This window comes from Panthera tigris, chromosome C2 (genome assembly GCF_018350195.1).
Source record: "Panthera tigris isolate Pti1 chromosome C2, P.tigris_Pti1_mat1.1, whole genome shotgun sequence".
NCBI lineage: Eukaryota > Metazoa > Chordata > Mammalia > Carnivora > Felidae > Panthera > Panthera tigris.
The window spans coordinates 1,415,624-1,555,909 of NC_056668.1; the positions used below are offsets into that span (position 1 = coordinate 1,415,624).

Genomic DNA, 140,286 nt, shown 5'->3' on the forward strand with positions numbered 1-140,286 from the left:
GGCGTGAGGCGGGCACTTGCGGGGACGGCGACGGGTGACCTGGCCGCAGCAGGCGGGGCTCCTTGGCCCCGGCCACCGGCTCCCGGGGAGAGTGCCACCGCACCCCAGTGCCGTGCCCCCCCCCCCACCTCACTGTCCCGCTCCTCCCGCTGGTGACGTTGTTCCCTCTCAGATACCCTATTCCGTGTGCCGCATCCCAGCCCGGGCCCCGGCGAAGGGCAGAGCGCGTCCTCCGAGAGCGGCTCGGGGACGCACGCGGCAGACTCCGCCTCGGGTCCCCTGGGCGCACGTCCAGCGTCGGGTCGTGCCGGCCGCTTCTCCGCAGGGCCATAGATGCGTTCTTCGCTTTCTTGTTTCGAGACCCTTGCGGACTCGTGTGCTGTCGTGAGAAATGACGGCGCTCCCTCCCGCCCGTGTCCGCGACAGTGACGCCTCGCGTGGCCCGAGTGCAGGTTGACCTGGTCCACGGACCTGCCCCATTGCTACCAGTGCCACCGGCACTGGCGTGCGTGTGCGTGTGTGTGTGCACGTGGGCCTGTGCGTCTGCCTGTGCTTGCACGTGTGCTTGTGGATGTGCACGTGCGCCTGTGCACCTGTGTACACGTGTCTCCACAAGTGCGTGCAAGTGTGTGTGCCTGCACGGTGGAGACGGCGCCTTCCAATGGGCCCCCTCGCGTTACCCCTGTGCCGCACCACCACCTGGCGGCCACCGTCTGTCCCCATAGCCACACTTTTTGTCGTCTCAAGAGTGTGACCTTTGGAGATCGGCTTTCCCCCCTCAGCACACCTCTGACCCATCTGTGTCACAGACGTCATCGCAATTTAAATTAGGAGGGTCGTCACAGAACATTCCAGTTCACCCGGCTTCACGGGGGCCGGTGTCCCTGGATGGTACGCGTGCTACTCACTTCACGTGGAGGCTTCTGCACAGACACCGTGCGCCGCATCGAGCCTGGGACGCCCTCTGGGCTGCGGGGAGGACCCCTCGCTCACCCTCTTCCGTACCTCGCAACAGCTTCCCCTCTGGGTGCCCGGCCCTGCACCCCCTGCCTGGGTCCCGAGCCCCGACGCGGGCCAGGAGCTGACGTTCTGCTGGAGCGGACACACGGGAAAGCGGTTGAAACCGGAATCGGGAGCCCGGGGTCCTCTGTGCTGAAGGGAGGAAAAGGGATGGGCGAGAACTGTCCCTTAATGGACGGTCAGGGAGGGCCGTCCGGGCGAGCAGACCAACTGCCACCTGCAGGGCTGCAGGCAGAGTGAAGTTGGAGGCCCTGGCTCTCATGGCGGTCGGAACTCTAAGAGGTGCGACGGAGGCCAGAATGAGGCACCTGCACCGCGAGGTCCGAATGACAAGGGGACGGCTGAGCCTGAGTGGGCGGGAGAGCGTTGGAAGGGAAGGAGCAGCCAGTGCAAAGGCCCTGAGGTAAGTGCAAGTCTGGCTTGAGAAACAGAAAGCAGGTGCCAGCACCCAGTATGGTGGTGCCACGGCACGGTGTGGGGCAGGAAGGAAGGAGCCCCGTGGTCGCAGAGCCCCTGAGGCCAGCAAGGGGCCTGGGGTAGGAAGCACTGTGATGTGGTTCCCAGCTGCAGGGGGAGGGGCCAGGAAGCAGGAGGGAGCCCACCGGAGCCCCTGCACTTGGCCGGGCCTGGAGTACGGGGAGCCAACTCCGTTCGCTGAAGGCTGCAGGGGAACCAGATGCCTGTCGGCCTCTGGTCAGATGGTGGGCGAGGTCCCGAGCCAGGTAGGTAAGCTGGGGACGTGACCAGAGCTGGAGGGCCACCCGGGATGCCTGGACGGGGCACCCCCTCTGCTATGGGGCCTCGGAGGCTCTAACTACCACCGTGAGGAGAGACCTCCTGTCCCCGCAGCAACTTCTCTGGATACTTCTGACGAACACAGTAACTGTCCGTTCTTACCGTTCCCATTTAATCCTGCGACCAGAGGGGGCATTGAATGCAGAGTCTGGAGCCTGCCAGGGTCCATATCCTCCGTTGCCGGGACAGGAGAGACGCTCTCTCCCCCCAGAAGCGAGGCCTGGCCTCGCTGCCCTCTGCTCTGCTGGGCGAGCGCCACCTCCCTGCCTGCCCACATCTCCAATTCAGTCGGGTCCTTGTTCAGGAGGCGGTGACATAGCCAGGGAGCGCTCCCTGCACCGTACCAGTGAAAATGCCCAGGATGGCCCTGAGGTCCTTCACAGCCCGAAGGGAAGGGAAGTGATGGGAGATTCTTTTTAATGTTTGTCTATTTATGAGAGAGAGAGAGAGAGAACAAGCGGGGGGCGGGGCAGAGAGAGGGAGAGAGAATCCCAAGCAGGCTCCGTGCCGTCAGCACAGAGCCCCGCCCGGAGCTCCATCCCACAAACCGCGAGACCATGACCTGAGTCAGAGTCAAGAGTCAGCCGTTTAGCCACCCGGGCACCCCCAAATGATGGGAAATTCAAGGGTGTGATCTCAAGATTGACTCTCGGAAGTTCTCCCTTTATTGCTCGTGCGCATCTTTCTGGCTGCCGGCCCCCTGCCATCCACACTGCTGATGTTTTCGGTGCCGATTTCAGGAAAGTGAGGCGCCTCCTCTGGGCTGGGGACGCCCATCGAGAGTCTGACCCAGAGGCCCTCCCGGAACAGATGGGTTTGGGTGACAGGGCGGGGGCTGGGCTGCTCCCCGGGGACCGGGCCTCCACTACAGGGGAGTCCCAGGGGGAGGCCGGACAGCCGCTGAGCCGGGGGCTGCGGGTGGCCGTGCGCAGCCGTCTTCAACGACCCGGCTCTGAGGAGTTTGGGAGTAGCCCACCTCAGAGCCGCGCTCAGTCCGGAGAATGGAGCCCCCACCAAGCTGCTCAACGGGCACGACTCCAGCACTCAGGCCGGGAGAGGCCGCCTTCAGGCACAGCTGGATCCAGGGGCCCAGCCCCATGTGTGGGTGGAGCCCTGTCCCAGCCCAGGCAGGAAGGTGGGGCGGGGAGGCCAGCCCCTTTGCCTGAGGAGGGCCCCGCTGGCCCTCAGAACCGCAGTCGTGCCTGGTAATGCGGGGAGCCCTTGTCCCCGCCCCCCCACGTCCCCATTGCCATGCGGGCACTAAACCGGCCAGGGAAACTTCAGGACAGACGTCATGCCTTACACCCCGGTTCCTTCCTCCGAAGATCGCTTTCTTTCTCATTCTCCTTCTTCACCCGTGTCTCCCACAAACGAGCCTGAGAACAGAGAAGCAACCGACCTCGCGATCATCGCCGGAGGAGGGACCCGCTGCCCAGCGGACTCTGTGCTGCCCCAAACCCTCAGGCTGCTGGCCTCTCCCGGGGGCCCCCCTGCGGTTGGCTGCCCCCCACCCTGCACCCTCCCGCCTCCAAGGGCAGGGCCAGCCGCAGGGGTCCCCGCCACGCACTCGGTCTTGCCCTGGGTGTGAGATGCCCTGGCTGCCCTGCACGTCCTCAGAGGAGTTGTTCTGCCCTCCCTCCCCGGGAGCAGGGAGGGCCGTCCCGCTGAGAGCAGGGTGTGTGAAGCCAATCAGAAAATGCAGACACATCTCAACAGGCCAACCGGCGACTGGCAACAGTGACTTCAAGTGGCTCTGTTGGGACCACAGGATGGCACTTCCTGACCTGCCTGTTTCCAAGGAAGCACAGGAGAGGCACAGAGGAGCCCATGTACCTGAGCCCCCACACGACGCAAACCTGAGCCACCCCTCCCCTGGCACACCTGAGTCCCCCCATGAGGCAAACCTGAGCCCCCCTCCCCTGGCACACCTGAGTCCCCCCACGAGGCAAACCTGAGCCCCCCCTCCCCCGGCACACCTGAGCCCCCCCCCACGAGGCAAACCTGAGCCCCCCCTCCCCAGGCACACCTGAGCCCCCCCCCAAGAGGCAAACCTGAGCCCCCCCTCCCCTGGCACACCTGAGCCCCCCCATGAGGCACACTTGAGACCCCCCTCCCCAGGCACACCTGAACCCTCCCTCCCCAGGCACACCTGAGCCCCCATACGAGGCACACCTGAGCCCCCCCTCCCCAGGCACACCTGAGCCCCCCCACGAGGCAAACCTGAGCCCCCCCCCCTCCCCTGGCACACCTGAGCTCCCCCTCCCCTGGCACACCTGAGCCCCCCCACGAGGCACACCTGAGCCCCCCCTCCCCAGGCACACCTGAGCCCTTGCCTGGGGCTGCCAGGCCAATGAGGCAAAGGAGGAAGCCCCCAGACCCTCAGGTGACAGCAGTGTGCAGGGCCCTGCTGGGAGGCGCCTAGGCTGTCCCTGCAGCCAAGTTCGGTCCCTGCCCTCTGAGTCTGCCCAGAGCCCCGGGCACCAGGAGCCTCTCCACTTGCCCAGTGTTCCCTCAAGGCCACCATGGCCACCCCGGTGTAACCAGGCCTTCGGACTCCGCGACAGACGGCCACGGCCGCCAACCAGGTCTTGGAGAACCGGGGAGGATCAGGAGGGGTGGCACCGGCTTCTGCCTCACCCTCCCGCTAAATCGGCAAGTGGCCCCTGGGCCCATCGCGGGAGGGCTGCGCACCTGCGTCGGTGACCGGCCCTGCTGCGTGAGCACCTCCTCCGGCGCCCCCGGCGGGGCCCTGGCGCACTGGAGGGCAGGGGGCCACCTTTCCACGGCCCACGGGACACCCTGGAAGACCCTGCCCGCCTGCACCTTCCTCCTCCTGGACAGCCCAGTGAGCTTGGAAATGCAGGCCCCGAAAGGCCGGGAGCCCCAAGACAGCAGGCGGGGAACGAGGCGGGCCAGGAAAGTGGCCTGAATCCCGCTGTCCACGCCCCCGCCCCCGCCAATATATCTTTGCCAGGCCCCCGTGGGCCCCTCCTCTTGGCCATGGGTCACCACCCCTTCTCTGACCAGCCCCGGAATGCTGCCTCTGCTCCCTGGTTGAGCCACGGCGTCTGCCCAGGGTAGGGACCCACGCAGCAACACCTCACCCCTGCCTCCCGGGGACTCCGTAACCTGCGGCCCCATCGGGGGCTTCTGAGCTCATCGGGGGCCCAGTCCCGTCCCCACCTCCTCCCCGGGCACCCGTGGGGCGACGGGCCCCCTCCACTTCCCAGGACCTCCCGCACACCCCCTCCCACCAGCAGCTCAGGCCTCGGGCAGCCAGAGACGCCCAGCCTCCCTTGCTCTCAGGGACCTGCCCTGCACCCCTGCAGAGACCCGCAGCCCACCTCTCTTCCTCTAGCCTGCCTCCCTCCTCCTCTGCCGGCTGCCTCTGCTCGCACCGCGTTCTCAGAAGCTGCTGCACATCCTGCCCACGTCGAGACAGAAGACGCATCGGCTCTCCCTCCTGGTCTCGACCTTCTCGTGTTTGTGCCGGGTCCTGAGTGCCTGTCGGGGGTTCTGCTTGGTCGTCCACACTGCGTGATGGCCCTGCCGACCTCGCCGAGCGAGTTCCAGGGATGTGGACAGCCGCCGTTGTCCTCTGAGCCACGGCTCGGGCCGGGCCAGCCGACCCACTCTCCTATTTGGGACCCCGTGGCTGTCCACACCCCGATGGCTGGCAGCCAGCTCTGTGGCCCACGATGGAGTGAAAGCCGTCGAGCCGGCCCCGGCCCCGTCCTTCTAGGGCTCACAGTGGACCAGCCTCGGACCTCTGTCTCTGCAGACGCTTGCCCCTCCGGTCCGGCCGTCCCGCCGTCCCGCCGTCCCGCCATCCGGCCATCCTGCCCACTGGTCTGAGTTGCACCCTGTTCCAGCAGCAGGGAGCATGTTTCAGACCACGGAGCAAAGCCCACTCTGCGCCAAGGGTCTTCCCCGGCTCCCGGGCTGCCACCCCCACTGTTCCCACGCCGGCCAGAGAGGGGAGTGGCCGGAACCCTCTGGAACCCTCGCCTCTGGCATCTGCCGGGCCCCCTGGTGACAGCGGTGCTCCCTCCTCCCCCGGTGCTGGCACCCAGAGGCTGTCTCCCCACCGTGTCCTGGGGTGAACACCAGCCCCAATGGACTCTGCAAGAACGGGGGGCCTGAGGCCCACACGGCCACAGGTGCGGAGGCCTGGCCTCTGCGGGCAGTGGGCAGGTCTCAGCGGTCCGCTGTCTTCAGACCCGGCAGCCTCTGGAGCCCCTGACCGCTGACCTCGGGCTGACGGCCCCATCGTGGGCACCTCCGTCCACCAGCTCCTCCCCTCTCTGAAGCAGTCCCAGGCCCTGCGTCCAGGGCCAACAGACACCCTGACCAGGACACCGTGGGATGAGTGGGGCCCCCTCCCTCCGCCGCAGACCGAGCCAGCATCCCCCCTGCGCAGTGTGGCCCCCCGGGACGGCCCGGCTCGGCTTCGGCTCTGACACAGGCCCCTGGGCGCCCGCAGCCGCCACCTCGAGGAACGGTAGCAGGTGCGCATCAGGGCGTGGCCGCCATCCGACGTGGCCTTGTCCCACATCCAACGTGGCTGAGGAACCCAGCCCCAGGTCGGTCAAAAGAAAGTGTCACAGAAGGTGGTCCTTTGCCCCTGCCCTTGGAGGCCCCAAACCATCACCACACCCCAGGCCATCCCCAAGACTCGAACCTTCCCTTGAAATGCTTCAGGTTCTCCAGAAACTTCACCTGGCCCTTCTGGCCTGTGGCCAGGCGCGGGGCCTCCACAGGGGACGTCGAGGGAGGCCGGCCCCTCTGCCCTGCGACCAGGCGCGGGGCCTCCACAGGGGACGTCGAGGGGCGCCGGCCCCTCTGCCCTGCGGCCAGGCGCGGGGCCTCCACAGGGGACGTCGAGGGGCGCCGGCCCCTCTGCCCCTCCCACTCCAGGGGGGGCTAGGAGTAAGTGTTCCAGAACCGCCACCGTCTGCGGCCGGCCTCCTCACTGAGACCCAGGCCCAGGCCCCTCCTGCCTCACTCCGCTGCCTCCACAGCCCCCTCGCCGCGCCGGTGGGCAGGTGAACCTCAAAACATGTCTCCCGATTCGGGGGAAACAGCAGGGTTCTTGTGCCGAGTCCTGCTTCGGCCCCCGGGAGCGGCGTGCACACACCAGATCCGAGTGGCAGAACCACGTCGTGGACGTGCAGAAAGGCCCCTGAGCCCTGGCTGACTGGCTGCACGTTTTGGACACGACTTTACCCCCACAGACCCCCGGCCTCCCTGCCTGTGGCCCAGGAGATGGGAGAAACCCGGGACGGTGGCCGGCGTGAGATGCCAGCTGTCGAAAGGCAGGGCCCAAAGCAGAGTGGGTGTCAGCGGGGCCGCGGGGAGACGTGAACTCAGCTCCGAAGTGCAGAGACAGCCTTGTCCCCGGGGGTCCAAGTGACCAGGGAAACACCCAGCCCCAAGGGGCCCCTGGGGAGGGTGTGGCTCCAGCACAGTGGACCCTGGGGGCCGTCATTCGGAGGTTAAAAACACCCCTGGGCGGGCTGTGTCATGCTGGTGGGAAATGGGGCCACGGTGGTCCCCCAGACCAGAGGGACTTTACAGCACCTACAGACTCAGCTCCCCGGAGAGGAGGGAAATTCGAGTGCGTCCAAGCCCTGTCCCCAGGGACCAAGCCAAGGTCACTTTCCCAGTGTTGAGACTCCAGACCCTGTCCCTGCACCTGCAGCCCTCACTTGGCACTTGAGTGTGACCCCTGCCCTGGGGCCAGGACGCCCCGCCCACAGGGAGCCAAGTGACAGGAAGCAAGCTAGGCCTAAGATAGGTCAAGCCGTGTGCCCAAGGTCACCAGAGGGCGGCAGAGACACTGATGGAGGGACACAGGCACATTCTACCGCCTCCCCAGCGCCCACTCTGGTTCCAACCACGGGTGCCCAGGGAAGGACCCCCCCAACTGCCTCCTCCAGCTCCGGTGGCGGTGGCCCCTCACCCCAGTCTCTGCCTCCGTGGTCACATGGCCTGCCCCTTCGGCAGCCTGTCCCCCACCCCGTCCCTCCTGTAAGGCCCCCAGGGGGCACTCAGGGGACACTGGAGAAGCCACCTCCGTATCCCTACCTTCCATCTGCAGAGAGCCACTTCCTTATAAGGTCACATTTGCATGTTCCGGGATTGGGAGCGGATATTTTGGGGGCAATTTTCACCCTGCCACATACTCCAGTTCAAGACTGAGCGCCAAGGACGCACGGGAGCCGCCTGCCCCAGACGGTGCTCTCTCCGTGTGGGGACGGTCAGGGCAGAGGGGACACCGCAGCACGGGGTTCGGGGTGGGGGGCCGGTCTGTCCTACCTGCCGCAGGAGTGTCACCAGGCTGTGTCCAGGGGGCATTTTACCACAAACCGTCAGGGGACACAGCGGTCCAGCCTGAGAGGCCACCGACCACGGAATCTAACGGGCGAGGGAGACGCCCCTGCAGGAAGCTGGACAGTCGGCACTTCTCAGTGACTGCAGCCAGGGGCTCGAAGGGCGCTGCCTCGACTCGACGGGGCACTTTTGGCACAAGTCAGCAGCAGCACGGAGCCACGTGGGGCTGGCATCCTGCGGGGGGTCCCCCCCCCCGGCTGGAAGCGGGTCCCGCCTGCACCTCCCCAGGGGCCCCAGATCCACCCATGAGCACCCAGGCCGAAGGGCCCAGTTTGCGGGAAAGGCCTCCGGATCTCACGAAAGCCAAGTTTTGAATAGAAAGTCCGAATGTCAGACGGTGGTCCCGACACCTGGGGGCCCAGGAGGGTCCGTCCCCTCGGGGTTGCGGCTCAGGGCGCCCCACGCCCCTCCTGGCCCCACCTCGCCCAGCCGAGCACAAACACTGCGTGTAGGGTGACTGACTTTCTCTTCAGTTTCCTTTCCTCCTGTTAAATTCAGTTAAAATTCAGTTTAGTATTTCCATTCAAGTACAATTGAACAGTGCGTATCATCCAAGGCAGAAGCAAGACGGGGCGTCCACATGCTCTCGGGCGGTGCGGTGGGTTTGTTCCCCCAAACCCATGTCTGTGCCCCTGGGGCACAGTGTGACTTCATGTGTTAAAACTTCCTCACGGATGTGCCTAACCTACAGATCTCAACGTGGGACCGTCCTGGACTCGGGGGCAGGGCACATCTAGTGACGGGTGTCCCAAAGGACCGAGAGGACGGGAGCCACGGGGGAGCGCTGGGCCACAACCAGGCAGAGACCCGGCCACAGCCGAGGACGCCAGAGCCGTGCTGCGGCCCGAGCCGGACGGCGTCCTGCTGCACCTGCTGCCAGCCTCGTGGCCCCCGGGACCGCGCGGCTGCACCCATGGCTTCAGGCCGCTGCTTCGTGGCACCGCGCGGCTGCCCCGGCACAGCCAGCCGGGAGCGGGCGGGCCCGGGCTGCGTCCGCCGTCTGTCTGCAGACCCCAGAGGCAAACCCAGGACCGTTGGAGGGAGCAGAGTGTCCCCCACGATTTCTAACCGCAGGCCACCCTCACGCGGACTTAGAACACCAAGTGCACACGTGTGCACGTGCTCCACGCGGTTTCCTGGGGTCCCCGCCGAGGCAGACGCGGCCACCGGAGGATTGCACCCTCAGTGCCGCCAACATCCCCACGTACACGGACACGCTTTCGCGACCCAGGCTCAGCAGACTCCGCGCGAGCATCAGAGAAACGGCCCACGGACCCCACCAGACACAGCAGGTCCTGGAGCGCCCACGGAGTACGAGGGAACCACGGTGATGGGCTCACAGAGGTAACAGAGAGCACGGAGGGGCTGGAACACGGAATACGGCCTCTAGAAATGGAAACGGAAGGAGTGAAATTGTCGAAAAGCAACAAGAGCAAACTCCGCCCGCGACACGCTGACGAGTGAGCTCGAAAGCGCGAAGTCCCTGGGGACTGGGCGGCCGGACGGTGTGAGAGAGTGAGGGGCAGGCGCACGGAGACGGGGGAGGCGGGCGTCCAGACAGCCCGAGCCCGGAGGGCGGAGAGGCCACGCCAAAGAGCCGACGCGCGAGGGTTTTCCCGACAGCCATCCTCGCGTCCGTGAGGCCCAGTGAATCCCAACAGGTTAAAGCCAAAGAGACGCAAAGCTTTGGTCTCCCGGTAAATTGTCTGCATTGCAGGGTGGGGGCGGGGGGGGGGTTACTTTACAAACTTCTGGATGGCCTGAAACTCCTGACTCTTTTGGAAGCTACTTGGACACGACCCTCATGCAAAAGCAGGAACTGTGCATGTGGTTTGACCCAGCAATCCTGCTGGTGGGGGTCCAGCTTAAACAAACGTTGCCCCCAGAGGCGCCTGGGGGGCTCAGTCGGTTCGGCGTCCGACTTCGGCTCAGGTCACGATCTCGCGGTCCGTGGGTTCGAGCCCCGCGTCGGGCTCTGTGCTGACAGCTCGGAGCCTGGAGCTGCTTCGGATTCTGTGTCTCCCTCTCTCTCCGCCCCTCCCCTGCTTGTGCTCTGTCTCTCTCTCAAAAATAACTAATAAACATTACAAAAACGTTTAAAAAGAAAGAAAATGTCTCACCTGAGACGAAAGCGCCCTGGATGTTCGCTGCAGCATTATCTGTGTGAGAAAAGGCTCCTTCGACCAAGCGTGCGGTGATGGGAGATGTCTTGGGAAATTACTGTGCTTCTACACAGACACGCAAGGCTGACAAACACGGCCGAATTAATTACAAGGCACTTGGGCAGCGTTTGATCTGAGGCAGACGGAGGCGGCCATCAGAGCAGCCGGCGGCGTCCGCGTGGGTCAGAGCGAAGCGAGGCGCGTGCAAAAGCTCAAGTAACGCGTTGGCCTGGGTGGGTTCTGGTGACGAGCTAACCTGGAAGCCTGCCTGTGGCGCTTCTGGTGACCTTGCCGTCGCCGTGCGCGGCCACCGGCTCGGCGGCACGGCGTTCCGGCCTCGGCTCTGAGCGGCCCGGTCGGATTCCGTCCCGTATCACCGAAAAGCCGCCTGCAGCCGGGAGGACACGGTCTCCCCGTGGCCACGACCACGACTCCCCGGGCCCCACGGGGCTCCTGCACCGAGGGCCTGCAGGCGCGGGGGTCTCTGGTGGCCATGGCGGCCGTGGCGGCCCCGCTCCCCGCGCGGCGGGAAAGGACTCAGGACAGCAAACCACGACCTCGGCCCTAAAAGCAGAAGGCAGAAACACTGCCACCCGCCGCACCACACGGCTGACCACGGCGCCAGGGGAAAATAAGCCGTCCTGTCCATCCCACTGTCCCCATTAGGACGCGGCTGCCCATCCAGTCCCTTAAATAACAAGGTCCCGTTGGAAGAAGATTCCCCACCAGTAACTCGCCGAGACTCAAGCTCGGAGCAACCATGAGTGCCCACACTACTCTGCTGGCAGACGTCCCCGGAGCCTCTGTTGTCGGCCAGGCGGGACACCGGGACCCCCGCCCCCACTGGTCGGCCAGGCGGGACACCGGGACCCCCGCCCCCACAACATGCTGCCCTCTAAGTGCCCCTGCCTGGGGGTCAGCAGTGAACCGGGGTGAGGACGTGTTCGCCCCAGTTTCTGTACCTCCATTTGTCCCTCACGCCCCCCTTGTCCCACACCTGAAGGTCCTGCAGGACAGGAACCTCCTGGGGCCAGGCAGGGGCACAGTGTGGCCGTGCTGCCCAAGCTCGCGTCCAGGGGAGGCTGGTTCCACGGTCAAGTATGAGTCAGAGCCACCGCCAGCGGGCATAGTGTATGGGCGCCCACGGCTATTCGGCCACAGGATCCTTCCCTCCCACTGAACACGGACGGACTCTTCCAGCATTAGTGACCACATCACGAGCAGGAGGTTGTCTGCAGGGCTCCAGAGGGCTCGTGTGACTTCCCCACGGGCAGGGAAGGAGGTGGGGGAGGGTGTCTGGAGGACGCGCTCCGTGCGGGCTCGGGGTTCTGCCCTGGAAGGACCGGGGTGTCAGGGTCTGAAAAGCAGGGGAGCGCCGATAACACTCCATGATACGGCCTGGGGACCACTGCCAACCTGCCACCAGCTTCCCACGGTCTCCCCTGCACTAACCCACCAGATCGCGGGCTGGAGGCTGGAGGCCCACAAGCCCACACCCACAGGGTCAGAGCCGTCACCCCTCGTCCCCCACGACTTGCACCCAGAGCATCGAGGGACGTTAGCAGGGCCAGGCCTGGGGTGATGGGCTGAAGATTCCAGAGCTCTGGGGACAAGGGGCTGGAAACACGATCCGTTCACCCTGCCCCTGAAAACATGAGATTTTATGGGGTGCCTGGGCGGCTCAGTCGGTTGAGCGTCCGACTTCAGCTCAGGTCATGATCTCACGGTCCGTGAGTTCGAGCCCCGCATCAGGCTCTGGGCTGATGGCTCAGAGCCTGGAGCCTGTTTCCGATTCTGTGTCTCCCTCTCTCTCTGCCCCTCCCCCGTTCATGCTCTGTCTCTCTGTCTCAAAAATAAATAAACGTTAAAAAAAAATTTTTTTTTTAAAAAACAAAAAACATGAGATTTTACTGTTGCCTAGAAATCTATGACCTGTAGCAGCACCGACCCCTCGGCCCAGTAGGTGTGGTCCGGAAGGCCCGTGTCGGCACACATCTCCAGCCATGTGGCTCGACCAGACACCCGGCCTGGGGAGTCCAGCTCCGCTCCCGCCTCGCCTCAGCCGCCTGGAAGTGTCCAGACGGACCAGCCCCTGCCCCCACCCCCCACCCCTGCCACGGCAGGGCCCGAGCGTGACACCGCCCTGCAGCACGGAGGACGTGGTGGCCAAAGCGGCTGCCGAGAGGCTGGGGTGCAGTGCGAGGCGGCTGACCTCCACGGGCAACCCTGGCTGCCAGAAACGGGGCACGGGAGGGGCCGTGCAGACGCATAAGCCCCGCTGTGGGCCCCCCCCGGGGCCACCATCTCCAGGAAGCCTGTCCCGGGAAGTCCTACGTGCTGAGGGAATGAGCTGGGTCATTGCCGGCTGGGCAAGGCTCCCTGTGTGTGGAGCACATCCCTCCATCCCCACGTCCCCGTCCCTCACTCTCACTCTCACTGCCCTGAATTCGTACTTCCCAGTTAGCGCATCCTGGCTTCAGCCCATTTTTCAGGAAACACTGGCCAAGACAGATCCATAGCAAAGGGCCACAGGAGCCAAGAGCAGCCGTGGGGACTTCTATTTCTCACGTGTGGCAGATCTGATGCTCTTAAGAACCCTTCTGGAGAAGATAATTAGGTGGACAAATTAAAGGAAAACTTACACATCACACATCTTTCAAGAAAACAAAGAAATTGCAAGACACGGAATGGGGGGAAATCAGGAACCCCAGCAGGCAAGCTGGGTCAAGACCAGCCTCTCCCCTGGGGGTTCTGCAGTGACCCACAGGTCTGCAGCACCTCAGAGCACCAGGCAGGCGGGGGCGAGGGCCGAAGGCTCAGGGTCTTCCCAGGGCGGGATATGCGGACGAGAACCCTCTGTGAAGCCAGGACTTCACAGGGTGAATAAAAACCCGCATGCGGAAGGAAACACACCAGAAATGCTCCCACCTCAGCCCTGACACTGAGGAGGGAGAAGTACTTCCCTGAGAAATCGTAAGTCGAGTCAGACCTGTGTGACGTTGATGCTCTAACCTCATGCTGACTCTGCTCCAAATTCCAAGCTGATTGTTCACAAAAATGGTCCCATGTTGGTGGCATTTCCCAGGTGACAGAAGCATAAATCTTTTTTGGGGAAAATTAAGTCAAGCACTCAAAGGATTTCAACCAAATACACTTCCAAATCAGACAAGAAGTTGATGATCAAAAAGCCTAAGAACGAAGGAAACAAATCACCATAAAATTCAATGTCTTAACGTCAGATTAGATGCAGCTGAAGAGAGAAACGGTGAACTGGAAAACAGACCCAACGAAGTTATACCAGACGTCAATCCAGAGAAACAGACACGGAAAACTGTGGAGGATGGAAACAGAGGGTCAGCCCTACATCCAATAGGGTTTTCTGAAGAAATTGATGGAAAAAAGGAGACACGATTTCAAGAGGTAATGGCTGAGAATGTTTCAGATACATTAAAGATACCTGAAAGACCCGGTGAGCCCAATAAATCCAAAGGAGGATAAGTTAAGACAAATGTGTATCTAAATATGTAATAATAAAGCCTCAGAAACCAGGGGAAAAAGAGAAGATATTTTAAAGTAGCCAAACACATAGATTATCTACAAAGGGAGGACAGGTGGATCGCTGACTTCTCGTCAGTGTGAATGGAAGCCAGAAGATGCCATGATAATGTTTTCGGTGAACCTAGAGAAAATAACAACCCAGGATTCTAGAAACTACCTTGCGAAAATGAGGGGAAATTGTTTTCAGACCAAAAAGAAATGCGATTAAAAGTGAAAGTTCACGTTCCGCATTGTGCAATATTGTAGCATGAGCTGCACGTGGCTCTTTACATTTGAATTAAATAAAAGTTTAGAAGTTTAGTCCCGCCCCGAGGTGTGTGGTTTCAGCAGAGCTCCGGGGGCTTTGCCACAGATGAACCGTGTGTCCGCACGTGTGTCCCACCGGGGGCTGCTGTCCTGTCCCCAACTGGGAGCCCTGGGCCGGCCATGGCTCTGCGCCCCCATGCTCACAGTCTCTCCATCCGAGCTCCCCCCGTGGTGTGGGCCGTGCCTGGTGCCCCGTCCCCCAGGGACACCTGTCTCTTCTAGATCCCAGGCTGCTGGTTGCCCCATGACCACTGCCTTCTGGGGGCCCAGGAAGACTCGGAAGTTTGGGCCATTATTTCAGGGGTGCAGTGACATTCTTTCCAGCTGTCTCTGTCCCAGGGCGCGAGTTGTCACCTCGCTGCGTTTCCCCAGCATCTGGGGGTTCGGGGCAGGGTGGTCCCGAGCTTGTCCTTGTCCACTGTCACTGGAAGTGAAACAGTAGAGTTTTGTATTCATGTGACTTGGGTTTGGACGTCACCGGCCCTGCCTCTGCAGCACCACGATCGCCCGGCATTGCTGAGACGCATACTGAGTGAGCCTCCATCCTCTCCCGGCGTCGGGAGGGGTCCGGGCCACAGGGCAGCCCAACGCCCCTGCGCCCCACCAGCCATGCCTGGATCTGTGACTCTGGACAGCCGAGCACGTCTGTCGTCGGCAGCGGTCTGGGGGTCACGGTAGCTCTTTCTGGCTTCTTTGCCCACCACTGTCCCCTGATTCATCTTTCTCTGACACTCTTGGAAACTCCAGAGATCTATGCGGCTAAGTTTCCAAGTCCTTACGTTCCTGAAAATGGGTTTAGGTATTTGTCCACTTTTTCCTTATTCTGTCCCATCATTAAAAACAAAACCCAAAAAACTCTGTCTCCTCCACGTGCTGCTTTATTTTTGGCAGAACCTGTGAAAGGATCTCCTGCAAGGTGCTCCTTTTTGAGTGGGGTCACTCCTGTTTGAGTGGGGTCAGTTCCCCTTCCGGTGTCCCCGAGAACAGTGCGAGCTGCAGGGGCCCCTGTGTGCTGGCACTGGGCTGCTGGCTGGCCTCCTCTGCCTGGGCCTCCCCACCAGCCGGCCCTTCCCCATCTCAGCACTCCCATCCAGGGTGGGGACCCTAAGCCAAGCAAGTGCCCGCAGGGCCCCGTGCTCCCATCTGCTGTGCTCCACAGCCCCACCTGGACGTCTGCATCCCTGTTCCTTCCCTCCCGGCCGGCGGGCCCCTCCCCTGTTTGCCCGAGAGCAGACCTAGGGGCTCCTGGGACCAGAGGTTTGAGCCTGAGTCCTCTGATCTCCACACTAGGTCCCTCCAGGTCACCTGTTTCCCCTGGAGAAATAGAGCTTGTACCGGGTCCCTTCCCACCCCATCGTCCCGTCGCTAGGGCTGAGTCACTTCTCCAGAGGCCTGAGTCCTGGTGATGTCTCCCCCCCACCCACTTCCACCCCAGCTTGTCTGGGCAGAGGCTTGCCCTACAGGATGCAGGGGGTCACCTGGACCTCCAAGGGGTGGGGTGGGGGATGGTGATGAGGCAGGGAGAACGGGGCGGCCCCTGCTGGCTACAGACACATCACCCATCTCCAGACATGTGACTGCTCTGTGACCAAATCACCCTGAGTATTTTGATCTTCTGGATACAAAGAATCCCTCTGTTTTCTGAACCAAGAGAGGCCTGGCCCGGCCGGCAGCGTCTTCAGGAGGCCCCCACCTACATTTCCTAGTTTTATTGTGGGGAGGGGTGTACAGGCAGGGACGGCACATGGGTGACAGTGATGGATTTGGAAAGGCAGCCTCGTTCTTTTGTTGTTGGGAGCTGGGTCACCTCTCTGTCCCCAGGAGTCAGCTTTGCCTGCGTGATGTCTCCGGTTTAAGCAGACAGGTAATCCCATGGAGTGACCGTCCCCTGACGCCCCCCGCCCAGGTGCCGGCCACCGAGAGGAGGCCCCAGATGGCTCCCTGACCCCAGACGGCCAACGGGGGAGGGATGGGCGGGCGGCTCTTTGCCTGGCAGGCGACAACATTCAGCCCGCAGTCAGTGTTTCCGTCTGATGATCGTTACGAATAAAGCCATCTGACAAACTCCAGGAAAGAGACCGTGTCGGCTTTGCCCCTTTAATGACCAAGCACGAGCGGTCCACGAGAGAAGCCCCATAAACTTTAGGCTCTGGTGAGAAATGGTGTTTTTCTTTCATAAAGAGTAAACCCTGAAAGCAGCGGGCCCCTGTGTCACCGGGCACTCAGGCATCCGAGCTAAGCCGATTAGTTCTGGGCAAAAGGAGAAAGTCAAACACCACTTGGAAGGTCACCCTCCTCTGACTTTGCTTCAAAACATTTCAGCTCCAGATAAGCTCTTCTCCTTCCTGCTCTGTTCGTACGCCGTTTGCTTGCTGAGAAGAAACAGGTTCTCTCTCCCCAAAATGAGGCTCGGGACACACAGCAGGACACCCTGCTGACCCCAACCCCAGCCCCAGCCCCCACCCCTGCCCCAGGGCAGCCCAGGGAGGGACCTGTGCCGAAAACACCCGGGGCCTGCACCTGGCTGGGGACAGAGGCCCAAGGAGTGTCAGGTGTCCTGGAATCGACCCTCGACCAACCTCCCCGCACACACAGCCTGGGCAAAGGGCGCCCGGACCAGAAGCTGGACTGGGGGGGGGCGGGCAGAGAATCCCCAAAGCTTTGGATTGGCTCCCAATCTCTGGAAACCTGTACCGCATCAAATACTTTCAGATTACAGCTAAATCTTTTCATCATATACAGGGTTTTGCAAAAATGTGGCTCCTGGACAATTGTAAGTATTAAAGTTTGAAAGTAAACCCTTCAATTCCTCCTTTACACGTAGGCACTTAGGACCCAGCGACCTTGGCTCTAGAGGCAGGGACCCAGGTCACCCACCCACTGCGCTCACCTACCTACATCCGTGCGTCCTTGCTGCGCCCGAACTGCAGAGTCTCAAGAATCCTGCTTCGGCATGTGGTTGTTATCAGGCCATCGGCCACCTGGGTCCTCTGCTCACCTGTGGCCTCTACTGTCTGAAAACCCCAGAAAAAACAAGACCCCCAAAGGTGAAGGCCCCGCCCCAGGACCCACCTTTAATATCATCCACCTACCACACCCACCTTCTTTCGTCCACCTTCTACTTTTCACATAAACCTCCATCATCTACACCCTTCCACCATCCACTCTTACATAATATTTCCCGAATCCAAAGATTGGGAAAAAGAAAACATTGTTTAATCTTGCAATGCTTTATCAACTGTTCTCTCAGGCTTTTGTTGAACTGTTTTGAAACCACCTGGGCTGTGACTGTATTTGTTATCTTGTCATTGCCAAGTTTGGGACATTTACTGAGGAGGCTTTTCATACACGTATCAAGAAACTATCATTTATCCATGATTCTCTGTCGCCCAAGTGGTATCTTTTTTCATCTGATATATTCTGAGGGGGCGGGGGTGGGGACGTTGAAGTGTTAATTTCATTGCTTTTATCCGACGGAACATTTAAAAATAAAAGTCTCTTATCATACCATTATCTGAAACGTATTTTCAGCACCACTTGGAGCTACAGATTTAGTTCATCCTATTTATGGCCAACGTCCTCCATGCAATCTCACATTCTTGTCAAACTGTTGAACCAAATTAGACTTATTTTCTGTCAAGAAAGGTTTGACCCACTTTTGCAACTGAAATAAAAGTATTAACATACTTTTCCGGGGATATTCCGAAAGAAAAACATTGGGAAATAAAATTGCAGCACACACCCGATGAGATAAACTGCTGAAGTCAGCCAACATTTAAAACATGTACATTTAAAATGGTTGACCCACTTACTAACGTGCCGTGAAAGGAAAATGAGTTCCATATGCTGTTTTTCTTATTTGCAAAAAACTTACAAACTTAATGAAATATGTAGGCAAATGTTCAGGTTATTTCCTAAGTGAGGGGAATGATAAAATCTTTGTGTACACGTGTAGATTGAATATTACCCCCAGGAGCTAAAGATTAAATAAGAATTAAGTATGAAAATCATTTTAAAAATTCCTCCATTTTATTAAGTATCACGATCTAACTTTCTGTTTAATGGGGAAAAAAGGCATATATTGATAAAAATTAATTAGTCTGGTAGCTGGCACATTGCAGTGTGTGTTTGCAGTGAAACCCGGGGGGATTTCTTTCTAGTCCTTTCCCAGGAGGAGCTCCTTGCGGGCGGCGGTCTCTGCTGTGCCCAGGGATCTGTCCCCAACACTCGGGACGCCCCGTGATGTCTCTGCCTCATCACCAGCCTCCAGCGAGGGCCTTGAGGCTCCCTCAACATGGCATCCTCGGGGAAATGCTCTTCCGGGGATGAACCTGTGAAGGGCGTGCTGCCCCCGTCTTTTCGTGTTACGTATCTTCATCTTAACATTGCTTTTATTGTGGGAAAAGAACAGACTCAAAATTGATGCAAAAGAGAGCAAGTTTTTCATAACAGTGCTTTTTATTTGTATGGGGATTTTGACTTTTAAAAACATTTTCCTCTTTACTTTTCATGTAATTGTAGAAACATCAGACAAATGGGTAAGCTTAAAAAGGCAGAATTAAATTAAAATCACCCCAAATCCCCACTCACACAGACCAGACTCAGCCCCTTCCAGGCTGTTCCACATGTGCTGTACATAATGCACCCGTATTTCTTCGCAACCGTGAAATGCACGAATACCGCTCTCTGCAGCCAGCTTTCCACTTGGTCTATTACGAGCGTCTTTCAGAAATGTCAGCCCTGAATAACAAAGTCCCGCCTTCTTAGTTGTGCTGCTTTCCTGCACCTGAGACCCCAGTCCACCTGGCCAGTGGCCTGTTGGCCAGCCCAGGTTCTTCCCATGTGTTTTCCTGTCCGTGTCGCCCTCACACAGCCCGACAGGTCACAGGGGCCACGTTGTCGTCCCTTCTCACAGGCGGGGACACGAGCAGGGGCAGCTGCCTCACTGTCCTCTACACACCTTGCATGTGGGGGTGGGCGACGCATGCTCAGGAGGGCCGTGAGGGACCCGCGGGTCCAAGGGCTCGGAGGAACTGTCCCGAGCTGGGTATGAATGCGCCGAGCGCTGGGTCAGCGCACGGCTACAAGACCAGTCAGCGGGCAGCCCTCAGCAGGTGCTTATGCACCCCTGCAAATTATGCTCTTTAGGGCTGCCCTCAGGCCTGTCAGCGGACCACGGAGACAACGAGAGAGAAAACCCAGCCACACCGCAGTGGTATAACACTGTCTTTTATTGAGAACATGTCAAATCCTTTGTGTGTAGGACCGCGTCTCATGCTTGGTTCCGGCTGGTCTCGCTGCGAGAAGGAAGCTCATGCAGGTTGTAACGTGTGGTATATACATCAATATACATACAGAGAACACTGGGGAGTGGATCTTAGCGACAGGGTTCTTGGCTGAACTACATTCATATAAAGTGTCCAAATTCTAAAATAAAATAAAGTAAAATAAAAGCATATGACCCAATATCTGGAGAAGCAAACTGCTTCCGGGCTCACTCCACAAACGTTCCGCAGACTGACTTTAACCATTCGTGGTCGTGTCCAGAAGGACAGGCGTCGGCTCCCGATGTACCATCAGCCCACGGCGTGGCCAAGCTAAGTGTCCTTGGGGCTGGGGGCTCGTCGCTGCAAACAGTGAACAGGTGCACACAGCAGTGCCAGAGGTCAGCTAAATGCCGGGACCGAGTCAGACCCTCCCCTCCCAGCCCCGAGGCACGTGACTGGCCAGGAGGATGGAGAGGGTCACAGGACACTCCAGGGGACAAGGACACACAACACTGGACACACAAGGTCGCAAATACTTTGCCCTTTCCACTTAGGTAGTTGGGGTTGACAAAAAGGAACCTTCTGAGAGATTCTCTGACTTCACACAGATGGGAAAGCCAGCTGCTTTTATTCCTCTTGCTAGATCAAACTTATGGTCGGGGCAGACCGTATTTTTTTGGTGTGAAATATTTTAGAAGTGAAGAGCCATCCGATTTCTGTTTTCTGATAAAAGGGGACGCGGCGTGTGGCCCCGCCCCCAGCATCACTAATCCCCCTCAGCTCTGCCTGCCTTGAGGAGCCAGAGAGCCGCCCCCTCCTCGGCGTCCCTATTTGGGATGACAAGGAACGCTGTCTTTACGAAGAAAGCAGCGAGTCTAGAGTGTGGGTACCAAGGAAATCATCTGAACGAAAATACATTCCAGAGAAATCAATGCCTTGTGAGATGTCAGTCTGCACGTTTTCAGATACAGTAACTGTTTTTGATTAAATAAATCAATAAAACTCTCCAAAACAGAAAAACATGATGAAAAGTGCAATTAAGATTCAGGATCAGAACAGGGCTCTGTGGCGCGCCTGGCCCCCCACCCCCACCCCAGGCGCGAAGGGCCTTCCGCTAGTGGGACAGCTGTCCCCGAGCCTGGGGACCACATGAGGGTCCCTGTCTTCCTGGAGTTAATACTTCAGGTTTAGCAAACAAAACAGAACAGAACCCTCCCAACCCCCACTGGGCGAACCGTCTTCACAACTGATTTTTCTCAATCAGGTTCTTGGTGGTGTCAGATTTCCCAAGTCTCTGAAATCCAGGGTTAGGGCACAGTGTGCAAAATAATACCTCGGAAAACAGTCACGGGGCAGAATGCACGCTGAGCCTCAAATAGGGCAGTTTGTTTAAAGTGCAGTTTCCTGACTGGCCTCCCGCCTCCCTGAGGAGTTAACGTTTCCTTCCTCTGGTTCCCGCTCACGGGGGAGCTAATCCGGCTGCTGTCCCGTCCGGGGCACGGCTCCCTCCCTCCCGACCCCGAGCGCTGTCCTCCACAGCCCACGAGGCCCGGGGGAGAGTCCCGGTGGGTGGCCGCGGAGCTGGGGTCCTTGGGACCAGCACACAGCAGGGCCGTCCTTCTTCACTTGGGGCGGGGAGAGGACCACACTCCCCTCAGCCTTTACCTGACGGGAGGGAAGAAGCCAGACATACTGGGCAGCGTTTGTATGTACATGCAATATATTTCCCCTGGGCTTTTAGTCAAAATCCAGGTATTCTGTAAAAACTAAGTCCGTCTCCCGATCCCCGTTAGAAAAAATACCATTTGTAGAGAGAATAAAAACACAGGGGCTACAGATGTCGTCTGAGTTGGGAGCGCCTGCTCTGGGAGGGGAGCGACACCGGCCGGCAGCTTTCCTGCTGCGGGTGGAAGGCGCAGCCCGGGCCGTGCCCCCCCCCCCCCGCACCCCTGCACCCCGGCTGCAGGAGAGCGGGCTGGTGTGGGCAGGGCTCGCTCCTCTGCCCCTGGTCAGTCCCTGGTCCGGACCCACGGCTGCGACCGGCCACCCGGGGAGCCACAGAGGCGCCGGGAGGCTCTGCACTTCTGGTCCGAATCTCCTGCTCTGAGCACGTGGGGTCGGGACCGAGGGGACAGTAGCTGCTCTGCTCCTGTCCTAGGCCTTCTGAGTCCAGAAAGGCGGGGCGGGGTCTCCCGTCTCTGCTTGCTGCGCCCACAAGGCCCCCCCCCCCCCTTCTGACCCAGCACCTCCTCGGGCTCCTGTCTGATCCTGAGTGGAAGAAACAAGGCAATTGGTGCAAATCTCTGAGCTCAGGTCGAGGCGCCACCCAGGACCCCAGCCCGCGCTCCTGACCATCTGCCGACTCGGCCCGGGGCCACCCCGGGTGCTGCGGGGTGTGGAGCAGCGTCCCCGGGTCACCCCGACGCCAGCAGCACCCCTTCCCTGCCGTGACAATCAATGTGCAGACCCTGGTGGGGACGGCGTCTGTGGCCTCACCAGCTTCTGGCCTGAATACTGACTTCAAACACGCCTTTGATAAAGCTTAATTTAAAAATATGCCTTAAGTGGCATTTTCTAAGAATGAGTATCTCTACTTAATTAATTCTATTTCCATTCTGTGAAGATGTCTGGAGAGTCATCCACACTCATTAGATTCAGAGGAAGGAAGAAAATTGTGCAGTAGCCTCTGTGGATTCCTCCTAGTCCCTAAAAGTTAAATACTGCTGAAAAATCTCCGATGAATGGCCAGGATTACCACCCACGTTGTACCTTTGATCACTTAGAAGTGAACCAACACGTTTTCCACGATGCAACCCTAGGAGGGGCACAGAAGCTTCCAGGGGGGCTAAAGGGTAGAGGGATCCAGGCTGCACCCTCACGGACGCACGCCGACCCCACGCCAGGGGCCGCGTGTGTGCGCTGGGCTGGGCCTGTCGTGCAGGGTCCTCTCCCGGGCAGGCTGGGACAGTCACTGAGGGCAGCCGGGCCACGGCGGGCGGGCAGGAGACCCACCAGTAACACAGCCCTGACGCTCTCTTCAGGCTACCGCCTCCAACCTCTCTCTACGCTCTCCCCTTCTCCACACATAAAGTAATGTGGCGTAAGAGTGACCTGATATAATTACTTATTTTATAAACCACGTTCCTAACTCTGAATAAATTATTTATTCAAAAATTTCACACAAAGTAGTTTCTATTTTCCTAAACTTAAGGAAGCCCTACTCAGTAGAACTCAATTTCTAAACGTAAACGGAGATTGAAAACAGTCACTGGATAATTCAAAGGGGTAATGCCGCTGCACAGGGGTGCCAGGTGGGGACACTGAACCCCGACACCCTCTCCACCCTCCCCGAAGTGCGCGCCCACCCCCAGTCCAGACACGTGTTCCGGAGACGGTGCTGGACGCCCAGCACCCCGCGTCCCCACACCTGCCCCCAATCCAGACGGGACGTTCCGGAGACAGCGCTGGACGCCCAGCACCCCGCGTCCCCACGCTGGACGCCCAGCACCCCGCGTCCCCACACCTGCCCCCGATCCAGACGGGACGTTCCGGAGAAAGTGCTGGATGCCCAGCACCCCGCGTCCCCACACCTGCCCCCAGTCCAGACGGGACATTCTGGAGACAGCGCTGGACGCAGCAGCCCCGGCCCCAGGCCCCAGGTCAGGGTGTGAGAGAGAACTGGTCCTGTTCTGTGGGCTTCTCCACCCAGGCGCCCAGCCCCGCCTTGATGAACGCTTTGAACAGACACGCCTTGGCGGCCTGGTACTCCTTCGCTACCAGTTTGGATTCATGGTACATGTTGGGCTTAGTAATCTTGGACCGTAACAAGTTGGAGGGAACCTGTAAGAAGTTAAAAAAAAAAAGCACGACTATTTAAGCAGAAACAGTAGAAAACAAAACTCAGTAAGACTTTCAAAATCTGGTATTTCATCCTACGCTGGCTCGTGGGGGCAGCCCCGAGGCAGCAGTGCCTTCCTCCAAGGGGCCGTGTCACACAGGGCGCAAGGGCCCACGACCGTCGTGCCCCCCGCCCCCCGCGGAGCCGGCGCCGCGTCAGACAGGCAGTTTCGGACCCCGGGTTCCAAAGAGGGGCTTCTGAGCCCACAGGCACCTGATTCCAATTTCAATTTTAATCTTTTCAGCTACTGAGACACACAGCCCGTCTGATGTCACGTGTGTTTCATTCACACCGAAGGACTGGGAGGCGCTGCCCCCCGGTGGCTGGCTGACTCACGCTGCTGCAGGTCTCAGGGATAAACAGGGTGCGGACCTCCAGCACAGGTGGCCCTGCTGTGGGAACAGGGACGGGAGCGCGAGCCGGCTTCGGTCCAAACCGCCACGCCAAGTTCGGCGCCAGCCTTCTAACAAACACCCGCCACGCACCCGACCGATAAAGGAAGACCAGCAAGACGCGCACGGACCGGAGAAGGTCTCATCTGGGGAAAGGGACCCTGCTGCTACTGCAGGAACAGGCCTAAGGCCTCCTGAGGGCCGCGAGGGGGCCTTCCCTCCTCTGGTGGAATCACCTGGCAGCACGTGCAGGTGAGAGGGTCCCCCCAGGAAGCCGGCGGGAAGGGAAGAGCTGCCTGAGGCTGCTTTAGATGAGAGGAGCCGGGGCCACACTTCGAGGTGAGGGGTCCCAAGGAACAAAGAGGTCTGGGAAAGGCCGTGGGGATGGTGGCGCGGGGCTTTGTGGAACAAGCTGCGGGGAGGCGGGGCCGGTACCTTGCCGTGCACACGCATCCAGCGACAGTACAAGGCGTGCTTACACAGGCGGGATGCACGGCCCAGCTCGTCCTTCCCCGTCGTGGCGTTGATGACCTCGATGGCCGAGTCACCCACCGTCCAGTTGACGCTGAAGTTGGGTGCCTTCCCTGGCTGCCGCGCTTCTGCGTTGCTGATGCCTGGAACGGAGAGACACGGGCGAGGTGACGCGGGGCTGGAGGACGCGGCCCACGGGTGCACGGGCCCGGGTGTGCTCACGCCGTCCAGGGCCACCTTGAGCTGCCCGGAACCGCGCTCGGCTGTGCCCGGGGGGTGGGCATCAGTTCCACAGAAGCCCAAAACCGTGAGGCCTCACTCGGGGTCCAGAGCTAGATGTCCGAGTGTGAGAACCACTGCTGGGGCTAATTCAGGTGAGGTTGTGCCCTGAGGGCGGACCCTTGCACACCACACCCGGGTCTGGCGCTCGCACCCTGCACACCAGGGGCCGGGCCCGGCCAGGCTCTCCCGCCCTGCACGCACTACACCCCAGAGACAAGGAACCCGACTGGATGAGTGCAGGTACGTTTTCTTTCCATGCTGAAATGATCCTAATGAACCGAGTCTCACTTGCTGGGCCCGAGAGATTCTCACAGGACACTCGGAAGGCTGGAGCTGGGTGCGCACCTCCCCCATCAGTGCCCTGAGCTCCAGCCTCCATTCCTCGGGGGGACACGGGCCACCCTGACTCGGGGTGTGTCTTCAGAACACGCCCACAACGGGAGCCCCCCGCCAGGTGCGCCGACCCGGCTCCGTGGGGCTCCCCCCCTCGGGCCACGCTCCGCTTCTGCTCCGGGGACCATGGCCGCCCTTGAACAGAACGCTGCAGCCGAGGCCACAGGCTGGCCCCCAGGCTGGCTCAGAGTGTGGAAGATGCGACTTGAAGCCACATGATGGAAGAGACCCCAGTCCATGGGGCAAAGCGGCCACCGGTCTCGACGCGGGGTGAAAACCCACACACACGTGTCACCCAGGTCTGGGATATTCACTGAAAGGGACTGGAAGGTGTCTCCTGGGAAGTCCATGCCCTTGTGAGCAGGGCAGAGGCCACCCGGGGCCAGAGGCTGGGCACCCGCTGTGCCCACACTCAGGATGGGGGAGCCCCAGCCCTGTCCGCGAAGCTCCTCAGCAGCAGGGCCGGCCGCGGGTGCCAGCTCCTGCTCTCCGTGCTCCCCGAGAGCTCCTCCTGCACGCAGTACCTGCCAACCCCCCGGTGCACGGGGCAGGCGACCTGCCCCTACCCTGCTGGTCCCTGAGAACCCCAGCAGGGGACCTCACTGTGAGGAAGAATTCAGGATTCGCCTTCTCTGTTAACCTGCTGATCACTCTTTGATTCCAAGACGTGCGCGGTGAATCCTACTTCAGGCAAACGTTTTCACTGAGGCGTGAAAAATCACAAGGATGCGGCCTCGTGAGTTTTCACAAAGCAAGCACACCCACAGCCGGCGTCCTGGCACCGGAGCCCTCCCGCCTCCACAGCCGCCCCCTCCCCCGAGCGGGCAGCCACCGCACCGACCCCAGCACGCTGACTGGCGTTGCCCGCTGCGAGCTTTACACTCGTGGGGCCACTTACACAAACAGATTCCCCTGTGCCTGGTGCCTTACACCCGAGGTCCCACCCCTTCCACGTGGCCGTGGCCCGCCCAACCTCACTGCCGCACAGGACCCTGCTGGCAACACATCACCGTGGACTCTCACTTCGCTGTTTTTCCTAGTTCTTGGCTATTCTGACGAGTGTGTGCGTGAACATTTCTGACCACACGCTTTGGTGAAACGTGCACATATTTCTGACAGGTGGACACTAGGCGCGTGATGGCTGGGCACCGCATGAGGTACTGCACGAGAACACTGGAAACATCAGACAAACCAGATCGAGTTGCCTACAACACTTTTCTACATTAATCGATCACATGTAAATGTTACAATGAGCCACAAAACAGACACACCAGTACACATCTGCTAACAAGCAGGGAGTAATTAACCAATTAGCAAACTCACCACATAGTTCAAGAAACCACCTGAAACACAGGAAAACCAAACTAAAGTTCCAAATCAATTCAACAAAACCGCCTTCCTAAAAAGAAGTCCCACTGGCTGGGACTGGTGCAGGAGTCTAGCACCTCGATAAACTCACAGCGGGGAATGTGCTCATGAACCAAGCGGCCCCGCGGGGAACTGGACCATCACACAGCCCGATACATATGGCCCGTGTTTCTTCTCCTGCTTGTCACGAGAAGTTTTTAAAAATGTTTTATTTTCTTGAGACAGAGAGAGAGAGAGAGAGAGAGAGACAGAGTGGGAGCGGGGGAGGGGCAGAGAGAGAGGGAGACCCAGAATCCCAAGCAGGCTCCAGGCTTCAGCTGTCAGCACAGAGCCCGACACGGGGCTCGAACCCACAGACCGCGAGATGACGCCCTGAGCCGAAGTCAGACGCTCAACCGACGGAGCCCCCAGGTGCCCGAGATTAAACACAATTTTAAAGCATCTGGGTGAGATATCACTTAGTTTTGGTTAAACTGTGATAAAACTGTGTGCTGTCAGTAAGCAAACAGCAACAAGGAAGATCCAGTTAAGCCCATCAGAGACGCCACGGCTGACCAGGTTAAGGGGACCCGCAGCTTGTGGGCCACTAGGAGTGACCACCTGGCCATAGCTCCATTTTCCAAAACAAAAAGGACAGGAAGAGAGGGCCATCATATTTTTTTTAAAGGCTTTAAATCTTCATTAATTGCTGACCTTGCTGAGACAATGACCTGTGTGTGAAGGGCTGTCTGGAGGGGGGCTGACGAGCGAGCCTGAGTGGATGTGGTGCACGAGTCCGCAGGCCGATCCTCCCGGGACCAGATGCTCAGGCCACACTCCCTCCGTCACATGGCTGTGAGTCCGCACACACAAGCCCTCCGCCGGCCATCCTGGAGACACCACAGTGATGGTGTGTCACATGCCCCACAGGTGCCACGGCCAGGCCACCCACACACAGCTAAGCACAGCGACCTCCACAGCATAGGCGGGGAACCTAGAGGCTCTCGGGGACGGAGCAGCCCCCTGGGACAGTTTCTCCTGCTGCTAAAGCCACCTTTCCTCTCTTCACCCCCCCCCCACCCAATCTACCCCGCTACTCTGAGTTCACACTTGCCAAGTACGCACCTTAAATTCTCCCCTTGGTCTCTGCTGTCCAGGGAACCCAGACCAAAACATGAACAAGGCAGTCGAGCTTCCAACTCAAGCCAAACACCCAGCTGGCCTGGCTGAGCAGGTGCACCATCAGGTCTAGATTGCAAAAGCATCTCTCTCTGAGGGTGACACAGAGAAGGGACCAGTGTTCAAGAGTGGGCTTTCTGTTTTACTGTGATTTAAAAATAAATTTAGGCTTTCGCTTCTGTGTGGGCTGGAGTACCAGCTGCTGGACTTACCCCCACTCCTAAAATCATAAACCAGACAAAATACATCAAACACCAGCCTCCAAGAGCCCGGACATCAAACAAGGAAGGACAGTGGTTTCTGAGAGGCGGGAGACACATGAGGTGAGCCCATCTGTGCCCCCGGGGTCCGCCCAGGCATCCAGGCCACGGTGAGGGAAGAAGGAACCCAGGCGGAGCCTGCAGACTCCCTGAACTGAGAGCACAGGAAACAAGGCAGCCAGGGTCCGTGCGATGGCACGCAGAGGGTCCCCTGAACATCAATGGCACACACACTGCTCAAGACTGGGTGAGAACTGCCTGGAAGGGTCAGGGAACGTGCCTAACGCTCACACAAAGGCATGAAGTGTTTAGGTATACCCTTCTAGAGTCTAAGGGTGCATCTGGTAGATGAACTACACTGGATGGTACTAACCTCAGGATAGAAAGATCTAGAATAGAAGAAAGACCAGTGAACTTAAAAACACAATAACAGGAACTATGCAAAATGAAACACACAGAATGGGGTGCCTAGGTGGCTCAGTCAGTTGATTGTCTAACTCTTGATTTTAGCTCAGGTCATGAGCTCATGGTTGTGAGTTAGAGCCCTGTGTCAGGCTCCACACTCAGCGTGGAGCCTGCTTAGGATTCTTTCTCTCCTTTTCTGCCCCTCACCCCCCACCCCACCCCCCCAAAAAAGACAAAATGAAACACACACAGAGATTGGAAAAAAAGAAAACCCAGCAAATCATTGAGCTGTCAGACAAATCTATCAGTCCAACACACATATAACTGGTTCATGAAGGATAAGTGAGAAGGTGGTACAGAAAACAGATAAAAATGTGACAAATTTTATAAAATCTATAAACACACAGATCTAAGAATCCTGATGAAGGCCAAGCACAAGAAATGTGCGGAAAACCACACCAAAGCATGGCAGTATGAAGAGAAAATGTACACCACGGCCAGTGGAAAAGGCCTCACACATGGAGGGACAAAGATGAGACAGCAGATTACTTTTTTTTTAAGTTTATTTGTTCATTTTGAGACAGAGAGAGAGCAGGCACGAGCAGGGAAGGGGCAGACGGGGGCAGGGAGAGCGAGAATCCCAAGCAGTCTCTATGATGCCAGCATGCAGCCTGATGCGGGGCTCAATCTCCTGAATTGTGAGATAATCACCTGAGCTGGAACCAAGAGTCAGATACTTAACCGACTGTGCCTCCCAGGCACCCCAAGACAGCAGATTTCTTACTGGAAATAATGCAAACAGCACGACAGGGGAGCAACTCTTCAAGGTGCTCCAAAGAAAAGAAAAGAAAAGAAAAGAAAAGAAAAGAAAAGAAAAGAAAAGAAAAGAAAAGAAAAGAAAAGAAAAGAAAAGAAAAGAAAAGAAAAGAAAAGAAAAGAAAATCCTGCCATTCCAGCAAAAATATACTTTCCCAGAAATATATATTTTAAAAAGGAATGCAAAATAAAGACTCTTCCAGACATACCAAAGCTGAAAGAATTCATCGTCAGACTTGCACCCCAAAGAATGTGAAAGGAAGCCCTCCAGGCAGAAGGAAATGACACCAGATGTAAAGGGGGATCTACTTCAAGGGATAAAGAACACTGGAAGTACCAACTCTCATCTCTTTAAAAGTTAATTGGCTGTTAATATAACAGTGTCTGTTAATGATACTGGAATTAAAATACTTAATTAAAAAAAGCCAATTGACTGTTGAAACAAAACTAAGAGTATAGTATGGGATTTTTAACATATGCAGATGTTAAATGTACGACAACAATATCACAAAGGCCTGGAGAGGAGAAATGGAAGATTCTTATACTGTGCATGAGTGGTATAACATCATGTGAGGGCAGATTATAATAATTTAAGCATGTATACTATAAAACCCTAGAACAGTCACTAAATTAACAAAACAAAAAGTTATAGCTAAAAAGTCAAGAAGGAGTTAAAATGAAATCATAAGTAATGTAAAAAAAAGCAAAAGAGAAAAGGGGGAACAGAGATAATATAGAACAAATAAAAAATATGTACCAAGACAATAGATTTAAACCCCACCATATCAATATCACAATAAACGTAAATGTCCTGAGCACCCTAATGAAAAGGCAGAGATTATCAGTTGGGGTAGGGAAAAAAGTAGATCCAAACATGCTGATGACAAGAAACATACTTTCAATGTAAAATAATATAAAATAGCTTAAAATTAAAGCATGGGAAAAGAGACACTATGCTAGCACGAATTGAAAGAAAGCAGTGGGCAGGGGTCAGAATCTATTAATGCCAGACAAAACAGATTTCAGAATGAAGAATAGTAAACAGGGATAAAGAAGGTCATTTTATAATGATAAAGGAGGCCAATTTACTAAGAGGAACCCACACTCCTAATTAGAGAACTACAAAATACATGAAGTAAAAACTGAAAAAAATTGGAAGGAAAGATAGATAAGAGCACAGTGATAGTCAAGAGGTTTTTAATACCCTCCTCTCAATAACTGATAGACCAAGTAGATAAGTAAAGACACAGAAGACATGCACTAGACAACCAACCAACTCATAGGCCACTCTACCCAACAAGTAGCAGATGTACATGTTGTCCAAGTTGTCATGGAATATTCACAAAGATCACATTCTGGCCTGTAACACAAACATAAATTTAAAGGATTCAAGTCAGAAAATGAAATCAAATTAAAAACCAACAGAAAAATCTATAAAACCCCTTAATATTTTGAAGCTAAATAGCAGGCTTCTAAATAGCCCAAGAGACAAAGTATTTTGAAATTGGTGAAAGTGATAACACAACATATCAAAATTTATGAAATGCTGAGAAAGCAATAAAAGGTCTCAAAACAACGACCTCAGTTAGCACCCTAAAAACTGAAAAAAGAAAAGCAACTTAAGTAAGCAGACATACATACATACATACATACATACATACATACATACATACATAAATAAATAAATAAATAAATACCAGAGCAGAAATTGTTGAAATAAAACAGAAAACAGAAAAATAAAATCCACGAAATCAAAAGTTGGTTCTTTAGAGAAAAATCCATAAACTTGACAGACCTCTAGGCAGACTGATGCAGAGAGAGAAGACACAGATGAGCAGTTTTAGGAATGAGAGGCATCACCAGAGACCCGCAGGTGCTACGAGGATAATGCAGGAACGTCGTGAACACTTTCAGGCCAATAAATTCCACACCTTAAATGAAATAGACAAATGTCCCCGAGAGACATAAATTACCAAAGTTCACTCAAGGAAAAAAAAATAGATAACATGAATATGCCTGCATCTATTCTGTTACAGACAATGCATTTGAAGATACTTTCTCACAGAGAAAACCTGAGGCCCAGATGGCTTCACTGGTGAATTCTACCAGTGTTTAAGAAAAAACTGGTAGCAAGTCTAAACCAACTCTTCCAGAAAACTGAAGAGGAAGAAACGGTTGTCAATTCACTTCATGAGGCAAGTATCACCCTGATGTCGAAACCTGACAAAGACATTCAAACACAACAGTAGACCAATATCACTGCAGGCCAGTATGCCACGGATGCAGAAATAGGAAATAAAATTTTAGCACATCAAATTCAACGATATTTAAAAGGAATAACACATAATGCCTATACAACGTTTATCCCAGGAATGCAAGGTTGGTTTCATATTTAAAGGACTCAATCAATGTCACCATATTCCATATTAAACGAACAGAAACAAACAACAAATGAGCAGCTCTATTGAGAGTAGAAACAAAGAGCTTGACAAAATCCAAATCCAACATTCACTCCTGATTAAAAGCCCCTTAGTAAACTCGGAGCAGAGCTTACAAAGGCGTCCGTGAGACCCCACGGCTAACACCACACCTGGTGGTGAACGACTGGGTGCTCTCCCCTGAGACTGCACACAAGGCGAGGGTGTCTGTGCTCACCCCTTGTACCCCACATCATACCAGAGCCCATCGGGGTGCAATCGGGAAGGAAGAAATCCAAGGTTTCTGGACTACCAGCAACAAATAGAGCATGAACAACATGATCATCTATAAAGAAAATTCAATGAAATTTCCAAAACAGCTACCAGAACTAATACCTCTCTGTATTCGCAACAAACACCTAGAAACGGAGACAGAAATATAACGTTTAAAGCAGCATCAAAAATACAAAACAGGGGCGCCTGGGTGGCGCAGTCGGTCAAGCGTCCGACTTCAGCCAGGTCACGATCTCGCGGTCCGTGAGTTCGAGCCCCGCGTCGGGCTCTGGGCTGATGGCTCAGAGCCTGGAGCCTGTTTCCGATTCTGTGTCTCCCTCTCTCTCTGCCCCTCCCCTGTTCATGCTCTGTCTCTCTCTGTCCCAAAAATAAATAAAAGACGTTGGAAAAAAAAAATTTTTAAATACAAAACAAAGATAAACCCGACAAAAGACGTGAAAGATATGTATGCTGTGCGGTGCCAAGTGCTGCCGAGAGAACGAGGGCCTGCAGGAGTGGGGAGGCATCGGCACTCGTCAACCAGAAGACCCAAAACTGTTCAGATGTCAGTTCTCCCCAAACCGGCCCACGTATTCAATGCGGCCTCCATCAAAATCCAAACGGGGTCTACGGAGAAGCTGAGAAGCTGATTATAAAACTGCTATGAAACGCAAAAAGGACCAAGTAGCCAAAACAACTTTGAGAAACAAGTACAAAGTTGGAGAACTCGTTCTCCGCGATCTCAAACTCACAATACAACTAGTAATCCTAACAGTGTGATACCGGCATCGTGGCAAAGGGATCAACGCAAGACACTAGTGCCCCCCAACAGCCCTCCGTGTGTACGCGGGCTGATGTGTAACAAAGCTGCAAAGGCAATTCAGTGGAGAAAGGATGAACTTTTCAACGGAGGGTGCTGGGTCAGCTAGACACGTTCTATGTGAGAAAAAACGGACTTCAATCCACACCTCACGTCCTATACAAACATGAACTCAAAATGGAATACAGTCCTAAATGTAAACACTGAAAGTGTCAATTTTCTAAGAATACGACATCGGGGAAAATCTTTATGGCACTGACTTAGGCAAACATCTCTTATACAGGACATCAAAGACGTGACTCAACAAAGAAAATAGAAAAATACGACTTCATCAAAATAAATATTATTTGGTCTCTGAAAGACACTGTTAAGAGATGGGAGAGAAAAAAATTTTCAAATCACATATCTGATAAAGGACTTAGAATATATAAGTAACTCTCCAACTCGGTCGTAAGAAATTAAACAGCTCATTAAGAGATGAGAAGAGGTTTGAACGGTTTATTGAAGAAGACGTACAGACAGCAAAACAGCACATGAAAAGACTGGGGAAACGCAAGTTAAGACCACAGCGAGACACCCTTCACAGCTGCCAGAAAGGCGGACCGGCTCCCCCCTCGGGGTTGGCAAGGGTGTGGAGGCATCGGGGCTCCTTCACAGTGGTGGGCACAACCACTTTGGGAAAGTAGGACAGTGTTCTGCCTCGTGACCCGGCCTTTCAACTCCAGGAGGAATGGCAGGGAATGTCCACGCAAAGGGCTGTACATGAACGTTCTTAGCAGCTTTCTCTGTAGCACAGAAAGACTGGAAACAACCCAAATGCCGTCAATGGCTGGACGGACACAAGGTTGTGGTTTATCCACACAACCCGATGCTACGTAGTGATGAAAAGGAGTGAGCTACTGATAAACTCAACAAACATGGATGAATCTCAAAATATTTATGCTGAGTAAAATAAGCTAGACAAAAAAGTATGTACCTTATGATTTTTTTAATCCTAGAAAATGCAAACCAATCTATATTGGCAGAAAGCACATCAAGGTTGCCTGGGGGTGGGACGGGGGGGAAAGGCAGGGATTAGCGAGGGCACCAGGAAGCTTGGAGGGGGACGGGTGGGTCACCCGTGGGGAGGGCTGCGCACACGCAAACATAGTTTAAAACTTTTCAAATTGTATCTTTTAAAATATTGTTCTCGGGGCGCCTGGGTGGCTCAGTCGGTTGAGTGTCCGACTTCGGCTCAGGTCACGATCTTGCGGTCCGTGAGTTCGAGCCCCGCGTCGGGCTCTGGGCTGATGGCTCAGAGCCTGGAGCCTGCTTCTGATTCTGTGTCTCCCTCTCTCTCTGCCCCTCCCCCGTTCATGCTCTGTCTCTCTCTGTCTCAAAAATAAATAAAACGTTAAAATATTGTTCTCATTAAACAGTGACACCGGGGGCACCTGTGTGGCTCAGTCGATTAAGCGTCTGACTCTTGATTTGGGCTCAGGTCATGACCGCATGGTTCTCATGGCAGTGCAGAGCCTGCTTGGGATTCTCTGTCTCTCTGTCTCTGTCTCTGTCTCTCTCTGTCTCTCCCCCCACCCCCTCCCACTTGTGCTGTCTCTCAAAATAAACAAATACAAAAAAAAAAAATTAAAAAAAATTGTAACACTTGCTCATTGTGGACACTACTGGCACACACCTCAGAGAAATGAAAAGCTACAAGGCCAGAGGCAGCCACTGTAATAATTTTAGTGGTTCTTAAGCAGATAGTAGAGGTGAAGCTTTAAACAAGAAGCACACTGTGTGCTGTCTCTGAGATCCTGACGGGGCGGGTTCTGTGGGTGGCCCGGCTGGCGTCTCTAGCAGTGAGAACAAAGCCCTCCACAAGTAATGTTTGAAGACTGTAGACATTCTTAAATCTCCCCGAAGAATTCATCCTTCCCAGACGAGAATTGCCATTTTCATCCGGATCCTTCTAGCAGATGCACGCGTACGCCCGAGAGCACACACGCACACACGCTCTGCACACTGACTCCTGTGAGGTTCTGGGGCTTACAGATCCTCTCTCGTAACCTAGTCACGGATGGGCTCCATTGACAGCTGTAGAACTAAACTCTTCTTAGATTTCTGGCTACAGCGCTAAATTTAATTTTCTAGTATTTGGTTTAGAAGTTTTGCATCTCTAGTCATAGGTGATGCTGTCTGTGGTTTTCTTTTTACTTGTGCCTCTTTGTCCAGTTTTGGAATTAGGATTAGGTCAGCTGCTCTTTTCTATGACCCGGAAGGTTTATATAGAAGTGGGATGGTATGTTATTTGACAGACTGATTAAACTCTGCGATCTTGCTGGAAGGTAATTTGTTGATGATATTTTCAGTGTCTTTACTGGAAATTTCCTTTGCCAGATTTTTCTATTTCTTTGGGGGTTAATTTTGGCAATTTACTTCTTGCTTGTCCTATGTTGTTATGATTGTTGTTGGTTCAAATTTTGACATCCGCCTCCGTATCTGCAGATACACCCCAATTCCTACTGTTAATTTTGTCTTATCTGCCATTACACTGTTAAGTAAAATACTAATCATGGCATAGGGATCTTTTGTTCTTTCAAATCAACACCTTTTAGTTTTTTAAATTTTTTTAAATGTTTTTTTATTTTCGAGAGAGACAGAGACAGAGCACGACCAGGGGAGGGCGGAGAGAGAGGAAGACACAGAAACGGAAGCAGGCTCCAGACATCGAGTGTGTCTGTACAGAGCCCAACGTGGGGCTTGAACCCACAAACCATGGGATCATGACCTGAGCCGAAGTTGGACGCTCAGCCGACTGGGCCCCCCAGGCTCCCCTCAACACCTTTTAGTTTCACTGATGGATCATAATCTTGTTCCTTGCTCCCTCCTTCCCTCTCACTTTCTCTCTCTGATTTTCTTCCCTCCCCCTGTACTTAGCTTCTTATTTAGCTCGGCTGTGGCTTTCCCTCTCAATTCTGGACCAAATGCTGAGGACGCTGGTTTCCATTCACGCACTCGAGGCCAAATGTGATTCTGTCAAGTGAAACTGTGGCCCCGTTTCATCATGTTTGACATGTGAATTCTGAGAATCCAGTTCAAGGTCTGGTTTCTTCACCGATCTAAGATTCACTGTAGAGTCTAACCTTCAAGAGGCCAAGGCTTTTGGGTTTTAACTCTTTCTAGCTAACTTTAAGGTTTGGGGCCCATGGTGAGAGGAAGTCGCCTGTACAGTCAAGGAGTCTGGATTTAATCACCCACGACAGCGATCCTGTGATACACTGCGGGGCTGAGTACTGTGACAGACCTGAGGGGACTGTCCTTAAGTCCGAACTACATAAGGGAGACGATTTCGAGCATCGACTTCAAGTGGATTCTCTGTCTCAAACTGATTCCTCAAAATCATACCAGTATTTGGCCAAAAGCCAGCAGTGCTGTTCAGTCTGAGTCCAGAGGCCTGAGAATGAGAGGTTGTAACTCTGAGTCCAATAGTAGGAGAAGGTGGAGATAGGAGGTCCCGGCTCAGGCAGTGAGGCAGGAAAAGGGGGCAAATTCCTTGTTTGTCCACTCTTTGTTCTAAATAGACCCTCAGTAGGTTAAAAGATGCCCATCCACACGGGGAGGGCAGTTTGCTTTCCTGAGTCTCTGCTGATTCAAACGCTAATCTCATTCTGCAAAGAGCCTCACAGACAGAAAGGTCTAATCTCATGCCTATAGCCACTCAAATTGACATAAAAGCAGCCATCATAGTACCTCAGTTTACCAATCCTTTCCTAAATGACTTCTGGGGTTTCCTGGACTTTCCTTTTTCTCTTTTCTTTTCTTTGTTATTGCTCCCAAAGAAACATTTACTTTCACATTATCATAAAGACCATTCAGTTTCTCACGTTATTTGTTAAAATACATTCACTTTCTTCTGAAAAACATTCTTTTTAGAGCTCTCTAATAGGATTCTCTGTTCTAACTTGCAATGGTTACTTTTTAGGCTCGTTGATAAGTTATCTTTTTCATTGTTTTCTTGGATTTACAAAGTATTATTTCTTGGATCCCATATTTTCCTCTTTCCTAGATATCTTTTTCATTTCACTAAAATATTCTCACTTTTTTTCCCCTCAAAAAATATACATTAGAAAGAAATCCTCTGAATCCTGGAATATCTGAAAATGATCATTTTGTCCTAATGCTTAACATATGGTTAAATAAGAAATCCTACAAAAAATATTTTCCCAGGGCACCCGGGGTAGCTCAGTCGGTTAAGTATCTGACTTCGGCTCAGGTCATGATCTCATGGTTCATGAATTCAAGCCCCGTGTTGGGCTCTGTGCTGACAGCTCGGAGCCTGGAGCCTGCTTCCGATTCTGTGTCTCCCTCTCTCTCTGCTGCTCCCCCACTCGCACTCTGTCTCTCTCTCTCTCAAAATTAAACAGACATTAAAATTTTTTTTTCTCCTCAGCACTGGCTTCCAGTGTTCCTGATAAGTGTTACGTAAGTCTGATACTTATTGTAGTTAATTTAGAAGATTTTAGCATCTTGTCTTTACTGCTGGTGTTCTAAAATTCATAAGGATGTGCTAGGGATGGGTTTTTAAAAATTAATTCTGCTCGGTACTCAGTGCGTTCCTTCCATTGCAATACTCACGGCTTTCTTCAGTGCCCCAAATTTTCCTCTCTCTCCCTCTCTGTTTTCTATTTCTGAAATGGTGCCAGATAGACATTGGATTAACTTTCTACATCCCCAGGTCTTCCCATTTTAGACTTTTCTGCTCTGAGTTATCAGACATGTCTTTGACACACCTGCCCCCCTTCCCAAGGATCATGCTCTACGGGGAGACGTTTCTTGTGCCCCACCACGCATCCCAACGTCCAGAACAGCCTACCATACACAGCTGAGTGGTGCTTGTTGAATGTTTTCTAGACATTCAAACTGACGTTTGCTTTCCACACTCACAAAACACATATATTAATAAGGCCTGTTATTTATATTCTTTTCTGTTTCCTGAATTATGTTTACTTTCCCTTAGTTCTGTTTTTTCACATAGATCATTCTCTTTTGATCTGTTTATTTTCTTCAAATGATAATGGTTGTTCACTCACACTTGTGAATAAAAACCTTGGTTGATTAATTCGGGTAGCTGGTTTCTTATGTTTCCTGGCTGTGTATCTGATTCCAGGGAGGGCCTCGAGGGAAAGCCACATCCAGCCAGGACCCACATTCCCTTCTAGACCAAGAGGCCAGAGGTCCAGCCCCATCCTTGCTTGGCTGTTGGGATGGCCAGAGGACCCTAACCACTTATAGAGTAGCCGCACGGGGGAGACTCCCACAGAGGAAACAGCTGGCCTCTCCCTAGATGTTGAAGGCCATGGGACACCAAGGTACCATCAGGAGTTACAGAGTTCTGATGTCACAATTTTCTCATCTTGCTGATTCTCTGCTGCCCGGACTTTTATCAGGGTCTTTGGGTCTCTGGTGGTGTTACCAGCACATCTGTTCTGTCTCTGCCACCTGTCTGGCATGCAGGTTCCTTCAGTCATGGACCTGTCGCCAAGCTCATTCAAGGCCATGGCGTTCCAAGTAGACAGGTGAGGGAGGGTTTTGTGGAGGTTGGGTTGGGGGGGAAGTGGTGGAGGTGGGGACCTGTTTAGGATCAATTGGTGGGGAAATCTCTGACCATAAAGGAATTGAATCTTTCGTGAATGAATGGCTAATGCTTCTGTTATTTTCCTTTGTAATTCGATCACTTTCCTACAATAGTCAAAATAAAGGATTACTTTTGAATGATACTTAAACCTTACAATTACAACATTTTGCATTAAAACTAGAAATGGTTGGTTAACTGAGAAAATGAGACCCTAAAGTACAAACAGTTTTTGTATTTTAAGCCAAATAAGTGCCATCTTTAGCAAGAATGGAGGAAATTAGGTAAAAAAGAAATAGCCTCAAGTTTTGGTGCTAGCCGCATGCTTCTTTGGGGGCAGAAAGCCCCCAGATGGTCACAGAAGCAGTAAGTCTAGGAGTCCCTGGGACCAACCCTACCCTGGGGATGGACGCCAATGGGGAGCTTATCTTTCTGGGGCTACAAAGTGAGAACTAGGGTAATGAGTCAGTCATAGGCCGCGGCGCAGAAACCAGTAAAAGCAGGCACAGTTGGCTGGTAATGAGAGTCCCTCAGCTGCCGTAAACTAAGTGTGCTGAATCAGAACTTTTAGAGCAAAAACGCAAAGAAACTCGGTTGGCCCAGTAACTGATACAAGCAAAAAACTTATGACACTTGGCTGGTGCTGGTGGTTTTTCTTCCTTCCTTCTTAAAAGTATTTTCTGTGGTTTCTCACATATTAATGGGTAATCAAAAATTAACTATAAATGTTTATCTATTTTTAATTTGAGGGGGACAGAGAGAGGGAGGGAGGGAGGGGAGGGGGAGGGGGAAGGAGGGGGATGGAGATGGAGGGAGAGGGAGGGAGGGAGCGGGGGGGGGGGAGAGGGAGAGGGAAAGGGAGGGGGGAAGGGAGAGGGAGGGGGAGGAGGGAGGAGGAGGGGGGAGGGGGAAAGGGAGAGAGAGGGAGAGAGAGGGAGGGAGAGGGAGGGAGAGGGAGGGAGAGAGAAGGAGAGAGACGGAGAGAGATATTCAGCAGGGGAGGGGCAGAGGGAGAGAGAGACAAAATCCCAAGCAGGCTCCAGGCTTATCGTGGAGCCTGACGCGGGGCTCGATCCCATGACCGTGAGACCGTGATCCGAACGAAATCAAGAGTCGGACGCTCAACCCACTGAGCCAACCATGTACCCCAAAACGAATTATGTACATAATGATTAATAACAGGTATCCAGGGTCGCCACGGGCTCCCATGACGGAAACTGTTAGCCATTCGATACCTGCCCAGGAAAACGTGTGCAGTTTACAACCTTGATGCAAGCGGCCTCTGTTCTGCAAACAGCCCGGGACCTGGGTAGGAGTAGGCGCCCGCAGTGAGGACGCCCGGGCCTCAGCCTCTCTGTCCGCAGACCCCTGGGGTCGAGAGAGCTGAGAAACAACTTGCCAAACAACAACGAGAGAGCCAGGAGCAGAGAGAGCGCCCTTGAGACTTTGGTCCTGGTCTTCAGTGAAGACGCCTCCTGAGCTAAAAGGGAAGCGAATGAAGCCATCAGGGCGGCTCGGGCTCCTCCCGGCCTGGTCACTAATCCCTGATGGGCCGCCTCACCCAGGGCCTCTGGCCAAACAAGACTTCCTTCTTGGAACCCGACCTTGGGGTTTCGTGACACCGACTCTGGGGAAGGGCCTGAGTGCTCCGGTCCGGACAGGGACGTGCGTGCTGGCAGTGGCCTGGCCCCGAGGCACGCCTGTCACCCGGGCGCAGGGCTACAGGTGGGATCCTCGCCCAGACTCCGCGTTCCTGAGGCAGCACGGGCCGAGCGCACAGAGTCCTAACGTTCCCACCCCGCCAACGGGCCAAGGGCGACAGGAGAAGGGCCCCTGAGTTGGATGGAGGAGGGAAGAGGCCGGGTGGGGTGGGGACCAAGCCCAGGCCAGCAGTCCCAGGAGGGTGCGCAGCCCTGTGTCTCTGTTCTGCGTGGGCTGGGAGCAGGGCGGTGATCTTCTGGAGCCCTGCAGGGACCGCAGCCCGTTCCACCCGTGAGGGGTGACGGGAAGTACGGACACATGCAGGACAGGGTTCGAAAACACCACCAGATCAAGTATAACAACTGTTGCTTTTGAAAAATCTTCCAATATGTCAATTAAATAAGTAACTGCTTTACCGTTAAAGACACCCACAGAGAGAATTTTTAAAAAACAAGCAAACCACATCCATGGGAACTTATGAGTTTAGAGGACGCTTTTGGGTCGCCTGGGTGGCCTCCCAGCGGAACCTGCCATCACCGTCACTGTGTCCACAGCCGTCACTGGCCGGCACTCCCACGCGAGCGCTTCCTGACATCAGGGGCACGGAGCTCCCACCAGGAAACTCTTTTCTAGGCCTTTCCAGCCCCTGGTGCCGGCTCTTGCCTGGAAAACACAGCCTCCCCTGCTGTCCCTCACACTTGCTCTCTCTCCTGCGCTTAGGGCGAGACGTGGACGTGAGCCCCTCTGCCCACGGTAAGCGTGTATGTGGCTTTCCGTCGGGCACGCCAACGGCACCCCTGCTTTCTCTCTGCCACGTGCTCAGCCCCTGACTTCCTCCTGCCTTTCCAGAGGTCCCCACGCAGGCTGGACCCACAAGAATGCACTTGTTCTCTCAGCACCACCCTGGCCCTGGCTGTCGTCATGTTCTGTGTCAACGCTGGTGACACGGCCGGCCATGAGTGACCCCAGGGCCTTGGGGCCGTCCAGACCGCTGGCCTTTCTTCCCCAGTTCTCCAGGCACCTGGACAGCAGCCCCAGACGGGCCGGGCGGCTCCCTCAGGGGCCGACAGATGCGAATCAGAAGCTTGCAGGTGCCGGATGTGCAACTGATCTGGAAAGAAGATACGAGAGTTCAAGAGGCTCCCGCGTCCAAAACGCCAGGGAAGGGAATCACGTGAGTGCTCGCGGCCCCGCGGTCACAGCTCGCCACCGAGAAGTTCTACGCTGACGAAGAAATGACATTCTTCCCGTCTGTCCTTGGTGGCATTAAGGAAATCGGCCCACCACCACATCGGTGGAAGAGCCCCTGGATCCGCTGTGGTTGCCGGCAACAGTCTCGTTTAATGGGCCGCTCCCCGCGCCGCGCCGATGGCCGTCCTTGTTCCTCTCCGAGGACACCGCGGCCTAGGTCCTGCTACACCGTCATTCTCCTTCAACACGGGACGACGTGTGATACAACGTGAGGTGAAAAGGGCAGGACAGACGTCCGTGAACTGTAATAAATACACGCACACGCGCGCACACGCACACACGTACGCACAGGGCCGGAAGGAAACCCACAGTGTCCTGGCTGTTCCACTGTCCAGGCCACTCGTTAAATGTAGGACTTTCCTAGAAGGGCTTTGCTGTGGGGCCCATTTTAAAGGAGTGCGGCCCTACCCCACCTCAGACCTCAGTGCTCACTGCCCGAGACCCCCCTGCCTGAGTCCTTGCGTCGTGACAATATCGTCTGCTCAGATTTCCACCCAGGAGGCCGATGTGCGCTGGTCCGCTGACGGGAGTGGCGTCTGCACCTCCTCCCTGCTCGCCCCTCTGGCTTCCCCCCTGCAGAGCTCACGGGAGTGCCACAGACTGAAAGCATCTTCCCCAAAGCTACTCACTGCACAGACTTCAACTCTATTCAAGGAAAACCAACCAAACATCACTGTTTCTAAAATAAAGCATTTATCCAAAGTAAAATATCTCAAATAGTTTGCATTTTTTAAAAAATATAATTTATTGTCAAGTTAGTTAAATACGGCGCATACAGGGTGCTCTTGGTTTTGGGGGTGGATTCCCATGATTCATCGCTTACATACGACACCCAGTGCTCATCCCAACAAGTGGCCTCCTCGGTGCCCGTCACCCGTTCCCCTCCCCCAGCCCCCCTATCAACGCTCAGCTTGTTCTCTGTATTTAAGAGTCTCTTATGGTTTGCCTCCCTCTCTGTTTGAAACTATCAAATAGTTTGCATTTTGAAGCAGACTTCGATGCCAAAGTGATGCTGTCCAGTGGCCCAGCATTTGAGAAATATTCTGCTTCCTGAGACCTCAGCGCTGCCCCTGGATTTCTCAGAACTCCCACATGCTTGTCCAGAAGGATCACGCAGGGCCCCAGCCCATCCCCGTCCTGGGGAGGGAAGACCAGGAAACCGGGCCATGCAAGCTGCCAGTGTGACAGAGCGACAGCAAGGTGGCCCGGCTCCGCGGGAGGCCCTCTGTGCCCGCAGGCGCTCTGCCACAACCTGGCGGCTGCGTGCTTTAGGGTCTGGGAGTGGAGGGGATGCGGGGGAGGGGAGAAAGGAGAGCAGGTCCGTCTTCGTCGCAAATACACACAGGACGACCTCAGGGTCTCTATCTTGCAAACACGATTTTCATATCTTATCACAGGTACGTACATACTTCATACACACGTGACTCAGTTTCAGTCAACAGGGCGCAGGTTCCCAACTACCGCTGAGCGACAACTCTGTGCCACGCGTCTCCCAGTGTGGTCAGTGTCCGTGAATCCAGAGGTCAGGTGACCGCTGAACTTACAGACCACGGAGGCTACACGGGGAGAGCAGTCTCCCGAGTCCGGGAACCCGTGTGCTGACCCACAAGGAAATACTCACGCTCACCTCCTGTGTCCCAGCAGACGCTCTGTGCACGTGGACGCCACGGCTGCAATTTCCCACCAAGCGTTAGCAGAGTCAGTATTTTGTCTTTAAAGGTCGTGCTTAAAGTCAGGGAGGCTGCAGAATTTGATCAGACACAACCACCGGTTTCCTCCATTGTGCATAATTCACACGCTCTAAGAGATGTGCCTTCAAACAAAATGCCACACCGCTTTTCCCCAGGGAAAGGTGAGCTAGCGGCCAGCACCACAAACAAGGCAGCACACGCGCACACACCGGGAGAAACACGTTTTAGTTTGGGGTTATGGTTTTAGTTCAGAGCTTTAAAAAAGTAAGCGAAACGATATTTTCAAAAGGAAAAAAATACCTTAACTGCATCCTTTAAACGGGCTGAACTGAGAGATTAGGACCCTTGCATTCAAGAGCTGCTGTTCCCTCACCGGTCACCACTGAGATGCTACAGGGGACACAGCAGACAAACCGGTGACAAAGGGCACTCGGGCATGTCATCACTGACACATCCCGGACCCGTCCCGGGTACGCCCAGCTCCGTCGCCAGCCTCCCGAGCGCGAGCCGGGCTCGTCACGGAGACGACCGATCCCGGGAGGCCCAGCCCAGCTTCGTCTCGGACGCTGACGCCTGCGTCATTTCCGTGGCTTCTGCGAGCCTCTCCCGCGACACAGAAAAACACGCAGGCGCCACGTGTGGGCTCTGCAAAACGCCAAGGCTTCCAATCGACGAGAAGATGAAGCGTACGAGGCCCCGCTTACGATGGCCCAGAGGCCCCGACACACCGCCTTCCACCCTCACAGAGCGGCCCGGCCTTTCTGACGGCCGGAGCAGCGTCCCCACGGCATCCGCACTGGCGAGACGCGGTTATCTGAACAAGGAAACGACCCCGCTGGAGAGGTACTTGCCGCTGAGCAGAGGCTTGTTGAGGGCGTACAGCGGGGGCAGGTCTTCTATGTTTGCGATCCGCTGGTACATGGCCCTGGAGAGGTGGTCCCCGTGGTAGAGGCTGCCCAGGATGATGCTCGAGAAGTAAATCGGCTCCACGAAGATGCTGAGCAGTGAGCCCTGGACGCCCACCACGTTCCACCTGGGGGCAGAGGGAACACACGCTTGAGTGCAAGAGGGGGGGTCCGTGTCGCACGCGCAGCGAGCCAGCGCCACGCACGGCTGCCTGGTCGCACTCACGTGCCTCGATGTGTACAAACAGGAGAAGACAGCACTTAAAAATTTTAACTGACGTAGAGAAAATCCTACTTAACAATTATTCGGAGCTGTGGAAACATCCCTTGCCTTTGTGCCTCCCGTGACACACCACCCTCTGAGGCTCAGTTCTAAAAGAAGGTTCAGTGAGCCACGTTTCTTGGGAGAAAAGTCAAAAGAGAAAGTAAATCTTTATGTTATTACTTCCAATAAAAGTAACTGCAAAGGAGACGTTGAAAACATCAAACCGGTTGCCTGTTCCTCGGTAACAACCCCGGGCGGAGCCTGGTCTGACACACGCAGGGAGGCTCGGCCGGGGGTGGGGGGTGAGGTCCCTGCGGCGGCCGGCCCTCCCCTGCCCGCAGCGGGGACTGACCCGAGCAGGACGGCGCAGGATGGGCGACCGTGTGCTCGGCTGACGCTGGTCAAGATGCGTTCCCGTCACTGACAACCTAGGCTCCTGCTTGAGCCTCTGCCCTCGCACCGGCACGGCCCTGCCCCCTTCCCACGTCCTACAGACAGCAGCAGGTGCTGGGCACCAAGTCCGTGGGGCCGGGAAGGCGCGGCCCACGTGTTCTGGGGCCAGGGGGCCGTCTGGACTGGGAGCGAGTGGAGTCAAGGCAAACACACGATCAAGAACATAAGTGGAGGGAAATCAATCCAAGGGAAGGCAAGGTCCCCAGAAAAGGAAAACTTCGGGGAAGGTCCTGAGGGCAACCTTGGGTTGCAACCTGGGTTCTGGGGGCCCAGCCAGACCTGGGAGGGGGTGCAGTGGCTGCCCTGGGAAGGTCGGGGGAAGGCAGGGCCAGAAGCTACCCGGGCAGCCTGAGGCCGGTGGGGAGCCACTGAAGGACGGCACAAGGCAGCCACTCCATCTAACTTAGTGGAAGTGTTTTTAGGAGACGACTCACCTCCACGTTCCTCTGTGTGTCAGGAAGGAGCCCCAGGCAGAGGCCGTGGGAAGGCCGTCTGCAGGTCACAAGGGGGTGAGGACAGGGAAGTGAGGCCCGTCTTAGAAACATCCTGGGCTTGGGTCTGGGAGGCTGCAGGGTCTGGACAGGATGTGGGGGCGGGGCTGGGGTGTCGTGCAGTGAGGCCCAGGCCACTCCGTCTAGAGCCCTCCCTCCCCCGCTCACACTGCTCTCACCTCACGGCCACTGGACTTCAGGCCGAAGTCCAGTGGCCCCCCACCCCCGCCCTCATGGAAGGGGACAGAGGGCAGTGCCCAGTGGGTCAATGCTGGCATCCAGTGGTGGCACAGGGTTCTCTGCCCGAACTCCTGACCCACCCAGCTCCACACTCTGTTTTCGGGCTCTCCTGCTGGCTCCTGTCACCGGCTGGCAGCCAGCAGTGCTGGGGACCTCCTTTCAGAACAGACCCCGGAGCCGACTCGTTGCGTTGCTCCTGCAGGTCAAGTCACAGGTCCCCACCTGCTGCATTGCTGTCGCCTACCCCCCCCCCTCCCCGCGTGGCCCATCCCTGGAGAGCGGCCATGTGACCCTGTGACAACAGGCCGGGCCTGGTCACTCCCGTGCACAAAACCCTCCAAGGCGCCTATCTTCTCCCTAGAAAACACCATCGTTCCAAAGGTCTGTGCAACCAGTTGTTGCCCCCCCACCCCCCTCCCATGCTCGGGCCACCAGGGGCGAGGGGGCTCCCGGCCACTCCTCCCAGGTCCTCCAGCCTCCTGGGTACGGGGCCCCCGCCTGTTAGTCTCTGCAGCAAGTTCCTCTCAGGGGGCCCTCCCGTGTGCCCTCCTGGGCTACCTACATAATCCACGGTCTACCGGTCATAGCTGTCCCCGCCCCCCACCCCCAACCAGCGTGCAAGCTCCACGGAGGAGAGGCTTCGGCTGTATTCGCTGAGCTCTCCCGGCGCTCAAACTACACACCTGCCACGTACAGATCAATAATGCACGCTGAAGGGGGAGCCCCCAGCCCTGCGTGTGCCTCCCACCCCCTAAAAAGGAAGGTCAAACGCAGGTCTTCCTATCCTGCAAGAAAAAGCATGAAGTGCTTACAAAAATCTCAGGGCAGCCCTCCTTATGTACATTCAAGCCTGCCTAGGGGTTTAGACCATTTTAGGGGGAACTCGGCCTCCCAGGACAACCTTTAAAACAGTGATTTTGCAGAACCCTGTACTTGGCAACGAGTCATTAATTCTGAGCACGTGCTTCGCAGCAGGACTCTAGGAGCCGTGACGGCCCCGTGGAGGCCCTGGCGGGAACGCGGGGCGTGCCCCCCGCTTTGGCAGATGGGCTCCTGCCGATGCACCTTACAGAGCCCTGGGAGGGCGAGGAGAGCAGACGCCGCGGGGCTCCAGGCAAACAACGCCCCCCAGCCGCCCTCTGCAAAGACTGCAAACTGGCTCAGCCCCGCGTGAGGGTGCAGGGGTCCACGGGTCCACGGCGTTGTGCCGGGCGATGCTAGAAAGAACCAGGCAGGTGCCCACCCGCTCCGCCCTCTCTTGCTCTCCTCCCCCCGTGATTTCTTGGAGGCCAGGGCTCAGAGCACTGTCGCCCGGCCAGGTCCCTGATGAAGCTTCTCCACAGCCGCCCACGGCCTCCACGGGAGCGCGGGGGCCCTTCTCCCCACCGCACGGTCTCCCCACTGGGCTGTCTCGGAGTGTGCCCACACAGGAAGCCCCGGCTTCCTCCCTCAGCTCCACGCAGCCGGGCGCACAGAGGCTGTGGTCATCAGAACCAAGGTCACCCCACCTGCTTCTCCACGGGACTCGCCGCGAGACTGCCCCCACGCAGCCTTCTCGGCCAAACCGCCCACCAGACGGACGCACGGTACCTGGTGACCCTTGGCGTCAGTGCCGTGCCTCCCTCCCCGCCCCCAGCCCACGGTGGCCTCGCCCCTAAGCCTGCCCCCTGCCCCTGTCCCGCGCTCTTCCGACGGAGTGACCCTGCCTCTCTGGGAGGGACACAGGTCAGCCCTGCCTTCCAGAAGGGACTCCCGAGATGCTCTCGTTCCCTTGGGGCGGAGACTGCAGCCAGCTGGTAGCCTGCAGGCCACCAGAGCATTTCCGGGGACTTTTCTAACCCTCCAGCCCCCTGGCCAGGTGTTCGAGCCATGCGGAATAGCGATCCCCTTTCAAGCCCCTTTCAAGCACTCTGGAGCTTATGCTAATGAGGTGACCCGGGAGGGTGGGGGCGGGTCCATAGGGACATAGGGACAAGTGGGCTGGAAATGCTCCACCCGGAGGGCGGAGGGCGCAGGGAGCTATGGCAGTGGGGGGCGGGGAGGCGAACAAGCAAGGAGCTGGAAGGGAGGTGCCATGTGCCCGGAGACGCGGATGCTCCATGCACCCCCGAACCTTCTCCTCTTCCACCTGGCTGTTCCCGAGTTGTATTCTTCGTAACCAACCGGTAGGTGTTAAGTAAACTGTTTTCTCCGACTTCCGTGAGCTATATTAGCAAATTGTTCAAGCCGAGGACTGAGTCCAATAGCCGAGTGAGACAGGGCGCGGGGGCCCCAGTGCCCTGTTCTAGCAGACGCGACTGTCATCTGCAGGGGGGGCAGTCCCGTGAGGCCCAGCCCTTAATCTGCGGGGTCTGCATGAGCTCCAGGAGGCATCCCAGGGACCCGGAGAACCGTGCGTGTGGGCGCCCACACACCACACCCGTGGGAGGCGAGAGAGGCCGCGGGGGTGGTAGCTGTCTCCGTGTTGTCCCTTCTAGAAGCATCCTGCCCCCTTTCCTCCAGGCCTGTGTGTCTGCCTTGTCTGCTGTTTGCACGGATGACGCATAACCAGTTTACAGGCACAGGTCGTGAGGGTTCCCGTCCGTGAGTTTTGACTTTTATGCTCACGAGTGTCACCCCATCTCAACAAGACCTGGAACGTGTTTCCTTCTCGCCTGCAGGGACCCTTCTTCAGGCAGCGCCTCTGAATTACCGAGCTGCAGGAATTGGCTTTATCGGCTGGGTTCTCACCTCTTGCTGGTTATAGAAGTCAGAGTCTCTTTCCCCAGTGTGTGGCTTTTCTCTTCACTGTATCTAAAGGGGTTTTGGTAAATAAGTTTTAAATTTCCAAGTTAGTCAAATTTATTCATGTTTTTCTTTCTAATTTGGGCTTTCTGCGCCTTGATTGAGAAATCTGCTTAAGTGGAAGCCACAAGGATTGCCAGGACCCACTCTTCGCGTTCAGCTCCGTAATTTGCCTGGAACGTGCTTCTGTGTGCCGTGTGAAGGGGCCTGCTTTTCTCGGAGCATAAACACGCTCTGGGACTGTTTGCCGACCGCGGATCCCACACGCAGCAGCGCCTGCACCTGCGGTCCCGTTCCCTCCCCCTCTAAGCAGCACAGCCGCCATCCATCCCGGCTCGGGGGGCGACGTGCGAGCCCGCTGTCCCCGGCTGCCTGCACGCGTCTGGGCCGGGTTCCAGGTGATGGGACACAGCTGCCACGTGACTGTGCCTGTGGCGGCCGGGCCGCCCCTCCTCCCTGCCGTCGGACCAGGCGCCGGAGGATTTGGGAGGGGAGGGGGAGGGGGCGCTGTGGCGCCCCGAGGACAGAAGAGGTGTCCTGGATGCAGCAGGAAGACGGAACCCGGACGACCCACCTACTTCTGGACCTGACTTTCTGTGAGACAGAAATAAACTTCCATCTGGTTTACGTGTCCCCTCAAATGCGGGCAAAGCTGCCACCAGTCGTTACCAGTCTCACACTGCTGCGTTTCCATTTGAGTGCTGGGATCAGATTCCCGAGGGCTGGGAAAAAATTAGGGCATTTGATTAAAATTGCATTGAAGTTGTAGAAACTTCACTAGTTGATCCAACTATTGACGAACTGTTGGCCCTGGTGTGGGTGGGCGGGTTTGTATGACTGAGGATGGCTTGCCACTTTCTCCTTTACCGTCCTTACTGCCGTGGTAACAGGGGTGATAATAATCCCAAAAAGTGAGCTGGGGATCCTTCCCTCGTCTTCTAATCTCTAGAAAAGAGGACCTCAAATAGGGATCCTCAGCTCTGCAGGAACGTAGGGAGTTCACGCCAAAGCCGTCCAGGCGAGCGGGTCTGCCTTCTCTACAGCCCTCTCCTCTCTTTGGTTTTCTTCAGTTTGTTTCCTTCCTGGGATGGGGTGTGACGTGTGTATTTTGAATGGTTACGTATTCCCCTCTCCACTTATGCCTGAGTCAGTTTCAGGAATGCACATTTTTCTGGAAGGCTGCTTTCATTTCCTTTCACTGTCAACACCCATTGCTGTTGAAGTCACCTACAACCCTGCACGTAACCACCTACGGCTTGTTCTTTGTGACTGATTAGCTGTGCGACTCTGTGACTTCCGATCATTTTCTAATCTCCACTGTGATTCCCTCTTCTGGGTATTACTGAGGTACAGCTGACACTCACTACAGGGCACATATTGAGGCCCGCACGGTAGTGAGAGGCGACTTCTGCCTGTGCCCTCGAGACCCATCATCCCCGGAGTCCTCCTTGTCCTATGTGCCCCCTGCTGCCCCTCCCTGGGCGGCCACTGACCTGCTTTCTGCCACTGGAGGTTAGCTTGCATTCTCTAGGATTTAAATTCATGGAACCACCCGCCAAGCACTCCTGTTTGTCCGGTTTCTCTTCCTCTGCACGGTTATTTTGAGGTTTACCCGCAGTGCACCGGGTGGCATTGTTCATCCCCCCCCCCCAAGTACCCGCCGCATGGACACCCACCGTGTGTCTATCCACTTACGTACAGGTGGCGGCTGGCCTGCCTCTGCTTGCTGACTACCACAAAGGAGCTCTGAGCACTCACGTGTGACTCTGCGGACGTGCACTTCCACTCCCACCTCGCACCCAGGAGCACGATGGCTGGGGCGTGCGACGGGCACATCCTTAGTCTTTTAAGAAATCGCCAACCCGTCTTCAAAAGAACATGCCGCCCACAGAAGACAAGGGCACCAGTCTCCCTGTATCCCTGTCAACCCTTTACGTGGCCGGTTGTTTTAATCTCAGCTCACAGTGTGACTTTCACCTCGCTTGCATTTTCTAGTGATGGTGAACGGTGCCGAGCATTCTATCGTGTGCGGATCTGACATCTTTTTTGGTAAAGTGTCCATTCAGATTATTTTGCCCCTTTTAAAAACTGCTTTTCTCCCGGTTGAGTTTTGAGGGTCTAAACTTATATACTGTATACAGGCCCTTTATCAGATACACGATTTGCGAATATTTCCTCCCAGTCGGTGATTTTATTTCTCATTCTCTAATGGTGTCTTTAAAGAGAAGCAATTTTAATTTGATGAAGTCCAATTTATCAGTTTTTCCTTTTATGGAGAGTGCTTTTAGTGTTATATCTAAGAAAACATCTACCACAACTGCCAAGATTTTCCCGTTTTCTTCTACAACTTTTACACATTACTATCTATGATCCTTTTTAAAAAATTTTTATCTTAATTTAGAGAGAGCACACGAGCAGGGCAGAGGGACAGAGGGAGAGTGACTCTTAAGCAGGCTCCACACTTATCATGGAGCCCGATGCAGGGCTCGATCCCATGACCCTGGGATCATGACCTAAGCCGAAATCAAGAGTCAGTCACTCAACCAACTAAGCTACCCAGGCGCCCCCATCTGTGGCCCATTTTAATCTCTGTATGTGGTGAAAATATGAAGTTCCCTTGTCTGTTTTCACATAGAGAGGTCCACTTGTCCAGTCATCATTTGTTAAAAAGACTTTTCCTCCATGAATCACCACTGCACCTTGGTCAAAGGTCAGTGTGACCAACAAGGAACAAGTGGAATTTGAAACTAAAAAAATAATACCATTTACATTATTAATACCTTCAAAACTTAAATATTTAGGTATAAATCTAACAGGATATGTATGAGATCTCTATGAGGAAAACTACCAAACTCCGAGAAAAGAATCAAAGAAGAACTACATAAATGCAGAGATATTCCATGCTCATGGACAGGAACACTGGGTATTGTTAAGATGTCGGCTCTTCTCGGCTTGGTCAGTCCCAGTCATGATCTCAGCAAGGTGTGTTGCAGGTGTTGACAAAATGATTCTCAAGTTCACCAGAGGCTAAAGACCCAGCACCACCAACGCAGCACAGGAGGAGAACACAGTCGGAGGACTGGCACTGGGGGGCTTTTAGACTTACGACAAAACTGCAGTAACTGTGATACTGTGATTTGTAAGAAATGTATCTTGGTCTTATACATATTTGGTCTTTGTTCATGTTCATGGTTCCTGGCTCAGGCTCCTATAAAACCTTAGGAATTTCCTAGGTGAGAAGAGCCTTACAGATGTCTTTTGCTATGTTAATGAGGTGGCTTTTAGAAAGCACCTAAGGAGGAGGGCTGGTTTAGAGGGTTGGGAATTTCAGTCCCATCCCCCTGACCCCCAGGGAGGGGAGAGGGGCTAGAGGTTGAGTTAATCACCAATAGCCAATGATTTGGAGCACCTGGCTGGCTCAGTTGGTAGAGCGTGCGACTCTTGATCTTTGGGTCATGAGTTTGAACTCCATGTTGGATATAGAGATTACTTAAAAAAAAAAAAAAAAAAAAAAAACAATGGCCAATGATTTAATCAAATGTGCCTATGTAATGAAGCATCCATAAAAACTGCAAAGGACAGGATTTGAAGCTTCCGGGTTGGTGGGTGTGTGGATGTGAGGAGAGCAGCACGGCTGGAGACGGCGTGGGTGCTCCCTGACCCTCCTCTCCCCATGCCTCGCCCTCTGCATCTCTTCATCTGGCTGTTCCTGAGTTATATCCTTTTATAATAAGCTAGTGATCTAGTGGGGGAGATGTTTCTCTGAGATCCGTGAGTCACCCTAGCAAGTTAACCGAATCCAAGGAGGAGGTCCTTGAGACCTCCAATTTACAGCTGGTTGGTTAGAAGCACAGGCCAACTGGAGGCCGCCCGGCTCATGTCCTCGTTAGAATGTGAGGAACCAATCCCTCCCCGACACGTATGACAGAACTGGATTCAAAATCTAAACGGCAATCAAGACACTGTAGTACTGGCAAAACAAGACACGAATAGATCAAGGGGACAGAACAGAAAGCCCAGAAACAGACTCACATAGACACAGTTAACCGATCCTAGACAAAAAACAAAGGCAACACAGGGAGCAAAGAGAGTCTCTTCAACAAGTGGTGCTCAAACAACCGAGGACCCATGTGCAAAAAAATGAATCTGGACACAGACCCTACACCCTTCACGATAATTAACTCACAAGGATCACAGACCTAAATGCAGAATGCAAAACCATAACCCCCTAGAAACAACACAGGAGAAAACCTAGGTGACCTCGATATGGTGATGAGTGTACATACAGCACCGAGGGTGCAATCCACGAGAGACAACATTGATGAGTTGGACTGCATTAAAATTTAGAACTTCGGCTTGGGTAAGACCAACGTCCACAGGATGAACAGACAAGTCACAGGCTGGGAGAAAAACCTGGTAAGTGACTGTTATCTAAAACATGTGAAGAACTCTTAAAACTCAACAAGAAAACAAACTACCACGTTTTTAAAAATGGGCCAAAGATCTTAACAGACAGACAGGTCATCACGTTTGGGCTCCTGTGAAGAACGCTGCAGTGAACGCGGGTGAGCGAGAATCTGTTGGAGACCCTGCTTTCAGTTGTTGGGGCGAATGCCCAGAAGTGGGATGGCTGGGTCACATGGCAGTTCTAGCTAGCGCTCTGATGAGCCGCCACACTGTTCCCGTAGCGGATGCCCCATCTACATTCCCACCAGCCGCGCTCAGGGTTCCAAGCTCTCCACGTCCTCGCCAACACTTGTCATCTTCTGTCTTGTCCCGTTTTGTTGGCGGGGACATCCCCATGGGTGTGAGGGGGTGTCTCGCTGTGGTTTTCGTCCACGTGTCCCGGCCGATCGGGGACATCTTCCTGCACTTGTTGGCCGTCGGTGCATCTTCCCGGAGATGTGGCTTTTCAAGTCCTTTGTCCGTTTTTGAATCAGGTTTTCTGTTGTCGATTTTTAGTAGTTCTCTACATGTTTTCAGAGTTTCTTACAAAACTGAACATATTCTTACCACGTGACCCAGCGATCACACTCGTTGGTATTTACTCAAAGGAGCTCAAAACGTAGGTCCGCACCAAACCTGCACACAGATGGTTTACAGAACTGCCAGCGCTGGGAACCAGTAAGGTGTCCTTTGGGAGGTGACGGGCAAACACACGGGTGCGTCCAGGCAACGGGATGGTATTCGGCGCTAAGAAGGAGCAGGCCGTCACGCCATGAAGACAGCATGAAGACGCCATGAAGACGGAGGGTCCGCAAGTGCATTTCACTAAGTGACAGCAGCCAATCTGAAAAGGCTACATCCTGTATGATTCTATCTGTGTGACGTTCTGAAAAAGGCGGGACCATGGAGACAACAGAAAGCTCAGGGGTTGTCAGGGGCTGGGGAGAGGAAGGGGTGACAGGGTGGAGCACAGAGGATTTTCAAGGCAGTGAAAATACTCTTTATGACACCCTAATGACAAATACACGTGATTAAGTAACTGCCCAAACCCAGAGAACGTGCCACATGCAGAGTAAAGCCTCATGTAAACTACGGACTCTGGGTGACTATGATGTATCCGGGCAGGTTCATCATTGGAACAGATGCACATTCTGGGGGGTGTGCGTGTGCGGGGACACAGAGTATATGGGAAATCTCTGTACACTCCTCTTAATTTTGTTGTGAACCCAAAACTGCTTTTTAAAGATATAAACTCTTGGGGCGCCTGGATGGCTCGGTCGGTTAAGTGTCTGACTTCAGCTCAGGTCATGATCTCACAGTCTGTGAGTTCGGGCCCCGCACTGAACTTTGCGCTGACAGTGCAGAGCCTGCTTCAGATTCTGTCTCCCTTTCTGCCCCTCCCCTGCTCATGCTCTGTCTCTCTCAAAAATAAATAAACATTTTAAAAAATTTAAAAAAATTAAATTAAAAAGTATATATATAAACTCTTAAAAAATGGTTAATGTGATAGATTTTACATCACATGTTTTTGCCACAATAAAAATAAATCGTGTTTGTCTACATCAGCAACAATTATCCAGAATACACAATAGATAATAAGATAATTCTCACATGAATATAGGAAGTATGAAGTTCTAGGAATTAATCCATCAAAACTGCCTGGCATATAACTGACCCAGATGACAATTCATGTATGGAAAAATATACAATACTCATGGAGGGACTGATTTAACTTTATGTTCATTCTTTCCCTTTCAATCCATAATTCCACAATTCCATATAAAATCTAAGCAAGACACGTGGTGCACCTGAGAAGCCGATTCTATAATATGTACAGAAGAACAGAGGCTCGTAAAAAGCTACAAGTGTGATGAGAGAAGGATGAAGAACAGTCTTATCCAACCAGACCTTTAAACACACTAAAATGTCAGAAGTGTAAAAACTGTGGAACCTGTACAAGTACACTGGACTATAGAGACTCGAGAGGCCAGGAGCCTAGGAGCAGCCCCATCTTTGTAAGGGTGTTCAGTATATTACAGGGACGCCTTCACAGATCAAAGAAGAGGGTCTCGATTATTTAGTAGACGTTCCCAGGAAAACTGACTCACCATACTAAAGTAGTAAAGCCACATTATTATTTACAACACAAATGTATTAAAAGGCCTCAATTTGCTAGTAAAATGATAAAAATTTTGGAAAAAAGTACGGGAGAATATTTTCATGCCCTTAATTTGAGGAGGAATTTCTTAAATAAGATTCTAAAAGTACAAATCACAGGGTGAAAGATTAACGGGTAAGGTTCTAACAAAACGAAGCGTTTCTCCTCAGAGCGTGGCACGGACCAAGTGAAGACGGGGGTCTGGACTGGAGAAGACATGGAACCTTCTCCGACCATCAAAGACTGCAAAGCAACTACAACAAGAACGTCTGCCGGTCAAGATGACAAAAAGCATGAGATGCAGAAGACGAGTGGGTAGGACGGTGTGAACGGGTCACTCCAATGAGAAAGATGAACGACTGCACAGCTGCTCCACACCCCACAGAGCAGTTTTGAAACGAGGCGGAAACCAGCCTCACGCACCGTCGGTGGAAGCGTACACAGGCGTGACCCTTCTGGGCGCGGCAGAGACTGTGAAGTCCTACACGTGTGCAGCGGAGACCCTGGACGGCAAAGGTCTATGACGAGCCACGCTCACGAAAACTCCAGGCTGTGCTGTGGTGGAGAGCAGACCCAAGTCTCTATGGCGAGGGCACGGACGCAGCACGGCCATGACTATGGCAGGGTCTCTGCAGAAACCAGCCGTTTGTCACCGCATCGGGGACAGTGTCCAAACACTGGGTTGAATGAAACTACGAGACACAGAATAGCACCCAAAGCACAATTCCGTTTCTATGAATTAACAACATACACATAAATACCCTAAAATGACACCATGTATTTTTCCAAGGCCACACACACACACACACAAGTGAATGGATGGTGGACAGGAAGGACACATAAAAAGCAAATTCATCAAGGTGGGCACAGTGTGCACCTGTACCTAAGGGCAATGGACCACAGCATATGCTGATTCAAGTTCTGTGCACCTGAGGCTCTCTGACAAGGTCCTTGCAAGAAAATCAATACAAAGACCTTACAGACAACCGAACAGGTACATGCGTGCACATACATGCACGTCAACCGTGACGGTTTTGGAAGAGCAGTCAAGAACCCGATCACGACGAGCCGCACAGCAGAGCTCTGAAAAAGGAGGCGATCTTTGTCTTAATATGCTTTTGTGCCACCCAACTTCTCGCACCTACCTACGTTACTTGCCTTTTTTTTTTCAAGTGAATGTTTGTTAAAAAATAAACAAAAAGCTACTGGAACTAACACCAGCGTCTGTCGAAATGAGGCCTTCTAAAATCTGGCCCGGACACATCTTTGTCTGAAAGAGCCTTTGTCAAGCAAAGGCAAAGTGTCAAGCAAACACTGCGTCTCAGCCGCCCCCGCCTCACTGGAAGCCACCACCCCCAACACGGGATGCTAGGGACACTCTGCACTCACAGAAACCCCAAATGGTAACTGTGGGGAACAGGACCACTAAGCTGGCATCTAGCAAGAATGAGAACACCCTTAGTTTTAGTTTTCTCTGGGAGCAAACCGTTTTACAACTTTTTTTTTCAGAGAGAGAGAGAGAGAAAGGGAGAGAGAGAGAGAAGGAGGGAGAGGGAGGGAGGGAGGGACAGGGAGCATGAACAGGGGAGAGAGGGTAGAGGGAGAGAGAAAGAGAATCCCAAGCAGGTGCAATGCTCAGTGCAGAGTCCGGTGCGGGGCTCGATCCCATGACCCTGGGATCGTGACCTGAGCCAAAATCAAGAGTCACGCTGAACTGACTGAGCCCCCCAGGCGCCCCTGGGAGCAAACTATCTGCAGCACACAGATGCCCCAATGCCCCGGAAGTGCACGCGCAAACGCAAGGGCGAGGCAGAGACGCAGCCCGAAGGACGGCAGCCCGAGGCCCAGCTCGATCCCCTCGAGGCGGCCCCCGACACACTGGGTGGGGCCCCGGTCCCACAGAGGGCGCAGGAGCACGGGGCAGGACACGCAGACGACACCAGGCCCAGAGCGGTGGACGGCGCCTGCGGGAGCCCGCGGGCGGGAAGCCTTACCGGGCCATCTTGTCGCTGCAGGACATGGTGAGCAGCCTCTCGCCCTGCAGCACCCCGTCCCACGTCTGCAGGCTGGCGTTGGACCGCACCGGAATCGTGCCTTCGCCAGACTCTATTTTCGTCCGCAGCTGTCCTCTGGCTTTGCGGTTTGGATGCCTGTCCGCTGGTTCTAGGAGAGGAAGGCCAGGTGAAAGTCCTCTCCTCTCCTCACGGGAAACAAGTGCAGCAGCCCCTACACATTTAAAGTCGAGTTTATGCCCGGGTGCACGTGCTCACTACACAGTAAGTGACAACCGCACGGGGCCCTGGGCAGGATAGGCACAATGCAAACCAAAGTCATGGAAGTAGGTCCTAAAGAGCGCTTCCATTTTAACCAAAATGTTTACTTTCTATCATTAAAAATGAGCTGAAGCAAACAGGACAAAATGCTGACATTCGCTAATTCTAGCGGATGGATATTTGAGTGTTTGTTACATTTTTTCCCTGCATTTTTAAATTTTCAAAAATATATTATGGGGATGCATAAATAATGCAGAGGGAAGCACATGCACAAACATCTAAAGTGATTGTCTCTGGGTGACAGGAATACGGGGGATTGGCAATTTTTCTTAATATTTTAAAAATACGTAGCCACCATCCAGAGTGAGAATGTGTTACTTTTATAACCAGAGAAAATCATGCACTCAAATGTTGTCTTTGCAATAAATAATGCTTAAGCTGGGGAAAAGACATGAGGACACAAGTTACTATCAAATACAAGCACCAACCTCATATGCAAACACGGGTGGAGGCAAATGTGATGCGACAGGGCCCCCTTTGCACTGGTCTGTGCTGCTTCTGAAATTTCAGCCAAATACCCCAGGTACACACGCATCGAGTCACAGTTCCTCACAAACACAGATGATGCGCACCTCTGATGTACAGACACAGACTGTCCAAATTTAAATACTAAAAGCAATGTTGGTTTGATAGCCTCACTCTATTCTAATTGCTCAGTATATCAGAATCAACGTATTTCATTAAGATTTTCTAATCAAATTACTAGCGGAAAAGAAAAATCTCCTGCTCTTATATATTCCTATCAGATCACTTTCAAGGTGACACTCTTCAAAAAAAGGGAGAAAAGGACGTTCACGCAAGTTTCCTCTTGCATCTGTTACTACGTAATCACCAATCTCCTCGAGACGTTGCTACTTGCTGAGCACTGGGTCTCGTACCTTCCAGAATCGGCTCGTGCGGCGAGAAAATTCTGGCGTCCCCACAGGGAGACGTGCTGATATACAGATGGAACTGAACGCTCTCCTTCAGCCTGAAGCCGCCGCGCTCTGACTTCTGAAAGATGGACCTTTTTTGATCGTCTTTGCTACTGGAAGGAAAAAAGTTGCGAAAAGGAACTTTAAAGCTGTAGACAAAGTCTAGTCTACCACGGTTGACGATGACTTTCAGAGGCCAGTGTTTTCACCAGGGTACAGATAAGCTGCAACGACAATATCTGCGTGTGATGACAATGAACGCAGTTCCTGTCCCCCCAATAATGAAGTTATCGGAATGCGGGTGACCTCCCCTCCTCCGCGTTTAGGACTTCAACACAGACGACACACAGAGACGGGCGCATAAAGGAAAGTAGCTTGGACAGTTGGCCTGCTGTCTTTGCGTACGGGGACCACGATGGGTGGCCACGGTCCCAGGTGGCTTAGTTCTGCTCACACGCATGCTGCGCAAGACACAAGCACACGGTCTCGAACAGACTTCAGATCTACGACTGCGCCAGCGGTCAGCGCACGTGCGTGTGTGTGGCACCTGGCCAGCTCTCGTCTGTACCTTGAGCCTCATGGGAAAATGGGACCCAACCGCACTGCTGCCAATAAAGTTACTGTTTTAATTAAAGAGTTTTTCAGAGATTATAGAAACAACGAAAGGTTTTGCAGTACATTCTGATGGGAGGGGAATATTTTTTGAAAACTGCTCCCTTTAGTTATTTACTTAGTGCACTTACTTTAAGTAAAGCTCAAGCTGTGTATAAAGAAATCTGAGCAGGGACCTCCGAGCTACTATCTCCGCGTGGCAGTCATTTAACGCAAGGCCACGATCACTCATGTACTCGCCATTAATGCACTTTGTTCCCGTAGAGACACTTATCACCTTGGCATCTTTCACATCTGTGCCTGAAAAACAAACGAGACGTTATTCCTCTGAAGGCACAGGCACGCGTGCCTACCTGCGCTCCCGGGGTCTGCGTGCCTTCTCAGTGACTTCCCTTCCGGGCTGTGAGCCGACCACTCAGCCCGTCTTCACGCGCACGCCCGCCCCTACTTCTTACCAGGGCAGACCCGGGCTCCGCAAAGCACTTCCCGCTGAGGACTCGCTGTGCAACGTTTCTGGGAAGCCAACCTCCCTGCCTCTCTAGTGCACAGACTCTGAACCTAAGGGACTCATTTCCTCTGGACGCAGCCCCGCTGGGTACAGGTAGGGAGCACCGGGGAAGGGTCGACTAACCGGTCTGGCAGTTAGTTTTGAAATTAATAGCAAAGCACTAAGGAGGGTACGAGGAATGGCTCACAGAGGGATGAGGAGGAAAAGAGAAGTAACTCACAGTGTCCTGCCTAGGAATGCCTGTCACCATCTAACTGTACTGGGAGTGAAGCCTGCTGGGGACTTCGGGCACGGGAAACGTGTCCACCCGTCATGACAGGCGCGGGGCAAGGCCTGGAAAGCCTGACGGTAAACCGCACTTGCTATCAGCTGAGTGCAGGGCGTGTGCCCCAAGCGGTAGTTAGGTGAGTGTTTCACTTCAGTCCTGTGGGGTCCTCTGAGGGGCACGCGACCACTGTCTCCGTCTCAAAGATGAGGGCCCTGAGGCCCAGAGGGGTCAGAGCCTGCCCAGGGTCATTCAACCACGGGGAGCCCGAGCTGAAGCAGGCCAGGTGACGTCAGGGCCACGGGCCAAGGGCTGTGTGGTGCTGCCTGCAGGTGTAACCTGTGGTGCTGAGCAAAGGCCCCGAGTGAGATGCACACACCACGATGCAAAACGCCCCGGGAGCCGGTCCGCGCCCCCTGAGCCCAGGAGGAGAGCCGCACGGAAGGGCCGCCCGCTGCTCACGCCTGCCGCTGGCGGAGGCCCAGAGCCTCGCCCCGGGAACGCTGCATGTCAGTAGCTGAAGCATTCACCCCTCGGTCATGTCGAGAGCAGCAGCAGAGAGAGAGGGAGAACCGGAGACAACACAGGCTTCAAACCCCAAATTAAACTGAGACCCCAGGTCACGTCCAGAGCCCTTCATGCTACCGCAGACACACTCTCAGCTGTGCCACGGTAAACACATCGTGCACGAAAAAGCCATCATCATTAAAGCAGCAGTCACGTGTCCTAGGGCATCGAGGGCTGGATCAATGCCGAGGGTCATGGAATCACATCCTGTCCACAATCAGATAGAGGAGAGCGACCTCGGGAGAAAAGGATGGAGCAGGGACCCCACAGAGGACTGAGGTGTTCCCCCTGGCCGGCAGGTGTAGACAGATAAACCACTGGCTTGCTCTCTGGCCCGAGGGCCGGATGTCTGCACACGGCCCGCGGGGCTGAATGGACGACCCAGTGTAGAGGGCCCCACAAGGAGCCTCAGACTCAGCCCCAGCCTGGCCAGCTGCAGGGACCCAGCAGGGGGCACGGCTGTGGCCTCCTGCTCTTGGGGTGGTCCAGGAGCAGGAGCTGCTGAGCGTTCTCACCTCCGGGTGAGGGAAAGAACTCAGAGAGGGCGCCTTATCCTGCTGGGACTTCCGGATTCATTTAATAGGGTTTCATGTGTCATCCCAAAGCGTGCTTTTTACCCAAGCAATTTCTGCTCTTGCTAGAGCTGCTCATCTATCTGCCCAGTAAAAGTCACACACAAACTATCTGGAGGCATCACCATTAGTCGGGAAGTCAGATACGTCCCACTTTCAAATGACAGAAGTGCATTTTGCTGCCCTTTTCCAGAGTAGATCAAAACCACTCATTTATGGGGGCGCCTGGGTGGCGCAGTCGGTTAAGCGTCCGACTTCAGCCAGGTCACGATCTCGCGGTCTGTGAGTTCGAGCCCCGCGTCAGGCTCTGGGCTGATGGCTCAGAGCCTGGAGCCTGTTTCCGATTCTGTGTCTCCCTCTCTCTCTGCCCCTCCCCCGTTCATGCTCTGTCTCTCTCTGTCCCAAAAATAAATAAAAAACGTTGAAAAAAATTTAAAAAAAAAAAAAAAAAAAAAACCACTCATTTATGGTTACAGGAACCAGACATTAATGCAGTGTGCCGTCTCCAAATAAAAAACTGAGGTTAAGAAACTGAACATTTGTAGGTGCAATTCCTACGTTTGCATATGACAGGGACTCTGAAGAATTAGGAAGATAGTTCCCGCTAGGGTCCCAGAGATGGTCACAGTCTGACCATCTTCCCCTCTCTTTTAGGCGTGAAGAAAGGCACCCCAATGTTTTACCTGTTGTCATGACGATGCCGGCAAGAACTTTCCTACGTGCGTGAGGAGAGGAGAAGTTGTCCGTCAGGTCACCGAACTTATCCAGCACCAGGCGAGCCACGGCATCTGCTAACACCTGAGGACCACAGCAGGGAGTCAGGGGCACGGCCCGCACCCGCCCTGTGCACACCAACACTGCGGTCCCTTCAGAGTGGCCTCATAGACGGCTTCTCTTTTGGAAAACCACACAGGGAAATCTGGCAAACAAGCGCGTGTGAGTGAGTGTGTGTGTGTGTGTCTGTGTGCTTTCCCTTCAGAACGCTCCCCGGAAACAGAGGTCCAAGGAATTCGAGGCTCTGGATGGACTCCTTCAACAGAGTCTCACAGACAAGGACGGTCCAGAACTGGTGCCACCCGTCTGGTCCACCGGGATCCCCTCGGACGAGGGAAGCGGGGCCACCCCGGGCCACCTGCCCCGCACGCCCTCTGCTCTGCACCAGGCTCTCCCAGCCTCCGGGGCCACACTCCCGGGAGCATCAGGGCTTGTGAAGGAAACGAAAGTGCTTCTTTCCCTCAACACGGAAGGGCTGCCATCGGCTGGAGGGCCGGCAGGGCCAGGGAACATCAGGGCAAGGACAGGGGCGGTGTGTGGAACCCCGAGCCCCACGGCAGTTCCCGCAAGGCGCCTGGGCCAGGCCGGGGAGCAGGGTGCGAGTGCCCACAGGGACCCCTGTCTTCCTCCCTGCCGTGGGGCAGCCAGCCAGCCTCTCGTGCCTCGGTTTCTCCAACGTGCAAACCAGCCGCCCTGCCCTGCCCAGAAACCAGCACTCACGAGCGTCCAGCAGGGTGTTTCTCACTCGGCCCAACCGGCCGCGGGCAGCACCAGCGGCTGCGCTCTCCGAGGGAAGGGGTGAAGGGCTCCTGACACGTTTCCATGCCCACAGCCTGCACCGGAGGACACTGCTCAGGAGCAGACACACCTGGCAGAGCGTGGCCGCAGTCCCACTTTCACGGCTCACAACTCATCTCGGGCATCAGGGTTTGGGGAAATGCCGCCTGACGGGGGCGTGTGTGAAGAGCCGTGTCCCCACCGAACCCACACCTGTCTCGGCAACCAAACGGCCAGATCCAGTGTCCCAGCTTGGCCCCTAGGAAAACACTCCCCAGATGAATAGACATGTCCCGCATCCCGAATGACGACTTATTCTGAAGAACAAAAGTTGCCATGAAAGCTCTCCTGCTGCTGCACCGGAAAATACCAGGGAGCCCAGGAAGACTGCGCTGGAGCCAGAGGCGTGGGCGTGGACACAAGACACAGGGCGGGGCAGCAGGCCTCCCCCTCCCCCCCCCCCCAGCCTCCTGTCCCACGAGGAGGGTCCACGCCACACACGTGGCTGCAGGCCACACGGTGCTGAGGCTATCAGAGTAAGGATCACGTGTTCCAACTTATATAAAAGAACAAATCCTAAGAGAGGCTAAGGATAAGCCAGAGAAAAGAAAAGCGTCTGATGGAAGGTTTGGCAAAGTTCTAAACCACGGAGCTCAGAGATGTGCAGGTCGGGCCCTTACGGTGACACGGACTCGTGAGAGGCAGGCACTTGGGGCACCCGGACAGTTTTTCTTCCCCTTAAAGAGACTGTGATCTCATTCCTACTAGTAAGGAAGAGACTCTCCCTCTGCACGTTGGGTGCCACACGAATCACACCCGTGTCCCCACGGCCCCAGGCAGCGCCCAGGAGCTGCGAGGCCCCGGTCCAAGGCTGGCTGTGGCACTGGCCGCTTGGTCGTGCCGCGTTAACAAAATCCACTACCGGCAGGGGCTGCGGCCGCATCTCTGGGTTTAAACCCTGGGCCACCACCAGGAACACGATGAAGGTGAAAAGTCCTACGAGCAGGGAGGGCCGGCCCAACGCCCTCAAGGGTTACTCCAGGAAAGCAGTGAGGATGCTCACCATTCCAGGATGTACGTCTGGAAACCTCCAGGCCAAAGGCAACACAGTCCAGAAATAAAGCTGTAAGGGCTGATTCTGCGAAGGCCACCCCAGGCCCTCCCAGGAAAGCATGAGCATGTCCTGGGCTCCCGAGTGGGCTCCAGAGACACCACGGTGGGGGCGCTGTGAGCAGAGACAGGACACCTAGCTCCACGCCTGCAGGCCCCCTGGGCCCCGACCAGAGGTTCAGAGACGACCACTGGGCTCCTGCAAGAACTCGAGGCAAGTGGCATCAGGCAGGGCTGAGAGCACCCCACCCTGTCCCTCACACGGGATTCCCACAGACGCCCCTCCCCAGTGAGGCCCCCCGGGGCCCCCGGTGGAGCAGAAGCATGGGGCCAGGCCGGGGAGCAGGGTGCGAGTGCCCACAGGGACCCCTGTCTTCCTCCCTGCCGTGGGGCAGCCAGCCAGCCTGCAGCCAACCCAGGCATCTGGGGCTCACGGGGTTTGCCTCAAACACGACAGCAGGCGCCACAGGAGTCAGGTGGCCTCAGACGCTAATCTGCACCCAGGCTGGAGCGCGCTGAGCCACGGAAGCCCGAAATACATCCTCTCTAGGGGGCCGGCTTGTGGAATCTTCTGAAAAATGTCAGCAAGGGGTCAAGAGGGGAAGTGATTCTTTGGTTCATAAAAGACCAGTAGAATATTCTGAATGGGTTACTTTATACTGATGTCGCATTTGGTTGCTTTAGGCAAAATAAAGTTTCTTTTTCCAAAACCTTGCACTACTGGCCATTTCGGGAGGTTACCCTGACTGTGTCCAAAGACAACTGGGAAGCTGTTGCATCCTGGATTCTTCTGAGACAGATGCAAGTTGTCCCATGTGGCAATTGGAGCCCTTCATTTTTTTCCCCATCAAACCAGTTCAGATTTTATCTTCAGCAGTAATACTTTGACAAAAAGGAATAGAGAAAGTCATCAGGTTTTCTCTCTAAAAGAGTAATTTTTACACTAGGCCAGAAAAAAAAACCCGGGTTTCCAAGAAGAGAAGCAAGACGTAATCAGAGTCGTAGGATTTAGAGATGCCAGCTACAGCTGTTTCCCCCTCCTCTCTTCCCTTTTCGAGTCAGCCAGGAGCCCGCCCTGAAATCCTGTCTCCACCCTGGTCTTACTCGGGAGGGCTGTCCTAGGCCAAGCAAGTGTGGCCACCTACCTCCAGCCCAGCAGGAGGGAAGCCCGCACGGATCCCAGGTACAGACTCCCGGGCCCCTGGAGTGCCACCAACGGGTCCCCTTCCTTCTCCCACCTCTGAGAGGCTCACAGACCTGCTATGGTGCGCCCTCTGCCTGGCTGGCCCTTGGCCTTGGGGACCGTCAGAGCTGCGGGACACCCGCCCTGACCCAGACGCGGGCAGCCTCACTTCTGTGCTCGGGACTCTCTGGTGAGACTTTGCAGGGAGCACCGCTGAGCTGGGATGTGGTCCCCGTGCTCTGGTCACAGGCTGCTGTGGGACACGGGTCCCCACAGAGGCGGACGGTGTGGGAAGGGAGCCACGGGCTGCCGTGCGGAGTGGGGCAGGGCTCAGCCTGGAGAGCGCGAACGGCACTGCTCTGGGGGACAGGGTTTTGTGGGTCCCGCCCACATGTGATGGCCCTGGACGGGCTGCCCGGCACAACCGGTGTGGGCAGGGCAGGGCAGGGACACCTGGAGCCAGACTTACCGGTGACGCGCAGACGGGGCGCCAACAGTGACAAGGAGGAGCGAAGCCCTGTCTGAAAGCACTGCCAAGACACGGCCACCGTTTCTGGCAGCACCACAGTTCCTCACCTGCGGTAAATGCAACTGAAGGCCCTCGCTGGGGATGGGCTGGCGAGACGGTGTTTGATCCAAGTGCAAATTAAAAATGGTCGCCAGGGCAGACTGCGCAGCCCGGGCCTTGGCGAGCTTTTTGTTCCGGCCCGAGCCCTCGAAGAACTGGCCGTCCACCACCACAGACATGACAAAGCTCTTGGCGTGGCTCTCCCCGCTCTCCGACAGGAAGTCGTACTTGAGCCCCGGCCGCAGCTCGTTCAGGATCATCACGGGGTTCTTCCCGCTCGGCGGCGGGAACGGCGGAGGGCCGGGCAGGGGAGGCTGCGCGAGGCCGGCGGGTGCCGGGGACGCGGCCAAGCTGAGGTCCCCGCTGGAACTAAAGGAGTCGTCCCCGTTGGAGCCCAGGTAGAAGGGCGCATCCGACCTGTCCGGGGTCTCGAAGCCGTTGAAGAGCGTGTCGGGGAAGTCAGCCTGGTCGGACGTGAAGTCCGTGTTGGCGGACAGGGTCCTCCCCATGGCCAGGTGGGCCTCAGAGGCGTTGGGGAACTGAACGAAAGAGCGCAGGGCCTTCTCCGCGGCGTGCAGCTTGGCCTTCTTCTTGGTGGGGCCGGAGCCCTCGAACACCTGCCCGTTCACTTCGACGGACATGACGAACAGAGGCGCGTGCACCGGCCCCGTCTGCGACAGCAGCGCGTACTGCAGGCCGGGCTTGATCTCGTTCAGCTGCATCAGGGCGTTCTTGGGCAGCGCGGGCCCCGGCGGCCGCCTCCTCTTCTTCAGGCGGAACTTGGCGTGGCCATTGCTGCCCTCCTCCAGGGGCCGCTTCCGGCCGGTGCCGCCACCGCCACCGCCCCCGTTGGAGAGCGGGGCGCCCTCGCCAGGCCCGGGGGCGCTGCCGTCCGTGGGGAGCGCGCTGTCCAGACCGCAGCTTTCCTTAACATCTGTGCTGCTCGAACCTGCGGTGCCCAGAAAGAGTAACTTACAACGCCTTCGTTGCAGGATCTTGTAAATGCAAAATTTATAGATTCCTTTATCTCTCTTTGTAACTGGTTAAGTGATGTGTGCTTATTCACTCTGCCTCTGGCCGTACGTGCAAGAGCTGCACCTTCAACCCAAGAACTGCCACCTGCACCACGATGGGCAACTGTACGTTTCGCTAACTCATGGCCAACGCCATTTGCGACTACTGCCCCCAACTGCTTTTGCGTTCAAGGGTGGGTTTTTAAAACAGTTGGTTTCTACAAGAATATTCTGAAGCACCTAGAGATGCTTTACTCAAGCTTATCGGGATGTGGGGTGATATATTAATCCTGAAAAAGCTTCCCTCAGTAAGTCCAATGTCAGTATTGACACACGTTCTCCTCCTTTTCAACGTCACTTGCTCTGACTGTGCCCACACCGGGCTCTGGACCGCAGCACCTCCCGGAGCAGGGCCAGGATTTACAAGATGCACTCACAAGGAATTAGCGTTTCAGGGTTAGAATATTCGATCACTATGTGAGGTCGTTGGATTTAGTCCGTGAATCAATCTGGGAAAACTCCTCATGTCATCACTGAGGGATGCAGCCTCACTTCTAGTGTGAGCTTACATTTTTTCATGACATACAGGGATCGATTTATCTCTGAATCCTTAATATATTCCACGATAGGAAAAAGTACATAACGAGACATAAAACTGAAGCTGCGAACAGGCTACCACTTCCTAACTTTCCAAGTAAAGGCAGCGATTTTGTCTTTTTTTAAGAAACAAATATTTGATGGATTGACAGGATAAGCTGCCTATCCCACCTTTTAAAGGTAGTTTCTATTTGCAGTTAATGAAGATAATTTTAAAACTCTCTAAGTTTGGCGAAACAAATATGATTTTAATTTCAAAACGGGGAATTAAAAGGCATTTACTCTTCTCTGTAAGTTTATTAAGCTTTTTTAAAAAAGAGAGAAAGAAACAATTCCCTGTTTTCCCGGCTCATCTTCATAGGCCGTCTGCCGCGTGAAGCGTAGGAGTAACGACCGGGGCCCTGTCAGTGGGACTGCATTGGAAGACCTTTCATTAGCGCTCAAAGATGTAGTTAGTAACCGAAATAATTTTTACACGTGTAAGCGACTTACAAGCGCCCTGACAAGGCGGCCCTCGCGTCACGGTACATAATCTAGAAGTAGATGCTTGTGACGCTAAGCAAACAGCACTGTGGACACGGGAGGATAAACGGGACAGAAAGTCCGACTGACGGCCACCAATCCCCAAAGTGAAAGTTCTCAAACTTCCGGGGCGGCCGGCCCTCAGCTGGGATGTAGAGAATAACCCTGGCTTAAACCCACACCCTGGGAAACGGACTCTGCACGGAGGCGGAGGTTGGGAGGCTGCTGACCTCTCTCTGCAGACGTCAAATAGTCCCCAGTACTCCCGACACACACACCACTTCTCCCAGTTGACAAAGCTGACGGAATGGACACTAAATTTTCATTTATAACATCCTCCAGCAAAAGCTCGATAGGTTACTCCTTTCGGTGCTCGAAGGAAACAAAGGTTAAAAAGGGCAGAGCAAGACAGAATTTAGGTGAACGAATAGGCAAGAACGTCACACATCAGGCGACTGCATACATCCTGACGCTGTTGCCAAACAGGATTGTCGACATGGAAAATCAGGCCGTGTAGACACACGCGCAAGTGTGTTCCACCACAGACTCACTGTCTCCGAAACAAAGGCTGTCCTTTAGGAGATAAAAATGATCAGTATTGGACTGACAAACAATCTTGAGATGTAAAAGAAAAAAAATACGCTTCCTATAATAGAGTTCACGTAAATTCCAAGTTGTCATTTGCTTCAGCAGCACTCAGACACTGCTCGTATCCCGTCTTATCAGAGGTGCTGCTGTGTAAAGGGAACACACACGGAATTAGACAGACAGACCCTGCTATCACAGCCCTTCCTAAGCAGACGTGGGCGCGACGTTAATTCACGGATGTGAACGCCACCCAATAAAATCTTTGCTGCTTTTCAAACGGTAGGAAATGTGGGACCTCACCACAGACCTCCAGACCGGAACCCGCATTCACCCTTCAGGAAAATCACCCAGAAGAATCCTTCATCTTGGTGAGTTGCCACAGGATCTGCATGCCCTGAAGTCTCCACCCACGCCAGGCGGACAACAGCCCGCGGCCCCGAGAAAAGGAGGCTTGGGGGACACGTGCTCACACAGTCCTCACGGGGGGCTTAGTGCCCGGGCAACAGTGGCCGTGGTGAGTGAAGCTGACGAGCAAAGACAGGCTGCGCCCCAAACAGGCCTTAAGAGTAGGCTCTGATGGGGACACCAGCCGGAAGACAGCACCCTGCAGGCAGCGGGGGAGGGCAGCGCCACGGTCACGCTTTCCCACACCCGCAACCGCCAAAGAGCACGTTCTCCGTGTGGTTCGTGCAACCGAGGCCCAGAGCACTGCAGAGCTCGGCGGCCCAGGAGGCGGGAGCGCCCTGCCCGCTGAGCTTCCGGGTCCTAAGTGGCCGCGAGCCCAAGCCCAAGGCCTCAGCTGGTCGGCCCTGAGAGAAGTCACAGGGAGACGTGCTGAGCGGTGTTCTAGTCACGGTGACCAGTCTCGGTACGAAGTCACCCGGCGTGCATGCCCGCCTGCTCCTCCCTGGGCACGACCAGACGCTGCAAGTACGGATGCAGATCAGAAAATGGTGTCTTCGCTGTCATTGCCCCAACTTCTGTGGGAGACCTTAAACCTCATCCAAATGCACTGCTCTCAGGGATTAAAGATAAAACAGAAGAGACAAGTGCATTCCGCAAACTTCTTTTGGCAGAGAGCACCACTGTGGGGGGCCAGGGGTGGGGGGAGCTGTGTGCCCCTGAGGCTCGCCGCCCTGCTCCACAGACGGGACAGTGTGGCAGACAGAGCAGGCCCCACGGTGAGCTCCGGTCCACAGCAGCCCAAAGGCTCGCCAAAGTCTTGGAAACTTAAAATCAGCAGGCTTGCGGGAGCCCCCTTTCCTCAAAGCACAGGGAGAATTCGCTGTCTTTGCAGGGGAAAATTTAGCTACTATCCTCCCAAATGACCAAGTATTTCAATCAATCCCAAAGGGTATCTTAGATTTGCACACATGAAAATCCAGCCACTGGTAGGAGACCCACGCCGCGACATGGCACGAACCCGTGCAGCTGTGAGGCACGTGCATCTAGAGACACGTGTTCTCCCTCCTAGTACACACGTGTCGGTCCCAGAACGATGGCAGTGGAAGGTCCAGACAGACGGCTGTGAGGAAAATGCCCACACAAGTACCAACACCTACTGCAGGGAACACATCAGAAAGTTAAAACATGCCACCGTTAGCAGCCCATTTCGCAGGAAAGGAAATCACTTTTCCCAAATTCGTCTCATTACAACTATTTACAAGAACACTACGATGGTAACGGAGAATTAGCTACTTGACGCTACATGATGGGCCCAGGTCTTACTCATGTTTTCTTCTTCTTCTACATCCATGGCAAAGTGCTTGTGAGGGTCTCTTGACTGGCGGAGACGGTTTCTGTCTGAAAGACAGCAAGAAAATGACTTTGAGCGTGCCCGTCGCATGAGTACAGGGGGTAAGTCCGCTGTGCGGGAACCACTGCGACAGAAGTACAAGTGAGAGGAGAAGCCTTCACACGAGGAGGGCTACTCTGTCGTCCAGCACCAAACGCGGGGATGCGCCCACCGCTCTGGCACGGTCCAGGACACCGAAGGACCGCCAGCCGGGGCCGCGCTGCCAGGAGGGACGGCGGAGGTGGAAGGAGACACGGCAAGGGAGGCGCCCTCTGAGCGGGGCGGACCGTGCCGGGGACGGGGCCCTGGAGGGCAGGGAGGACGAGGACGGCTCGGAGAGAGCCTTCCCATGGGACGCAGTGAAGACACTTCATGTCACAACGGAAGACAACAGAGCCACACACACGCCAGCCCATGCCATTGGCCATTGGCCATGCCAATGGTCACCACCGCCCAGAGCACTCTGGTCTGGCCGGAGCAAGGCCACTGCAGGATTTCCCCCCACTTCTTTTCTTCGTCCTGAACAGCACCTCGTGTGGGTGCCACTAAAGGGCACACACAGCTGTTCAAGTCGGACCTAGCCCCTTAGCCACCTGTGACTTCCTTTGTTGGCAGGAGAAACCACAGGCACCCTCAAGGAACAATTACTCCGATTCTCCGACTACGAGCAAGTTCAAAGCCCCGTCTTCCTGAATACTGTGGCTGTGCTCTGCAAGGCTGTATGAATGCATTATTCATAATAAAGGACCCCATCAGACGGCGAGCGAGGAAAAGACTGTAAATGTTCTGGCCACAATCTCTTTGTATAGAATAAAACCGAAATGAAACTTACACTGTAAGTCACTAAAAGGCAAATCCAGTGCTTTCAGGATAATGGTAACGAAAAGTGCTGAAATAGGCACATGTGTCGTAAATATCCCTCACGTATCTAAAATGTGTGTTTTCATGACAATCGCTTGTTAATAATGGCGAATCCCAACATATAACTGGCAAATTTGTTGCTAAAAGTTACATGGGTTCCTATTTAGAACCCTTTATTTATTTTATCTATTTAAGTAATCTCTGCCCCCACGTGGGACTCAAACCCGCGACCCCGAAGTGAAGACCTGCTCGTCCCCCTGACTGAGCTGCCGGGGGCCCTCTATTTAGAGTCCTTTATTCAAGAAAGTGTTCCACGTGGTTTCAAAAGCATTGCTATTTTGTATTGATTCATTACTTCATGATGTATTTGCTGAAGATGTATTTGGTGCAAAGCACAGGGTAGATACTATAAAACCTAAACGGATCAAGTAGATTCTGCAATTGAGAAATTTAAATATAAATACCACCTGAGTAGCTGGTCATATTAAGGATTATTAATTGTTTCAGGGGTGGAAATAGTGCTTAAATTTTAGTGATATATTCTGAAGTACTTACACACAAAATGGTAACATCTGGGGTTTATTACTATAAACTAGCACACAGTGCGAGTGCAGGGAACAGCAGACGGTGTCCGGGTGGCACAGAGGGGTCGTGCTGGTGTGCTGATGCCCGCTGAAGGGCACGAAGGCTTCCATTTGCAATTCTGAATTTGCACGTGCTTTAACATTCCCTTAATAGTGTTTTAATAGAGAGGAACTTCCTCGAGGTCCAAAGTGGGAGGGAAGAGGTCGTCACGGGGTAAACCACAATTCGCCCTCGGTGGAACACAGGTGCTCTGAGGGGTCACTCACTGGGAAGACGGGTATGTGAGGGCTAGCCCGAGCGAGAGGGCAGGCCGGGGGCACACCCTAAAGACGGCCGGCAGGTGGCCTGCAGGAAAGCACACAGTCACAGGGCACGTCAGAGGAACCCCAACTATTGACTCTGGACACACACTCACACCCCGCAGGGCACTCTGTTCTTACTGGCTGAACACCGGTTTCAAAACAGCAGAAGGGATGTACACAGTGGCCAGTGGAGCAGGGGTCATCTTTCCTTTCCTCTAGCTCAGTACAAGCAACTCTCCTGGACATGACGTCTAAAGCGAACATCGGAAAGGCTCTGGGGGGAGGGAAGAAGGCAGGCCAGGTCACAGACCAGGTCGCAGACGAGCTGGGACCAAGGAACTGTGCAGCAGGGAGCCCCCGGGCCTGCTTTTTGCATCGTTATCCCAGACCGGGAGCCGAAGACCTGGTAACCTGGAAACACCGAGAGACAGACAGAGACAACACACACGAACCAAACAAGAACTGACTGTGGCCAAAGGTCCAAGACAGGCACCCGCCAGCTCGACAGGCAACTGACGGAGCAAACGCCCTCCCCGGCCGGACCCCACCCTCCCACCTGCACCGCACAGTCAGGGCTGACACTCGGGGAGCCTGCCAAGGTGCCCATCTCATCCCCACTGGGGGTGTCAGGGGAGGCCCAGCTGGGAGTCAAGACTCGCCTCCACCTGGCAACGTCAGTGGAGGCCACGGAAGAGCGGCAACCTGGGAACTGTCAGCGGTGGCCTGCGGGGAACCTGGACCCGCACGGCAGTGATGGGGGGGGGGGGCCCTCCCCTGACAGAGAGAGCGGCGTGAGAGAAAGTCAGCGGAAACAGGAAGCTCCAGTAAGACTCTTGGAACATAATCCGTCCAGGTTTCAAAGCAAAAATCATTCATCCTACGGAGAGCCACAAAGATCTCTAACTGAATGAAAAAACACGATCAACAGAATGCCAACCCAGAGATGTTCCAATTACTGGAAAAAGATTTTAAAGCGGCCGTCACCAAAAAGAAGGAAGCGAGGAGTAAGTCTAACTGATTTTAGCGGCTGGTTGAGCAGCACCGGTCAGCAGGCCGGCGTGGAGTCGGTGAGGGACAGACGCGCAGAACAAGGGACCTAGCGAGAGGCCTGGCCAACAGGTCACGCTGTGGACGACGGTGCCAGCGAGCGGCCGTGGAGGAGGAACGGTGCTGTCCACAGACGGTGCCGGAGCCCTGGGGCACCCAAGTCTGCACCCTGCATGGGACCCACTCAAAATGGACCAGGGGCTTCAATGAGAAACAACGAATTACAGGAGAAAACCCTCAGGGTCTCGGATGAGGCAAAGAGCCTGCAGACTGGCACCCAATACACGACCCGTGACAGGAAACGCTGACAAACTGGGCTCCTCCAAAGGAAACACTCCTGCTTGAGACCCTATTGAGGAGACACAAAGACAGGCCACAGATGGGGAGAAAAGGGTTGACAGCCACGTATCCAAATAGAACACACATGAGATTCTCAAAACTAAACGATAAAACAAGCCCGTCAGAAAATGGACAGGAGACATGAACAGCCAGTATCATCATAGAGGATATACGTGGAGAGAGAGATGGCAAGTAAGCACCCGACACGGGTCCGCGACCGTCAGCCCCGGGGAAATGCAGCTTCAACCACGTAAGGCACCACCACACACCCGTGAGAGCGGCTCGCATACAAAACGGTGACCACCGCACACGCGGGCACGGACGCAGACAAACCAGATCCCTCGCACGTGGCCGGCGGGACCGGAACACGGGGTGGCCGCTCTGGAGAGCAGTTGGTTGGGCAGCTTCTTAAAAACTGAACATGGGCATTTTATCCCAGAGAGATGAAGACACGGTTCACGTACACACTGTGTCCGGGGGTACCTGGCTGGCTTGGTTGTGAAAGCGTGCAACTTTTGAACTCACGAGTTCAAGCCCCACGTCAGGTGAAGAGATTACTAAAAAAAAAATTTTGTAACAAACATGAGTGTTTATAGCAACTTGATTCCTAATAGTCCCAAACTGGGGAAAACCCAGACGCCCTTCAACAGGTGAATGATTAAATAAAATGTGGCCCATCCATACCATGGAACACTATGTGGCAATGAAAAGGAGCAGACTATTGATATACACAACAGTCCAGAGGGATCGCCGGAGAATAGGGCTTCCTGGAAAAAACCAATCTCGTGGCCACTGCATGGACCCATGTATATTCCATTGATACGTAACATTCTTGAAATGAGAAAACTGTACAAATGGGGAACAGGTTAGCGGTCATCAGGGTTTGGGGAGGCTGTGGGTGTGGCTATAAAAGGGCAACAGGAGGGATCCGTGTGGTAAAAGGACGTCCTGGATCTTGACTGTATGGAGGTCAACATCCTCATCGCAGGGTGCACCGTGTAAAGCAAATATGGGCTCTCTCTCGTGTCATTTCCTTACGGCTATGTGTGGATCTACGTGATCTCAAGATAAGAAGATAAATTAAGAGTAAGCAGAAGGCACACTACACAATTAAGCAACCCCCGGTCCGTGGAGGACTCCCCTGGAGGTCTGGGACGATGAGGGTCCCCCTTGCAACAGTAATGACGGTGAGTCCGAGCGCAATGGTGCCGGGCTCTAACGGGGCTCACCTGACCTGTAGAGCTCACCTTGTTCACCTGCCCTTACATATTAAAACCCTAAAAAAAGGACACGGGAAATGTCTCACAGTAGAAAATGATCAGGCTGTGCCCGGGGGCGTGTGGTACATGCACATTAAGAATGGCAGCCAAAAATCTCCTGCAGAGCGGAAGTCAACATTTTCGGCTTCTACAAATGCCAACTCTTATACCAAAGGTTATAAAACAAAGCAAAATAATAAATGCAAGCACTTTAGGGCATTTCACGTAACCGTTTTTCTTTCATTCTGCAAAGCACTTCTTCTGGCCTGGACTACAAACACATTAAGAATTAAAGCTCCACAAAAATCCCATACGGAACACAATTCCAGGAACGGCCAATTAGAGAAAAGCTTTATTTGACAGCAGTGTTTAAATAATTTCCTCCTTTTTCGGAATGCCCCTGCAGCAGTAGGAACTAAGCTAGGCTTGGGGGGCACCAAGGTGTGAAAAGACCACTCAAGTTGCCATCAAAGGACCTGGATTTAAGTGTAACCGCATTCCAGTTAGAATCGCGACAGAACTAGGCCAGCTGGTTCTAAAGCTTATGTGGAGAAATGAACAAGTCCGAACAGCCACAAACACTAACTAGGGAAGCGATGAGGCAGGGCCAGACCTCCCAGACCGGACACAGTGCGGTGTCAACGCCCAAAACAGCATGCGTGGTTCGCAGACGACCCATCGGTGTGATGGCGGCCAAGTCCAGGGTCACAACAAGCACACCCCAGAACTCACTGCGCGGACAACGTGGTGCCCCGAGTCAGTAACGAGTACTTCCTAACAAACGGGACTGGACGTGGGGTGACCGCATGCAAGAACTGACTTCAAATGGCACGATTCAACCCGCTATGTTTTATTTCTCAGGTGGCGGGTGGCAGACAGTTATCTGCTGTATTATTGTACCTTTGTAGATGCACATGTTGTAACACGAAGTACACATGTGTGTAAAAAGAACGTTCCTCTTGTCTTCTGACAGTACCCTTATCTCTCCACCAGGGAGAGGGAAGCTGGGCACGTTCCTACCTCTTCATGCCCTCCCCTCCCTTTGGGAAAAACAATATTCTGGAATAAATATAAAGAACATGACTTACTTGTACTAAAGATGTGCCGGAACAGGAATATTCTCTATTGTACTGCTATACTATCTTTAGGAATTCACTAAAAATGTATAGATTTAAAAAAAATGTTTAAGACAAGCAGTAAACTTGGTTAAAATTACTAGCAATTATTGCTGGATTTTATCCATTTTTATTCTCAAAACAAAATGGTTTTAAGAAAATGTTTACATATTACTTGTGGTTGTTATGGGTTTTGTTTTTAACAGCCATACACTGCAAGTTTTTAAAAAGAGGAGTGTTAAAATGGAGGTTATTGGTGTTGATTCTTTACTATAAATCAAGCAATGTGCTAAAGTCTAGATTAATTTTATAACTGTAGCAAAAATATTAAATGATGATTTAATTATGTACCAAAGGTAACCGAAATATAAAATTCTTAAATCATTTCAAGGAAAATAACCTGAAATTCAACACCTTAATCATGTATGTTTAGAGAATAAATTTCATGATTTGTATTTTGCTTTCACTATTATACAAACAAAATACTATCACTGAAGTATCTGAAACATTCAATTTATAACATTTACAATAAAATATTTTTTTTCTAGGCAACCATCCAAGTAATGGATGTTCAATTACCCTTCAGAGATTCTGCATGCTTTGAACAAGATATGGCAGGCTGTGCATAGGAAATGAAGTTCATGCATTACTGCTACAAACGTTTTTTCTAATGAAATGCAACTTGGAATAGTTAAAATAAGCACAGCAACCAACAACAACAACAAAAACCCTCCTCGAACTAATAAGTAATTATAGCTAGGTTGCAGTATAAAAGGTTAACATACCAAAGTCAATTGCTTTCCCAGATACCAGCAATAAATATATGGAATTTGAAATAAAAAATAAAATACTGTTTACATTAGCACCCCCCAAAAATAAAACATTTAGGTATAAACCTAACAATATGTACAAGACCTATATGAGGAAAACTATAAAACTCTAACAAAATCAAAGACCTAAATTAACGCAGAGATATTCCATGTTCATGGATAGGAAGACTCAATACTGTGAAGATGTCAGTTCTTCCCAACTTGGTCTGTCTGTAGATTGAATGTGATCCCCATCAAAACCCCAGCAAATCATTTTGTGGCTATTGACAAACCGATTCTAAAGTTTATAGACAGACAAAACACCCAGAATAGCCAACACGATGTTGAAAAAGAACAAAGTTGGAGGACCGACACTACTGGCTTCAGGACTCACTGTAAAACTACAGTGATCAAGACAGTGTGGTGGTAGAGAAAGGACACACAGATCGATCCATGGGACAGAACGGAGAACCCAGAAGGAGAGCCACACAGAGACAGCCGACGGATCCCTGACAAAGGAGCAAAGGCAGTCAAGGGGGCAAAGAGTCTCTTCCACAAGGGGCGCTCGAAGGGGAATCTGGACGCAGACCTTACACTGTTCACAACGGTTCACTCACAAAGGATCTCAGACCCAAATGTAGAACGTAGGATCATAGACCCAAAACTATCAAACGCCTGGAAGACGATACAGGAGAAATCCTCGGGGACCTTGGACAGGGGGACGACTTTTTAGATACAACACCAAAGGGACAACCTAACTGATAAGCTGGACTGCGTCAAAATGTAAAATCTCTGTTCTGCGAAAGACACTGGTAAGAGATGAGCAGACAAGCCAGAGGCTGGGAGAAATATTTGCAACACGTATATCTGATAAAAGAAGATATATCCAAAATACACAAACACTTAAAACTCAGCAATAAGAAAACGGACAGCCCGATTAAAAAGTAGGCCAAAGACCCGAAGAGACACCTCACCAGAGAAGACATACAGACGTCACACGTCATCAGGGAAATGAAAATGAGGAGGGCACCTGTTGGGATGAGCATTGGGTGTTGTATGGATACCAATTTGACAATAAATTTCATATTTAAAAAAAAAGAAAGAAAATGAAAACGACAACGACGTCACCGTGCACCCGTGAGAACGGCCACAACCCGGAACCCCGACAACACGGATCGCTGGCGGGGATGCGGAGCAGAAGGAACGCTCCCTCACTGCTGGCGGGAAAGCAGAGAGGGGCAGCCGCCGCGGAGGAAGGTTTGCCGGTTTCTTACAAAACCGAACACGCTCTGACCATGCGACCCAGCGGTCGTGCTCAGAGGTCTACCCAGAGGAGGTGAACGTTCATGTCCACACGACAACCCGCAGGCGGATGTTTACGGCAGCTTTATTCATAACTGCCAGACCTTGGAAGCAACCAAGGTGCCCTTCGGGAGGTGATGGGCAAACACACGGGTGCGTCCAGACGACGGGATGGTATTCGGCGCTAAGAAGGAGCGGGCCGTCACGCCACGAAGACACGGGGGGTCCGCAGGTGCATCCCACTAAGAGACAGCAGCCAATCTGAAAAGGCTGCATCCTGTACGATTCTATCTGTGCGACGCCCTGGAAAAGGCGGGACCATGGAGGCAACAGCAAGGTCAGGGGTTGCCAGGGGTGGTGGGGGTGGTGTGGATAAATGGGTAGAATGCGGAGATTTTTAGGGCAGTGAAAACAAGCTCTGTGATACTATGATGGTGGACACGTGTTATCACACATTCGTGCAAACCCACAGATAGTAGCCAACATCGTAAGATCAGGTGTGGACGTGCCAGTGCAGGCTGTCCACTGTAAGAGGCACACCGTTGAGGTGGTGGGTGTTGGTAATGCAGGAGGTGGCGTTTGGCAGGGTCGGGGGGGGGGCAGTAAATCTGCACTTCTCCTCAATTCTGCTGTGAATCAAAATCTGCTCTAAAAACGCGAAGTCTTAGTTTTTTTAAAAAAAGGCACAGCGATGCATAACAGCACTCATCATGTCAGCAGGGGAACACTGAAGAGAAGGGGAATCTACCGAATCAGAAGAGCACAGGCAGACGCATCAGGAGGACAAACACTACAGTGACCCCCTTTGCCATCGGACAAATGAAAGGAGCTGCAGCCCTGTCACTGCGGGCAAAGTCCCCCATCCCGTTAATGCTGAGGGCACGGGTGGCACCTGGGGGTAGAGGGTGCAGGGGCGTTGCTGCGGGGGAGGCGGGAGGGCCCCGCGAGGCCTGGCGCACAGGAGACCCTGGCGTCTTCTGGATCGGCTGCAGGCTTGGTAGTGATTGCACCAACGCAAATGTGGGTAAATGTGTCCCCTCTGCAGTCTTACCTGCCCTGCGCACATGCAGCCGGTGTTCAAGCCTGGCACCTCCAGCCACCCGGGTTCTCTCTCCTCCCCCCCCACCCCCCGCCAGCTCTTCTCCCAAAGTAAGCACCACACATCCCAGCCTCCCCACCTCTGCCCCGTCCCGTGCACCGGGCATCTCGAGCTGGGGCCCCGCGCATCCTCCCTGTGGCGCGGCCGCTGTCTGCCGCTGGGGCCCTGGAATCGGACATCGCCCCCACACCGCAGCAGGGTGTCTCATAAAGGTCACCAGGAAGTCCTGCAGCACTCGGACCCACACCCACAGGCTCCCCCACCACCTGCTGGAGCCGGGGGGCCACCTCTCCCCGTACAGGGGGACGCCCTGGTCCCTCCTCACCACGCCCATCCCAGGGGCATCCTCAGCACCCTGCCAGCTGCTTTTCCACACGGAATCGCATGATCTCGGGTCACCAGACCTGCCCTGCTTTTCCCCCAGATCATTGCAGGCTGCACCTCCTCACAGTCCTCCACCCGGGAGAGGATCTGCCACTGTCCTAAGCCAGAGTGTCACTCTTCACCTCCCTCCACTCGCCGAGGCCTGTGATGTGCAGCCTGCCTCCCCACTTGCCGCCGGCCTCCCCCACTAGGCTGTGAGGCCAGGCACCTCGGCCTCCTGGCCTCTACATGCCCGGCACCCGCCTGTGAGGATGGGCCCGACGAGCGACCCCGAGCTCTCCCACGTCCAGCTCCTTCTCCAGAGCCCTGCCTTTGTGTCAGATACACGGGGCTCACCGCAGCTCAGACAACCTAGCCGAGCCCCGCAGCTGGTCAGGAGTCCCCACCTCCAGCGCCTGCCCCGTCCCAGGGGCTTAACCTGCTGCTACAGCTGTTTCCCCTAAATAGGCCGCACTTTGCTCTGAGACCACAAACACCCCAGATGGCCGGCGGCCTACTGGACGGGAGCACGATGTGCTGGCTCCTCTCGGGTTCCATCCGCTCCGTGTCTGCTGCTCTAATGAGGGCCATGTGTTGGTCTTTGCCAGAAGGAAAGACACAGGATTTTATCAATTTTTCCTAATTTATAACTTTTACTAAAACGTGCCAACGAGATGTCAACTTGTCCAAAAACAGACGAGCTACTGTTAACAACCAGGACCTTATTAGAGAACACAAAGCCCCCAGCCGCTGAGCCGGGCCGCATTCAGCACGGCGGCATGGGGAGACAGCGACCAGAGAAGTTCCCACACTGGGCACCCCGCCGAGGAGCCGGCCGGCAGCAAGCACACAGGCCCAAAGCAGAGGGCGAGCACGGAGACAGCCTTGGCAAAGACGAGAGCCCCAGATTTCCAACATGCTTCTAGTCACTTGCTTCCACCCAAGGATGCAAACCTGCTGTCTAGGGTTTTCCTGACATGGCCAACAGAGCACCCCAAACACGTGTGACTTCTCCCCCAGCACAGGCTTGCACGTGAGCCCCACCACGGCAGGCTCCCAGGCTTGTGACCACTGGAGCCATAGACGCTACGTGCCCAGAAGGCCCTGGGCCACCGCTGAGGCCACCACACTGCTCCCAGAAGGCCCCAGGACCACCGCTGCGGCCGCCCCACTGCTCCCAGAAGGCCCTGGGCCAAGGCTGCGGCTGCCCCACTGCTCCAGAAGGCCCACTGCTCCCCCAGAACCAGTCCCAGCGCCCATCCCCCTGAGGTTCCTCTCTGGCCGGACCCCCCTGCCCTTCCCAGCAGGCCTCAGAGCTGATCCTCTGTGCCTCCTGGTGTGCAAGATGGGGGCGTCCTGTCTGCGGTGACCCCAACTAATCACATCTTGACTCCTGCTTGTATCTCTATTAGCAGCTTTCTCGAAAACGTGTCTAAAGTTAAGTACTAACTTTCCTCTTGAGTCCTTAAATCAGAAATAGTTGTAAACAAAGCAGCTGTGATCTGGTTCCCACCAATGTGAAAGGTTATCTTCTGAGTACAACTCATGATTAAGAAATGTTTTCCCAGTATCTATGATTATTACTCTCCTCTTACATGGGTCATAAGGGCCTTGTTCAAGGTCACACTCCACCGGAAGCCTGACGCACTTATGTGTGGCCTGCAGGACGGCTATTAGCAGGTGGAGGGGGGTGCTGGTGTGATGGTCCCAGCGAGCCCGGTTCAATTTCTAGCCAGAAGGCCTCCTGCAAGGCTCTCGGGGCTCCAGGTCCTTCTGGTCAGTAACGCTCACAGCATGTGGCCCGGTCCCTGCACGCGGAGAGCACCGCGGGTGTCGGCCATTCGCCACCACTGCGCGGAGCAGGCCAGCACAGACGCTTCCGCCTGAGGCTGTTTTTGGTAAATCAGATCTCCAGGCTCACTTGACACAACAAGAGACAGACAGTAATTGAAGCAGAGATACTGAGACAACAGCAGACAAGTGCAGGGGATTGATTGTGTCCACACTATAAATTCCACAGCACACAGTAGAAAGGCTGCTTATTCATACTTTCCAGGGACTTAGAGTCATTCTTTTTTTTAAGATTTTCAAAAAAAAATTTTTTTTTGGTTTATATATTTATTTTGAGAGAGAGGGGAGAGTATGAGCAGAGGAGAGGCAGAGAGAGAGAGAGGGAGAGAGAGAATCCCAAGCAGGCTCTGCACTGCCAGTGCAGAGCCCGACGTGGGGCTTGAACTCACAAACTGTGAGATCAGGACCTGAGCTGAAATCAAGAGTCAAATGCTTAACCGACTGAGCCACCCAGGAGCCCCAGCATTAAAGTAATTCTTAAAGAAATGTATTTTCAAAGTCAAGTCTCAAGTTCGCCTCTAAGCAGTACCCTTGCATGTGCGGTCCGTGAACTCTGCACTCGACAGCACAATGACTACGTTAGAGGATGAGAAACCAGAGTCGGGTGGGGCATCGCATGCAAACAATCAGCCAACAAAAGTGCATCTTACTTATATAAAAGCCAGTTATATTACGAGTTAAAATCCTATCCGGGAAGATTTTCAGTAAACCAGTGTTCTAGACACGTGAGCCCGGGAACCGCCCCCTTACACGTAACCAGTTCACCCAGCTGAGCACTGGGCTGGCTGCACAGAACAGAGCAGCCAGGACCGAGTCACTCGCAGTCAGCACCTCGCACAGCCGGGCATGGTCATGGTCACGAAGCAATGAAGCCCAGAAGCGCACGGGGCCACACGCAGCACCAAGTCGGAGCAGGAGAATGGGCCGACTGGTGTGCCCACAAACACAAAACACAAAGACAACTTGTTTTGGGGCTCACCCAGCCCCTGATCCACACCCGGTGGGCCACGGGTGTGATGGCAGGTGCCAGAGGGAGGGCACCTCCAGGAAAGGCTGACTTCTTCCATCAGCTCTGCCGAGTCCCCTGGATAAATGGCCGTGCATCTCCCTGCACATCCAGGGGCCCTGGAGCGCCCCTGTCAGAAGGCAGCACCTTCTAGATGACCCTGAGGGAGGGAGGGGTGGGAGTAGGGGGTGGGACGGACTCAGTGACCTCCCTGTGCCAGCCCACCTGGAAATAAGAGCCACGTCTCCTCAGGCGATCTTTCAATAGCCTTTATAGTCAATAATACAAACACAAACACCCAATTTAAAAAATGGTACACAAACAGGAACAAAACTTATAGAAGAATAAATGTAAATGGGCTTTGATAAGCTTCTTAGTTGTACCTCTTTGTAAGTAAGCAAAGAAAGATGTCAGTTGTCAAGCTGTCAGAGAGCATTAAAGTCACAGGTTGGCTGAGTACAGGGAAGGGTCCCTGTACGGTGAACAGAAATGAGTGGCCTCCACGAAGGCCAAGGCCATGCCTCCTGCGGGAACACCTGGCCTGACTGGCCTTCTCCATGCTGGTGTCTGGGAGGGAGTAAAACCATCCCAAGGTTCAGCAGGACCGGGTGGGAGAGAGCAGGGGGCTGTAGGAGGTGCTCCAGGCAAACCCCACCGAGCAGGAGGGCTCTGAGCAGCTAGCACCGCGGTGGGGTGGGGGTCTTCGAGTGTGTGCTCACCTCCCAGGGGGACGCTGGGAAGGCCCGAAGCACGAGTCAGCACTACTGGGCTCCCACCATAATAACACAACACGAAGACTGAACTGCCACTAACCTTCGAAGTCTGATTCCAGTTCTAACAACTGGACGAAACTATGAAGACTGCTTAGATTCAAAGAAACTATGAAGACTGCTTAGATTCAAAGGTTTAGCTAAAAGAATTATGACCTTTGCAGGGCACCTGGGTGGCTCCGTCAGTTAAGCGTCAGACTTCGGCTCAGGTCACCATCTCACGGTCTGTGAGTTCGAGCCCCGCGTCAGGTTCTGTGCCCCGCGTCAGGCTCAGAGCCTGGAGCCTGCTCAGGATTCTGTGTCTCCCTCTCTCTTTGCCCCTCCCCCTGCTTGCTCTCTGTCTCTCTCAAAAATAAATAAAACGTTTTTAAAAACTAAAAAAAAAGAATGATCACTTTTCCTTTTTCATGAAGTTAATCTTGCACCTGTATCTCCGATGTCTTACAATAAGCATTGCTTCCATAATGACAAAAAGGGAGTTTTCATTCTGAGCCACCGTCCTACACATGCCTTACTTTGCAGACTCTGAAAGCGGGCTGGGAAGTCGCAGACCCCCGTCTGAAGCCGGTGGGCTCGGTCTCCACAGTCCCCTGTGCTGCAGCCCCTGACAGAGCTGCACACGTCCCGCAGGTGTAACAGCGAATACCGGATGCCTTGCAGACCCGCACGACGTCGGAGCTCAGAGAGACATTGCAAGTGGCCGAACCACATGCAGAACTAAAACCTGCCGGGCAGACAACAAGCCAGCGGGATGTGGCTACCCGGGGGCACAGTGAGGGAGGGCCACACGGTGACCTTGGGGCAGGCCCCCCAACTCGCCAGGAGCCTCCGTAGACGGACATCGCTGGTACCAGGGGACCAAAGGAGTCTGAGCACTGAGGCGATCTGCAAATCTGAGGCATCATTCCACTCGATCAGCACCATTACACATACTATTCTAAACGTGTCTGTTTTATACCTAGCAAACACACAGAAACGAGTCTGCCTGAGATGAAATTCTGTGGTTTACGAGGTCCCCACAAACCCCTCGGATGGCCGCCCGCTCTCTCCCGCACTGTCCCATGGCCGCTGCAGAAGGGGCTCCAGAGGACGAGCGAGAACCCCCGGGATGGAGCCAGCGATCCCCCAAGACTTGGGGTGTAAGAGGCCCCACACGAGGGCAGGGTGCATACTCCGGCTGGGGATATCCGTCACGAGGCTCCCGGGCCGCCCGCCCAGGCTGCGCCCCATGACGTGGTGGGCAAAGACGCAGGGCTCTCTCCCTGGGGAGGCGCTGCGTTCTTCGTCGTGCGCGCTGTGCCTCCAGGCCTGGCCACACAGCCGCCTGTGTGCCGCTCTGTGTTCTCGCCCACCCTCCTCTGCTGGACCGGCACGGGGGCGACCCCCTGCGTGACTCCCGAACCTTCTGGCAAAGAACAAAAAGAAGCCTGAAGCCACGGGTGACGGACGGCAGGGGCCGGCTCTGTCTCAGAGCACTGGGGTTGCGCCTCACGCGGTCATGCCCTCTGGCCCTCTCCCCTCGCACTGCCTGCCTGCGCTCGCACGTGCACGTGCACGGACCGCCGTGCTCGCTCTCCTTTGCGGCCTCCCCTGCTCCCCAGCATGGCATGCCTGAGCAAATGCACACGCGTTGTTGAAGCCTGATTCCAGAACAACAAAACGTTACCAGCTCAGAATCGACTATGGTGGAAGAAAAGCCTTCACAGAGCATTGTTGTTATAACCACTCTTTGTCCTTCAAAATGGACGCACGCTAGCAACGCATTTGCAACACAGTCTCTATTTGCTCTACTTAGCACAACCTAATTAAAATCTCGCTTATCTGAAAAACACACTGTATTTTCTGGAATCAGGAAAAGAAGCCGACGTGAACGATATTTTCAGTGTGAACACTAATAATTACACTAAGAACAGGCAGTGTTCAGATTTGAGCCAATTTTCATACTATTTCCAGAACAACCTCACAAACCTTACTCTACAGGTTTGCTTTACGATTTCAACTGTCGACCTGGAGCGTCTCTGACTTTCGCTAAAGCGTCCCCTCTGGCTGAAGGAGCTCCTCCCAAGCAAGCAGGGTCCCCACCTGTGCCGGGAAGCCCCTCAGCATGAAAGCCATGAAGTACACATACATCTGTCACAACAGGTTCTAGAAAACCTAGGCCTTCTATCTTCTGCTGTTGTTCACTGTTGGGGTGCAGGGCTCAGCAACTGTCTGTGCGTGGGCCCTTCTCCTGGAAGACAGGCGACGTCGATTCCTGCCAGAGACGGGGGAAGAGCCATCCCCTCCTCCCCAACACACAGAGCAGAGCAGAGTGCATCACACAAATCCACCCTCCTCGTCCACTGAATGGTACTTGAGGTGGCTCATTCCAGAGCAAATCCCAAGCCTGAGGGTTGGGGCAGTCCTTCTGCCACTGCCACCCTATCCCCTACACCTGCCTGTCCTGTGCATGCCAAAACCCCTGGTGCCAGCACACCAAAGGCTCTCATGGGTACAGTCAGATGGATGGATGGATGGATGGATGGATGGATGGATGGATGGGTAGATGGATGGATGACGGACAGGCAGATGAACGATGTATATAGGTAGATGGGTGGAAGGATAGATGGATTAGTAGATGGATGATGGATGGGTACATGAATGAATGAATGAATGGGTAGAGCTGTAGATGGGTGGATGGTGGATAGGATGGGTGGATGGATGGATAAATAGGCAGGTGGATGGATGACGGATGGGTAGGTAAATAAGGAATGGGTAGATGGGTGGATGGAAAAGTAGATGGGTTGATGGATGGATGAGAGATGGATGGGTGGATAGACGAGTAAATTCCATCCAACCCTGTGTCTCGAGTTGTCATAGTGCTTGGCACCTCACGAGAAGGCACTCTCTCAGCAAGGTGAGACCAGGGAGAAGCCTGGTGTGACAGCCACCTGCTCTCTCGGGTGCTGCCTGCTTCACCCACAACCGGCTGCATCTCCTCACTCTACACGGAATAGATGGCCTGTTCTGCAGCAGGACTCAGAGGAAGCACACCTCTATGGGTCTGGGTCTCCATTTCTATAAACGGTCCCCACATCCTGTTCTCTTTTTGACCCTGGAAACATGGGGGATCCCAGCCTCAGACCTCAGCACAGTTCAGAGCTGCTGCCCATGTGACAGCAGTCATCAGACGGGGCGCGGGAGGGCTAGGCACAGATAAGGGCGTTATCACAATTAAGACAGGTAAGTATTCAACGAGAAAGCCTTTAACATGGAAGACAGAGGCTCTGTCACACAATGAGGGGTGGGGGGGGCAAGAGAATGCTACATCACCCCTCCCCGCCACAATGTTTTACTCAGCAGCTGTGCCCCAAGTGGAAAGAAGGCAACAGCGGCAGCCACCTGGACTGGCTGGGGCCCCGGGAAGGCTGGTGTGTGGGCCTGACTGTCCCAGCAGCCTCTACTTTGTGGAGGTCCCGGGTGATGTTGAAATTGCACAGTATTCCTTTTAAACCGTAATTTTCTGATGACTCAGCCAATCTACGTGAGCCTCACACAGTCAACAGCCAGTGACCCGCCCCAGAGAAGGGAGTGACTGTGGGTCATTCGGAAGCCATGAAAGATCCCTGAGATCGTATCACTCCTGAGGCCAACACATAACCCGCTGCTACGCTGTTCTAACACATAATTAAGTTTGGAAAAGCTCACATTATACCAGTCTTAGGAAAAATTCAACACACATGATTTGGAGCACCTTAAGATTGTATAAGACTAAGAGACTATGTTTCATATCTTGTAAAACTTTGCCCATTCGATATAAGTGGAACACTGATCATTTTTAAAGGCCGAAGGGAAACTAACACACAACATGCTGCTGCTCGGGAACCCTCACCGTGGGCTTCCACACACGGGACCGCGCAGTGAACACCACTCGCTCGATCCGGGGGCTGGAGTGCTCCATCTCGCAGCTCTCTGTCTCTCAAGCTGTTGCCCCCAAATTACAGCCTGTTTGAAAATGGTTTTCCTAGAGAAGAAAAAGATTCTAGAATGCACGAAGAGGACATTTGGACATTCATCCCCATCGAGTGGGACTAGCACCAACCATCCGAATCACAGCAAGTTCCAAAAAAAAAAAAACCAAAAAACCAAAAACTGACCATTATTCTTGTACTTTTCAATATTTTCTTCAAATGCTTAGTGATGAGGGGCCATGGAAAAGAATAGTGGCCATCCTAAATTCAGGGTGTTTAATCAACATTTCTTAGTTTTTACTTTTACCTTTGTCTTAAGGACACCCTTCTTTTCAATGCTTAACTGAGGGAACAAAGGGCAGCACAGCAGCCTGAGGCAGGGGTGTGCCACAGCTGCAGGCCCAGCACCGGGTCCCCTGGGCATGCGTCCCCTGGGCACGGCGCTTTCGTCCCGGATGCACACACTGGCATGATGTCCGCCCCTGAAGTCTACAGATGACGACGCCCTCACTGCTCCCAGACACAGCTCTGTTGGGCACAAGCATCTTTGTGGACTGAGCACAACTGCTCCTCTCAGGTGGCTTTCTTCTTCTTCTTTTCTCTGGGAAGTCACACAACACGGTGGCTCGCCTTACTCCCCGCAGGGGTGACACTCTCTGGCCACAGATCATCCCAAGGATTCTGGGGTAGTGCAACGGCGTCCTGGTCCTACCAGTTGGTGGGCAAGAAGGGGACGCCCACCAAGGGAGGCTCACTGGACGGCAGGCCAATCCCCTCAGCAGAAGCATCTTTTCACCTGACACACGTTCGATTAGTTAACTGTCGGCGTACGAGGACGGCGAACTCTCAACACCCTTTGAGCAGCAACTCACCCCACGGCCAGTGGTCTGTGACTTTTACCGTCATGAGAGCTTTTAAGCCTGGTGTTAAGAAAAGGTACGCAGAGTTTCAATGTCCTAAAACATCAAGTTGAACTAGAGACTAAAATGACCTGGTGCTGAATGCAAGGAACTTGTTCTCCATGTTCTTACAAGGAAACTATTCTCACAAGGGCTGCCGCAGCCTTACTTCCCACAGCGTCAAGAGTTTTAAGGCTACAAAAGTTACGAACAAAGAGTGGCAGCGAAGGAGAAGTCATTTATAAAGCATCTGTCTCAGGAGGAAAAATCTTTTAGTACCCAACACTACAAACTCCTAAGCCTTCATAAATCTCTTCCTAAAAATATACCTTAAACACTGAGGCTAAAATGCCTTCTATACATGCGCTTTTTAAACCTACCTTCTAAAACAAGCCCCCTCTCAAACTGTATACGACGCCAACGTAAGGAATGAGGCACCTGGAAAGGGGAGGCGGGAGGTCCCCGGCATCGGCAGGACCCCGAAGCAGTCCGCCCCAGAAAGCATGGGATCACAGGCAAGCCCAGCGTTTACGTTTTAGGATCAGGGCCAAACGGGTTACCTCTCCTCTCGGAGCGTTTCCTGCGCCTCCTTTTCCATCGACGCCCCGCGATGCCGAAGAAGGCCCCCGTGCTCACGGGGCCGGCAAGGAGCGAGGCCATGCGGACGAGCGAGGCCAGCGCCGCCCGGCCCCGGCCACGGCCACCACCACCGCCGGCGGGCACCCCCTGCCGCCTCGGGGAAGCAGCGCCCCTCTGCCCCCGGCTCATCCCTCAAACTGCAGAACCAGGGCTTCGCCAACACCACAGCGCCTTCAAAGCACACCGCCCAGCAGTGACGTGTGACAGTTAACCCTTCCGTGCGGCCCGGACACAGCAGCGCGAGCGGGAGCGAAAGGCACACGGGGACCCCTTGCAGGGCAGCGGGAATCTCCACTGGGACCCGCACAGTCCTGCCTGGAAAAGGCTGCTGTCGCCTTTAAAATGGACAGAGCTCCTCAAACGAGGAGGTGGAAGTGTCGCCACGGGAGTGCGGTTTACAAAACAAAGCTGCGGAAAAGCACACGGCACGGCGCCCCGCTGAGCCCCAGCAGGCGGCTGCCACACGGTGCGGGGACCACAGCCCTGGACCATGGATGTGGGGCACGCCCCACCTATGTTCCCACCCCCCCTCCCCCCCCCCCCCCAGCCCCATTCCAGGGATGGCGTCCCCCTCCCCTCCGGAGCCACACACTGCCCTACCGGCTCCTCTGCGGGGGGTACAGCCAGGCCCCCTGGGCGGGGCCACCAAGCCCAGGGGGCTGTCTCTGGGATCCAGCATCTAGGGCTGACTCGGGACAAGCCGCAGCCCTCAACACCCTCCTGTCCAGACGAACGCCGTTCAGGCCCCAGGGAGACACCATCCCAGATCTCGGCTCTGCATCCTTGGAACAAAAGGCACCTGCACCCAAAAGCCCTGAAGAGCCGGGGTGTCCTGGGAGGAGTCAGGAGGGGGAGGTGGCCGTGGCAGAGCAACGGGGTAGAAGAGGAGACCGATGAACTCACCCAACTCTCCTCTCAATGCAGAGCAATCGTATCTTGTATAACAAAGTTCCTTCCCAGTAACGCCCAGCATCCATTTTCCAGCTCACTATTCTACAGGCACACAAGCTGACACGGGATTCAGCACAACTGCACACGGTGCCTGAGGAGTGTGCCCCCATACGAAGCAGTTCCTGTTACTCTCACATTTGTGCCTGTGCACGCCCAGACACCCTCCAGGTGTGGCATGCCCTGTGCGGGCAGCCAGATAGACGGGGACACCACCATCGCCAAGAGTTCCACTTTTTATACAATTATTAATGTGATCTGACTAAATTCTCAAAGTGTTAAACTAAAAACCAGCTTTCGGGGCACCTGGGTGGCTCAGTCGGTTAAGCATCGATTTCGGCTCGGGTCATGATCTCACAGTTTGTGAGTTCAAGTCCCGCGTCGGGCTCCGCGTGGACAGCATGGAGCCTGGAGCCCGCTTCGGATTCTGTGTCTCCCTCTCTCTCTGCCCCTCCCCTGCTTGGGCTCTCTCTCTCTCTGTCTCTCAAAAATAAATAAATGTTAAAATTTTTTTTTAATTCAGTTGTCTTTAAATAATTTGACTTAAACATTTGATATTAACTGTAATTTATATTTTGTAACTTACATTTAATAGATAATTTTTTAAAAAGTATTTTCTGAAAACATGAACAAATTACTGACTTTTGCTTTATTGTTTACTGAAATTGACATTTTTGACAGGCATATAGTCAAATTTTATACTATTTTAAACTCAATTATGTATTTTATTTTTAATCGTTTGGACTAAGGACCAGATAATAAGTATTTTAGACTTTGTGGTCCCATGTCTCTGTTGCTTACAAACTCATGGAGGATGTCATGGCCTTGGGGGTGGGACTGAGAGAGAAGCTTCTGGCAAAGGCTCTTCCCCAGGTCTGGGACAGATTCCTTCGGGAAGCAGAGAGATCCTTCTTTCTTACGGCCTTCTCGGCCTGTGAGATGGGTGTGGGGCTGGGGTGGGGGAATTATTGTGACAGTGACAGCCCACGGTGCCAGGCCAGCCCTGCAGACCACCCCTACGGACCCTCCAGCGGCGGGACAGAACCCACGGCCCGTCCTCAGGGAGGAAGAGGAAAGTGCAGCGGCAGGTGGAACCACAGAACCCGGCTCTTAGGAGACACTGGAAGGAACCCAGCCTGAAAGCGGGGGCGGGGAGCAGGCTGGGGGCCGGGAACATCAGGTCTGGGCACCGTCCACGTGCATAGCCAGATGGTTCCCACGGGGACCACGCAGGACCAACGCACAGGCAGGCGGAGTTCTTACGGCTCTGTGGCCACCAAGCTGGAGGTGCCCTGCTGCTGTGCTGTGCCCACAAAGGCCTGGCCTAACATACCCAAGATGCCCTAGTTTGGTAGAAGCAGCACTTGGACAGCAAACAACCTCCCTCTCTCCAGACAGACATCACAGCCTTCGCAACTTCACGTGACAAGCAGCCTTGGAAAAAATCGTCGCCGGCACCACGCACCTGCACTGGCATTCCTGCCAGCGGCCACTCGGGACCTTGGGAGCTTGGAATCCCTGTCAAGTTCAGAAGCACACTCTATCCCCAATGGAGGAATTTAAAAGGAACCCACAGGAATGAGAACCAAGAAACCACAAAGGAAACCATGAAGGAAAACATATGCAATCTTCAATTACTTTAAATAAGAAACGAGAAAATTTCTTTGGACTTATTTTATAATACCAAGTTACTTATTGTATTTAAAGCCTGGGTACTTCCATGTTTGTTTGTTTGTTTGTTTGTTTGTTTTTTATTAATTGTTCCCTTGCTACGCATCAAAACAAGTTAGGTACCTAACTGTGAAAATGGCTACATACTCTGATTAACCAGGCTGGAGATGCTGAGGACAAGCCAGAAGCTCAAAACCCAGAGCACAGCAAGGGACTCAAGCGAGAAGAGCACGGAGAACAGCATGGCCTCCAACCCCTCCGAGGACACACGGGCCCAGGAGGGGAGCACACAGCCACTGGGCCTGGAGCACAGAGAACAACACGGGCTCCAACCCCTCCAAGGACACACGGGCTCAGGAGGGGAGCACACAGCCATTGGGACTGGGCCCAAGGGTATCTTAATGGGGACTGAACCAAGGAAGCAGCAATTTGAGAAATGGAGCCAGAACTTCTGGAACTCTCTTATGCAGAAGAAAGAGCTTAATACTGTCAGAATCTTGAGCAATCCAGATATAATCCAACATAGCTTTTTTTTTTTTTTTTTTTTAAAAGGTAAATGGTAAAAAGCTGTCTGGGCTCTAGATTTTTTATGATGAGACTATTCTGAGAAAATAATGGTCAAAGAAGTTGGGTAAAAACAAGGAACATCCCCGTGCTATGAGAAGACACTCACATTTTTAATGTTTTCTCTTTCTCCATTAGGGTTTTGGTCTCTCCAGAAAGCTGAGCTCAGTGGTGGCCCCAGGCTCTAGCTCATCCCCCACTTGGAAAAGGGGGCTAGCCACGTCAGCCCCACCCTGCCTCACCCGCAGGCACAGCACAGGCAAGGCCACCTGGAGGTCAGAACCAGCTGCTGGGTGACCCCGGGGCACCGGTTTCCTCTCTGTGCCCTTGAGATGAGAAAATTACAATTTCCCCATCTCTGTCACAACCCTGACCTGAAAGAGACAAAACGTTTTACATCAAGACATATCACAATTTATGAAAAGCGTATTCATGAAAGAAAAACTTGCAAAGTGAAAAATTCGCATATACACTTACATGTAAAATTCTTAGGGCACGAATCAGATAAACCCAAAAGCAGAAAACTGGTAAATCCAGGGCTGGTACAAAGGCTGTGTGGACCATTCAAAGGCTCCTGGCTGGTGCCTGCCAGAGCTTACCTACCACACCAGCGCACATGCTGACCGACGAAAACCCACTCCACGCACTGTTTCGTGGGAATCTGTCAACTAAGACGCTGCCTGAAGTGGAAACACACTAAGACCACAATCCAAGAGATACGCTATCCTTGAAAGTTAATTTGGAAATTATAGTTAATGTTGTGAAAGACACAGCGGTAAGTTTGTTAGCAGACCCCCTGCCGCTGTCATCCTGCCGTCTGCGTGTCTGCCTTGGGTTACGCGCGCCACGCTGTCCATGGAGACATTGTTCCAACCGCTTTCCTAGATGCTGCATTTGTCTACCTGGCATACGTTTCTTGCGGGGAAAAATCATATTAGCTCTATTTTCTTTTTCTTGATGCTCTGGCATTTAGGCACCTTATAGACCCAGGGAGAGACTGCTCCTCCCAGGGCTAGCCAATTCTTTTTTTTTTTTTTAATGTTTTTATTTATTTTTGAGAGACAGAGAAACAGAGTATGAGCATGGGAGGGGCAGAGACCGAGGGAGACACAGAATCAGAAGCAGGCTCCAGGCTCTGAGCTTTCAGCACAGAGCCCGATGCGGGCTCAAACTTATGAACCGAACCGTGGGGTCATGACCTGAGCCAAAGTCAGATGCTCAACTGACTGAGCCCCTCAGGCGTCCCCAGGGTGAGCCATCTCTTAAACACAGCAAAGGGGTCAGCCAGGAGTGTACCTTCTTATGCAAACAACCTCCTCACTTCTTTATGTAACTCTCACATCAAGCTAGTGTTGCCTTTGTTCTAAAGCATTCCAGGGCCCGGGACCAGGCAACTAGAAACCAAATACAGCCCAAAGCCTGCCGTGATCATTCAAACGGCCAATCTGCAACTGCTCCCCCTGCCCCCCTGCCCCCTCTTGCCCTTCCTGAGGAAACCCTAAGAAAGGCTCGGGCCTAGTCCTTCCCCTCACCCTGGACCAAGCCTGGCTCACTGTGTGGTCTGTGTGGCACGGCCCCTCCTCTAGGGAAATGTAAGTCATAAAGTCTTCTTTCGGTGGCACTGGCCTCCCCGCGATGTCATAAAGTAGAGCCCCGGGGGGACAGTGGGACAGCAGTACCATTCTCGAGACTGGCCTGGTCTACTCAGTGTTACGTGGACTTAGGTAGACTGGTCTCCCAAGTCTACTTAGTGTTGCCTCTTAACTAAAGGGCACGTAACAGTCTATAAAACAAAAAACAAGCCGTCATGTTGTGCAATCCTAACTGACATCTGCCCTGCATTCATATAAAACACTGGGTAAAAATGGCAGTCACATATATTTTGCCACCATCCCACAAACTGATCGTTTTTTTCCTCATCGCAGGACACAACCCAGTGCACGGTAGATCTTCCGAACATAAAAAATGCCATATTTTCTGCTTTCTTCAAAGTCAGAGAAGCTGAGGGTCCACGGGCGTGGCAAGGCACACGGCGCCCCGACGTGGCGGGTGGGTGCCGCGGACCCAGAACGAGCCCTCCCGGGGCGCCCGTGCTTCGGAGCCACACACACGACGCTACCGGGGCCCAAGTAAAGGTCCTAACGCAGAAGTCATCTGTTTCTTTCTTCTTCCCAATTCTTCCTTCTACCTTTAGGATTATTTAATAGCAGCACAAAAGGAGAATGCCTGCATTCATGAGCTTCAAGAGATTCAATTCACAGCAGAATGGCAGCGATTTCGTGCACCAGACAAGGTTTCTGCAATGATTAAACTGATAGTTTATGCTTTAAAGAAGTACTTTGAAGACCTTTTCTCCAACTTTAACGGTGCATCCGTTTCCGACTCCAGCTGCCACATCTTTGCAAGTTAATAGCCTACTGGAATTCCAGGACAGTGTCATAAACAGCCGTGCGCCATTTAGCACCTGACGTTCCCGGTGCCTCATTAATTTCACTTTTATCAGCGTCCTCAGAGGAAAGACTCCAAAACTTAATGTTCTTAGAATATTAATTTATGAAAAGACTCTTAAAAATTATTTCCTCTTTTAAGAAGGAAAAAAGGAGTTTATTCCATTAGAATTCTAAACTCTGTACAACGAGTCAGTTATTACGCAGAATCAATACGTGAGAAACTGAAGCACGACTTATCAGGACAGTGCCTCAAAACTATGTGTTAATAAGAAAAACAGCAAATACGCATGCATTCACTCACTGAACTAATGGTGAGCACCTACTGGGGAAGGGCCCGGAGCCGGACATGGTCAGAGGACAAACGGACCGCAGCAGCTGCCCCCCGGAGCCTCTGTTCCGCCAAGGGCAGGGAAGACCACTGACGGGGAGCACCATAAACGATGGAACGGCCTTGTACGTTGGAGGAGGCGGCCATCGGCCCAGAAGGGGACAGGGGCGGGAGGGCGGCGGCCGTGCTCCCCAGGCCTGAGGGAGGCTGCGGGGCAGCAAACACGAGGAACGGGCAGGCGGCGCGGGGGAAGAGTGTTCTGAGAATGAGGGACAAGACTCTGCGGCAGCACCTGGCGTGGCCCGGGAACAGCCAGGAGGCCGGACCGGCAGAGGTGGAGACCGGGAGGCCAAGAGGGCAGCTCGAGGGGCCTCTGGGCCAGTGCACGGACCTGGCAGTCCCTCTGCCCAGGATTACCCTAGTCCTGGCCTCTGGCCTCTGGTGAAGAACAGGTATGGGGTGAGGGTTGATGCAGGGAGACCAGTCGGGAGACTGGTACAGACAGACCCAAGGGCTCAGAGCACGTGACGGTACAGGTGAGAAATAACCAACGCAGACGCGTGCTAAGGAACGGCAGACAGGCTCTCCCGGTGGCCTAGAGGCGGAGCAGAAAAGAGGGGATGGCCATGGCTTGCGGCCTGAGAGCCTGGAGAGATGGGCAGACTGTGGGTGGGGTCGGGAACCAGGGGTCCGGTTTGCTGTCTGTGGTCAGAGACGTCTGCAGATCCCCAGGATCCGAGGCTGACAGAGGTGCGAGGGGGTGGGACCCCAAGTCACGAGAACGGACAGAGCCCAGGATAGACCGGGACTGATCCAGGAAGGGCACCGCTGCTGGCAGCTCATGGGACGGGAAGGATGGGCAGGGAGCTTGCAAGGCAGCAGCCCCTGCAGCAGAGTGTGGACTATGTTCACCAAGAGAATGTCAGCTGACAGTCACCACACGTGTGCCAGCTTGCTCACACTTCACCAGATCTCAGTAAAGGAGACTGAAATGACTGCACAAGGGCAGCCTGGACACGGCCACCCTTTGTTCTACAACCATCAGAGACGTCACTCAAGTCTTTGTGAGCAGAGCTGTGCAGCGTACAACCCACACAGCTGTACAGCGCGGCCACGATTATAGCACCACGGTAACCAGCACGGAGCCCAAGCCTTCTCTGGTTGAAGGCCCACCTGACCTCCGGCCAGAGAACCTTGGGCAAGTTCTCACCGTCGTGGCTCCTCAGATTCCTCGCGTACACCCCAGGAGGCGGGGATGGCCCATGCGCAGGCTCGCGCCCCCCCGGGGGACCAAGGGAAGGCAGGGTGCAGGGCATGGTGCCCAGCTGGGCTCTGGCCGCCGTCACATCACGGGCGCCACCACGTTATGAAGAGGAGCCCGCCAGCTACAGGGGCTCGAGCAGGGCATCCAAGGTCACAAGCTGCGTGAGCGGCAGAATGTTGTTCAGAATCCAGGACGCTTCGACCTTGGGACCCACGCTCTTGGCTCGTTTACAGAGTTGCCCAGTTAAAGCAAAAACAAGATTGCTCAAATTTCTTTTTTTATATGTTATAATTCCTTATGGTTTGAGGTCAAAATAATACATACACATTTCTTTAAATGAACGTCTCAGCTTCTTAAATTACAATGGGTTTAAACAGACAGAGATAAGTATAGTTTCAGTCTATTGGCAAAATTCCCCCACTCAATTAAAATCATAAGTTCAATTAAGCTTTTGCCATTTTCTTTTAACGTAACTCTACCAAGGAATTTTACATTAAAATCAAAACCTACGTGTCTCAAATGAGTATAGCAGGTATCGGATTTGACAGGAAAAAAAGAAGAAGAAGAAAAAAAGGCCCTTGAATCGAAGGCCCTATAATTAGCTCCAAAAGCCTAAAGGAACCTAAAGCTAAGGATGGCCCAGATGGCCCACGGATGGTGGCCCAGGTGGTCTGCAGATGGCCCAGGTGGCCCACGGATGGCCCAGATGGTCTGCAGATGGCTCAGGTGGCCCACGGATGGCCCAGGTGGTCTGCAGATGGCTCAGGTGGCCCACGGATGGCCCAGGTCGTCAGCAGATGGCCCAGATGGCCCACGGATGGTGGCCCAGGTGGTCTGCAGATGGCCCAGGTGGCCCATGGATGGCCTAGGTGGTCTGCAGATGGCCCAGGTGGCCCACGGATGGTGGCCCAGGTGGTCTGCAGATAGCCAAGGGGCCCTGGAGACATCCCAGGTGGCCCACAGATGGCTCAGGTGATCTGCACATGGCCGGGGGGGGGGGGGGGGGAGCCAGAGATGGCTCAGGTGATCTGCAGATGGCCCAGATGGCCCGCAGATAGTGGCCCAGGTCGTCTGCAGATGGCCGAGAGGGCCCGCAGATGGCCCAGGTGAGCCCATGAATGAGTGCTGGCAATAGGGGATAACTCAAAGCCAGTAGGCCTGGGGCTACCAGGGAGAGCTCTAACTTCTTGCTACACACCGAAGGAAGGTTTGGAAAAAATATGGTGATCAAGTGTGAACATAAATTTGAAACGAAACGGGGGTATGTATTTGACAGTCATGGTTTAAGCAGGGATTTCTTTAAAGATGAGTTTTGGAAGCATTCTTTAAAAACAATGCATATTATTACTGATTATTAAAAAACCAAATAAAACACAAAACTTTTGAAATATAAACTAGAACTGGTTGGTCTTTCAAAGAAGACAAAGTGATTTTGCTCAATCTAGAATAGAAACCTCTGGCTAACTTCATCTATTTATAAATGATTCAGGGCTTTTTCCAGCTGGATGTGTATAAAGGAAGGAAGCCACATAAACATAGGTATGTACAAGGAACGTACAATATAGACAAAAATTTCTGATCTGATTGAAAACTCAAACAAGACTAAGTGGAGAAGAAAACAGTGGAGAAGGGATTGGAAACATGACAGCCCGGACTCACAGAGTGGAGAGCCAAAGGCACACACTTTGAGGATCCAAAAACCAGAACATATAAACCAGGAAGATATTCCACGTCATGATGGAAGAAAACATCCCAGAAATAAAGATCTGAATCAGCCACTGGACAGACACCCACGTGCGTAGAAAAGGTGATAGAAACAAAGAAAACTCACATATTTCTCATCAGTATTACTGAAATTCACAAATAAAGAATTCTAAGGGAATCGAGACCAACATAATCCAATTCCTGAGGAGATAAAGTCACGTCTGAGGACAGCGATGGAGTGTCACCAAATTCTCGGAAAGGGACAGTGTGACCTCCGAGCTGAGTTTCGGCCAAGCTGTTGTTCAACTGTCGGGGGGCAGGGGCCGGAGTCTTACCCGGAGGTGTCATCAGCACCTCCACCACCAAATCCGGGGTCCTGGTGCAGGCAGCCACAGGCCTCATGTCCCGTCTGTACAAGCCACGTGCACAAGGCACCTGGGGACTCACTCCTGCCCCCCGTCTGCCAGAGGCCTGCGGCGGGCAGGAAGGGGGCCCATCACCCTGAGCCTGGAGAGCTGGGTGCCAGCCTGAGCCAACACTCAGAGGGGTTCTGTCGCAGCACCACCTGCCCCCCCTCCCCGTGCCCAAAGGCAACTCTATGCACTGAAGCCTCCCGTCAGTCTAAAATTCTAGAATTCTGTGCCTCGTAGACAGAATGTGAGCCAAGACTTTTAGCCCCCTGGATTACACCACAGACATTAGCAGTGGCTCAGCCAGGCCTGCCCCCCAGGATCCTGTCCCACCACTGCTCAGCCACAGAAGAGAAGGCAGCTGCAGAAGGGCAGGACACCAGAGTGGGAGTATGGCTCCATTCGGCCAGGAAAGGACACGCAGAAGCCAGACAAGGGTTCACAGGAGATTTTAAAACGAAAATATTTATATTACTCCTTCACTTCACGATGGCAACTCTTCCCTAAAGATCGAACACACACACACACACACACACACACACACACACACACACACACACACACTTTGGCTAACTTAATCTTATTAAAATTGGCAATTTGTTAGCAGTATTAAAAATAAGACAGCAGTCTCCAAAATGGAGTCACTTATGCTAAGCCCCACGTCACCAAACCGAGACTTCACCTGATTCCGGCTCTGACCTCTCCCAGAAATGGGGTCTCAGAGTCCGTGAGGAGTCACCCGGTGAGCACGAGTGAGGTCATCGGTGGCAGATCCCCACGGTCCCCTGGAGGAGAGTGACCTCACCCAACTAAGATGTTTTGCCCGGGGCAGCCTCCTCGCCCTGCTCCCTTCTGCACAGGACAGTCTGTCGTGTGTGCAGCGAGCTGGAGCTTTCTGTCTGTCTGCTGCGCTGCCTGCTGCCTGGTTCGGGATCCCTGGAGAAAGCCAACCAGACCTCCAAAATTCACTCAGCTGGGTTTTGTTTAACACCACACATTCAAACTTGATGGTACAGGCTTCTTTTTTTGTATCCTATCTTAACTATTACCTATTCAAAACACTTAATAAAACAGTAGAATCACAAAATTATGTTACACGTAAATTACGTAAGTAACAATTTTTTAAATACTGGAACAGATTATGAAATTTTACCTTCCAGTTCCACAACACAGCTAAGCCCCCTCCATAGACTCGATTATTTAAATGCACAAATTATTTGAGACAATTTAATTTGCACATCGTATCAGTCCCTGAACTAAATCACTTAGAAGTGTTTCACAGCACTGCTTCACGGGTCCTTCAAGATGGTAAAAGAAAGCCAGTGAACAGAAACTTTCCTGAAGGAAGGTGGTATCGGGGCTCACAGAGGAAAGGCGCAGAGACCGCACTGGGGGTTTTCCTTTAGAAGCTGCTACTCGCCGTCCTGGACGACCCTACAGCACCACCTACTGTCCACACTGCCCGCTCGAGAGGCCCAGCGAGTGCTCTTGGCGGCCTGTCACGGTCACTCTGTGGCCATGAAGGATGAAGAGTCCGAGCGGGCAGGAGGGAAGCCCTGGGAGGAAGGCGGGCTCCGCGTCTCGACGACAGGGGTGGCGGGCTAAGGACACGCTTGTCGGAACGTGGCAAAGCCCACTTGTCCCCGTGGCCACCGCTGCCACCCCTCCACACGGAGGAGGAGCCTGGGCAGGGAGGCCCAGGAAGGTGCCCAAGGACGCAGAGCTCCTACGAGGACGGCCACGCCCCTCACGCTCTCCCCATGGCCCAGACAGCACGAGGAGCGGGAAAAGGAACAATCGCATGGAAAAGGCACGGTCCGATTATAAATAAACTGCCGTGGCCCGGCCTTCCACAACGAGTCCGACGCACTAAGGGAGGAGCCATTAGCACGCTCCTTGGCGCACAGGACAGCGATGGCCCCGTGTGCTGCGTCTCGCCACCTGGTCCGAACACCGACCGGCCCGGGAATCCGGAGACCTACGGCCAGCGCCACCTCAGTTAGAAAGGCAAAGCCTGTGGGCGACGCATTTTCATCAAAAACCTAAGTTGGGTGACCTGCCTGTGAAAGCATCGCTTGCAGAAAAGCTGAAATACAACACAGGTCTGGCCTCCCCTCCACCCCTCCACCCCCCCAGGCTCCGCCCCTCCCTCCCCTGCCCCGCCCCCTCCCCTCCACACTGGGGCAGACTCCCGCCCTCCACTCCCCCCGCCCGGCCCCCTCCACACTCCCTCCCACGTGGCACACCCACACCCACCCGCCCCTGCTCAGCAGCCCCCCTGCCCCGTGCCCACCTCCCCAGGAAGACACCATCGTACTTTTCAAGACTCGGTCCCACCGCACCCCTCAAAGCTCACCCTGTCCGGACAATAAGCCACCTCCCTCCTGCCCCCACTTCTGTCACAATGTCAGTGGACACCACTGCCCCACCAGTGGCAGCCCCTCTCCCAGGCCTCCTGGAGCTGCTAGGCAGGAGTGAGTGCGAGACCCCCGACCCCCTCTAGGCGCCTCAAAGGGGAGCGGCCCTCTGTCCTCCCAGGCGAGGGTGCCCCGAGGCCACGCGTGTGCTCCAGCCCCAGGGCCCCAGCCCCAGGAGGACGGCCCGTGGAGCCCCGGCTTTCTGCACACACCGCTCTGGGGGCAACCCGCCACCTGCCGGGATCTCCTCGCCCTCCCTGCTGCCCACCGCACGGGGTGGCGGCTGTCCCCCAGGGTGCTGGCGTTCCTAGCGGTCCTGTCCTGGGGAAAGCCTTCACGGAAAACAGAAGGAACCGAGTGGAGAGCACCAGACTTCCCTGACTCTACACGCAAAACCCCGCTGCTTTCTTTCACACGTCACAGGTAAGTGTGGGGATCCAGAATTTCACAGCCGGCCCTGCCCCGGGCACAAAACAGCAAGAGAATTACCAACCAACTCTAGCTACTTCGGGGATCTATGATTCTCCATCCAACAACGTACAGGCACTTGAACTATCTTTTCAAGTCATTCTTTTATGGTTAATTGGGTATTTTTTTGTCCCTTTGTAAACTTACAGCCACAATACAGAAAAACCGGGAATACCACCACTTTTTAGACATTTTTCAAACTTGACACTGTTTAAACCAAGTTGCACTCAGATCTGTCCGTGTTTTGAATGGAAAGCAAGCCCACATCACTACTCCCCGCTGTGCGCCGTCTACGAGCTGCCCCGGCCCGCGGCCACCCGCGGGGCTGCCGCTGCCCCAAGGGGTCTGGAGAAGAGAAGCCAGGGGAGGGCCGTGCCCCACCGCAGTGTGGTGACCTCTCCTGGGTCCTCACTCAAATGCCACCCCCTGGGAGAGGCCGTCACCCCTCCCTCTGCTGCTGTCTCCCACCTGGAAAGGGGGCCGTTCTCTGCTCCCACCAGGTGCCATCGGGCCTGTCCCAAGGGCCCGGGCCAGAGCCCGCCCGCAGGTGCCAGTGCGCGTTTGCTGGATCGACGAAAGAGTGCGGCCGGGACGCAGCACAGAGCTTTCTGTAACGTTGCCACAGGCTCCCCAAACTAGAATTCCCAGCCTAACCACCCCGGGAGCTCTGTGACTCCCTGGTGCAAACTCTGATGCCACTTAATTGCACCATTTGACGTCACCGTCCCCAAATCTGCTGCGTCTGTGGCTCTGACCGGGCCGTCCCCCGCCTCACCCGGGCTGCGGAAAAGAGGGGCGCCCCGTGACGCAGAACAGCAGGAGACTGGGAGGCCTGTCCGCATGTGGGAGCAAGAGCAGGAGGCCAGAGAGCTCCCGAGAGTCCGGGGGCCCTGCCGCCACAGGGGAGAGGAGAGGCGTGTGCGCCTCCCGCTCCCCCAACCTGCTGCCGGGTGAGCCGGTCTTCCCGCCCCTGCCCGGCACCCGCTGCACCCGGGGCAGCCACGGGAGGAAGAGTGGCGAGGCTGCCTCGTGTGGCCCGCCGTGTGCGGGCGCGGGTCCCTCGTGCCCCTCCTGCTCATACCTAGCTCCCCCGTGGCCGCCGGCCTCGGAAGCCCAAGCACCTCGGAGGGGAGCGCTCCGCTTCACCCCATATCACCCAGGACCCCCGAGGAGCGTGAGGGGAAGGCAGCGCAGGGGGCACGTCACCCGAGGCCCTCAGATCACGCCCCTGCGGCCACCTGCACGTCACCTGTACCTTCACCCGATCCAGAGGCTCACGTCCCGCCCCGCGCGCCGTTCTTCCTCCAGTCTAACAAAACGTGGGTGTAGACGGCGGGTCCCTCAGCTCCAGAAAGGCCCTCTGGCGTCCGCCACTGCCTCGCGGCTTCGCTGGGGGCCGGGCGTCGCGAGCTTCTGTCTCCCCCCGTCCTCCGCCTCCTCGGCAGCCATGCTTCCCGGTCGGTCCCGGTTGGCCTTCTGCCCTCAAGTCACAGTTGTCACGGGTCACCTGCACTTCCTCCGCCTCTTTACGGTGCTAAGGTCCCCGTACCCGGGCGCGCCGTCAGGACGGCTCCGTGTGAGCTGGAGCTGTGGGCAGAGCAGGGACCGAGGACACGTGTCCCCGCCGTCGGGCCGGGACGCTCCACTCCGAAGACCCCGTCACGGCACGGTCGTCCTGAGGCCCCGCGGGGCGCAGCGCGCACAAGGAGCCCCGAACAGGACCCCGCGCGGCAGCCTCGGCCCTCACAGCAGGCGCACGACCGCTTCTGCGAAGGTCAGGCGGCGAGTTCCGCGGGGTCTGCGGCCGCGCACAGTCTCTGCTGCGCGTTCTGCTTTTGCCACTTTGTCCCCAAATCCCTTGAAGATGCAAAAGCCGTTCTTCGCTTCAGACTCCGGAGGGAGGACCCACCTGGCCGCCCGCGGGGAGGTCTCTGCCGGGCCTCAGGGGCGCGTGGCTGTCGCCCAGGAGGCCGGGGCGCGGCTCTTTGGCACGTCACCTTCACCCAGGCGGGCCCCGAGAACAAAGATGCCAAGGTGCCCCTCACCTTCACGCGCCCATCCCAGCCCCTAGTAGACTCCGCGGGTTCGCCGAGCGAGCGAGTGAGCCCCTTTCACGTGCCTGTTAGCTATTTCCTTAGATTCCGTCTTTTGTGAAAATGCCGTGCAAGCGTCGTGTCCCTGATTCCACCGCACCCTCTCGTCCTTCCTGACTCGCGGGAATCTTCGTGTATCGTAGACTGGAAACTCAGCCAGGCCTCGGTACCTGCCTGTCAGGTCCACACTCCTGGCGGCCCACACCCCCGTCAGGTACACGTCTCTGTCAGCCACACACTCCTGGTGGTACACACGCCTGTCGGGTACACACTCCTGGGGGCACACACCCATCGGGTGATTCCTCGTGCAGCGACAGAAAGCTAATCCCTAGCACCGCAGCTCTCGACCTTTGAGGCAGAGTCGGGGCCCACACCTCTGGGCGTATGCGGCATCCCTAGACACTGTCCAGTCGTCCTGGGAGGTGAGTCGGGGCCGTGGGGGTCGCACGTGCACGGCCTCTAAGGCCCTCGGCCCCACGGGCAGGCATCAGGTGAGGCGGGGAGGTGACCGGGACGCCCACGGCTGCTGTTGGTTCGGGAAGCCGCGGGTGCCTCTTCACCGTCTGCTTCCTCGGGGCGCGCACGGAAGCCCCTTCGCTTCCACCCCCGGCCCGTGATCTGGCCGACTCTGCCTTCGAGGCTGGAAGGCAAGGGTGTTCGATGGCACGTCCTCTCACTGAGCCTTCCGCACCCGGGAACCGACACCAGCGCTGAGGCGCGTTCGCCCCTCTGACCGTGAGCGTGGCGCACGGGCTCAGTGAGAACGGCCCCCTCTCACCTGGCGGAGCTGGCCAAGACGGCGCGCCCTACACCCGCGGGGTCCCCTCGGGAAACACGTCTCGCTCCCCACAGACCTTCCGGGAAGCCGGAGGGTCCGCTCCGGCTGTGGGACCACCACGTCCCCGGGGAAGCGGATCCGGCAGGACGCGGCCTTCCTTACAAGCCATCGAGGCTACGAGGCCTCCGCTCGGGACACGGGGCTTCACCCCCACCCCCCGGCTTCCGAGATCCTGAACCGAGGGCGGGGGGGAGCGGTGGCTGCGGGCTCCGCAGGGCAGAGGCTGCCGGAAGGGCATCCCACTTCCCACGGAGCTCCGGGCGGGACGCATTCACGGACTCGGGTGCTGCCCTAGATCCGGGACCTCACAGCAGAGCCACAGACACGTTAACACCTCCTGGCAAAGTGATGCCAGCGACTTGGCCACACACACAGACACCTTCTCGGCGACGATAACCGATGCCAGAAAAAACACACGGAATCGCTTCTCATTCTCAGCCCAATTTTATTTCAGAAACTCTCGGGAACGCCTACAAGAGAAAGCGTCATCTGTGCTCAATGGGTTACTTCAACCCTTAAACCGCTTTAAAGGGGAAAACCGTCAAGCTTTTGCCACAACACACAGGGATTCAGAACTCGGTGCCGTTGCAACTTGCAACTTGAACCCGACAGCCCGCGTTAGTATGACGAGCAGGCCTGGATCACTCTCACGCTGCTCGCTGTCCCGGAGCCCACCGCTGCCTCTGCCGTGAGCCGGAGAGGCCACACGCGACAGCCGGGCGGTGCCTGTGTCAACCTGGAGGACAGCCCTGCCACGGCGCCAGGCGCTCAGGACGCCGTGCTCCCTCCCACCACCACTGACTCTGCTCAGCCAAGGCCCCCAGAGAACTCCGTCCCGGCCGAGTGTCGCGGGGGGCAGCGGCTGCTCATCGCGGTGCCGGGGTGTTTCTGGAGCTTTGTGCACAGGGGGCCCTGCGTGGGACACCCAGGACCGTCCCAGAAACACACAGTGGGGAGGCCGCTCACGATCCACCAGCCCAGAGCCTCGCCTCGTTTTATATGTGAGCGTGAAGCATTTCTCCGTGTTTTTAACACACGCCCAACGGTCCCGAAGCGTAACTACCATGTGAAGACAGGGAAGGCCGTGCCCAGCTTCTCTCAGAACCCACAGGCCGTAACCACTTCCGAGACTGACGGAAGCCAGCCCTCGCGGCTACCTGCTCGTACGGGCACGCACCACGTGGTTCTGCCGAGAACATCAGTGCCTGAGAACTGAGTACTGAGTACCGCGTATGTCTCGACTCAAGACGCCTTTATTATGCATTCTCAATTTCTCTTTTACTAAATTTGGGCATTCTACTGCTTTTTAAAATTATGCGGTGATAATTATATAAAGCAGTACCTGCTGTGAATTTCACTGAGAATAAAAAGGAGGAGTTCGTGAACACTTGTCACAGGAAAAACCTTTGGGGGTGTGTGTGTGGCCATGAGAAACACAGGGGAACTTCCAAGTTCGAACAGGAGTCCACGCTTCCCCAGCCCCTCTCCCAAGGCGCGCCGCTGGGGAGGGGCCGCAGGGCCTCCTCTGGGTGACCCCCGAGCCACCCCAGCCTCGGCAGACACCGTCACGCGTTAAGACACAAGAAACAGCTTCAATCTTTTCACGGAGGGCAAGAGCAGCCACCATGCCCAAAACTAAAAATAGAGCCGCGCTCGCGGTGCTCCCGCCAGGAAGCGAAAGAACTCTGGGGAAACGTGGTGGCAGAGCGAGGCTAACAGTGACGAGTGCTCCCTAATAAAGACTTGTTCTAGCCAAAACCCTTCGTGTTTACTTTTCTTTTTCAAACCACTCTGAAAAAGGAAAGTTACAGTACATCAGACTATCTGATGCCAAAACTAGCTTTCATTTTATGAAAGAAATTCAAAATTCCTACTCTGCAGCTAAAACATCTACTGAGAGCCCAAAGAAGGAGATATAGTTCACAACGCTGCTGTATTTTACAACTTCCGGGCCTTTAATTCTGCTTTCTCGGCACATGTTTTAGAGCTCTCCTGTGGGCCTGATCATTTTCTGTATGCCTTTAAAGACAATTCATTTGTGCAAAGGATTACAGATAATTCACTTCTCCGACGCGCGCTTGCATTATATAAAAATACTTGCGTTTGGCATACATGGCAGAACTAAGGGGGCAGCTGACTGCCCTGGCACGACGTGTAGGTCACAGACTCCACTACACTTAGCAGCACTGAAGGACGGTGTCCTTTCAGACTCGGCCAGCTCCGTGCTGCTCGGCTCCTGCCCATAAACTCTAGTCACAGACCCGCTGATTTCCAATCTCTCGCCTGGCTACCAGAAGAGCCTCAGCTGAAACAGGCCCCGCCCACGGGCACAGCAAAGGGAAATGACCTTAATTTTGCCCTTTCCATACTCTCGCCACTCTTGTGCCGAAAAGCGGGGGAGGGCTGGGGGCATCAGCTACAGACAAAGCAAACCCTGTTTTACCAGTCTCCCTGGGAGCCAGTTTCCTCACATTCCTGGCATTTACAGACACAGAAAGGACCGGTGGGCCTTACCAGACACACACGTAGAGCCCATTGGCCAGACGTGGGTGCACCTGTGCCCCCCAGAGATGGCAAGTGCCCCTCTCCCCGCCGTGGGCTCTGTGCCCACTCCTTCCCTCACTGCCCAGGACAGGCGGGCTATTGTCAGCATCTACGGAACGGCTGAATGGACGCGGGTGCCCGCCAGTGCCCGGTAAGCATCCAGCAGCCCTCTGCCGACTCCTTCCTCACACTTCTTCCCCATGACAAGACCTCCTTGAGTGTGTAAAACCCAACTTTCTTCAGTTAGTCACTCTGCAGGCCATAAAATAATCTTACGTGGTACTAGATTTACCCAGATTTTAATATTTGCCTCAACTTCTCTCAAAAGCAGATGGCTGAGTCATATAATAGTCGCCAAGAATTAAGTGCTAGATAAGTCTTCTTTTAGTCCATCAACGGAAACCGTTTACAGTAAAAAGCTTTACAGCGGGTCTAGTCCAGCGCCTGGCATGGGGCACAGCCTCGCCGGCGGTGACCGGAGGCCGCACTTGGCCACACGGCCACTGGAGGGCAGCAGCGCGCCGACCTGGACCCGCAGCCGGGCGGGCAGGTTTGTGCAGGCCGCAGCGGGGTGATGAAAGAATTAACAGTAACAAATAATCTGCTGGAAGACACTCAATAAAACACATTTGAAAAGGCAAACAGGCTTAATTAATCAGTTGACATCAAGCAAAAGGCGTTTTTAATCAGTCAAATAGCAACAGATTTCTGCAGGGTTTTACCTTACCGGTAGATTAGTTTCTGCGTTTGCTCGACCCCGAGGCAAAGCTCCCTCCGGTGCAGGCAGGACGCGATGACCCGGACCGGGGCTCGCGCAGTGTTTCCTCCAATCACTGCCGCAGGTCTCCACGCCCAGCCTGAGACACTTCACTCTGTGTCACGGAAAGACTCAATTACTTCCAATTAATTTAAAAGCCTTTTCACCACTTCAGAAGCGAATTCTAAAAATAAATACTGTTAATTAAAAATCCTCTTCCTAAATACAAGATTCAATTATTGTGATGGTGTTAAGGTCTTTTTAAAGCAGAGACACAACAACCGATCACCCTTCACCCCACCCGTCACCCTCCAGGGTCCGCTCGCCACACCCCAGCACAAACAGCAGCAGCCCACACGCGAAGGCATGTCCTTAACACCTTCTGCACAATAAAATGCCACGTGCACACGGGGGCACACGCACACGCCTAAGTACAGACACGAGCGACGCACGGATCCCGGGACCTCCCCGGCCCCTTCCAGCCCAGGCTCAGAAGCTACGACCGTCCACGCGTCTGGAGGCAGAGGCTGTGAAACACCTCCAGGTTGTCTCCTCTCAGCCTAAAAATACTGCCAACTAGGAAGTCATTAAAGAGAAGACTTCAATGTGCTCACATACTGACGGAACCTAAATATCCAACGTTAACATTTCCTTTTGGAAAAGCAAACCAAGGGGCGCCTGGGTGGCTCAGTCGGTTGAGCGTCCGACTTTGGCTCAGGTCATGATCTCGCGGTTTGTGGGTTCAAGCCTCGCGTCGGGCTCTGTACCGATGGTTCGGAGCCTGGAGCCTGCTTCGCATTCTGTGTCTGCCTCTCTCTCTGCCCCTCCCCCGCTCATGCTCTGTCTCTCTCTCTCTCTCTCTCAAAAATAAACATTTTTTAAAAATTAAAAAAAAAAAAGCACAGCAATATCCACGTAAAGGGCACGACCACAGCGGGCTTCTCCAGGGCACAGCTACCGGCTGGCGTCTGTGGGGAAGAGTGTGCGGGCCCTGAGTGGGTGTCCACAAGACACGGTGAGTGTAGACAGGTGCCTCGCTGAACCCGGAAGGGCCCTAACTCTTCAGGCTCCGCCCGGTGAGCACACACCTCCCTGGGGCCACCTGCCCCAGCTGAAGGTCCTCGGGGGTGAGCACTGCCCAGCCTCCACATCTCTCAGCTGGGACGTGTGTGTAAGACACGGTCCCCCGTGTTCTGTGATGTTGCCACCAGGTCTAGTGGGCACTGACGACAATGGCCTATCAGCCTGGGATTACGGGCCACACGCTCACCCTGCCAGCACAGAGCCTCCAGGGCCAGGCACACAGGTCTGGGCATGCCATCCCCGACCCCATTAGTGCCCTGCTGGTCCCATCTCCACACCCAGGTGAGGAGAAGAAAGGAAGGGGTGCCACCATGCTCGCCCCCGCCCCCTGTCCCTCAACGCCACCCCCACCTGATCAGAACCCCGCTGGCAGCTCCTCCCCCAGCCGGAGAGTGTGCAGGAGATACAGCAGGCTCCTCGGCAAAGGACGCAGAACAGGAGGCCCCTGCAGCCTGAGGAAAGGGAAGGACGATACGTGAGCCACCAAGAGGTCAGAAGTCATTTTACCAACCTGATTCCACAGGCAGCACAGAAGAAGGGAGACAGCAGGACGAACAGGAGCGAGACCCACAGAACCGGGTTCTGGTGGTCCCGCTGGGAGCCGCTGGGCAGAAGTCTGACCGGGCCCAGGACAGCCCACCGCTGCTCCCTGGGGAGCCGGACCCGCAGGGCCAGGGGACGTCTGCAAACCGCGAAGCTGAGATAGGAGGATCCGGAGTGGCCGAGGCTGACGCCCGACTCTGCCGCCACAAGGCCGAGTGCCTAGGTCCCAGTGCAGTGACACAGGGGACGAGCGCCGTGTGAGCCGCCGCGGGGACCGAACAGACCAGCAGGTACAGAGCACCTGACCCAGTGACAGCGAGAGTCACAGCAAGAGCACGACAGAGGGTGCACAAAGGAGGCTCTTGTCACGGAGGTAGGAGAGGACAGCAGCTGGCGGAGGGCGGAGAGCGGTGCCACGATCGCACAGCGGTCCCGCGTGGGACGCCATCCCAATGAGTCTGCGCCACCCCCTCTGGCGCCCAGGAAGCATCGAGAACAGCCTGAGTCCCAGTGACATCAGGTGGAGCTCATGCCCACCCACTGTGTGAGGCACCCAGAGTCTAACAACCGGGGCATATCTGGAAAGAGTCCATGTGTTTCTAAGTTAGCTGGTACTCTTTTTTTTAATTTTTTTGCATGTTTATTTATTTTTGAGAGAGAGAAAGAGATGGGGGGGGGGGCAGAGAGAGAGGGAGACACAGCATCCAAAGCAGGCTCCAGCCTCCGAACTGTCAGCACAGAGCCCAACACGGGGCTCGAATTCACGAACCATGAGATCATGACCTGAGCCAAAGTTGGATGCTCAACTGACTGAGCCCCCAGGTGCCCCTGGCTGGTACTCTTCTAAATCATCCACAGACAAAAGGAAATGATCACAGTACAAAACAGAAAACATTGAGAACGAGAAACAAAGATCACACATGGAAATGTGTGGTGTGCAGCTAAGGCAGTACCCAGAGGGAAACACGTAGCCTGATGCTCACGCTTCTGGAAAAGGGAAAAAGCCCACGAACCCCGCCTCGGTAAGTCAGGGGGACAAACAAGCCCCAAGCGAGTGGGAGGGAAAAGGAAGAGATTAAACCTGCGTTAATCACCCGTAACGGCAAGCACAGGCACACAGACCGACGTTGGCAAGGCTGAGGAGAATGCACAGAGAAGACAGAGAGGACACTGGCTTAGCCAGCCTGCATCGAAGAAAGGACAGCGAGTGATGTGAAGTGACACCTCCACCATAGAGTGAAGTGGTCCTGTAAAGGCGTCCCTGAGCGTCTCAGCAGGCCTTGGGACCAGGACCATGGGGCAGATGGACTAGGAGAGTCCCGGGGGTGCCGGGCCCTCGCTTTTGGCCCTGAGAGCACGCAGTTGTGGGTCTATGCAGAGCCCCAGGCAGGTGCTCCCCACGGTCCTCAAGAGGCCTCCTTGGACAAGATGTGCAGGATGTTGACAAGAACTCAGAAACCCAGCCGACAGCTAGGACCATCGCTGCAGACACACGGGCCACCTCCAGCCATCTGAAGGACCACTGTCGAGGCCCCAGTGCCAGGGGCACAGACAGACCGTCCCCTGCCCTGCTCCCGGCCTGTCTGGGTCATGAACATAATCAAATGGTGGCTGTTCTAGGCCATGAAGTTGGGGTCTTGGTGGGGAGGGGGGAATGTTAGGCAGCAAGAGATACCAGAACAGAATTATCACTCCGAATTCTCGCAACATTACATATATAAGAGAGTATTAAGAACTTTATTTTGAAAATTTTGTAAACTTAGGTACAATGAGCAAATTCTAAGAAAAACAGTTTATCAAAGCTGACAGGAGGAAAGAGAAAATCTGACTCGATGACAGACCAGAGTCAGGAAATAATCATGTACAGTGTCAGCCAAACTGTCTCACGAATGCAGATATAAAGGCCCCGAAGAAAATGCCAGCAAACTCGACCCCACCATCTTTCTAGAGCTGGCATCCGGCTGGCTGGATTTCCTGCGGGCACGGACAAACGGGTGGGCACACGGAACCCGGCTGCCGCAGCCGCCACACTACGCTTCCCAGGCGCCCCGGAATGGGCGTGGCTGTGGGGACCGGGCGCCGTCCAGGAGCACGAGGGGGGCCGCCCCACGCGGTGTCCAGGACCGACCTGGGCGACGGCCACGTGGGCACACCGGACTTCTCCTACCCAGGCACTCTTCTGTGGGACCGAGCCAGCCCACGACACAGACGCACTAGGACACGATGAGGCACCGGGACCCGACAGAGGCCAGCAGCGCCCGGCCCCACAGGGCAGCGCGGACGTGACACGGCAGCGCGGACGCGGGGGGCCCCCGCCGTCACCCCGCCCTTGCTCACGTGAGGCCGCCGCCGACAGCACAGCCCGCCAAGCACCTGCGGCAGGAGGAAGGGAGCTGAGGGGCTGCCCGTGCCGACGGCCACAGGCCAGGGAGCCGGGCCAGGCGGCGAGAGAAACCACGGAGGAAGCAGCACAGGGAGACCGTGCTTCACGGGCGAGCAAGCGAGTGGGCCAAGCGGGGCTGAGTTCTAATCCAGCCCCTTCTCAGTGCGCCTGGATCGTCCCTGAGACGTAGACAGGGAATTAGGTGACCGAGAGCCCGAAGGGGCTGGAGTGGGGGGTGGGGCCCGCAGGGCAGCCCAGCTCAGCTGGCACCGGCGCCTTTCCGGAACTTTCTCACAGAGACTGCTCCTGGGCTCAGGACAGCGTCCTCTGAAAACAGGATGACCCCGAATTAGCCACACTGGTCTCTGCAAAGGATTTGTACCCAACTACCTGCTAACAAAAGGAAACTCAAATGCCACGGCAAAGCTGATAACATAGGGGTCGTACGGGATTCGGCACGCTCGTACCGACCGCAAGTGTGGGACCATTTGGGTCACTCAACACCTGATGGGTCTGCTGTGCCAATAAGAATTGCATGAAACAATTGCATTTGCTTTTAAGGTGATATTTATCATTATAATTCAATTAGACTCTGGAAATCAGGGCTAAACACTCCCATTTTCTACCTTGTAGATGCACAAGACCATTACAAGAGTATGCAGTGAAAGAGAAACGCTCAACTGAGTAGACTCTGATGTTTGCCGACACCAATTATCTCAAGATACAAAGGCTTAATTTGCTCAAGACAAGTGAAGAAAATCAGATCAGCGGTCAACGGAAGGATGCTAAGACAAGGAAGCATTCTTCCTCACTTCTGATGTGGTTTCCATTCTCAGTGCTTAACCAGTCCTAAAAATCGGTGCCCCCAGAAGCAGGACCAGAAGCCGGTGGGAAGTGAGCCCAGGGCCACCAGTGGGGCCTGAGTCGTGAGCCCGGGGGCTCCGGAAGGACACGGCGACGCCCCGTAGCTGAGATGAGCACACAGGAGGGCCCATCACGAGGCTTCTGGTGAGGAGGAGGCCGGGAGGCCTCTCGGCAGGAGGCACCGAACATGCACCTCAGGAAGAAGCAGCGACCCGGCGTGTTTTCAGAAAGATGGTTCTGTTGGCTCTGCGGGCAACGGCTGGAGGGCTGAGACCCGAGGCGGGGAGGACAGCCAGGGACAGAGGGATGACCGCGTGGAGAACACCACCGGTGGGTGACTCCAAGGATCCTGACTCTGTCAAAGGGGTGGATGGAGTTTTCAATGACATGAGAAAATCAGAAGAAAAGAGGAAATCTGAGACGATAGGTGTTTTTCAATTGTCCTGAGCTGCAAAAACCTTCCAAGTAGATTAACTACAGTCATTGATGTTTCAGCTTCCACAGTGACCAGACCTTCCCTGGCTACCTGAGGTTTCAGGAGGGTGAAGTCGATCCTAGTTTAATACTACGGGGAGAGGTAAGGTCTTTACGTGGTAACATAATAATGAACCCTTAACGTGCAAGAACATTCAAATATTAGACTGTGAATCCCAAGAGCAGGGAACTGGCCATGAAGGTACTTCAAGAAGTCAGTGCTTAATAAAGAGGCTGGGGAGGAGGGCACAAGGCTCCATTGCACTTGCTGCTTCTGTAAAGGAAAAGAAATGCAGGAGGAAATAACGGTCTCGCCAGAGGCCGTGGCTCAATTTAAATTTTTTTATATTACTTAAATTCAATTGAGGAAGCCGCCTGCACGCAGACCGTTCCGTGGTACTGGAGAGCCCGTCTGCTTCGTTGCCCCTGAGCAGGGGCCAGTCCGGCAAGAGCGAGCGGGACAGCATCCGAGGCGCAGAACGCGGGACTCACCTCAGTCGGGAAGACCGAAGTCCAAGGCGCTGCTCCCACGGGACCCTGGTGCCGCCGCCTAGACCGCCTCAGCCCCATTGGCCCTTCTTTCCGTTCCCCGGCATTTTGGTCTTAACGGACCAACCAAAATGGACTTTGCCATGTCTTCTACTAACTGAATTAAATATATTCCAAGGATATTCCATGTCCTTAGCAAGTAAGAGGAAAGACCACTTTAGAATGAACTCTGACGGATACAACACGGATGAATCTCTAAGTAACGACGAGCAGTGAAAGAAGCCAGACCAAAACAGTACCTATTGTCTGGCCCCAGGGATTGGGAGCTCTAGAAAATGCAAAGGGATCTTTAGAGACAGAAAGTAAAGAAGTGGAGGTCGGGTGGGGGGGGGGGGAGGGTCCCGGGGGTGCAAGTGACCTTCAGAGGCCATGGGCACACTCACCTCCTTCACTGTGACAGTGGTCTCACCAGTGTCTCAACATTACTAAATTTCACACTTTAAAATATGTGCAGTGTTTTGTTATCAATTATATCTCAAAAAAGCTGGCTTTAAGAAAGACTACTTTGGGGGCGCCTGGGTGGCTCAGTCGGTTAAGCACCCAACTCTTGGTTTCAGCTCGGGTCATGATCTCGCAGTTCGTGGGTTCAAGCCCCATGTTGGGCTCTGTGCTGATAGGGTGGAGCCTGCTTGGGACTCTCTGTCTCAAAAATAAATAAACATTTTCTTAAAAAGAATAGTTTGTTTTATATTTTAAAACCCTTCATCTTATTTTGTAAAGTGAATTAGTAAACATTAGTGAAAACATTTTTATGACCTGAGGGAAAACATTATTTTTTTAAACTCTGAATAATCTAATGTTTTATGGGAAATTAAACCTCACTGCAAACATTAAAACAACTCATTAAGTAGGCCAGGGAGCTCTCCCTATCCAGCTACACTTTACTGTCGTACGACCATTCCCAGAGGGACTCAATGCTCCCAACACTAGGAATGAGCTCTGTGTCTCCAGAGAGAAGGCGACTGGGGGGGGGGGGGGGGTTTGGAGGTGGAGACAGAGACAGAGACACAGAGCGGGGAGGGGGGCGAGCACTCGAGAGCATTGCTCTGCACCTGCTCTCCCGCATTCGGGTCCAGCAGGGCGTGTGGCCCTGGTGTCAGAGGCAGCACCCACATCTTCCCAGCCCAGGAGATGAAAGTCTCAGTTCATGGCTCGGTGGGGGGCGCCTGAATCACCGGGATGGCAGGCGGGGAAGGACAGATAAGCAGGGTGTGGGAGGTGCTCTGAGCCCTCCCTGGCCTGGGCACCTGCTCCCTTCAGGACGACCACCCACCCTTTGGCCCCATACATCAAAACAACCCAAAAAGGCCAACGGGCCAGAAGAGGCGCCTCTGGTGCCAGGGGAGCATGCTGGTGTGGTGGCAGGGCCTCCAGACGGGGGCTTCCGGTCCTGGTTCTTGGCACCTCTGCAGGTGGGCTTGCTTACCAGGCATCAGGAAGTGGAGGTCTTCTGAGTGGGGCTTGGGGCCTCTGTTTTCCGTGACCAACGAGGTTATGTGTTAGAGATCCCCCAACACTAAAGGAGAGGGGGCGCCTGGGGGGTTCAGGGGGTTAAGCGTCTGACTCTTGATCTCTGCTCAGCTCATGATCGCATGGTTTTGTGGGTTCGAGCCCCGCATCGGGCTCTACGCTGACAGCACGGACCTGCTTGGGATCCTCTCTCCCTCTCTCTCTGCCCCTCCCCTGCTCGCCCGTGCACATGCCCTCTCTTTTCTGCAGGGGGTAAACGTCCCGCAGAGAAGAACCGGGTAAGGAGCAGCACCCCACAGAGGCGCCTCCACTACCTGTGTCCTGAGCGGAAAACAGCCAAGGAATTCAACAGCACTGCCGCTCCACACGGGATCATCACAGCGTGGACCGAAAACACGTGCAGCGAAATCTCTCCGGGGAAAAGCAGCACATAGACCCCTCCCCCCCGGGCCGGCCGTTCTTTGCTAACCTGCACCGCGTCTTGTTCCGGTGACCCGAGGAGGCCTGCGGAAATCCAGAGTGACAGCAGGCCATCCGCCACGTCAGCGGGATGAATAATACATCTGTGTACAAAAAGACTCCAGGGAACCCCAGGAACTGTAACCAATATTTGCTACCAGGCAATGAGACTAACGGTGCCTCTTTCTTCCTGTTTCGCATCTCCGCAAAGTACGCCCAGCGTACGGTGAGCGTGTTTTGTTTTCAAATAAAACATAAAATCTCTTAAGAGAAACTCAGAAACAAGAAGCGTCCTTCAAAGACGCTGCCAGCGAGCTCAGGCACAGGGCCTGCCCGGACCCCTCCCCTCAGACAAGGCCAATTTCCAGACGGATCCTGTGATAAAACAGCTCCAACCAGCAGCTGTCCTGTGCTGAGCCCCAGGGGCGCTGGTCCTGAGGACAGGAGGACGTGGGGACCCGCAGCCCAGGCCATCTTACCCGGCACCCCCAGAAAGCACTTGTCCTTCCCCCCAGCACCCACCCTCGCGCAAAGGACCCAGTCTCCACCGGTAAAGCCAGCACGCAGCTCCTTACACGAAGAGGCCATGTGGCAAATAGGGCTCTTCGGCTTTTGGCTCTGCAGGAAAGGATCAAACAAAGCCCTCTGAAGGAGAAGTCCTCGTCCCTAACACTTAATTAGGCGGGTACCCTTGCCCCAGACCTTCGGAGACACTGAACCCCCCTGAGCAAGGCCAGGGCTCTTGGGCTCACCGCCCCGACACCGTGGGTTGGGTAACGGCCCGGCAGGCCGCGCGGCGGGTGAAGCTGGAGGGCGAGCGCCCCCTCCTCGCACACCCCTCACACACGTCACAGCTGCGAGCAGAGTGCAGGACTCGTGCAGGAACGCTGGGGTTTCACGGCTACAAATAAAACCAGCTCTCTCTACAACTAAACTCACGTACCGACTACGCAAAGTTCAAACCCCAAGGATGCGGGCAAAGGGGTCGACTCCCATTGAGGCCAAAGACACGTGCCCACAGGAAGTCACAACCTTAACTACACGACTCAGGTGAACGGCGCATGGTTGCATCCGCCGCCCCCGTGTGACCTCTGAGCGGGTTCCGGCTGTGCCCTGCCGGGGAGGACGCGGGCCACCCAGAGCCTCCGCGGGAGCTGCCCGCCACCCCGGCCCGAGCACCCAGCGAGGACACCGGCGTGCCACACAGCTGCCGTACCTGCCTGCCGGCCCCAACTCTGTGGCCGGCAGCCGGACATCAGGACTCAAGTGCGTCACCTCCTCCTGACCACCGCGGGAGATCAGACATCCAAAATCATGCACTTTTGCACTTCTGGGAGGAGGGAACAGGACTAAGCTCACAACGCCGTCCATCACCAGCTGACTGGGCCCCCACAAAGCTCGCCTGTGAGCAGGTTCGGACCGCCAGCTGGAGAAGCGTGCCTCCCGAAGGCCGCCCTGCTTTACGGCGGCTGCTGTTGAGGAACAGCTCCGGGCCCCCCTGCCCGGCAAGCCCTGGCCTCCGTACACGACATTGGGACCCACACGCCCGCAGTTAGCAACGGAGCTGGGCTCGTCTGCTTGAAAGTCCAGCTCCCCAGCGCCCGGTGCCTCGGGCTTCCCCTCCCGGGATCCGGGGCTGCCGGCAGTGCCTCCCGCACGGGGTTATTTCAAAGGATTGAACAGAATGCTCAATATTGCTGGCTGCTAACGGGACAGTAACAGCCACCTAAACCAGTACTTGGCAACCGGACCGGAGCTGACCAGGGAGCCCAGACACCCCGTCGTCATCATCAACAGCTAAGTGACAAACGGTCTTCAGGTTTGTTTCAGCGTGATCACACCTGTACAACAGGTGTTGTTGTACCTGCTCACGCCCCACCTCCTCTGGGAAGACCTTGCACTCGCAAAGTTCTCCCAGTGAGTGAGGAGGCCCCCGGCCCCCAGACGGTCAGATGGCCTCACCCCGGCGCCTCCAGGACCAAACCCAGCACCGTCCTGACACGCGCCCTGGGGTTGCAGTGGGCTCCGTGGAAAAGGCCGTCACAGCGGCTCTCCCACGCCTGCCACGGGCACGGCAATGCCCCCGCGTCCTCCCGACACCCCTGATCAACTCCGCTGCCTTCCTACCGCTGCTCCAGCCGCAGGGCTGCAGGCCTTTTAAGGGAGGAACAGAGCCTCCCCCTGCCCTCAGGCCCGTGGCGAGCGAGCGCCTGCTGTTTAGGTGCTAATGTGACTGGTACGCGGGGTATGTCTACTAATCCTAACATCCATTAAAAGGAAACTTTAAGCCGCGACCGTGTGAGATCACATGCTTCTCGATTTACAAAAGAATTCTAGTCCTTCAGCAGCTGTTTCAAAGTACTTTTAACTAACTAAACATTCATCCTCTCATCTGTGATATGTATACATGACTAATCATAACAGTGGATCGCTTAGAAAAGTAAAAGCCAATTGCGACTTCCAACTTGAAATCTCTGAAAAATTTATAAAGTGGCTAAGCTAAACTGACCCCTGCACTTGGCAAGGAAGAGCTAACGGGCTGCAACCGTGCCGACCGTGGGCAGCTCGTTTATACGGTGACGGATGGCGAACCTCTCAGTAGGTCAGGCACACGCCAGGGGGGCAGGAGCCTGGCAGGCGAGGCCGCGGACCACATCCCAGAGCCTCGGGCAGACGGGCTCAGCCTCCCCGGGGCACCTTCCTAGGCAGGATCGAGGGCGCCAGGTTTAAGAGACCAAGTTCTACAGGCACCTCCTTTCAAGACCCTTTAAAAATAGGCAAGGAAAGAATTGAGGGCAAAATGAATAATTAACAGCTTACAAAATATTTTTAAATTTTATTAACACATTTTATTCCCCCAACTAGCCCTGGGGAAGGGACTCAAGCAAGGCAGGTAGATCCCTTTCTCATGGACAAATAAACTAAACGGTACAAAGATGATGCTTGAAATACATAGAGGTTCTGCCTCCAGCTGCAGACCTTCTGTTACCCCTGTAGCCCCCCGACCCGGGCTGCGGCACAGGGGACACACGGGAGGCCCCCCCCGGGCTGCGGCACAGGGGACACATGGGTGCCCTCCCTCTGGGCTGGCACAGGAGACACATGGGAGGCCCCTCTGGGCTGCAGCACAGAAGACACATGGGAGGTCCCTCTGGCCTGTGGCACAGGGGACACATGGGAGGCACCTCTGGGCTGGCACAGGGGACACAGGGGATGCACCTCTGGGCTGCGGCACAGGGGACGCATGGGTGCCCTCCCTCTGGGCTGGCACAGGGGACACATGGGAGGCCCCTCTGGGCTGTGGCACAGGGGACGCACAGGAGCCCCGCCCCCGCCCCCCCAACCCCGGGCTGTGGCACAGGAGACAAACAGGACCCTTTACGACTCATAGTTCATCTGTCAACCACCTGGTAACCCTCGGGGCCTCGGGGGTGGCTGCTCTGGGATCACGGCCCGTCCGCCCAGGACGTCCAGTTCACCGCCGCCATCTTGTGGTAATTACCAACCGCAGGCCCTTTCACTCTCAAAAGTGTCCCCGTTGCAGCAGTATGCTGCCCGGCCACCCACTTTAACACAAGCCCGTGTCCCCAAACCAGAGGTGAGAGAGGGGCTCACGGAGGGCTGCCAGCCACCCCCCTGCCCACCTCACGGCAGGCGGACGATCCTCGCGCCCCTTTCCACCCAACTGCACTTAGGACAGAAGGCGCGTCTCGCGGAGCAGCTCTGCTTGGAGGTGAACCTGAGGTAAGGGCTCCCCGGTGACCGCCCAGCCCCCGCCCAGGCGGCCCGGGAGGAAGGGGAGAGCAGCGCTGCGAGCAGTCCCAGAGCGCAGGGAAGGGAGGTGGGTCTCCAGGGAAGTTGCCCCGCGTACGCTCAGGTCTCGAAGTATTTATGTCTCCTTGAAGCCTGAAGGGGACAGGCGAGGCCAGAAGGCACCGAGGCAGAGCCCGGCGGAGTCACCCGGGCTCAGACACATTCTAGCTCTATCTGTAGCCACACAGAAGCGAGCCAATTCCTTTCGCTCACGAGGGAAACAGGTTTGCTTGTTTTCGAGAAAACGTGTAGGTGTGACGCCAGCTGTGGCAGAGAGCACCGTCCCCCCACCCGCCCTCCTCCCTGGTGACACAAGTTTCGGCTGGGCCCTGTGACCACACAGCACGTGGAAGAAGCGCTCAGTCTCACGGGCAATGGGAGAACGGGACGCCACGGTGCACCCTCCAGAACAGAAGACGGTCGATGCCGAGCAGGGGTGCGAGAGCTTGGCTCTGGGAGCCCCGGCCCTTCGGCTCCGCGTACCTTCCCGCGTGCGGCGCTGCTCCTGGCGGTCAAAGCCCCTGCGGAGGGGTGGGAGGCGGAGAGGCCTCCGTGCCGCCTCCTGAGGCGGTGACGGGCACCCGAGCGTCCCGGGTGCTGGACCAGGACAGCGGTCCCCGCGCAGCACCTGCAGGCGTCTGCCAGGAGAGTAAAAGCTGACGCACGGCTCGTTTCTATGAAGCAGGACAGGAATGTCTGTTTTCATAACACTTTACAGAAGATTTGATTTAATACGTTTGCGTATTACCTTTTAAAAAGAATGGCAAAAAATAAATTAAGTACTCAAACTAAAATGGATCCTGACCGCAACTGCAACTAGAAACAGGAAAGGGACAATCGTGCTAGCAGCGACCCAACCCGACCCCTAAAATTTCCAGAGGAATGGATACACGGGTAAGACACTAGGGTTATTCCTCAGGCTGCCATAGGCGAGCAGTTTAACCTCCCAGGAATTAAAACAGATTCCTGTCAGGGACGAGGCCTTAGTTCGGTTCTCGAAGAAAAGCATACAAACCAAATAGTGAACAAATTCTCCCCACTCTTGCCTCACCTGGCTCCCTGACAAACGTGCCTCGCACGCCCACCCCACGTCCCCCGGCCCCACCCCCGTGCTGAGAACCTGCCAGACTGCCTGGAAACACAAAAGTTCCTTGGGATACACACGTCCTACTTGCCAAAGACGTTGGAAAAGGCATTAATAAGTATTTCATAGAATAAACAGATTAACATTTGAAAGTTTGTTTCATGAACGGAGAATGCAAGACATGCTGTCCTGGGGTAACCTTCGCCACCTTCAGAGTCAATTACTGAACGTGGCTTCTCCTCGGGGAAGAAAATGATGCGGGGAAAAGAATCTCACATTTTCTTCTCGAAATTTAGAAGCGAAAAGGTCAAGTAAAAATAAATACAAAGCAAGCTAACTAATTTGAGCTCCTCTCCTCCCTGTACTAGCCAACAGAGCAGAGAGCTAAAGTTAAAAATAAAGAAGTGTGAGCTTTCTGGAGAAAGGGCTGTGGGGTAAAAATACACGTTCACATCTGACTTCCAGCTGAAACGGGGCCAGTTGGTAACCCTCCTCTGCTGTGTTCGTTTCCACCAAACACCTGGAAGGACAGGAGCATAAAGAGAGAGAACTGCTCATGGTGCAGGCGAGAACCACAGACCGACCGACAGTCTCATTCCTGCGAACGTCTACTTGCAACTCCGAAGGAGGGCGTCAGGGGGAAATACAGCGTTTCTACTTCCAACCGGTTCGAGTTGGCTTTCCTGTGGCGCGCGGAGCAAAGCACCCCGAGGCACGACATCCGCAAACCTGGAAACCCCCAAAGGTGCACCACCAGGTTGAGGACACCGCAGCCACCCACCCACCCTTCACCGACGGTCAGTGGGTCAGGAGGGCGCCCGGGGTCGGCGGGCGGAGCGGCGAGGCCAGAGGGGGCGCGGGGGTGACCGGCTCACGGCCATCCAACCGGCTCACAAAACGGGAACCTGCTCCCAAGTCAGGATGTGGCAGTCTCCACAGGTACACACACGCGCGCACACACACACACGCACACACACACCCATCTGGGCGCAAGCACCCACGCGGTGTATACATGCACACACACCCGGATGTACACACACACACGTGCGTGTGCAAGCACGCCCGCCCCCTCGGAGGCAGCGGGGCAGACCGGCGGCTGACACACGAACCCCAGAGCCCGAGGGGCCGAGCGGGCCCCAGCGCGGCCGCGAGGGCTCTGTGTGTCGGGCAGCAGCTCGGCGAGTCGCCTCGGTTCGTCATCCATCACGAGCGCCGAACGTCAGCAGTGCTCACGCCCTGAGGCTGCAGAGAACAAACGAGTGAACAGATATAAAGTGACATCCGCACCCGGTGACGCCCGCGTGCACGCGTGTCCACACGTGAAGGCACGACCCAAGACGGTGACACGGGGTGTCAGAGTGGTGAGACGGCTTCCTCCATTTCTTTTTCTCGTCTCTGGCGTCCGAATGTCCCGTGATGAAGCGTACAATCGAATAAGAGAAGGCGTCAGAGAGGCAAGGCCACGCCCGGAAAGGGCGCGAGGTGCAGAGAAGGCGGCTGCGCACACCCTGCCCCGGACCTGCCCTCGGTCTCCCGCCAGCCCCGTGGCGCACGGCTTCCTGCTGTCCCTGTGCTGTCCCTGCTTTGACCAGTGCAGCTGAGCCGGTGAACTCGCATTTCTGCTTAATTTAAATGTAAAAAGCCACGTGTGGCTAGTGGCACCACCTTAAATGTCAATTTAATTGTTAAAGCAGCGCAGGGAGGTGGGTAGGGTATCAGGGCACGAGTCAGGGTCCCCACGACCCCCTGCGCAGCGGCCACTCAGAATGAGGCCTTGATGTCCACTCGGTCCCCCAAATTAAATGAAGTCTGAGGTCCTCAGGCCAAGAGCAGGCAGATGCCAGTCAACGGGAGCATGGCACTTCTGCCAGCTCTGACCGGCTTGTGCCAGCACAGCCTTTAAAGGACAGGGCTCCTCTTACCACGCAGCCCGGCCGCACAAGCCCAGGTGACCGGGCTGAGGCCGTCCAGCCAGGGCACGGCTCCTGGCAGGGCAGCTGTGGCGACAGGAGGAGTACAGAACCGGGGCAGCAAGGCCTCAGCAGTAAGAGCCACGGTGGAGGGGAGAGCGGCCAGTGCCCCGTAGGCCCCTAATACAGCTAACGTCCTTCACACGCACCACGTGAAGAAAACGCACAAACACATCCTCCAGATGGGCCACGGTCACCAATCAGGAAAGGTCAGAGTGAGCAAACCCCAAGCAGGCTATCAAAAAGGGGCCAGTGGGGGCGCCTGGGGGGCTCATGATCTCTTGGTTCATGGGTTCGAGCCCCGCGTCGGGCTCTGTGCTGACAGCCTGGAGCCTGGAGCCTGCTTCCGATTCTGTGTCTCCCTCTCTCGCTGCCCCTCCCCCATTCACACTCTGCCTGTCTCTCTCACAAATAAATAAACGTTAAAAAATAAAAAATAAATTAATTAAAAAGGGGCCAGTAAAATATCAGGACTCGCTGTGTGGCAGGCACCGTCCCCCCTCCCTGACCGCTGAGTGTGGCTGCTGTCGTGTCTCACTGTCCCGTGGCTCACGCCAACCCAAGTGGGAAGCGGTGCCTCGGGAGCCCCCAGCAGCTGGCGGGGCCGACGCTGACCCTCCCGTCCACCCGCCGGCGAGCGCCTCCCAGCCTGTAGGGGCCTCGGCCTGGGACCCACCCCTCGTGCCCCACTGGACTCAAGAGGACTGGAGGCAGGACTCGCGCTCACGCCGTGTCATCGCCCCCGCGAGGCTATCTTCTCTGTGTAGAACGCACTCGAGCAGAGGAAAGGACCATGTGCTCTTAGATCCACACTGGGAGCCACACAATTAGGTTTTAAATTAAAACAATTCAGCCTTTAACAAAAACCTGGGAGCAGAGAACGCACTCTACTGTCAACAGGGGGTGTTTGTTGTAAGCTGGTGGTGGGAGGGCCAGGCCTGTGGCTCAGGAACTGGTTTCTGGCACAGCCCAGAGCAGGGGTTCTGCCCTGCTCTCCAAGTCCTCCTGTGTGTCTCTCCTCTTCTCCCTCTGACTTCCTCAGTCCAGATCCCCAAGACAGACCCCAGCTTCACGAGGCCCACATTCTCGGCACTGCCTGCACACGGCTGGTCTTGCCACCGAAGGGCAGGTCCCACTAAGGTGACCCAGCCTGTGATGGTGCAGTGGGGCCACAACCACACGGCCTGCAGACAGAGCACTGCCTTCTCACCGAGCTCTCGTCTCCCTCAGACACCTCTCCGTCAAATGGGGTAGGACATCCAAAATGGACACAGGGACACCCTGAAAAAACAGGGAGCAGGGCAGACATCCCCAGAGTTAACAATCCCTCAGTGTAGGGATGAGGCATGGTGGGGTTTGGAGGAGAGAAGAAACAGCCCAGAGGAACCACAGAGCCAGTGAGGGAGCTAAAAGGACATCTGGCAGGTTCCCCAAAACCCACTGCCTCCACGCGGTTAGTGCCCACACCCTAAGGTGTCTAGAGGCAGAACTGTGGTTTTCTCGTCAAGTCCACTTTAAAGAATACCGCATGCGAGTAAGCTCAGAAATTAACAGCCAGAAACGTCAACACTCTCCAAGGAGCCGAAGACACCCCGCCTGCTTTGTTTAACACGTCATTTCCGATTAGGCACACGCACTGGTGACGGCTTTCAAGAGTTGGCTTGTTCGCCAACGTGATGAGCAAAGACCAGTATCTCAGGGACGCTGAAGGGCCATTTTCACGTGTGTGCGCGCATAAGTGTGCACGAGTGCACACGTGCACGTCTCTTTGTGCCTTTGCCTATTTTCCTACAGGATTTTGGTCTTTGCTCCCCCAAGATTTTTGAATATGTGTGGCATAGCACAAAGAATTTTCTCACAACCGACTCTTTCGTCTTTTGACTTTACGTAGATTCTTCTGTTGCTGGTTTGTACGGGTAGGGCAGTTTTTCACTGTCGTCGTATATTTTCAGTCAGTTTCGACCATCTTTTCTTTGGGTGAACCTGAATGTTCAGCTATGCTTTTAAAAGCCTCGCCCAACACACAGGTCACATTCAGCTGTGTTCTTGTCAAACACCTGAATAGTTTCATCTTGCACATTTAGCTCCCTGACCCGCCTGGCGCTTATTCCCGCACGTGGCATGAGGCAGACACCCGACGCTGTGTCTCACAAAATGGTGTTCAGCTGCCCCAAAGTCCCTTTGAAAAAGTCCCCTGTGACCCGGCAATCGGAGATACCACTTTAATCGTACGTTACGTTCCCACCGGTACTTGGGCTTGTTCCAGAGCCGCCTACCACACTGGCCGCACCATCGTCATGCTCCTTTACGTCGAGGGGCTTTACGGTGTGTTTTAAAGTCTGGAAGGGCTATGTTCCCCACCCCACCCCCAGCCTTTCTCTTCTGCGTTTCTGGGTATCCGTGCATGCTTGTCTTTCCGTGTCAATTTTAGGATCCAGAGAAATAATGACTCCTGTTGCATTCATATTTTTATGGGGACCCCATTAAATGTGTGCATTAAGCTGGTGGAGAAGTGCCACTGCAATGATGCCGTGACAACCTAACCAAGAACGGGGCCCTCCCTCTGCTCAGGGCTCCTTTTGTGTCTTTCTCAAGAAGTTTCCGAACGGCCTTCACTTTTCAACAGCTCTTACTACGTTCATTCGTGAGCACTGCTTCTCTTTTGTTGCTGTTGTGAATGGGGCTGCCTCCCCCAAATACCTTCTAACTGGTTATGTTTGTGAATATGAAAGTTATGTTGATGTCTGTGTGTTACATTTTTATTTCTGCTGCCTTAACTAGTTTTTATTATTTGAGCTTTCTTAACCGCTGATTCTGAGGCTGTGCGGTCCCACGTGGTGGCCACTGTACGGGACAGCACACTGCTGCGGAAGGTTCCATTGGACAGGACTCTCTCTCGGGTTTCCTGAGCATCCTGCAAACAGATCATTTTACCTAGGCTATTCCACATTTTATGCCTTTGTTTCCTCTTGTCCTTTCCTCAACCTGGCTGGTAAGAACATTAGGATCCCCCTTGTAATTTTTTTTAAGTTTATTTATTTTTGAGGTGGGGGAGGGGCAGAGAGAAGGGAGAGAGAGAGTCCCAAGCAGGCTTCAAGCTGTCAGCACAAAGACCAACTACATGGGGCTTGAATTCACAAACCTCGAGATCATGACCTGAGCTGAAATCAAGAGTTGGGACACTTAACCAACTGAGCCCCCCAGGCGCCCCTAGGGTCCCATTTACAATTTTTAATGAAACTGCACATCTTCTGCCCTGCCCTGCCCTGGGGCCTCGGCGTCCAGTATCTCATCCTGCTGTGGGGAGGACAGCGTGAGGGGAGGACAAATTAGCACCAAGACGTACCACGCTGGGTCCGGTCCTCAACGTCTTCGCCCTTCCGGCCCACGTTTAAACCGTGGATAAGACTTCTTTCACAGACAAAAACAGAACTTCCATCTAAAACAAACTGAACAACTGACCTTTGTGAGTCCTGAAAAAGAGATACTTAGATGGCTAAATGTTTCTTTTTTATTGGAATTTGGAATAAATACAAAATGGACGCCTGAGCCCCATTTCATTACTTCAGTATCCCAACAGTCGTGTGTCACACCCACTCTGCCTCCAGCCACGCGCCTCCCACTTACAAGGGGCCTGTCATCGCGCACACCCCTGGCTCGGAGTGCCTTCCACCAGAAGGACCCTAACCCACCTCAGCACCAAACCGGGCTTGTAAGAGTAGAGCAGGCTAAACTCTTTCTACATTGCTGGGAAAATTCACTTTTGGCTAATTTGTTGTTTTGACTAATTCCCAAGTCACTCATCTTTAGAAGGATAAGAGAAAAGAGGGACAGACGGCAAACACACCCAATGCCCTCGGCTTCCCCGGGGCTCTCCCCGACTTTACGTGGAGACGCGCGGCTGGGAAACTCAACCCGAATACCATGGTGTGCACATCCACAAACCTGTCTCTAGTGCACATGGTTAGGATGGCCTCAGAGAAGCGATAATGAACACGTTCTGAACGGTTAGTTAATTGACAGCCTATATTTAACTCAACACATTAGTCTAGGCTGCAACAATGAACATGACCACAACCCACACTGAACACAGAGAGCTTGGTGAAATATCACGAAAGGGCTTTATAATCAGCAGGCATCGTGGCCAAGTGAAAAAAGGGAACTTAAAAAAAAAAAGGAATTTAGTAAGCCTGTTGTTACAGGATACAATTGCAATAAAGGCAAAGGAATCAAAGGCACCGTGGAAAAGAAAAAGACCAAAGGCGACAGCTCTGAAAGCTTGAAATCCTACCGATAACACTTGAGAATTTTAGAACAACTTCATCAACAACTCCAGAAGCAAGGAATTCTAAAACATGAAATGACATTAAGGTGGCTTTTTTCTCACGGAAGAGTTTCCAAGCCAGACCGCTGACCCCCCTGCACGGTCGTTTCACAGAACAGAGACAACAGTGTCACTAGCAAGCCAGACCGAAAAAGCAGAGGCTGATCTCAGCCAAAATTCCTAGACATGGGCGCGCTGTAGAAAGAAAACTCACCCCACAAGGTCAGAAGGCCTGCACGTGGTGGGTTTCTAGCACTTCTGAAGACCAGCAGGCCACACTACCAGGTCCTTCCTGCACCTTCCCACAGCCCCATACGTTGTCATGAAGGAGCCCAGTTCTCGAAATACACGTACGACCCACAAACGTGTAGTCATGCGAGGGAAGTTTAGGAGCAAGGGTAGGAACAGCGCAATGTTAGTCTGCGTTTTTATCTGCACAATGTTCAAATGATTCGAGATTTCCTTACGCCTAACTCTTACAGGTGGTCTCATTTAAAATATATTCAGTTATTTATGACCTGAGAACCACTGACACTGTAAGGGGGCACCTGAAGAAAATAGAGAAACCAGGCCATCTATCTCTTTTCATCACACTGAAAAGGCCAAAATGAGACCAAATCTCTAAAACATCACAAGTGACACAGTCAAATATCAAAAATTCAAAGGACCAAAGATGCATCTAAAATATAACAGAAAATCACCGAGGACGTGAACCCAACACCCACGTCCCCCCGCTTTGTCTCCGCGCTAACCCTGGGGTCTGACTCGTGTGTACTGCATCCAGGGTTATTTCCCCCCGAGGAAAAAAATGCCAACTTTGTGTTAATGTCATAAAAACCACGACTCCCGGCAGCCAGCAGTCCCCTCAAGAAGACGCGCAGGAGCGAGTATGGGGCAGCCAGCGTGCTGAGCAAGGACCCGGGGCAGGCTCCGGGGCGCTCATGGGGACAGCCCTGCCCCCGCTCACCCCGCCCACACTTCTCTGCTTTGAGCCCCTCACGGTGTCCCCTGCAATGCCATGTCTGTCCAACTCGGCCAGAACAGACCATCTCAACTTTGCCGCAGTTGACTGCGAGCCAGTTGGACGGGAGTCCCATCTCGAAGCTCTCGGAGAACCCCTCCTTGAGAAACACCTCTGTTCCTGGTGCAACCCCCACTACCCGCGTCTCCCAGCAGCAGTCAGCCTGGCCCCTGCCCTGGTCCTCCCTCTTCTTCTGGACTCTGACTACCTCCCTGGGGTCCCAAGGTAAACGGGTGCAGAGGGCAAGGGCCCCTCTCCTCTGGCCCTGCTCCTTCACACCCACGCTGCACAGGACAACTACAGAATGCAAACTTCCAACACCTGGGCAGCACCTAACCCGGAAGTAACCACACCCACAGATGCGCATCCCGTTAAACCAACACAAAATGCAACCCGACACAACTTCCTCTCAGCCAGATCACAACAGTGCCCGAGGCCTCCAAGACCTCCCGGGACAGGGCATGTGTGAGAGAGGAGAAAGGGGGGGGGGGGGGACACGGGTGGCAGCAGGCCTAGTGACTCAAGTTAAAAAACATAACAGATGCGTGAGGACACTGGCCAGGAGGGCCCTGCAAGGGAAGCCCCTGGACTTGCGGCCACTAAGACCCCAGCCTTGCCCAGGGGCCCTCACTGCTGAGTGGAGTCTGTCTGGCAAAACCAAAGGATATGCTGCTTAGAATACCCAACAAAAGTGTTCAATCTACAAGGAGAACCAAGGGGACAGTTAACACAAAAGTCAACGATACTTAGGGCAGAGGATGAGCGCACAAAAGGAGCTTCTAAGGAATTATTAGCTTCTTTAAAAACACTATCTTTTAAAAGAGACTTTCTTTTTTAAAACCATCTTAGACTTAAAGAGAAACTGAGATGACATACATCCAGCTCCCCCTTTATAAACTTCTTACGTTAACACGGTACATTGGTTACAATTAACGAGCCAATATTAACACTTTGTTGTTAACTAAGCTAACAAGCCTTAGTTTATAGTCAGGTTTCCTCAGTTTCCCCTCATGTCCTTCTTCCTTCCTGGTTCTCCCCCCACCCCCCCGCCCCGCCGCCCCGTCCAGGACACCACGTGACCTTGATCCCATCCCTCTGCTTCTCCTCTGGGCTGTGACAGTTTCTCTGATGACCCTGACGGTGTCGAGGAGGTCGAGTCAGGGATCTGGGGGCATGTCCCCCAGTGGGAGCGGCATGATGGCTTCTCGTGACTGGACTGGGGTGGCGGCTTGTTGGGGGGAAGCGCCCGCCTCTTCCCACCCGGCCCGGGCGGGTGCCATCGGCACGGCCTGTCACCGCTGATGTTGGCCGTGGTCACCCGGCGGAGGTGTGTCTGCCGGCTGTCCCCATCCACGCGACTCCTTCCCTTCCCCGCACCGCCCCCCGCGGAAGGGAGTCGCCGCGCGGAGCCCGCGCCCGAGGAGTGGGGAGGTGGGCTCGGCCCCCCGGGGACGGAGCAGCCGCGTAGACGACGTGGGATCCTCCTCCGGAGAAGAAATTCAGTCTGCGCATCAGAGCGTGCCTGCATCGTCTGCCGATGTCAGTCTGGACGCGTGCGTGTGTGTTTTGCACCGTGGGCTGTCACCCAACACGCCCTCCCTCTCGCTGGGACCGATCCGGCTCTGGCCGCTGGGAGCCCCTTCGGGTGGCTCCTGTGTCCCCCCTGACACGCCCATGGAGGTGGCGTCGTGTTGTTCGGGCACTTCCTTCCTGTCTGGGTCTACACGTGCTCCGGGCTCACCTGGGGCATTTCCTGCCCGGCCCTAGAAAGGGGCCCTTGCTCTTTATTTTTTATATGCTCTTTTTTTTTTAATGTTTATTTTATTTTAGAGAGAGAGAAAGAAAAGAAAAGAATGAGCAGGGGAGGGGCAGAGAGAGAGGGAGACGGAGAATCCGAAGCAGGCTCTGTGCTGCCAGCAGAGAGCCTGATGCAGGGCTCAGACTCACCAGCCCACGAACCATGAGATCGTGACCCAAGCCGAAGTCAGATACTCAACTGACTGAGGAAGCCAGGCGCCCCCGTGTGCTCTTTTACGGAACATGCAGTTACACATCTGAAAAATACGCTTAACGGAAGAAGCCACTTGTACCTACGCTGAATCCAAGTTCTACTTCTGACACCAGCACCCCAAGCTTGTTCCAAGTAAATGGACTTCTCCCACCGGATACTGACTGGCTGGTGTAATGGGAGGGGCTACCTGCAGTGACTGGGATGGGGGAGGAAGCCTAAACCTTTCGTTTTCAACTGTTTGCACAATTATTTCCAAAGATATGCATACTTTTACAATTTAAGACACATAGAACTATTTTAAACCCTTGTGTTGATTACAAGTAGAGGCCAAATCCAAGTAAGGAAGATACACTGACGATTCTGATGTGGAACAGAAATAAGCAAAAAGCATGCTGCGTGCGTAGAATTAATAAATAAACCACATCTGGCAAAGCCCCAGCTGTGATGACTCTCCCTAGGCTGCTGCCAGTTGTCTTTCCCACCTAACGATCAGCAAAGACTTCGGTTCATAATGGACGTTCAAAAAATTCACACGTCTGGCTGACTCAGCTGGTGGAGCATGCGACTCTTGACCTCAAGGTCATGAGTTCGAGCCCAACCTTGGGTGCAGAGCTTACTTATTTGAAAAACAAATAAATTTTATTTAATTTAAATTAAAAATTCAAATGTCTGTATATGAAGTACATAGTTTTTGGAAATGTTCATAAGAGTTCTGCTTGGGGAGAAAAAACGTACAGTTTCAAAGATGGTAGAGGTCATCCTAACGTCCAAAAGCAAGAGTCCCCGGTTTACTTAAGAAATGCTTTCCTTTCAAACTGCAGTCCAGGAAGTAAACGTCGTACATGAGTAAAACCTGGGAGAAGCATTAACAAACAAACAAACAAACAAACAAACAAAAAATCACGGCTACATCACAGGCATATTTAAGAAAAAGATACCATAATCTCAAGGTTTTTAAAACAAAACCTCCGTGTGCACACCGCGGGAGGAAAGGTTTCCGATGTCCCCAGAAAGCACTGACCCCAGGGATTTGCAGAATGCTGTAACACGCCAGGGGCATCCGCGTCCCCGGAGTCCCAGCTTAGCAGCTCCGCGGCCCCTGCCAGGGGCTGCGTGGTAGGAAGCCGGGCGTGCAGGGCACAGCGCAGACGTGCACGCTCCGCCGGCTCCAGGGCGCGCGGGCGCGGGTGCGCGCGGGCAGGGCGGGATCCCGGGACCGACGGTTAACAGCCGCCAGCGGGAGTCGGCCGGGTGCGGCTGGCCAGACCGGACCCCACCAAAGAGGACCCTGAGAGGGCCCTACAGAATAGACTTGCGGAGCGGCGGCCACTGCGACCAGCACCGGCAAGGAGACGCGCCCCGAGCGCACAGCCATGGCGACCTGGCCCACGCCGCCGCTGCTGCTGCTGGTGGCCCTGCTCCTGCCCGCGCAGACCTGCATGGAGCCGATGGGCACCGCACCCACCCCGACCGCGATCCCAGACGGCAACTCGTCGGCGGGCCGGCCCCTGCCAGGCATTGAGCTCAAGGCCGCAGCCCGCACCCCGCACCCAGCGCCTGGCCCTCTGGACCTGCTGGCCATGCTCATCCCGCTCGCCCTGCAGCTGGTCCTCGGGTAGGGCGCCCGTCCAGCGCGGCCAGGACCCCCGGCGTGGACACAGAGCGCCAGGGCTCCCCTGCCTCCGCTCCTTGACTTCACTAATAGAAATGGATCCAGAAAAGGGAGAATCCCACCGCCACTGGTTTGCAGCCTGTGGCCACAAAGAAAGGTCACACCTCCTGCAATTCCATGTACAGACGGAAAGAAGTTGGCGACATCCTGCTGAGTTCAAGACGGGACTTAGGAACTTTGGGTACCTACACCTCTACCTTGGGAATTAGAAGATACTTTACCTTTATTTTGGCTCATTAAATTTATAAAGTCAAAAAAATGATCAGGTAGTTTGCAAAGTGTTTCTCCGTACGGTGGGTGACAGGCAGAGGCTGGGCCTCCCGCCCACTGCAGCTCTGGAGAAGCTGGCAGTGCTCACGGGAGCTGGTGGCTGCATCTGACTTGGGGACAGCAGGTGACAAAGCCAGCACAATGACAGTAGGCATCCCCAAACCCACAGCATGCGCACTCTGCTGCCCTTCCCATCCCAGCCCAACAAGAACCCTGGAGTATCATTTAAACCCAGTGCCAGAGAGCAGATGTATAGAACCTCACATAGTCATCAAATGCTGCTTTATTTTTGTACATGTTAAATCATTTTTACAATTTAAAGGTGACTTTTTTAAAAACATCTCTTTTAAATTTTTTTAATGTTTATTTTTGAGAGAGAGAGACAGAGCATGAGTGGGGGAAGGGCAGAGAGAGAGGGAGACACAGAATCCGAAGCGGGCTCCAGGCTCCGAGCTGTCAGCACAGAGCCCGCCATGGGGCTCGAGCCCATAAACCACAAGAGCATGACCTGAGCCGGAGTCGGACACTTAACCAACTGAGACACCCAGGTTCCCCTTAAAACATCTCTGTTAAACCTTGAACATGAGGCGGGGCACCTGGGTGGCTCAGTCGGTTAAGCGTCCGACTTCAGCTCAGGTCATGATCTCAGAGTTCGTGAGTTCGAGCCCCGTGTCGGGCTCTGTGCTGACAGCTCAGAGCCTGGAGCCTGCTTCATATTCTGTGTCTCCCTCTCTCTCTGCCCCTTCCCTGCTCATGCTCTGTCTCTCTCTGTCTCAAAAATAAATAAACATTAAAAAAATTAAAAAAAAAAAAGAAAATCTTGAACATGAGGTTTGGTAAAGCATGTGTTTGGAAAAGGGAAGATTAGAAGTTCGCCTGAGTTACATTCACACAAGTTTTATGCTATTTGTATACGTTTCTATCTTTATAAACCCACAACTGAACCCCTCTCTACCAATATTTTTAGGCAGTACCTGGGACAAAGCCTAAAGTAGTTTCTGGAAGTTAATCTAATACGACCATCAACACACAGACACCCTCTCTGAAGTCTCTCGTCCATCGTCACACATGGGCACTCCATTATTCCGGCTATGGGGCCTTCATAACCAAAGACATGCCAGCCTTAGAGAGCATTCCAGAAACACCAAATTCAACAATCTTCAAAACAAGAACAGCATGTGTGAACAAACACTATGTTCTAGAATGCACACTGTGTTTAGTAATTATGCTTTGATTTATACAAAGTGATACGGTAGTGACTTGCATTGAACATAAGTGGCAAATTGTTTTTTAAAGGCTTAAAGGCCAATCTAAAGAAAAATCCAAATTTAACAGGTTTTACTCTCTGCATTAAAGGATGACCAACTATAGCCTTATTTGACATAAAAGGAATAATGAAAAGGCTGCTCTCCCACAGGAAATTACACTTTCTTGGTCATCAATCCCTACCACTTCTGTCTCACAGTAATGTTGAATTAACAACCCTTAACAGAAGCCATGGAAATTCCTATCAGATGATCCAAGGTTTAATTCCAATCCCAAGCATCTATCCAATTTTATCTCTACAGTTTGGAGAAGCCATTTCCAGCTCTACCTGCCCACTGGTAAAACAACTTGGGTATGTGTTTTGTTGGGGAAAAGCATGTCCCCATACCGGAGACCAATCATTTCTGCTCTACAGGAAATGCCCAGTCTGGCCTAAAACACTAAGTAACCTGGCCGTGTCTCCAACTCCAAGGCAAAGGCAGCAAGGCTCAGGGATAAGGTGACCAGCTCCTGACTTCCTGGACACTCACCCGTCTTGAGGGGCTCTGCCAGGTGCCCGTCTAGCTCTTACTATCCAGACACTGTCTCACATGGTTCACATGATCATTCAGTCCTCACAGTAACGAGGGAGGTGTTAGTATCCCCATTTTACAGATCGGGAAACCAAGGCCCAGAAGGTCAAACAACATGTCAGGGTCACACAGTGAGAGGTGGGGTTGGCATGGCTCAGACCAACAGTCTGGTTCCAGAGTCCAGGCAGATGCCCACTTCCTTCAGCTGCCTCTCAACTGAAGACAAGAGGATACCCCTACAGATAAGCAGGTGTGGATCGTCTCAGAGGTGGGGGCCACCATCTGATGGAGGAAGAGCAGCACAGGGAAAGCCACGAGGTGGCAACAGGCGAGGCATATACAAGAACCTGAAGACGCAAGGAGCTAGACTCAAGCAGACAGAGCGGTCAGAGGGAGGAGGCTGGGGGCCTGAACTCAAGCAGACAGAGCGGTTGGAGGGAGGAGGCCGGGGGCCTGGAGCACGCGGGGAGAGCAGTCAGAGGGAGGAGGCTGGAAACAGGTGGGAGGCAGTCAAGCCCGGTGTCTGTGGGTAAGGAGTAAGTACAGTTTTACTGCGCCCAAGGTCAGGCCTAAGGGCCTGTAAGTGCAGGGCAAGAGAGTGGGCTCTGGCTGCTGCATGAAGGGCACCGGGAGCACAAGGCAAGATTTGGGGCCCAGGAGGGTCAGGAGGCTTCTGTTGAGGGCAACGGACAGATGGTGGTGGCCTGGGGCCCCTGGGCCGAGGGGAGACACGGAGAAGCAGGCATCCTGGGTAGAGAATGGATGGGACAGCAGGCACAAAAGGTGCAGGGAACTAGATGTGACACCGAGGAAAAGCTGCCAGGTTGCCAGCAACTTGGGGCGGGGGGGGGGGGGGGAGTCGGTGACATTCACTGTGAGAAGAAGGGGTAGGAAATTAAGGAAAATACAGTAGCTGGTTCCAGATGTTTAGGAACGCCTGTGAGACACCAGACTGGAGGGGGAGTGCGATGTGCCCCCTGGCAGGCCTGGGCCCCAGAGCCCAAGGGGAACTGGAGACGGAAAAGCAGACGTGCCCGCCCCCCCAGCTACCGCCTGTCAAAGTGGGCACGTCCACGCCCCCACCCCCAAAGCTTCTTCCCTATAGGCTCTGTCCGGCCAAAGGCTCCGCCTTCCACGCGGCTACGCAGGCCAAACCCCACGCAATGGGTCTGCCGTCTACCTGCCCTGTTCCTTCACCGCCGACCTGGACAGCGGCCTTCCCACCCGCACGCGCACCCACACTCTCACCCGCACCCGCACTCACACTCACCCCCACCCCCGCACCTATACCTGCACCCACACTCACACCTACGCCCGCACCCGCACCCGCTCTCCAGCCAGCGCCGCGGAGAACCTTCCAAACGGCAGTTGTGATTTCATAGCCCATACCCCGCCACGGCTTGCTCAGAAGAAGGCTCAACCACCCGCGGCGCCCGCAGCCCCCTCTGGCCACATCTGCCTCCTACGGCTCCGGCGACGCCGCGCCCTTTGGTGAGCGCCTCGCGGGTGGAGAAGGCTCGCAAGGAACCGCGGGCCCGCCCTGTTCTTCCTGACCTACAGGCACTGCCGAGAAGGCGGGGAAAGTCCATCCTCACAGCCGGTTCCCTGCAGGAAACCCGGGGGAAAGGAGCTGAACTTGAACAGGAAGCGCCCTGGGGACGTTTGAGACGTGGGGAAGGTTCGTCCCAAGTCCCAGGCGAGCTCCCCCGGGGGGCAGGGCTTCTCTCTCGTGTAGGCGACCTCAGAAACCACGCAAGAGGCTGCGAAACGTGGGCGAATACAAGAGCGGCTCCTCTGGAGGAGGGTCTGCCGCTTCCCGGCCCCGGGGCCGCTGTGTGAGGCTGGGCCCCGGCAGACAGGGGGCGGCGCCTGCCTTCCCAAGCCGCCCAGCCTGAGAGGGCTCTTCTCCAGGCATCTTCCACAGACACGGCAAAAGTCACTTCGGGGGTGGCAGGGGCCCCCCTCCTCTCGTGCCCTGCGGTGAGAACCCAGCTCGCTCCCTCCTCCCTACAGAGGGAGGCCTGGTTCCTGGCGCAGGTTGCTGCCTGGGCCCACCCACAGCGACCGTGCCCTCAGGTCACTGCACAGAAGGGGCTTGTCCCTGCCAAGCACACCCCACACCTGCCGCCAGCCGTCCGTGTCACCAGGTAGGTTAAGTCTGTCTGGTTTGAGGTACAAGACTGGCGAGCTCGCCCAGCCCCAGACAGCCCCACTCTCCAATTATTTTTTATGAAACAGAGCCTACAGCTATCTCCATGCACCTGTCTATGGTGTGGACTTGAGACATAAGAAGCGGGAAGCGTCTGGCAGTCAGGTACCAGGACCCCTCTCCCACAGAGTCTGACTCTGCTGCACAAACTCTGCCCCAGATCCTAGTGGCCAAAGGCGGCTCTAGCACTCTTCCAGCCAATGAGACACACGCTGGGGGTTTCCAGAAATGCCTTCCTGTTGGAGACACCGCCCCTTCCTGCTTCCCTGCCTTTCTACGGAACATCAGGCTGGAGTCAGAATTCACCACAAGACCCGAGGAGCTAAGCATGAGAACGAAACAGCAGACTGGAGACAGAAAGGTCCAGAAACCACTGTTCCGGCCCCAGACTGTCCACTTCTTGGTATAAGGAGCCCAGGAATGGAAAACCACACCAGCCAGGTTTTCTGCTACACGCTGCCAAACCAACCCTGACCCAAACACAGGCCACGGAAACGTGGGCACAAGTCCTATGAACAGGCCTGCTACAGACCCAGATCCACAGCAGCGACCGTGACTGCCTCTGGCCTCCAAAAGCTCGTGTTCCAGGGCAGAGGGAGAGTCAACACGTAGGCCAACCGGCAGACAGGGCCACGCCGAGTGTTTATAGAGCGGGGTGACGTGGACAAGGACAACACGGGGACACAGTCTCGCCAAGGAGACAACATTTGAGCTGATGGCCCAGAGACAGGCAGGTGGCAACCTTACAAACACCTGGGAGATAGATGACAGTCCCCCACAGGAAGAACGGGGGGAGGGGGGCTCCATTTGTGCAGATCGGCAAACAGGAAAAATGGAGGGAAATCGCCCAGGGAGAAGGCCTGCGCACTTTTTCCTAAGGGAACTTACTTTCCCCATCATGACAGGAAGTCACTGGAAGGGGTCAGGTAGGCGTTACCTGATGGGACGCGCCCCTCGAAGGATGTCTGCAGTGACCCCATGAGGGCGGACCACACGGGAGCAAGTCTGGACCCCGGAAAGCCAATGAAGAGCTCCTGGGGCTCAGAGGGGGATCAGCGGGGGAAGACGGGAACAGATTTGGAGGAGCTGGCAGGCCTCGTGCAGTGAGCAAGGCGGGAGAAAGGAGTGAGAATGGTCACAGGCCCCCGTGGGAGGCAGTGGGAGGCAGGTATGGGCCGGGGATCAGCTCTGAGCAGGTGCACGTGGCACCACTTCCAGAGTGGAGGGCAGGGGCTGGGGCTCCAGGGCAAGCAGGCAGGAGAGGCATCCGCACCCAGAGCAGGTGGGGAGTGTGGCCCTTGGGCCAAGGGCAGGTGGGGGCTGGGGGACCAGGCGGCTCAGGCAGTTCTGTCAGATGCTGCTGAGGGCCTGAGCAAGACAGGGACAGGACAGTGGCCACTGACCCTGACAAAGACAGGTCACTGGTGACTCAGAAGAGTCATTTCAGAGGGACAGGGAGGCCAAAACTCAACCAGAACAATCAAGTAGGTGGTGACAGTGGGGGCAGGCATCTGAGCTGGGAAGCCCCAGCATGAACACCACCGTCTGCCGTCCCCCACGTGGAGGTCCTGGCTCAGTGATTCCTCAGGTCACCTTTGTGCATGTACTGCTAGATACATAGGAGTGATTCTTCCACAAAGTCACTTTACAAGTCATTTACTTGTGCCCTCTCCCCCCATCCCCATGCGAGGGGCACTCGGGAAAGACTGGCAGGGAGGAGAGAAGAGCCACGTGAACATCGCCCACCAGGACAGGGTCCTGAGGATCCAGGAGTGTGGAGCTGAGACACAGCCGGACACAGCACAGCACCAAAACACCAGAGATACACTTTCCCCCAAATCCACAATTCAAAACCATCCTGGGGAGTTAATGAAAGCTTTTCAAAATTTTACTTAAAGATTTCCGAACATAAAGGTAACTCCAGACGACAAATGAGCTCGGGCTCTATACTGGGCTCTCGGCACTTGAGAAGCTCTGCCCTGGACAAGAGTCAGGACGGGCAGCCTGACGGAAGCTGAGACCGTGGGACTTTAGTGAGGCTCAGAATACACACTGGACACTGCACTCGAATCCAGCTGTGCGTCAAGTTGTAAAGAATGTTTCCGAATAATTTGATGTATTTTATTTCTCAAAAGAGCCTCAACTTTTAAAAAAAATTTTGTGTTTATTTTTGAGAGAGAGAGAGAGAGAGAGAGAGAGAGGGATGCAGAGTGTGAGTGGGGGAGGGGCAAGAGAGAGGGAGACACAGAATCCAAACAGGCTCCAGGCTCTGAGCTGTCAGCACAGAGCCCAACGCAAGGCTCGAACTCACAGACAGCGAGATCATGACCTGAGCCAAAGTCAGACACTCAACTGACTGAGCCACCCAGGTGCCCCTATCAAACATTTTTTAAGCCCCTACTATACCACGGCTGTGCAGGGACAGGAAGCGCAACCCCCAGGTGCTTATCAGGGCAGGGAAGAGATAAGTGCCCAGAGTTACAGCCAGGAGGACACAGAATAATTAAGTTCTGGCCTATAACTTAAAAAATGCAGGTCTTGGGGCACCTGGGTGGCTCAGTTAGTTAAGCACCTGACTTCGGCTCAGGTCCTGATCTCACGGTTCGTGGGTTCAAGTACCACCTCGGGCTCTGTGCTGACAGCTCAGAGCCTGAGTCTGCTTCGGATTCTGTGTCGCCTCCTCTCTCTGCCCCTCCCCTGCTCATGCTCTGTCTCTGTCTCTCAATAATAAACATTAAAAAAATAAAAAATAAATAAAAATAAAAGATAAAAATCCAGGTCTCGGCCGGTAGCATGTACCTTCTGGGCCTCATCACCCTGCCAGACTCCTGCTGCAGCAGACCCATCCCACCGCACCCCCCAGATGTGGCTGCCTGTGCGTCCTCCAGGCCCCTGGTATAGGGGCCTCTTCCTGGGATAAGACAAGGCGAAGCGGGGTGAGGCCAGGCCAAGAGGCAGGCAGGTCCGCTCAGACACCGCTGTGCACACACAATGACAGATTGCAGCCTCAGATCACGACCACCCTGACCCTCGCCACATGGGACAAGGACTAGTTCCGGAACCACAGAATCAAATGCAAGAGGTGGCAAGAATAAAATGCAAGAGGTGGCAGGAAAACACTACCAGGTCAGAGAACAGCAACAGCGTGGCTGGGAGGGCTCAGCACACACAGAATGCCCACTTCTCTCTTCCACTCACAAGGGACGTCAGCAGGCACTTCTGGAGACCCGCCACGGGGAGCGTAAGCAGATGGGGAACAGAGCGGCTGGTGCACCCGGGCCTAGTGCTGCGAGAGGGTCCCTGCAGCCGAAACCCGGCTCTGACGACGCTTTCCTCCTGGGACCTGGGGACCACTAAGGACAGCCCCGCACAGCATGCCAGCCGCTCAGCACCCCAGCGCCCCCCAGCCATGGTTCACACCAGGCTCCTCTGTGGCCCGAACCACGTGAAGGTGGGCATGTGGCCCCCACAGTGTGGCAGGAGCCATGCCCCTTCCTTCCTCTGGCAACCCTGCTTATCTCAGAGCGTGGGCTTCCTGGTTTTCATTGTTTACTGTGTAAATATTGGGGTGGGGGATGATATGAGACTCATCAAAAGATTTCAATAACCTAGTAACAGATTACCCTGTCGGTGCTAGAAAACAAGATAAAGATTTCCTTGGCCCTAAAAACCTAAACATGATAGTACTTTTGACATCTCAGGACCCGAGATCTCCCTTTAAGAAAGAGAAATAAAAAATACAAAAATGCATGACGATGAATTACTCATATTTTATAGGATTGGGAGGCTTTATTTATCAAAATGGCTTTTTAAATAATTATTCAGGTAAAGTTAGACTTAAGATATTCAGAGCTTCACTGATTCCCTCCACCTTACCTGTGTTTTAGGACGATCCCTACTGTGATCAGTACTTTGACACTTAAAGAAAGATGTTTTGTTCTTCCATTGACATCAAGAGTATCACTCTGGCTTACAAATTTAAGTACAGATAAAGAAGATGTACCCATTTGTTAAAATCTAGCAAAAGCCCAACAATGGAAAAATGACTTCAGATGATGGCTCTTGAATTCTCATTCCAAGATTTAAAGGTTATCTCTAAGGGTTCAACTCTCATATTAAGACTTAGTCCCCATAATTATTATTTTCAAAGATTAAATTCCAAAGTGCAACTATACTGAGAAAAAGATAATATTTATCCCCACGAAGATGCTTTTCTTTGATCTTTGCTGTCCATCTTTCCAATCCCTCTCAGCAGCCAGATGCACTATGGCAGAGGTAGGGGGGTGGGGGGTAGGGAGCCAGCTCAGCCGGTCCCTTCCATGAGGTCGAAGTTGGCTGAAGAGAAAAGGAAGAGCCTCCGAGGTCTCCCTCCATCCTCGACAGACACCCGGCTAGTCAGGTGTCATTCGAGACCAGGGCAAGGAAAGGGAATGTGTTTTTGCCTCTGGATCTCGGCTGAGGGCCAGGCACACCTTCTAGGCCAACGGGCCCAGCAGGCCAAAGGTTCTTCTGTGCACCAGAGAATGCTAGGGGGCCAGGAGCCAAGACCCACCCACACTGTGCTTTTCACACTGTTTCCCAATATCCTCCCCAAGGAATGAGCAACGTTGATCTCTAAGGGCTTTTTAATTATCTGAATAAATAAAACAGAACTATTTTCTCTTATTAAAATGAGCGGATGGATTTCGGAGGTCCCCTGGCCTGCCTCCAGCCCGCCTACCCGCCATGACGGCTAAATTCATGGGGGTGGGGGTAGGGGAGAGCTTCTAGACGTTTCTCCCCCAGGCAAACCCGCCACTCTCCCTGGGCTGAGGGTCCACTGGAGAACGGGGACTCGCATCCTTGATCTCCTCCACTCCCGCCTGACCACACAGCGTGGAACAAATGCACAACACACCATATGGTGCTTGGGAACCGGACTCCCATCCCTCGGAGCCAGCGGGCTGCCAGAGGCACAGCCCCACGCGCCCTGAGGCCTTCAGGAGGCAGACAGAGACCACCCTGGGAGGGAATAAGCCCGCTGGCATCCAGAGAGCTGCAGGCGATGAGCTCACCCACGGCTCCTCCTCGGATGACGGTCCACGCACCTGTGTTGTGTCACGAACTCTTCCAGGCACTCTACCGTCGCAGCCCTTGCAGAAATTAACCTTTCCTGATGTAACACCACCAAAACCAGTTCCTTTGCCTTTTCATCATGAGAACTTAATAAAAGCAGAAATAATTATATAAGTAGTTAGGCTAAACACCAACTAACACTGAAGCAGGGAATTTTGAGATCAAGCAGTGGAAGAAATCACACTGATTTAAGGGTGATTTAAGATAATACCAGGGGTAAAGACAAGCGGAGGTCTGAGTGAGGAGAAAATCGGCAAGGCCAGTCAAACTGGAAAAACATGCAGCTTAAAGGTACGTGGGAACCTGTGCTCCATGAAGAAAGACACCGAGTTATTCATTCGCTGCCGCACCTTTGGCCTCCAAAGTGCCTGACACACAGTAGGTGCTGAAAAGCTACCGGTCAAATGATTGCACACGTGACGGAAAACAGGTTCAGTTTACACGGGGGAAGACGGAGAGCTCCGTGAATAGAAGATGCTAGCAACCCCTCAGATTATAAGACACTTACTATCACGGGACCAACATTGCTCTTCTAATACAGTTAGTGCTACAGTAGCAACCATGGGCCAGATGTCACCTTTCCGATAAAAGTCACCATGAGTCCTACGTTTTACTCCCTATAAACAGGTAGCTCCGAGAGGCAAACACAGAGTTGTAAATGCACAGAACAGAAAACAAGAATGATGTGAAGGCCACACCAGGAGCAAGGACGGGATGGTGACCAAGGTCGGACCGGCGGCTACCCCAGGGAGCCAGGAGAGCTGACTTGGACGGACATGAGGAAGCCTCAGGGTGGATGTCGGAGATGGTCACGTGATCGCACACAGCCGGGAGGGTCACCAGGCTGCACCGGGTTTCAGTGGTAGCTGGCACCAGCCCCTAGCAGCTAAGGAGAGAGGACTATTACATTTTCTGGAATTTGGGGAGCCTGCTGACAGCTCACTGGTAGCTTGAAACAAGCAATAGTGAGAACATTTACGCCACAGAAACTGGCAAATGCTATCCATCAGGGCTTTTTACGTCCCCCTCCCTCCAGAAAGCATCTGTTAAACATTTACCAGCACAGCACTACATACACCTTACAGTATGTCAACTATACTCCAAAAAAGTAAAAAGCTAGGGGGCTGAAGGGAGGAAGGACTTTTTTGATAAAGGAAAAGGCCTTGCGATACGTAGAAAATTTAATTTTCAATGTGTTGAAGGTAAAGAATGAAATGTTTAACAGCAAGAAATCTACTAATGAAATTTACTATATTAACAGATTAGACAGGAAAAACCATACAACCATCTCAACAGATGCAGAAAAAGCATACAAAATTCTACTGCTATTC

The 140,286-nt window shown here is 54.4% G+C and overlaps 1 protein-coding gene across 5 annotated transcripts; it reads right to left on the bottom strand.

The window, feature by feature from the left end:
- Positions 1-19,456: 19,456 nt before the first annotated feature.
- ADARB1 (adenosine deaminase RNA specific B1) lies at positions 19,457-105,855 on the bottom strand. 5 transcript variants are annotated; one of them, XM_042998682.1, is made up of 10 exons: positions 105,774-105,855; positions 69,085-69,159; positions 64,645-65,585; positions 60,908-61,022; positions 58,444-58,612; positions 57,665-57,810; positions 56,448-56,616; positions 43,563-43,744; positions 24,227-24,405; positions 19,457-23,341 (listed from the first exon to the last, which is right to left on the bottom strand). In XM_042998682.1, exons 2-10 carry the CDS (start codon positions 69,110-69,112, stop codon positions 23,162-23,164), a joined length of 2,109 nt encoding a protein of 702 aa, XP_042854616.1. In that variant the 5' UTR covers positions 69,113-69,159; positions 105,774-105,855; the 3' UTR covers positions 19,457-23,161. The 5 variants fall into 5 exon arrangements, with proteins under 5 accessions (XP_042854616.1, XP_042854614.1, XP_042854615.1 ...); XM_042998680.1 differs by having other exon boundaries at positions 56,448-56,679; XM_042998681.1 differs by having other exon boundaries at positions 57,665-57,813.
- Positions 105,856-140,286: the final 34,431 nt, after the last annotated feature.

What these genes read in the sequence shown, in the direction of transcription:
- ADARB1 (XM_042998679.1), bottom strand. Translation starts at nt 69,112, where the DNA reads ATGGATGTAGAAGAAGAAGAAAACATGA. An exon ending in CAACAAGCCTCTGCTCAGCG is followed by an intron (nt 24,406 to 43,562) that starts GCAAGTACCTCT and finishes TCTCCGTTCCAG; the next exon opens with GCATCAGCAACGCAGAAGCG. An exon ending in GGATGCGTGTGCACGGCAAG is followed by an intron (nt 23,342 to 24,226) that starts GTACCGGCCCCG and finishes AACTTCTTACAG; the next exon opens with GTTCCCTCCAACTTGTTACG.